This window comes from Clinocottus analis, unplaced genomic scaffold, assembly GCF_023055335.1.
Source record: "Clinocottus analis isolate CAN_PGR_092001 unplaced genomic scaffold, fCliAna1.0.p SCAF_5, whole genome shotgun sequence".
In the NCBI taxonomy this organism is placed as follows: domain Eukaryota; kingdom Metazoa; phylum Chordata; class Actinopteri; order Perciformes; family Cottidae; genus Clinocottus; species Clinocottus analis.
In genome coordinates, this window is record NW_027176207.1 from 6867761 (window position 1) to 6991972 (window position 124212).

Sequence of the window (124212 nt, forward strand, 5' to 3'; positions counted from 1 at the left end):
AACGAGAGGGTCGCCTCCCTGCGCCTTCGGGTTGCGGGGAGTAAGGCTCTGACTGTTGTTTGTGCTTATGCACCGAACAGCAGCTCGGAGTATCCGGCCTTCTTGGAGTCGGTTGGAGGGGTCCTGGAGAGGGCGCCTCCTGCCGACTCTATAGTTCTCCTGGGAGACTTCAACGGTCACGTGGGTAATGACAGTGAAACTTGGCGGGGGGTGATTGGGAGGAACGGCTTGCCCGATCTGAACCCGAACGGTGTTCTGTTGTTGGACTTCTGTGCTAGCCACGGTTTGGCCATCACAAACACCATGTTTGAGCATAAGGTGGTTCATAAGTGTACTTGGTACCAGAACACCTTAGGCCAAAGATCAATGATCGACCTTGTAATCGTATCATCTGACCTGCGGCCGTATGTCTTGGACACTCGGGTAAAGAGAGGAGCAGAGCTGTCAACTGATCACCACCTGGTGGTGAGTTGGATCAGATGGCGAGGGAGGCGGCTGGAAAGACCTGGCAAGCCCAAACGTGTTGTGAGGGTGAACTGGGAACGTCTAGCTGAGGATCCTGTCCGGAAGGTCTTCAACTCCCACCTCCGGAAGAACTTTTCACGCATCCTGAGGGAGGATGGGGACATGGAATCCGAGTAGACCTTGTTCAAAGCCTCTATTGTGGAAGCTGCTGTCAGGAGTTGTGGTCGGAAGGTCGTCGGTGCCTGTCGCGGCGGTAACCCGAGAACCCGGTGGTGGACACCGGGGGTGAGGGAAGCCGTCAAGTTGAAGAAGGAGGCCTTTCGGGCCTGGTTGGCCCAGGGGTCTCCTGAAGCAGCTGATGGGTACCGGCAGGCCAAGAGGGCTGCAGCTGCGGCGGTAGCGGATGCTAAAACTCGGTCATGGGAAGAGTTCGGGGAGGCCATGGAGAAGGACTTTCGGTTGGCCTCAAAGAGGTTCTGGCAAACCATCCGGCGGATCAGAAAGGGAAAGCAGGGCCTACCCCAGGCTGTTCTCAGCGGGGGAGGGGAACTGCTGACTCGGACTGGGGACATCGTCGGACGGTGGAAAGAGCACTTTGAGGAACTCCTAAACCCGGCCAACATGTCCCCTGGGGAGGGGGCAGTGCCTGAAGACCTTGGGGTGGGTGCACCCATATCCCTGGCAGAGGTCACTAAGGTAGTTAAAGAGCTTCTTGGTGGCAAGGCGCCGGGGGTGGATGAAATCCGCCCTGAGATGCTGAAAGCGCTGGACATTGCTGGGCTGTCTTGGCTGACACGCCTTTTCAGTGTCGCATGGGGGTCGGGAACAGTGCCCATGGACTGGCAGACCGGGGTGGTGGTTCCCATTTTCAAGAAGGGGGACCGGAGAGTGTGCTCGAACTATCGTGGTATCACACTACTCAGCCTCCCGGGAAAAGCTTATGCCAGGGTGCTGGAAAGGAGACTCCGACCGCTTGTCGAACCTCGGATTCAAGAGGAGCAGTGCGGATTCCGTCCCGGTCGTGGAACAGTGGACCAGCTCTTTACCCTTGCGGGACTACTGGAGGGGTCTTGGGAGTTTGCCCAACCAGTCTACATGTGCTTTGTGGACTTGGAGAAGGCTTTCGACCGGGTCCCTCGGGGAGTTCTGTGGGGGGTGCTGCAGGAGTACGGGGTGCCGGATACGTTGGCACGGGCTATCCGGTCTCTATACGCCTGCAGTAGGAGTTGTGTCCGTACCCTCGGTATTAAGTCAGACACGTTCCCGGTGGGTGTTGGCCTCCGCCAGGGCTGCCCTTTATCACCGGTCCTGTTTGTGACCTTCATGGACAGGATTTCTAGGCGCAGCCGGGGGGCGGAGGAAATCCGGTTCGGGGGCCTCGGGATCGCCTCTCTGCTGTTTGCAGATGATGTGGTCCTGTTTGCTTCCTCGGAACATGACCTCCAGCATTCGCTGGGGCGTTTTTCAGCCGAGTGTGAAGCGGCAGGGATGAGGGTTAGCGCCTCCAAATCCGAGGCCATGGTTCTCTGCCGGAAACCGGTGGATTGCTCCCTTCAGGTGGGGACAACATGCCTGCCCCAAGCGAAGGAGTTCAAGTACCTCGGGGTCTTGTTCACGAGTGAGGGTAAGGTGGAGCGAGAGATCGACAGGCGGATCGGTGCGGCTGCAGCAGTAAAACAGGCGCTGTACCGGTCCGTCTTGGTGAAGAGGGAGCTAAGTCGGAAGGCGAAGCTCTCTATTTACTGGTCGGTCTACGTTCCAACCCTCACCTATGGTCACGAACTCTGGGTCGTGACCGAAAGAACGAGGTCGCGGATACATTGGCCGAAATGAGCTTCCTCCGTAGGGTGGCCGGGCTCAGCCTTAGAGATAGGGTAAGGACCTCGGACATCAGGGGGGAGCTTGGAGTCGAGCCGCTGCTCCTTCGTATCGAAAGGAGTCAGCTGAGGTGGTTCGGGCATCTAATTCGGATGCCTCCTGGACGCCTCCCATTAGAGGTTTTCCAGGCACGTCCAACTGGGAAGAGGCCCCGGGGAAGACCCAGGACACGCTGGAGGGATTATATTTCCCGGCTGGCCTGGGAACGTCTCGGGGTCCCCCAGAACGAGCTGGAAAATGTTGCGGGTGAGAGGGAAGCCTGGGTCGGTCTGCTGGGTGTGCTGCCACCGCGACCCGACCCCGGATAAGCGGCGGAAAATGGATGGATGGATGGATGAATGCAAGGAGGTATATCTCAATGAAAGTTGTTGAAAACACCTAAACTAAACTTTTGTAAAAATGCAATTACAGTTGTTGTGATAATTTAAATGGCAATTATCTTACATTGTGATTTTCCTATTTTTTTTTTAGCTTCTCCTCCATTTAATAGCTTTAAATTAATACCGTACATGGGAAAATGGAAAACACAATTACTGAATAACATTGACAAGAAAATGTTAGCCTGTATCCAGAGTTTGATGTAAACACACTATCATTCACTCGAAATTGTGTCACCAGTTATTGCAGTAATCATAAGAAATATAACAAGGTTGAGAATGAATGTTCATGTTCAGGAACGTGTCCTCAAAGGTGCCATATATATATATATATATATATATATATATATATATATATATATATATATATATATATATATATATATATATATATATATATATATATATGTATGACAATGATTGACTTCCTTTGCGTATTTCACCTCGATTTCAAACCACAAGTGGCTCGGTTATTCTGACCAGCTGAGCAATATTTTCACGATAGGAGACCGCACATTTCCAATGTCACACTCACGAGTCTGCTCCTGCCAGCGTGATAGATGACTATGATATTGACTTGAGGTTAATTCCAAACTGCACTGCTGAGTTAGATAAAGGATCTGGATAAGAGTGCTACAGATAAGAGTTCAGTTGAAAGAAAATTGTTTTGGGTCACATGCCCTGATGCTCCTCTATTGCAGCACCGGACTTTATACGCTCCCCCATCATTATGTTTTTCTATAGAATAATTGTATCGAAGAAGATCCAAAAGCCAAAGAGCTAAATGTTTTCCTTTGTCGATTTATAAATGCTGTTAACCTCACTCGTGTGTGTGTCTGGATCTATATAGTAATATGCAGGTCTCAGGCTTACATTAGTGTCACTTAGGAAGAAACATTTGACTCTGGAGATGAATATGCTTGCACATTGCTCTTTCCGTAAGTATAGAAAAATAATTAGTTGACAGGCTTTTTAACACTTTTCACAACAACAATGAAATTCTAAATTGTTTTGATGGAACACCAAATTATAAGCAACCGTGCATTTCCCTGATTTGTGTAGCCCATCACACTCAGATTGAATTGAACAAATAGCTGCTGAGCAATGTTGGGGATCAATTCTCCTTTTGTTTACATTACACTCTCCTTTCCTTTTCATTACACAGAAGAAGATGCATTCATCAGTCACTGTGGCCATTGTTTCCTATACAATGAAATACAAATGAAAAATATTGTAAACAACTGTAAGTGAGCATAGGCAATCTGGTTATTAAGAAAATACCCAGAGGGGCGTATAGTGGGAGAGAAAAGGGCAGAGTTTCACAGATATGCAAGTCAGGACTGTAAAATCTTACATTTCTTTTGGTCTAAAACTTGTCTTTGCTATTTCCATGATGAATTGGGTGTTCTCCTGCCTTGTGGCTTATGCATGCCAAGGTTCCAGCACCCCCGGTTTTTATACCCGAATAGGAATGAGCAGATATCAAAAATATGACGGTGAAAACAATTTCAATTTCACTCTGTGAAAGAGACAGAGGCAGGCTTGTTTTGCTGCAGGTGAACATAGACCCAGCGGGATGCGTTTCTGCAGATTGTGAACTACGATGCAGGGATGTGTCCCTGTATTACAGCAACACACACTGTGAATCTCTTCTGCTGCAGGTAGCTTGAGCTGTGATCCTTTATTTGCAAAACAATCAACAATTTACAGTCTATGTGTATATTCACACATGGCTACAATTTGTAACAAACCATAACTTATGTAACAGTTAATTTTGCAATACATAGTTTTATAATAATAACAGACAGGCCGTATTTAAATACATTCTGAATTTACTGAACACACTGTTTCATCAATACAACTAATATACTCATCCCAGAATAACATAACAGTTAATTTTGCAATACATAGTTGTATGATGAACAATAGACAGGCCCTTTCTAAATACATTCTGAATTTACTGAACACACTGGTTCATTAATATACCTAATAAACTCATCTTCAACCTGCCACATGTATTATGTCATCCATGAGGTCCTCACTGATTTGCAAAGGACTGGAAATTGGAAAATTAAGATTTTTAATTTTTTTCTCTGGTTTTTCAATAGTCTGAGGAAATGAAATAAAAATGCAAATTGTATTGTTGAAATTCCCCATTGTATAATGCCCTTGAGTGTGCAAGGTACCAGGCTTAATCTGTAAGAGTAAGTTGTCTGAATGCAGCCTTAGGACCCTGAGGATATCGGACCTAGGTTGCTGCAGAGGTAGCTTTGTGATTTGTATGCACCCCATCTGATAGCTTCCCCTGGATCACAGATGGATTATTCAGGCTTTTCCTTCAGCATAGGCTCCCTCTTCTGATTATCTCTCCCTTTTTTCACAGGTCCGCATTGATTCTTCCTTTTTCCTTTCTGTCTCTCTTTCATTGTTGGGTACTTGCCTCAAAAAACACACTTGCAGAGATTTGGCTTCACCAGAGAAAATGGAACAATAATGCTGGAGGAATAACCTGGAGGGGTAAGTTGTAAAGTTATACTCGTTCATATTAGCGGGGCTTGGTTAGTATCTTTGATAATTTCACTGTCATGAGAGTGCATGTTTTTGGCGTAGGTGGGTTCAGAGGGAATTTAATCTGTTCCCTGCCCATTGATTCAGACAGTATCATATGCTGGCCATGTGGCGTGGTGCTGAAAGTTACTTACAATGATTGCTGAGTTTACCTTCTAATTCCTAAACATTCCTCCTTAAATGTATACTTTAACTGAAGAGAAGTCTATGTCATACAATTATCACAGAATCAGTTTTACTGTACTTTGTATTAAAGGTTATGCTCCTGATTAATCAGGTAGTGGTAAGGAATGTGGTGGCATGCATATACTGAATCACATAGAATAAATGTCATAACCGTACCATACGTGTAAAAAATACTTTACAATGCTTAACGGTTTGCTTTCATATTTTTTTTCTTTCTTTCTAGCCTTGCCTTGCCTCTCTATGATCCTCATGCTGAAAATCCTTCAGTGATTTTAAAAACACTGAAGGGATTAAGCTATGTACAAGTAACTGTTGCTACAATTACAGTTAAGCAAATGCAACAGCTATCCTTTAGGATAATTTAATCTGATGGATTTAGTTTCTCTGGCTGTACTATCAACTCAAAGAACATTGCCCTTTATTGATTTTCTCGGCCAAATGTGTGGAATTTTTTTCTCATCAAACAGTGGTATGACGACTCTTCTATAGTATTATACAATGAATAAGATAATTGACTGCAAAATCACTTTGACAACTTCAGTGGATTCATTCCCCAGTGAACCCCTTAATCTGTAAATGCCCTCAAGTGAGCCCGAGGTGTTTATCATGGAGGCGTGAAACAATGGTCACTTGTCGTGCGGTCATTTCATCCACATTTCATCCTTTCCTCTTAACACCTATATTCTTAATCCGATGTTTATACCACACCAAAACACAGTGTATTTTCTTCATTATTTGCAAACGCAGCTAATGGCCAGTTTAGTTGACTGAGGTATTGATGCTGACACATCAGGGTCATTCATCCTCTGGGGCCAAAGGTCCACTGCCCATTGTGGCTAGTTCACGGCATCATCCGTTACTTCCCCAGACCAGTCTTTTTTCTCCATATAATGTCGACTCAGCCAACTATGACTTGTTACTAGGAGCCCCTGACAGGGCCCCGGACATTGCTTCTCATACTTTTAATATCCTTTGTCTTGCTCTGATAGCTTCCATAATGCATTATAGTGGCAGTGATGGAAGCCCTGTATCTGTCTCCCCATCATTTTCCCCAAAAGACACAGCCTCATGTCAGCGATAACTGCCAGATAAGAACCTCTTCAGTCCTGCATGAGTAGACAGTGAGTCTTGTACAATGTGAAAGTGTGTGATGTATGGCTTTACTTGATCGTGGATAATATGTATATGCAGGTTGTGTTGTGTGTACTTCAAATATCTGAATCTGTCTCAAAAGCATACACCTCTTCTTCCTTACGCTTCCCTCTGTGGTCTTAATTTAGACTCCAGTTATTATGCGCGGAAAATAAAAGTCAGTGAAACATACTTCCCGGTTGTGCCCCCGGCTTTCACTCAGACCCCCAGAGGTGTTGTACTACAGAGCTGATTAACCATCACCCATCATCCAAACTTCAATATGTTCAATATTTTAGATATTAAAAAAACAATGCAATGGTACATTTATAAAAGGTGCATTACTATATAATTCACACAAATGCTGCAGTGAAATATGTCTGCTTTTTCCTGTAATTTGCATCCAAAGTAAATATGTCTGTTGTATTTAAGTGTCTCCCCTGAACCTTTTGACATGGCTTACATAGCATAACGTATTGCAATCCACATGTCTGTCTCTTTGAGCACACGGGATTATATTTAGGAAGGAGAAAAGATGGGGAGGGGGATGCTGAAGGCTGATTCCATTTACGCTCCGTTGCTCTCTACAGTATGTGATCTGTCTGCTGTGGTATAGGGGGAGCTCCTGTTCTGTCTTATTGACAATATGTTAGATGGTAAACTGTGATTATTTCTCAGTAGACAGAAGAAGGAAATCAGCACTCCCCTCTCCTCCGATCTGCTGACTTTCCACCTCAGAGCAGATGACTGCAACAGATATTTTATTGCCATTCTTTTAAGTGTGGGCGTCTTTTTAAGTGTCAGGGCATGTGTGTGTGCATGTTCTTAGTCATGAAGACAGCATCTACTTGATATGACACAGTCTGATTCATAGTGCATTTCATTGTTATAAATAATACTAATACTAATGATGCGAACACAAAGTGCTATATTGGCTGAATGCATACTGAATACAACAATGCAAAGAAGAGTGCTATATCATGTGTTGACTATACTGCTGATCTTTACATAGGGCACCCCTGACTTGAATTTAGTTTTTAAAAAATCCTCTGCATATTTAGCTGTTTTTCCTGTTTCACTCATATATCTTCACTGGCATATTTTTAAATTACATATTGGATGTATTATGTTTTTCCCCCTTTACACCCACTTTCTGCCATTCTTCTTTCAGTTTTCCTCATGTTAGATACAACCAAACAATGCAATGTTGTTATTACCACCCACATTTAATATTCAGCACTCTAGAAAATGCAATCTTCCTTGTTCATTATATTAGTGATATTTCCTAGATGTTTGTGTAGATGTGCAACAAATGCCAATATGTGGGCCAGGAATGTTATTCATTTAATAATATATTACAATGTTGTATTATTGGTTTTGGCTTTCATAGCTTTTCAAAACCTCAGCATCTTTGCTATATTGGCCTCACACTTTCAAATCTCAGAAGAGGTGATTTGACTAATCAAGTTTGTATTGCCGTGTCATGCATACAAATATGCAGAGCTTGCGCAGACTTACAAGATTCCACAAATTATTATAAACCACAGACCAGAGATAAAAGTAAAGAATACTAAAACTTCACACACCTTATATCATTAAATTAGGTCACAAATGTATGACAGTAGATTACAATGAAATGATATAATACACTTTATATATGTAGTTGCTAACAACACATCAATAAATCTCAATAACAAGCTTTTGACATATTTACAATTTTGGCTGCTTGTCTGCATTTCTCAGAACAATTAAAGTGGGCCATAGAGTTGGTGGTGCCAAGAAATCCCAGGAATCTGGCTGTCCATCAGACGGCAAGGATGAGTTGCAAGGCTGTTTGTACCACAGATGGCTGATCAGTACAAATGACTTCCTATTGCTCCCGCTTGGCGCCGTCACCGTATCCCATCACCATTCCCACTTGAGCACAAGAGTGTTTGTCTCCTTGCCGTGCTTGATTGTTTCGGGTTAAGGCCGGGAGGTGCAGCAGGTAAATGTGAGCATGTTTGTCTGGTGTTTGACTTGAATGATGCATGAGCCCAAGGAATCTTGATGGAGGACTTGGAACACAAAGCGGTCACATACACTGTTTTGCACGAAACACACAGCAAGCATCCTTGAGACATGAGGCAGAGACTCACTAGTGTGGTGGAATATGACAAGGAAAGCAGCAGTGAAGCCATTGTGGTATGTATGGACGGATCCCACTGAAAACACTGAAACGGACTCTGAGTTTGGTTGCATGGTGGGTGGGTTTCAGAGGAAAGTCCATCTGGCTTTCTCTCTTTTATAGTGGAATTTCACATGGGAACATTGTTTTGTATGACGCTCGCCAGCAAGGTAGATGGTAAACAAGGAGTGTGTGTAATTTCACTTTGCGAGAGGAATTGTTTAAAAACCATAATCTGATTTTAATTGGCTGATGATACAGTAAAAGTTATAGTTATTTGCTTTCCTTGTTGCTGTGCTTATTGTAGAATGAGATAGAGATAACTGTCAAGCTAATTAATAGAAACATAACTCTAAAATAAAAGCAAAGGATAATAATAATACTAATATTAATACTACTACTACTAATAATGCATTTTATTTGTATAGTGCTTTAGAAAGGTATTAAAGCCACGTTACATGTAAAGACAAACAATCCAGGCAACAATACAGATGAAAATAATGAAAAATATAGTATCACAAGTTAAAAGCAGATTGAAATAAATGGGGTTTTAAGCATTGCTTTTAAAAGTGGTATGTGATGAAGAATGTCTGAGGTGCTAAGGGGAGAGTTTCTAGAGGGAGGGGCCAGCAATGGATAAGGCCTCGTCCCCTCAGGTCCAATGCTTGGACAGAGCAAGGGGATTTTGAGGTTGGCGTCTGCGGATCTGAGGTTGCGGGTAGGAGCGTGTCGGTGAAGGAGGTCAGAGAGATATGGAGTGGCGAGATTGTGTAGAGCTTTGTCGGTGATGAAGAGAATCTTAAACAGGATTCTTTGCTGTATAGGAAAGCCAGTGGAGGTTTTGGAGGACTGATGCTATCAGACTTGTCTGATCATTTTGTTCCTCCAGAATGTCGGAGCAACTGTGGCGTGGTGGTAGTCCTTCAATCAGAGCATCGATGGTTTGATCCCCGGCCCCAGTAGCCCGCGTCGATGTGTCCTTGAGCAAGACACATAACCCTCAATTTCTCCCATAGCTATGACTACAGTGTATGAAATACAAGTTAGACAGTCCTGATGTGGCACCTTGCATGGTAGCTCCTCTCATCACTGTGTGAATGATTCCTATGTAAAGCGTCTTTGAGTATTCAGAGAAGCGCTATAAAAAATGATAGTATTGTTCTGCTCACATGTATGTTATGTCAATGAATGTGTCTCTGGGTTTCAGAATTATTGGGGCCTTCTTAAAAGGCAGGACAGGGATTTAAGGACCATGCAGACTGCACAATCACCGATCCCATTCCTTCTCATCAGCCTTCTCTGTGTCAGCCAACTGCAGCGAAGCCATGCCCTAGACATTTTATCAGGTGAGAATCTTTTCACGAATCAGACATACACATCGAGAGTACTTATCCTTTCTCTTGTTTTGACCTTCTTAATGTGTTCTTTTAAGATGACATTGTCTTCAGATGGCTTTGAAACATGTGGTACAATCATAGCTGATTAATTAAATATTGCCACAACTCAAACATACTTGAAAAGGCTGTCTGGGTTTAGGGATTTTATGCACAAAGACAGTTTTTCCGTTAAGTGGAGAATAATATTCATAAACAGAATATCTCTCCCTCTCTGGTATTATGACAGCCATTCCGAATACCTGAACAAAAGACATAATCTTAAGACTTGCTTTGCAAGACTCCATCTTTGGTATACTGCCCTCTTGTGGCTGAAAGCAGACACAGAACTCAGGAAGACGATTAATAATTTATTTGTGAAATGTCCATAAAACAGTGCATATCCAACCTGATTGTTCCCTTTACTTGAGCTCAATTAGCATTTCCCCCTCTGTATTTTAGTGTGACATAAATGTGCATGATGATGAGGTGTAATCTCCATGGATAATCGTTCGAGGGAACCTAAGCGCATGAGCCCCTTTTTTCTGATCTCACGGACATGAGAAGTGTGTTTTTTAAAAACTAAAACTCTGCAATGACATCATTTGCAGTTCCAATCTAATTCATTTAAAGTGCTATAGTACTGTGTAACCCTTGTGAAAATATATGTGTCCGTTTACATGAAAAAAAATCGTTATATTTTAATAATTCCGTAAACTCCAAAACATGACGAAGCGATTATAACGTTTGACTTAATCGCTCATAAATCCACCCAACAACCGCAGATTTCAATCAAAGTAACTACCCTGTAATCTACGAGGCTGTGTGAGTCTAACAGTAATAGTGAGAGCACTGTGTGATCAGTATCGATAGGCTCGTTCGTTAGAGCTGCGCCTCACCTGGAATCCAGACAAAAGCAGCGGCAGCTGCGGGAGACGTTGACAAAAAACAGCGATCAAGTTGGACAGTTTTCAGCTGCCTTCAAAGTATTAACAGGAAGTTACAGAATGCATTCCTGTTAGTTCCGATCTGTAGTCTACATGTAGTTTACAGATAACGTTTGGATTTATTCATATGTGATTATAAATACAGAGCTGGCAACTTTTCAAGTATCGCCTGTCATTACATCTTTCCCAGATACAAAAGATACGTTTTTCTGACTGGCTGTTCGTGGAGCCCATTTCTTTTTTTCGTTGGCTGATGAGCAGCTCCTCACGTCAGACCTGCGGGCATTTGGGGGAGACGTGCTTGATTCCTCTGTCATGAGGGCAGTGCGACTAGGTCATGTTTGCACCCTGGGCACATTAAATAGCCTCAAGTTTTTTTTCAGCGTGAGAAATACGATGTGTGGCGGGAGGGCGTGACTTAAAAACAAAATGAGTGACAGTCACGCTCAATGCGTGACACTTGAGAGCCCTGATAGTACCTTAGTCTCTCTGCTCCTCCTGAGTTTCTCCCTCGGCTGTGTCTGTTTGAAAATCTTCTTCTATTGCTAACTTCGGGACTCTTTGGGGTAAATAGGATGTCTAAGCAGCGAGGAATGAACAAACGCGCCACGGCCCAAAATCAGAATTTTTTTCCAATCAACGGCACCGTTAATACATATTCCATAAGGTTTTAGTTTGTCGTACGAATCGATATGCTATAATAAGTTGGGGCCTGGGTTTGTGTACAGGCGTCTTCTTAGACGGTTCCGTTGCCTCAGCTGTACCCATTGAGGATCTAGGATTTTTAACAGGTGCTGCACAATTCTTTACATCACTAACAAACCAGATTGGATGCATTTCAAATGCATGAATTTATATCCATGAAGCATCCCGGGTTGGTTCAACTGCTACTGCAGAAACAGAGCGTCATCCAGCACGTCAGACTGGGCTTTCCGCCTGAACAATCCTAACGCCTTGAGATGCCTGCGCAGTGTTGACATTCTAAATTTAATTCCATCCTGATTTTTCAGAAACATCAGTATTTCCCAGTGTCTCAAACCGGGAAGGTAATAATAGCAGATTAACTGCGATAGTGCCATCAAACCGTGAAGGTAATAATAGCAGATTAACTGCGATAGCGCCATCATTGCCATTGAAAGAGGGTTTACAAACATTTCCTTTTTCTTTATCTTTTCTCGTAATTACTAGATCAGGATATCGTAATTACAAGATTGTTTCTCGTAATTACGAGACAAGGGGTCTTTTTTTTGATGAGGATGTCATAATTACGAGATCTTTTCTCGTAATTACAAGAAAAGAGGTCTTTTTTTTTATACAGTGAATGCAATGCGCTTCCGTAGTGTGGCGTGAGTGCATGTGAAAACATGCAAAAGCGTGTGTCACACGCCGAAACCGTGAGAGTTGCTAGTTCTGTAAATATATATTCATGTAGAAATGTGTGTGTAGCTGCGTCCTTTGTTTTTTTGTCTGCCTGTGAAATATATTACTTCTGGTTTTGATATGTGTTATACAAATACGATTTTAGATTATTAACCACACAAAAAATGTTTTTAGATTAAACCCGAGACTAATACTCACCAATTGAGCGTTATTACAACTATACATAAAATTTCAGCTCTCTGGCGATCGATTCTGTGCAGAACTTGCTGATCTCGAACAAGCCTGATGTCTCGCACTGCGAAGCAGGAACCAGTCTTTTTTTTTCTTTTTCTAGCGCATTTTGGCTTTTATATATATATATATATATATATATATATATATATATATATATATATATATATATATATATATATATATATATATATATATATATATATTAGTGCTGTCATATTAGCGCGTTGTAACTCAACCGGATGTAGGTCACCCGGAAGCAAAACAATAGGCACGCCGTTTGCGCTTGGAAGCTAGGCTAACATTACGGGTTGAAATGAATGGTGAGCGCGATACGGCAAAATGAATGATAAGACGCTAATAAATGGAAAGTTTACTTTCAAAGAGTTGTCAGATGGTTCCCTTGACAAGACCGAAATACTATAAGCCGTTTCTGATTGTGAACTGAGCTATTATCGTAGCTATCCAGTCTGAAATACCACTCGATACCACACAGCTGATGCGCCCCCTCGTCATAGCCAGACACGAACGGATGACTTCAGACACATGGACACCATGAACAAACTTACTGCAGCCAAAGATAAATAAGTGCTACTGCGTGTAGCCTGACGAGGGTCTAGCTGATATAATACACATCGCATCCAACGACAGAATCCAAACAGACTTACGAAGCCTGACTGCTATGTTGCCCCCCCCCCCCCCCCTTCTCTCTCTCTCTCTCTCTCTCTCTCTCTCTCTCTCTCTCTCTCTCTCTCTCTCAGCTTCATTGGCATGAATGTTGCAACAACATTATTGCCAAAGTATCAAAACACATCAGAAAAGAAATATAGAAATATACAACTTATACAGATAACAACAATAATAAAACAATAAGTAATTAAAATAATCTCTCTCTCTACCTCTCTGTCTCTTGCTCTTGTTTACCTGAAATGTGCACTTTATAAAAAAAAATTATATTAGTAATTTGAGCCACCCTGTTTGGCAGTTGTTTTTCAATAAAATTAAACATTTGCATAAAGCAAGCCAATCCACTTTTCATGTTAAGAGCATTAAAATGAAAAGAAAAAAAAAGTGATTAATCGCGATAATAGATAATAACATGAGTATTAGAACTCATTTGGTGTTCATACAACTACTTGAACACAGGGAACAAGAGGTATAAACCCCAATTGAGGCACGACGGGGTCGGGGTGGAAAAAACTTTTAAAGCCTGAACCTTAACAAGACAAGACCAAACAAAGTTATAGTCTTTAAATCCAGTGCTGTCATGAAGTGGTGGCGTGGCGCCCTATAGTTCTAGACAATTTCCATAAAGCATGGCTACATCAATTCAAATGTTATTGTTGGTGCATGTAAGCATTAATCTTTTTTTTCAGATGGTGTTTGTCGCGGATATGACAATTTGACTACTGTAATCTGTACAAAAGGTTTATTGGCTGCTTGGCTAAATCCCTATTGCTTGTGTTGCATTACATTTGGTGCTTAGACAGAAGAGATCCTTTTCTTCTTGCGACTGAGACGGGAATGTGTTTCTCATATTTCACCACTGATTAAATTTGATCACACATCACAGTGTCGGCGCTCATTGGCTTCCAAAGAAACATGTATGGAGCAGCAATGAAAATGTCTTTTCAGACTTCTTTGTTGACACAAATCTTACAGAGTAAAAGAAGGCAAATTACAGAACTAGTTGCGTTATTGTGACTGCTGCCATTTTGCACCAATTTGCAGCATCAGTAGGAATACTGTATTCTATAAAATACATATTTTTCACCACTCTCTTGATACTGAACAAATTACCATGAAGTGAATAAAAGAAGGCACGTAATAAATAGAAAAAAACAATATATTGAATCTTATAGTAGTATCATAAGGTCACCATACAAGAAAACCTGTTGTAGACTAAAATGCCCATTTCCACACTGTTTATCTACCAGTGACATTTATTAACGTAGATGCCTGTTCATAATTGAACCCCATTAACTCCATAAACTGTATTACTTACTGGTGTTGTCCCAATCCAAACAGACACAGATAATCACAGAGGGAACCGTGAGGTCAACTCCCAAACACCTGCATCTGAACCAGCATCTGAACAAGACAACAGCCTTGGCTACAAAGGTATGGTCCAACTGCTACATTTGATTTATGCAATTGTCCAACCAATGTGAAGAGCTTTGATGTGTTGAAGTTTAGCTCTTACTGCCTGGCTGTCCACACAACACATCTCCGGCATTCTTTAGTCTGTGGTCCGTCTCCATGTTGTTGTTACTGTGTAGACTATTGTGGTAATCCAGCAGGAGGTGTTACCAATCAGAAGTGTATGTCGTTAGTTGGTTTTGTTTTGTCCTCTTCAAAATTTGTCCTCACTCAAACTTACAGATCTGTTTTATCCAATTATGTTTGCTCTACCTCAAAGCGGCCTCATCTTAAATTGGTCTAATCTTGTGAAACAGCTCGAATGAAGTCTCTGAAGTGAGCCTTGAATAAACCAGCTGTCTGTAAAGTGGTGCACCAGATTGTGCGGATTCTGTTTGTCCTTTGAAAGATAAAAAGTTGAACCCAATTCCCGGGAAGAGGGCTATGTTTTCCTTTTGCTGACAAAGACTCTAATACTACTTAATGCCAGTTCAGCAGCTGTAGACCTAAAGTGCTGTGTCCAAAGCCAATGCAGTTCAATCCCCTCTCCTTTTGCTTTGACATTTTACGATTTAGGCTCTGACTTTGGGATGTACTGATATAGAACAAAGCTCCACGTTCTATATCAGCAGATCTTCATATAGCCTCTACGGTTTGACAGGGTGACAAAAAAATACTTTCTGCTTAGTCTTTCTGACACCTGGAGAAAATGCTAAAAATAATGATGTGTTGGGCCTTTTATTTTTAATGGGCAGCATACAAAATATATATTTTTCTTTTGTGGAGCCTATATTGGAGCTCTTACTGTCTTCGATCCGACATAGTAAAGCTAATGGCTAAAAGAGGGGTTCTTTATCTTTCTGTTTCCTCCCTCATGATAAGAGGCCTATTTTTTTCATGCCTTAAATGTTTGTGGCTCAGCAAGAAAAAAAGATGACAGTGTGAATGTGAGAAGTTGAAGGGATGTCAGAGTCTTAAAGACTGATAAGTCTATCGGGTTAGCTACCAGTTGGCCAGTTTGCAGGAGGATTTGAAGAGCAGTGGCACATGGCTGTTGCACCATCCTTGTTGCCTGTGTGATGTTGAACGTAAAGGCTGTCTCTTATTTGTACCACTCTTTGTATGACCCTGAACAACTATAGTGAACTCTGTTGCGCATTTATCGTTGCTGATAAATATGCAACGATATAAACAAGAGAAAGGGAAATGAAAGAATCAGACAGCCGTCATAGATATAGACAAACAGAGATAGTGGAGATACAGCATGGAAACTCAAAGCTAGGAAAACACAATGTAGTGAAAATCACAACTAATGGAAGGAAAATGTGTTATAAACACAAATGTCCACACAGCTCCTCCAATTCAAATCTGCATCACAAAACAGTCAACAGTGATTAATAGAGGACAAGCTGAGGCCAGGTTTCTTGGTCTGTTGAGGTTCCAAATTATTTATTCCTTCATAAATATTTTTTAGATTTGGCTCTGTACTTTTTGGACAATATTTTCTCCACTGGCTCAGAGCCAACTGGAGAGCTTGGAGTGAAATAAATAAATAAAAATAGGTCTCAATCCTTGGCACTGTCTCCTTGAAACCCTTTGCCATTTTATGTGCTTTGTTGCCATGAAGATGCGCATGTCTCTGTGTTCATTTTGCACCATCTGTTCCTGGAAACTTTGGTGTTGGAGATGCTTTGGGTTGTGACCAATTGTGAAATGCACAACATAACTCAGAAACCCTGCTGCCTGCACTTCACCTGTTGTTATGTTGACGTTACACACGCCCCACTGTTGGAACCTCTGTTCTCTCAGCATTGACACTTTTGCTCGACTGTGATGATAGCTATTTAATACCGGTCAATGTCAAAAAATGAGACTAATTATGCAGGCACAACATGACCGAGAGCAGTGTCCTTACCAACACTTTGGTGCTATTATGGTGCGAGCAGTCATTCAGTCTACCCCCGCCAAGATGCCAGAGAGTCAATATGATGATATTTACTTGGAGGAAATAGAAAAAAATGTAAACAGACCCAATATAGGAATGTGCAACAATTGAGTATATATATATATATATATATATGTATATATATATATATATATATATATATATATATATATATATATATATATATATATATATATATATATATATATATATATATAAGTAAACCCACAGCCTGCAATGTAGCCCTGTAGCCAGCAGAGGGAGTACTGACATCCTTTGTCAACACAAGACATATTCGAGGTTCACTGGGTCACAGCTAAACTTTAAAGGATCAATCTTACCTCCATTCAAATGGTAATTAATTCAAGTAGAATTTTACTTAAGCTGTGCGATTCATGATTCAGCGTGTTTGATATCAGGACATATTATGTTAGGCATCACATTTCTAATGTACTTAAAATGCAATTTGATTTCCCAGTGGGTGTTGAGAGGTCAGAGGGTGGAACCGCCATTGATTTTTGTCATTGGGAGGAAGACTCACAATGCTGCTGCTGCTGGGTGTGAATGGAGACACTTTTTTTACTAGTTTATTAGGAACACACCATCTATTATTTTTTTTATGCTGCCTGAGCGGATCCCTTCAGCTTTTAATAAGCGCACGGAAAGAGTCACTGTCTTAGAGGGGGTGGGGTTTGGGATTTCTGGCATTCATAAAAGGCTCATCTTCACAGCTAATGACACTTAAAACAAAAATGTTTGATTGGTGCAACCAATTAAATTCATAGGCTACTGCAGACTGCTGCCACTCATTAAGCTTGAGCCAGCATGCCATTGGATTAATTGGATATTAAAACGTATAACACCCAAATTCCGTACAGTTTGAAGTCTTTCTGATGCATTCACCAGGCTGCTGTACCCTGGATCTGTTTTCTTCCTTCTTTTTCTTTCTTTCTTTTTCTCATATGGGACGTGCTCGATGCAAAGTGGAGCCTCGTGTTGCGAATACGTCCTGATGCGGTTAAATGGTGCATGACTCGCTGGAATCTCCTCTAACTGGTTCAGGGAAACCAATGCAGCGCTGAGCGCAGAGACGCGCACGCCATATCCAACCAGCGCCGGTCCCACGAAACCGGGGCAAAAGTACACGTTTGAACAATTGAAGTGGCTTCAAACTGGATGCGTCTGTATGTGGCTCCTTTTTGGATTCTCAAGGAGCTGGTCAGCCTGCAGTAAGACTGCATTTAGTACATCTGATCGCAGATGAATCCCGCGAAGTTATCAGCATTTAGAAGTGAGGAATTCCAAGTGGCGTTGAGTGGATTACTTCTCGAGTGACCCGCAACGATGCCGCCGACTGACGTGAACTTTGATTCAAATATACATTCACTCTGCGAGGAGCAGCCCTGAACGGTTTTATCTTCAGGAACTCTCCTCCAGCTGGATCCCCGGCATCGGCTCTGAAGTTGTGGTTTCGATGAAACAGACTGTAACGCATATTCTAACGGGATTAACACCGTTTCCAGCTGCTCTGGGATGATGCCTGCCTGCATGACGGGGATTTACTGTCTACTGGCACTTCTACATATTTGTACAGGTACGAGTTATTGCCAAGATATAGCTTCCCTAATGTTTGCAATATGGACATAGATTATTACGTGTCATTTAAAAAGCGTTGGGTGGGACAGCGAGAGAAGTAAGGAGGGACGATGCATTTTCGGATCCGTCATGGCACTCTGCGGGTATTTCGGTCACCTTTTTCTCGTACCCCCTTTTCAGTATGTATGTGGCTCCTGCCCCACGCTGCGTGCTTGCTGAAAATGCCCCATTTAAACTGAGCTCTCCTGCAGTCCAGAGAAACGCAGCCTTTTTCAAGCATCTCTTATCGCAGTGGGGGAAATTAATGCCACAGTAAGTGTCCAAAGAGAAAAACAAAAACAAGAAAAAGAGGAGGTTAATGTGAGAGGTTGTTTTATGTGTATGATACAGTCCATGTAAAGGCATGGCTAAATGCATGTGAGGAGTCAAAGTAGGACATCAAAGGTTATCATCTGTTCTCAGTGGGTGTCACAAGAGGAACAGAACAACTTCACTTGGACTTGGTCCCTTTCCAGGCAGAACATTCGGGATGTGTTTCTCTCAATCGATGGAAAACAGGCTCAGTGCTCTGACAATGTCGCACATGGTAGATTTACTTCTATTGATCATTCTGGAGGAATATAGATACTCTATTTGCCCCATGCATGTGTTTGATCTTACTTCATTATTTAGTGACTTCATTTCTGAGTGTGCCAACTCCAACTCAGCATGGCGTGTATCATCAAACCATCATAACTGACCCAGACAGAAAGAGCGAATGTGTGTGTGTGAGAGAAAGAGAGAGAGAGAGAGAGAGAGAGAGAGAGAGAGAGAGAGAGAGAGCGAGAGCGAGAGCGAGAGAAAGAGAGAGAGAAAAGCTTTGGGTTATACATGGTGTGCTGTGTTTTTGTTGGGGGGGGGGGGGGGGTGAAGGTTCGTTCTTGGGAAATGAAGCCAAGCATAACATTGCTATACCACCAATGTTACAGGTGGAGTTTGGCGAGCACATTAGCAAAGATTTTTTTTTGTTGGAGTTCTGACAACATACTTACTTTCCACGAGGTTTTATTGGCTCAAACACATTTTTCTTTAGCTATGATCACAGTTCATATTAGCCACAGTGCTCCACAGACCTTACAGGTTCATCCATTGAAGGAGAATCGCCTCCTCTACCCAAGGCACACTAAGCAATCATAAAAAAATTAAAAAAAACTGACGCATTTCTTCTTAAAACTACAGGCAAGGGCACATAAAAAAAATCACAAACAATTTTGGAAATGTCAAGTCTCTCTATTTCCCTATGGCGCCAGTCTTGTTCATTCTGTAAGACAAAGACAGCTGTCAGTGACATTAGTGGCCACAGACAAAAGAACAACATATTTTCAGCTTTAGAGCAGAGTGACGCTTGATTGAGTTTTGTACTTCTTTCTTTGACAGTGCAGGGCCGATTCTTCCAATGTTTCTGATCTTTTGAAAACATGAAAATCGTGTGCATATGTAAGTTATACCTCCTTGCGTGTGACTTCATTCTTTTTAAGTCAACATATTATAAGTGTAATTCATGGAACATTTTCCAAACCATAGATAATGCCCAAAATGTTCCTCCCAGCTTCTGTGACCAGAAGCCGAAGCCGCACAGTGTCAACATGTGGCAATAATATAGCCATTTACCAATAGTTTTAAATTGACTTGCAAAAGGAAACATTCAGAGGCCTGCCTCTCCACGCCAAGAGCTCGAAAATGTGTATGACACCAATTTTCCAGTCTGTTGTCTATAAATTTCCAAACTGCCACACTTGCTTACCATGCAATCCTGAGCATTTCAAGAGCACTCGAGGAGATCTGTGCTGTTCGGGAGTTTTTCAGGAAGTTTTCTGATCCTTCGACATGATGTGAATTATGGTAATATTCAATGCATAAGATGACACTAAATGTGCATGCAATGGCCAGGTTTGAACCTGTGAGTGAGTATGTGTGTGTGTGTGTGTGTGTGTGTATGTGTGTGTTTACCACATCCCTATCCCAGCATAGATTATAGGGAGTCTCATGCCTTATATCTGGGATGGCTGCCAGGTTTACATGTCTGTCCTTGAAAATGATCCATGCGTAACAAATTGCAATCAGAATGATTGTGTTGCGTTTCCACCCTGCTTTTGTTTAATGTTACTCATCCACTTGCATGGCATCTTGACTGTAGCATGAAAAACGTACAGCAGTCCATGACCACCTGTCATCAAAACATCAAGCTCCTGAAGCTGTGCTGTTAAGTGACTTCACCGCTGTCAGATTTAAGAGGAACCTGGAGGGGAACTTGGAGCTCCCTCTTCGTTGAGAGTTTAATCCTTGCATAATAAATCTGCCGACGGTAATTGGATGATACGTAATAATCTAAATGATGGCCATTAAAAGGATATGCTCGTGTCGAGAAGGCTTTCATCCCACAGATTGAAATTATGCATTTTAGGAGTGATGCTGTTACTCGCCTCGCCATTCTACCTGCATTGTTTGATGGTCTCTAGACACAGTCTTGAAAGGAACCATAGGTGAAATAAAAGAATAGCTCATCCTGTTATTCTTTGCTATGACGGTTGTCTCAATCGAGCCGCCAAACGGAAGACAGGACTTTAAAGCTCAGTTAACTCTCTCAGTTCTGCTGGCGGTAATGATTAATATATTCTTCAACAACTTTCTAGCAAAGCCAAAAACTAGGCTAATTACTTTAGCAATAAGAAACCGGGGTCCCTCTGAGGCTTCCTTTACCTTTTTACAGACCCCCCCCTAATGAGTTATCAATGAAGAAGGAAGTACAAGCGGGGCTCAGAGATCAGTGGAACAGCCTAATTCCATCACTGGTGTGTGCAGCAGTTCTATAGGGAACTGTTTGATTGAGACATCTGGCTAGCCTGCTGGAGTTAGTTCCACACAGGTCAGAGGTCACATGTACCTACTCGGGGTGCTTCGGCGTATGACACTCGTGGACTCATGCACTGGTTGCTTGTTTTGAAGTATTCTTCCATTTTTTACTGCTGGCCGTGACCCTGGCACACGATGCTTGTTCAGCTTTGAATGGCGTGAATGCTTTCAAGCCATTTGCATTCTTTCTCATCCATTCTTGGGCTCTGGTTTTTAGGTTTATGTCTTGCTTTGAAAGAAACAGAGAAAACGCTGTTTCTATTTTTGAAAGAGCTAAATGGACCGAACACTTAAATGATGTGTTATCTATCTAAGAAGTCATACCAAAGCGATGTTTGTCTGACACTGATGCTTATGAGTACTTCGTCCCCCAGAAACTGTTCTGGTAGAGAGTCTAAGACTGTTTCTCTCTTGTCTCTTAAACCCCAGCAGACGTTGCTGCGATTGTTTGCTTCTGACTGTTTATGCGTGAATGTATACGTAATGCTGTTAGTGCAAGCTCAATTTTAATGTGTGCTTTGGGGTTGTGTACTGGAAGCTGTGATCCACAATTTTTTTCCTTGTTTACTCACCGGCTTGCTGTGATGCTGAGCGTAGTTTCCAAACCCTAAGAGCTTTACCAAGCACCCGCGGGCCTGGAGTTCACAGGTCATCACACCATCTCACAAGTACTCACACACACGTACACACAACGGCACACACACACACAATTTCTCAGATCGATAACTATCTGCCTGCCCCACAAAGGGAGCGAGTTACTTGCCTGAAGGATCCTCCCACACTCAGACGACTTCCTTCAACCTTATCTACTCATCTCTGTAAAAATAGAATCACGGTTAATTTTTCATTCTGCTGTTACTATTGCTTCCATCGACAAGCTCTTATTATAGCACAATGTTTTCATCAGGCGCAAAAATTACTCAAGCTTGAGCTGAAACAATTAATATAGAAATGACATGATAAAAACAACTTTACATTTACCCCACGTGTATAAAATCTTGAAGCTGAGCATAAACTTTTAATATTAAACTTGAAGTTTCATGGTCACTGCCAACTCAAAATGTATTGAACCATGCAGACACAATTTGTAGTAACCCAATAATTCTGTTATTTAAGTATGTGTTATTTAGGCTGATAAAATGTGGTTGTGTGTGCTGTGTCACTGATCTATTGTGTGTTAGGTATTGGGCAAAAGGGAAAAATTAGATGATTTAGAGAAAATGGAAGATTTAGAAAATCATTTTAGCCCTCAGCATCCCAAAGCCCCGCAGCGTCCATTACCAGACAAGTAATTAAAAGTAAGTCAAGTGATGTTTCCAGGATCTCCGGAACCACAACGTTGATTAACTTAATTTAAATTGCTGAAATACAGTAAAGCCTTGTGGGAAGAGTTCCATATGAAAATATAAAAAATAAACTTACCGTTAAGTTTATGTAATTACTAGGGCTGGGCAGATTAACGTGGTAACGCAAGATTAATCTGGCAATCCTTTAACGGCGTTAACTATTTGATTATGCGTTAACTGCATGTTTTTTTTGTGTTGCTTTTTTAAATTTTTGAAAGACCTGGGCGTCTTACGACTCTCCCAGTCCTGCCCACGTGAGGTTAATCAAACATCAAAAATAAATAAATAAGATAAACGGCATGAATGCATTACGGTGACACTGCTTTTACTTTGAAGGGCATGTGCGCGTGCTTCCGTAGCCTCACCGACTGACGTGAAAGCACGTATTGTTCTGTAGCTTCTATTCTCAACAAGCAGCGGTGCTGCAAAGAGCAGCTTCGCAGCAGTAAAAGCAGCAGTCTAGCAGCTTTGCCCCACAAAGTGCTCACACCGGCAGGCTCTGCGTCTGGATTGAAAATTAATCGCGCATACGCTAAGCTCCTGACCCAATATGGCAGAGCATCACTTCTGGATCTTTACTCTTCTCTTAAAGAGGAGAACTTTCCACACATCGCAAGATGTTCAGTGCACTTGTTCAAGCCAACACATACTGGACTTTTCTTACTGAGGAAGAAAAACTGAACTGAAAAATATGAAAAGCAATTTTGCTTTTGTATAAAGTGAATCAATTACTGGTATTTAACATACATCTTTAAGGTAAGCAACAGACTGAACATGGACAAAAGAAGGAGTGGTTTGTCCCTCACAGGCACCCTTACTACTGAACAGTACCTGTTCACAAAAAAAAGAAAACAGATTTAGAAACTATATATGTATGTATGTTAACTTGCTGTTGCTCCTGAGTGCTGTGATATTGTTCTGATAATATTACTTTAAAATAAAAGCCTGCAATACACACATTTTAACTTCATTATTAAATTTCGCGCATAATGTGATTAATCGCAATTAATCACAGAAAAATCATGCAATTAATCAGTTAATTTATTTCAACTTTGCGCAGCCTTAGTAAATACATAAATCCTGTAAACTTGCCGTCACTTTTGTGCTTGGCCGTAACGTTTCACTAGATCGTTAATAAATACAATTTATAAAGTCAGATTTTGACAAAAGACACCTCTCTGTAACCATCAGAGCCTGTAAGAATCTAATAAAGCATGATATATCCTTATGGGTTGTATATTAGTAAAAATCCAGATGTGGATGAACTGTTTTTTCCCTACTCCTTTGACTTTTTAGACTGCGACGGCTTCCGTGGTCGGGGATGTTTCTTCAAACGCGTCACACATCTTAAGCAGACCCGGCATGCCCCAATCCGAGCATATTTAGGCATACAGGTTCTAACGTATCTATTTTTTAACCGAACGACACAGTTTTTGGGACTAAAATCCAAGGCTTTGTTTTATTGTGATTTTTTTTCTTCAGGTCATTATCTTTGCAAATCTTACAACTTTGTAGGTTTCAAACTATGGAGTTGGAAAAACTCAGGGGTGGCTCGAAAAGGCATTTTTGGAAAATCTTGCTTAAATCATACTGGATATTGAGGGTGTACTCGGGGATAGGATAATGCGACGAGAATAAAGTCAAAATGTCAATGTGTGCGCTTATGCTAAAAGTTTGATTTATTCATGACATTTCTTCTCAAAATGCTATTTAAACTTTCTTCTTACCATATACATTTTATTCCCACCATATACACTTTCTTCTCACCATATAAACTCTATTCTCATCATATAAACTTTACTCTCACGATATCAACTTTATTCTTGTAATGGTATTTCAACTTTATTCTCAACAATATATTTTCAAAAATGCAATGCTAGGCTAATACTGATAATATTACCTCCTCTCCTTCTCTTTTCTTATGCCTTGCCTCAATACTCTATCATACAGATCACATCTTACTGCTGAGAAAACACATTACATACTATTGATCTGATATGGATCTTCTTCATTATTTGTGAGCTTTAGTCTATTTTTTTTTTTACATGCATCACTTGTCACCTGCTTTCAGTTCTTCACGATAAACTCTCCTAAATAGTGAACCAATAGCACTTCAGGACAGACACACTTCTAAGCCAAGACATTTCCGTGGGTTTGTGGTTCTCTCTGGGCTGGTTGTACTCCTTTGGCCTCGGTTTTGTGTTCTGAGGTCAGTGTCCTGCTACGACTGCGTGCAGAGGCACTTGGGATAATTACTTCTGTGACTAAATCTGCTGTTTATAGTTTGGGGATTTTATAGACTGATTGTGACGACATGCCACCCCTTTCATGAATCCTTCTTGATTCCTACTTTGATAATTGAGTTGGACAGAGATTGGCATGTTTATTCATTCTTGCACAAACTAAAACAAATAATTTTCCATACGTGGCCTCATGCAACTTGCCTATCGTGCTTGCATTGAATAATGTGCTCCAGTTGCTTTAAGGGGAATGCTGTATTTCCTGAAGGAATTTGGGTTGGAGAGTAATTGGGAGAATTCCCATTTTGAAAGGAAAGCTTTAAAGGTCATATAATAAAAATAATAATAATAATAATAACAATAATCCAACCTCAGAGATGCTTCCCGAGATTCTTCTCTCCAGTCAGGCGGCAAATAATCAATGGAATCAATATGCTCCAAGTAACTTGGCCTATTGAATCGATTAGCCGAGCCACTCGTGCGTTGTGCGTTCAGTTTAATTGACCGTCCAAATAATTAATCAGGAACCATTTTTTCACACATTCAACTGGTCTGGTTTTATGTATTTGAAATTCTTATGTTATAATTTATTCTGACAGCCTTGATCGGAACACATCTAAACCAAACCGGTCCTTCACCTTGCTCATTAGATCCCAGTAAGAACCTCAGTGGAGAGAGCGGGTGGGGTCAGCAGGCCGGTAAAAGCATAATGCCCTCAGGACTGACCTTGTTTTTACAGGGTGAGGATCGACCTAATGTCACCGTGTTATTATAATAACTGCAATATTGCAATATCCTACGCTTTTCTAATTGTATTTCACCTACTCCACTATTATTACTTTTCTATGCTACTTTTGATCAATCTAGAAAAAATTGAATCTTTAATTTTCGCCCCACAATTATCCTACACATTTTCAGTTTGCTTATTTAACTCCAGAACTTGTGTGAACACAACCTTTTTGATTTTATTTTATTTCAGGCTGTACTTTTTCACAATCCATTTCTATATTTGTGTGCTGGCATACAATGTAGTTGGTGGCGTTCTTTGCAAGTCCATATCACTAGGGGCTGCAGAGTGGCACAATATCATGGTATTATTAGTTGGAATGCTTCAGCATTCCAACTATTGTTCTTCAAATCTTTAATACACTTTATATTCTTCTATTTCTTCTATCCGTATTTTGGCTCTAATCTACTGCTACAGTATAATGTTCAATTATTCAAATATTCAGCTACTTATGCTTTTTTTTAAAAAAATGGGACCCAATGGGGCAGTCTTCAAATCATCTTCAACTTCAAACATTTACAGGTTCTTCATATGCCATTTCAAGTTTAAAACGTCTAGCTATTACTATATCGCTCAACTTTTTTAAATTTCTTTTATAGTTTTTTAACTGTCAGCATTTTCGTGTTATGGTTTTTCCGCACCTTTTATGCCTTTACCATTGGCGTGTATTGGCTAGCTCGGAGCGGGTGATGTCATACTTAGAGTGGAGAGAGACGTCAGGATCTTGTAAAAAAAAATATTTTAAACTTGCCCTCTACTCCAAACCATATACTCTTTGGGTATAATTTATAGCTCAAAACGTGGCATCTGCGCGTGTGTGCAGGTCACTTTGGTTACAGACGTCAGGATTAACAGCTCCACTGAAGCTCACGTTCACATTCTGAGGTTTAACAGATGGTTTTGTGGACAGTCTGCAACACAATAATATCGTTGGTCTCATCAACTGCGCCCGTGGATTAATGGTTTGCAAGTCTGGCAGAGGATCAGTGGTTTGAAGACCAGCTTTGCTAACTTTGATCTAAAAAAAACAACTTTTCCTTTCTTTCTGTCGAACTGGACAAACTGGCGGACCGGGCCGTATGTTTGACACCCCTGATTTAGATGATGCAGTTTTCCTTTCAACTTTTCCAATTATACATTTAAATGACAAGGATTTTCAACAGTTCAGTTAATTGATTTTGAACTGTAACATTTTTCAGCAGGTATTTTGCCTTTTCTATATTTTCAGTAATTATTTGCGATTTATTTTTATATCTATTCCACAATTTTCATATATAGTCAGCTATTCTTTCATTTACAAATATATATTTCTATATTCAGCTAATTGTAGCTATATTGCACTACATTCAGCTATATTCAGCTATTTTTTCAAATATTTCAGCTATAAGCTTCAGCTTTTTGCATTCCAACGCAAATGCTCTTTCTAGTTTCTTTTTACAGGTCTCAGGTTAATGAGGGAGTAAGACGGAAAAAAAAGAACAGGGATAGTGTCAAGGTGTTCGGAATAGGGAAGACATCCACAGTCTTTGGTGACTATGTGATGAAATGCAGTAATTAACTCATGTTCAGAATATGTATGAACACGAGATAAAGTGAAATTCCAGACAGCCATTAATCTTACAGACATTTCGCTCCCATAGCCTGTGATTTTCCACTGCTATAAGAACTACTTCCAATCAAGCCAAACAACCTGCACTGTTTTGCTCACTTTAATAGTGGCTTTATTGTGACATGCACCATTGGCATCAAGAGTGGACTGCAGCCATATTTTTAAAGCTGCTCTATTCCAAACAGTGTTGTTTGCAGCTTGTTTTCACAAATCATTGCAGTTGCATTTAACAGTTGAGTGGACCCTCTATTCACCCAGCAGATCATTAGAAATTTTGCCAAGAATTTAGGATTGCCAGCTCAATTTTGCACTCTTGAAGCAAAAGAGTTTACCTCAGAAACACCTCACGTACTTAAACTCAAACCTCAAACTGAAACTGAAACCTCAAACTAAAATACCTCCAACTTAGAGGCAATCCATCGTGTTGGCCATTAGGCCAGTTGTGATCGCAGCAAAAAAAAAGTGTCACAGACTGACACACTCATACAGTCTGCTCCGCCACACGGCTCCACTACACGGCTCCACCACGAACATATTGGGCGAGGGGACTGACCCGTGGAGCCACTCCATGACGAGAAAAAAAAAGAGACATTGCACCCTGTCCCTCCCCAGCAGGGAGAGATGTCACAGCAAGCCCATAATCCACGGAGGAAATGCACCAGACAAGAGGCAGCACAGCAACGGGAGAGCACAACCCGTTAGGTCAACAAAAATGCATGTTGTCCAAATCTATCAACAAAACTGCCACACTGAACCTGAACATTGCAGACATGACATTGCAGCACGGCTACGCCGGCAGCAACCTCTGAGTCTAGCACTGTTCTTAAAAAAAACTAAACGCTAACTCGGTATAATCTCTCCTTCAACACCCGCTTGAGTGAAGAACTTTGGCTAAGAAGTTACAGGTTAAACACCTGATCCCAGCTACACCAGGATGGTGTGGCTAAGCTAGCTGCTAGATGCAGTCGTGCTAACGCCGTATTTTATTTTCCACGCTTGCTTTTTAAAAAAAAATCAACATGGATCGATTGAGCATGGACAGCTATGGGAGTAAAAGACATGAAGCACTTGTCGGAAAAATTGCGAAAACATGAGAACACCGGGAGGACGCACATGGATAACTTCGTCAAGCTACTAAGCGGGCTCAGTCAACATCAATACCCACGACTGCGTTGAAGAAACACCTTGAGGTGGATAAAAACAGGCACATTTTTATCCAAAATAATTGATTGTGCAAAGTTTTATGGGCTTTTGAGCTGCCCTTGTATGACAAGACTGAGGTGACAGAGGTCCTGGAGGAGCAAGACAGTACCCCATGTTCAAGTGGTCATATGAACCCTGAATGAGTTCTAATACTTGTGTTATTTCATATCATTTTTTTAAAAAAGAAAAGAAAATGAAATGTATATAATTTATCATTATTATTATAAAATATTATAATACATGTAGTGGATTTGTGAAAAAAACAATTCCATTCTAAAATAGATATAACTTTATATTGTAAAATAATTATAACTTTGTGATTCTGTTTAGGCCAGCAGAGAAGGCCTAGTTGGCCCAGACGGCCTGCCACTGTTCCTGCTGCTGGCCTACTCTGCTTTAACGCTCTTTATTAAATCAGATCTCACCTCTGTCTCTCTGTGTGTCTCTTTCCCTTATTTCTCTCTTCTCTCTCTCCGCCAATTCAACATTGACGGCCCGCGGCCTGGCCACTGTGTAATCCCTTATAGACCCTGCACAGTGCACACACACTCCGGTACTTTAGGTGGCGCTGTATGCACCTAGTCAAGTTGGTTGGGCTACTTTAACGTGTAGAAGAAGAACACTGTAACTCTCTCTCTTATTTCAGTCTTCTCTCTCCGCAGGTTAAACAGTGATGGCAAGCGGCCTGGCCGTCACTGTTTAATCTCTGTGTATATCCAGGCGCGGTGTGTTCCCTGCACAGTGCACACACACTCCTGTACTTTAGGTGGCGCTGTATGCACCTAGTCGGTTGCTTATTTGGTAAAAGAAGAACAATTTATTGAAGAGCAGAAGAAGAAGCTGGAGCTGTAGGGCTATTCCCTGAGGACTCTGTGGCCGTGTCTACTACCGAACACTTGGGCACTTCGAGCACTGACTTTCAGTGCTTAGGGTGCCACACTGACAAAACTAGTAGAATTCAGTGCACTGAAAGTACCCGGATGGCGCACTGCAAACGGTCAAAAAATGTAGTGTAAAACGATGGACACTACTGGCACTGAACGGGCGCCATCTTGGTTATGTAGCGGAAGATGAGAAGCCCTTTCCGCCAGCTTTTCATTAATTTATTTATATCCTCCTGCCGCGATTGTGGAGGTGTCGCAGTTTCCACATGGGTTAGAGAAAAGGGTACACAAGGGACAAAAATAGGGCAAGAAGTGCGTTCATTTTCCCGGGTATCGCGAGCAGATTTGCGGACGTCACTTCCGGCTTAATTTCGCGGGTGCTGTGAACAGATTCGCGTCCGTCACTTCCGCCAATTGGTTAACGGAAGTGTTCCATTTGATACAGCGCTTATCGGCAACAGAGTGCACTACAGATGTTAGTGCACTGTATCGGAGTGCACTGTATTGCAGTGTACTTCGTAAAGTGTTTGGTAGTAGACACGGCCTGTGTAACACAGTTAGACCTACTGGCAAGTGCATCTCGTGCGTGATAAAAACTGGAAAGCAGGTCTTCATAGCTCTCTGTTAGCTCGCAAGCTAACTAGCGCTTGGGAGCTAACTAGCACTTGTGAGCTAACAGTTACAGATTGTTATTATTCTGCATCTCACCCTGCTTGTGAGACATGCGCGATGGAAATTGGAAAGCAGGTCTGCTTAGCTCGCTGTTCGTCTCCCATGCTCATTGTGTTGCCGTGTGGCGGAGATATTAGACTTCAACCCTTTTAGTACGGCACCTGTCGACCATTATATTATAAAATAGCTTTAACTTTGTGATTCTGTATAGGCCTCACTGACCCTGACTGCCCGCCACTGCTCAAGCTCAATCCACACAACGTAGCAAACCGAGCTGGAAAGCCGGGCTTTGACTGTATCCCTCACGTCAACAACCAATCCCAGCCAAAATGCATGATCAACAGCACCAGCACGAATGGAGCCAAATAAAAAGCTGTTCATACAGATAAACTCTCAAATTACGACAAGATGAGCTGGTTTAATCACCGTTTAAAAAATCTGTTGGAAAAGCTTATCAGAGTTTCATACTGTTCACAGATTTGAGTCTGTGCACTTCATTCCATCATCGCAAAACAAAGTGAAAAAGCAATTTATCAAGACACAGTTGAAATGATTCTTTTTTGCCCAGTCAAAGAGATTGACACAAGCAGGTTTGCGGTGAAAATAGAGGTCAGTATAATATGGATTTTCTCAAGCTGCTTCTCTTTCACGTTGCTGAACTCTGACTTTTTGTCTGCTTCCCCTGCAGTGCTTTATTGCCACACCTTGCAGGTAGTGCTGATAGTCCAGTGTCTGGAAAATACATACAACATACTTTATACGTTGATAGACTGTGTTTGTACATGAAATTGATACTAATCTTTAATGATTGGTATCCGCGTTATCAATTTAAGATGGCATATACTAAGCTAAACAAATTATATCCAGGCTCGTACTTCACACTTAATATGGAGCGGTATCAATCTTCTTATTTAACTCCCTGCAAGAAAGAACTCTTGTTTTCCAAAGTGTCAAACTATTCCTTGAAAGTCAGTTGTGAACGTGATTCAACTAGAAAGATAGACGATTGGCCAGTCTCCGTGTTAGGGGCAGGTCTAAGTGTCACTTAACATTGCCAGCAAAGTTAGAGTGCACCTACACAGCACTAGCTTATAGTCTCTTGTAGCTGAAGGCCCATCTTATTATTAATATCCTCTTGGACCATTATGCTTATGTTATGATTCAGTCCAGAATTAGTGGCCACTGATTCTGCCTCTTTGTTAAAGAGACAGGAGTCAAAATGGCAGTTTATTGGCAGATCCGAGTTGTGTTTGAATGTCTGTGTGTCTGTTATGCGATATTGTGTGGTCCAGTACGTGTATGTGTCTGCTTGCATGCACACATTCATGAAGTGAGACTTTAGGGACCAGAAGAAGTCCTGGGAGAGGACCTTAGTTTGTAGATGGGTTTGGTGCTCAGGGCAAAGTCTCTCTCCCTTCACAGTACAACAGTCAGTTCACATCTGGGCTGCCGCAACCAGGGGCGCAATTAAGACAGAAAAAAAATGTAGGTCATGCAGACATGCATTTGTGACATGCAATGACGCAGCATGAAGTTAATGTAATATTAATGTAATAACTCAGTTAAAATGACAGTTTCATAACTTAATTTGCCTCGAAGGAGATGAAGGAAACATGATTAAGTACAGTTGGTCAAACCTGCATTATGCAATCTGGTTCACTGATTATATTAAATACTGCAGAAAATGTCACTTTAAACTGATACAATGATGAGGCAACCATGTTAAATCACCCATCGTGTTCATTTTTATTTCATAACAAGAAACTACACCTTTGCTCCTTTTGTGTTGTGTCTGTTCATGGGAAGTTTGACTTTCAAGCTCTGCCTGAGTGATAATTAATGGCCTATACAGCCTCTTTACTTTCCACCGAACATTTAATGGAGTGAGCATCGGCATCTTAGATGGGCTGCTGGCCTTTCCAGACAGTTGTGTTTCTCATCACAAATTTACATACAAAATATGTGGAGAACGCAATAAGAGATTACCAGTAAACGGTATTGGCATATCTGGGTATATGTTGTGCGCACTTTGGCGTGTTTGAACAAATCAAAACATTTCAACGAGGTGCAGCACCAACATATTATTGGATTCTTTCGAACTGTTTTTGGTTTGAAAAAAAAACTGAGACCACAGCTTGTGCGTCATTGACATCCTGATGGATTTATTCTCCAGTTAAAGTGTCCTGGTGACCTAGTTGGCTCAGATGTTTATCGTGTACCAGCAATGTTCCGGTTTGAATCTGCCTTGGGGAATTCAGTGCTTGTTACCTTACGTTTTCTTTGTTTAATGTAATTGGAATGTGAAGTAAGTTGTTTGAAGACATTAATTTTGGCCATGGAGAAATTATAATAGCCATGTTTCACTATTTTCTGCCGTTATTAGGACTAATAGATTCATCTTCTAAACAATATTTTACTGATTAATTGCTTTTGAAAACAATCATTCGTGTTTTTATTCTTTAAAAAATCTTTCTCTGCATCTTCTAATTTGAATTCCTAAGCCACCTGTGTATGATGGCTTGCGAGAATATTGCTGATGCATTCCCACTTGGTTGGTATCTTTCTCTGAACATCTGGGTGCTGCAGTTGAGAGGTGTTATCACGTCCATGACCTTGACTCTCCTCTCCGCAGACTGCACCCTTGTGCATTGTGTTGTTAGAAGAGTGCCAGAAGAAAGAGCCTCCTAGTATTGTAATTCAAATTTTCCATAACTTCCATGTGATTAAAATCACTTTTACAAAATGAAATTTAAAAGGAACAAATGTGTCGCCACAGTCTAAGAGTGTGGTTGCAGACATCTTTTCTTTGCCACACACAGACATAAAAACCTGCTCGCATTCCTTCCCTCACATACTCAAATGAATGACAGTGTTTAACTGTTCCACTTAATTGTAGTTTATACAGCCTGAGAAAGAATGTCTGGCATGTATTGGCTCCCCTGTGTTTTACTCTACAAATGAATGAATGTACGTAGTTGTGGAATATGTCTCTCTAAGGGATGAGCAACTCAAATGGTTTACTTTTTCAATGAGTCCATTTAAACTTTTCTCTTTGAAAGGAATAACCCAATGTGAGGGGAAAATACGCTTCGATAGATATCACTCTTTTTAAAAAAAAGATGGAATAAAAGCCAAGAGATAAAAGCCAGGATACTGGAAATGGGGAAACAGCTACCATTGTTCTGTCAAAAAGTCTCTCTACGTTAATCCGTACAAAAGCTAAAGTGTATGAAGAACATGCTGTGGTTTTTTGAGGGGTTATGTGCTGAACTTTTTCTTGGGCACCGCTAAGCTAAACCTCTCTAAACTGCATTTAAACTGTTTAAATGCTAATAACCAGCAAACAGTACACAATCTATGCCCAATCTTCATAGCAACAAAGGCCATCATGCAGTTTTTCTTTTTTGATCTGTGGAACGGCATAATTGTTTTACTAGTTATTTGATTGCAAGTTGGTTAGTATGTGTTAAAAAAATTCACTTGACCCCTCGGAATAAAATCATTAAAATAGGAACATTTATTTGTTGCAAAGAAGGAGCAGAGTCAGAAGTACAACGTGATAGACAAATTGCATATACAAAACTGCTCAAAGATCTCTCAAAGAACCACCTCTTAAATACACATCAGGACCCACTAACAGAAACCCTCATGACGTCTTTGGCCTAACCGTGAACCTTTCCCCTTGTCCCATAGAGAGGTTTGCAAGAAATGGTCATATGATAACAAAGGAACTGCACGTTCTTTCAGATAGAAACATACCGATTCGCCAGTCTCATTGCTATCAGGGGACATGCTGAGTTTGTGTGTAAGATTAAACAGAGACAGTAAGATGAGAAGTCTGAATATAACAGTGAAACAGTAACTGATTAAGCGTAAATCATTTTTTCTTCCAACAGTATGAATATTTACAGGTGATATTTATACTAATAATTCATATGAGTAGCAACGAGGATTGTGCTGAGACAAGCAATCCCCCCTTTTATAAACACATGCACAGACTTTAAATCTCACTGAAGTCAACGAAATAGCACATAATGAGGTGGTTGGCGAGGCGGAGGGAGCCTCTGCAGCAAACAGGCTCGAACATAATCATTGGAGAACAGTGACAAGTCTAAGGTTATGATGTCCATACACCTACATAAATATGATTTGGTCGTGACTAGCCACACAGCTTTGAATGAGCCAATCCTTGTTAAGCATATTGACAACAACTGATACCAATCAGCACATGCAGACCAGGCCTCAATGCTGTGCCTGAAGTAACAATATGCTTCATTTGTTAAAGTTAGCCAGGGCAGGTTGGAGCTTTATATGCTCATTATTTCTATTTAATTATGCTGTTGTGTGAAGAAAATGTTTTGTTAGCATGTGGATGGTTTTTAAAATAAGTATTACTGCGGTTTCGTCTTTTGTGCTTCTTTTTTTTTGGGAGTGTACCCTTACATTTTAAACTGTGCAATGTGTTATGAAACAGGTCTGTGGTCTCCCTTAGCCCCTTTGATGTAGCGCCGAATCCACATTAGTCAGAACTTGGCCTTACAAGGGAGGATTTGTTGGATGTTTTGCTGACATTTCTGTATAATCAGATGTGCTTAAAATACCAAAGGTGGTGCAGTGATGCACAGTGATGTGCAACACTTGCATAATATCACCCACTTGTCACACTAATGCTTTGCTGCTGCGAGTTAAGTGCCACAGAGTCAGAAGGCTGTCTAGTCTGAAATGTATTTTAGGATGGAAATGCTGACAGCATTCAGTTCTTTATAAGACACAGGATTCAGTCTACTTTATGAAGTGATACTCAACCCACTTTTTTCTTTGTCTTATTGTGTACTCTCATTGTATGTCAGGACAAAGGCAGAGAAGTGTAAATATCCGTCACAACACTTGCTGGCTGTTCTAATTCCAATTGGTATTATTTATTTTTGATGTCTAACTAAAAATAAAACAACTTTGTAGTTTACTTCGTTCAGTTGAGGATTTCTCTGATTTCACTCTTTGGCGCGATGGTGCCTTTCGTTTCTCTGTGTAACTTGTCAGGTCTGTCTCTCAAACGCTCTGTAAGCCTCTAAATCTCAGTTTGGGTCTTGTCTTGATATCTTCCTGGTTCTTGGATCTTCTGGCCTTGGATCATTGTCTCTTCAAACATGAGTACTGCTTTGAAGTCCGATGCTTCTAGAACTCTCTGTTTCGCCATTAAAAATGTTGGCTGATCCTCAATCAAGCCTGCGGGTCACAAAACAGCTGACTAAATTACTTTTACTGAATGAAACAAAAGGATTTTCTTAACAAGTCATAGCTGTTTCACTTACTGCACACTCTTAAGCCTCCCAACAAAATTGGCCTGTGCCTGACTGCTGCTCTTTTACAGCAGCACTCGAGCACAGGTAATCCCACAGCACCTCAGGTGGAGATTTACCACTTCCACCACTGTGGCTCTGGCAGGCTTGGTTTCAGATTCACTGAGCAGGCTGATTGTGTCACACAGATGTCAACACCACCAAAAAGATGGCAGCCCACAGCCTTCTGCATTGATACATGTCACTCTTTTGTACATGTTTTGGGGAAAAACAACAGACTTCTGCACATTCTTCAAAAAGTACATTTTTTTGTTTTTGAGTCCAAGTGTGAAAACTGGTCTTCAAGTGATGCTTCTGCAACGTGTTTATCTTTGTGTGTGCATATGTGTGTGTCCATGTGTCTGTCTGTGTTACACCTTTCAAAAGGATAATTTTTCATGCTGAGTTGACAGCTCGTGTGACCTCAGTGCACCGAACTAATTTGATTGTGATATTTGATATTTTCGCTGTATATTTATTTGCTTTGGTTCCAAACTGTCATAATTTCCTCCTTTCATGCACTCTAAACACATACACTGCTCTACTGTACTGTAAATAACACTGAGGTAAGTCGATCCAAGACCACCAACGTTGCTTTAAATTATACTCATTTGTCACATTCAGTTATTAGAATCTCAGATTGCATGATTTGTTGTTTCAAATTCCCTACCTTACTCCTTTATCACCTCTCAATTTCCTCTTCTACTTCCTCCCCTCATGCCTTTTTTTTACTCACATGTTCACCGAACCTATTGTTGTTCTTCATTCTGCTTCTCTCTCTCAATCTTCACAAGACAACAGAACTGCCTCTGGGATGTCTGACAGAAAAAAAAAACATATTTGTAGGGGCACAGGTGCTACAAATGACCTTTGGTGTGTACTTATGTACTCCATTGTGCATCTGCGGGCATGTTTTTGCATACTGATTGTGTGCTGGCGGCTGGCCCTTTGCAGATAAAGCAGTGTTCTGGGGGCCCACCAGTGGCAGGCTGATATTGCCTTTTTGCAATGCCAGGGAGCTTAGAGTGCTGCTTGGACCCTCGGCATCAGCCCAACACAATTAGGAAACGTAGGCTGAATGTGGCCACCATGTTTATATTGTTCTGTTATGGGTTTAAATATTAAGATTTGTGTACAATTGTTCTCAAATGTTTACGGCAATTTTTGCTACATGGGTGGTTTATTCTTTACATATTGCTTTAAAAGTGGTTTAAGATTTTTTTATGATTCAGAGCTTCATCTGCAGCAATTTTGAGTTATTTCTCCATTCAGATAATAGCTTGGCAGCACAGAAGAAATGCTGTTTGAGAAATCGGTTCACCAAATTGACTTTATTGCTTAGTACTGCGTTTCCACTGTGACATAGGAACATATAAATCTATATGGTGATATCTATACTTCAATACTCACAAACAACACGTTTGGTATTGGTAATGCTGATAATAAAGGGTATATACCTGCCTGTGCAGTTCAACTTTTTGGCAGTTCATTGCATTCATCAGCATGTAGCCTTTTAGGTCGGTCGACCACTTGACAGTATTAAAAGAAAAGCAAACCAAGAAGGCAAATGGTAAGAAAGAATACACAAGAACAAGAACGTAATAGTCTCTAAACATATAAAGCGACACTGTGGTATCTACACTTCAATACTCACAAACAACACATTTGGTATTGTTAATGCTGATAATGTAAGGACAGGAATATAAACGTGTGTGGCTATGTCACATCGTTTTCCCTACTTTTGCATGTTTGTGCCAAAACAGCCCCAACAATGTTTGGAGAATGACAGAAAGGAAATGTAATGGGTGTGGAGCTACTTTTCTCCTCTAAATAAAAATACAGCAAGATGCATTATTTGTGACGTTAAAGTGCCAGAAAAAGCCACACAAGAGACCTTGTCAGTCTTTTTAAAACCACATACCCTAAAATGTTATAAGGAGGCCTATTGCTATATATTTGTATTTCTGTAAAATCATTTTCTCCTTTTTTTCTTAGTAGCACAAACATTTTATTTTAATTGCACTTGTTTTTGTATTAATTGTGTTATTAATGGCCATTATGTGTAATGTGAATTCTCTGTGAGTGCAATGATTTCTTTTTCTTAAAAAAAGGAAAAACATCACAATTCCATTTAAGAAATAATCGGCATCCATATCATCAAAATTGTGAAAATTGGTATAGTATCAAAATTAAAACGTTTGGTATCGCCAACCCATGCTGTGACCCGGCAAAAAGAAATCCTTTTTTTTGTAAAGTGCTCTGAAGTGTTCATAAAGGGTAATTACCTGCCTGTGCAGTTCGACTATTTGGCAGTTCATTGCGTTTATCAGCATGTAGCCTTTTAGGCGGTCGACCACTTGACAGCATTAAAAGAAAAGCAAACCAAGAAAGCAAATGGTAGAAAAGAAAGGAGGAAAAAAAAGTAATGTAGTCGTTAGGAGCTTTTGAATGCTAAACATTGAAATGTCAGCGCCTCTCAGTTTGTAATGATAAGCTTACACACTTGTCAAACGCTGTTCCTGTTTTTGTTTTTTTTAATCTCAGTGAGGATGTTGCACTCTACCTCTCAAATACTATTACATTTTCCATAATACAATTTTTGGAACAGACAGTTTGTGAAAACTGTTAAATTTGTGAAAGCACACTAAACATCTATCACACCACATCGTGGATCACATTCTCACGCATTTCACAATGTGCGAGGTGTTATCTATCTGGGTAAACACTTGTCTGTGTGGGATTTATTGGTTGGAGCGGGAGTGTAGGAGCTTATCACTGTCTTGCACGCTGGTAATTATCTGCTTTACAGGGCCATTGGCACAATAAAGCATGACCTGCTGAAGGCTGTGTTAGCTAGTGTTTGCAGGGGCATGGAAGAAGTGTTCCCACAGCAATAAAACAAGTAAACAGTGGTAGCATGACTTGACATTAATGCCACATTTCTGTCATTTCCTCTGTCTCTCTCTCTCTCTCTCTCTCTCTCTCTCTCTCTCTCTCTCTCTCTCTCTCTCTCTCTCTCTCTCTCTCTCTCTCTCATATTTAAATCTAGATTTTGAGAAAATAATGACCCCTGCAGCTGTTTTAAGGAAAATCCATAGCAGATTTTTCAGCATTCACACAATACAGAAGGGAAAAAAATTAGGAAGAATGACTGAGGGTGTGGTTTGGGACCGGGTTGGTAATGGCTTTACTGTGTTGTCGGCTTGGAAAGAAATGGAAGGAATTTAAGATCTGCAGAGGCATTGGAGTTGTGTACCTGGATCTCATTAGGGAGGTTTGCTTTGTCCTCTGCTTCACAGGGACTCATTGTTACACAGCTTCTTTGACAAGACCAGTATGATTGACATCTCAACAGTGTATCGGGGATTAGAGGTGATTTTGTGATTGTTAGTGTGTTATGGTTAGTGGTATTGATTCCTATTGGTTTAATGACTAGATGCTGTGGTGAAATTGGTTCCAAATGGTGAACACAAAGCATAAAAAAATGTATACTCCAGTCAGGTGGAGGACAGAAAGTGATGGCTCCTGGTGAGGATGGGTATCCTTTGACTTTTGCTCAGAATATCGAAACTGGCATTTATGGAAAATACACAGCGAGACTTATGATTAGATGCTCCACCATATTTATTTCCCTTGTCAACAATTAAGGGCACTGTGAAAACAACTATAATATATTTGAAGACTTATGCATTTCCTGTATTGTTACCTGTAGCGGTGCAAGTTTCAGACATGTTTTATAACTACTGAATATTTAAATTGTTGAAATAAACTCAGACATTGTCTCTTGTATTGTGTCTCTGGAGCCATAGATAACAAGAAACCCATTATAATTCAGCCTTGAAGCTTGTCTCAAAAGCGGCGTATACATATTTCTTTGTAAATATGTTTTAAGAGGATACATGTTTTGAAAGATATTATTACCTTCTGAGGATTGTACATGTACGCAATATTTAATTATTTTGTTTAAATGTCTCATGGGGTTCCAACTGCTGAATGAAAAGCCACACATTTCAAGAGCGACATGCGATTGTGTGGTAATTATATTGTCAAACTGGATTCTGGTTAATATGAGGCACATGTACAGCAATAATATTGTGTCTTAAATAATTCCTTTAGAGCTGTTGTTGTTTTGATTATTGCTCCTCTTTATTGTATGGAAGGATTATTTGGTGATCTTTTACTATGGCTCTTTGTGGTTGTCTGGTTTTCAATTGACAAATACAGGAAGTTCAATGTACTGCGTTATACATACAGCAATACAGCTGTGAAGTGTATACCAGGAACTTATTTTCCTCTTTGCTTATGTCTCCTTTGCACCCTTCTTCCTCTCCAGGGTCTCGTCTTCGCCAGGAAGACTCCCCTCCCCGCATAGTGGAGCACCCCTCTGACCTCATTGTGTCCAAAGGAGAACCGGCCACTCTCAACTGTAAAGCCGAGGGCCGTCCGACCCCAACGGTGGAATGGTACAAAGACGGGGAGCGCGTCGAGACGGACCGTGACAACCCCCGCTCCCACCGTATGCTGCTGCCCAGCGGCTCCCTCTTCTTCCTGCGTATCATCCACGGACGACGAAGCAAGCCAGACGATGGCAGCTATGTGTGTGTGGCTCGAAACTATCTAGGCCAGGCGATCAGTCACAATGCATCCCTGGAAGTAGCCAGTAAGTCCTTTTGTCCCATGTGCACACACACACACACACACACACACACTCACACACACACACACACACACACACACACACACACACACACACACACACACACACACACACAATTCCAGCAGGGGGTGATCATCTGCAAATACACCTGGCCACAGTCGAACATTTGAATCAAAAGACTACCCGATTGCTCAGTCTTTGATCAAGAATAACCAAGAAGCAATCGCTAATACCCAAGAATAAGATGCAGATATACAGATAATAATTGGCTCATCTCTTTTGAGAATTTGAATTGATTCACAATCTGTCAATGTGGATCATGACATTGGGGATTTGAATACACATCTTCAAAGAAAGTAAGCAGCTATTTGGTAAAAAAAAAAAAAGGAGGATATTGCCCCAATCTACCTTTAAATGATCTCTTGCATTAAGTCCTGAAGAAAGAATAACACAAAAAAAAAATACTTATTTAAATTGTATCAGTCTTCTGTGTCATTTTTACGAGTGTTGCATCCATCAAATTCGACAAGACCGATGTCAATCCAAAAGCCTGTGTACTTGCGTTGCTTTCTTTCCAACATGGGTCAGTTTTATGGTTTAGGGACAGGTGGAAGATCACTTTGTGACCCACCTGTCAGACACACAGCAGCTGTGTGTCTGCTTTCGTCCTCAGGTTAAAACAAGTGCTGAGAGAGTAACAGCTGACAGTGTCAACTCGCTGACTCGCAGAGTTGGAAGTGCCGTAGTTGTGGTGTTGCCAGTTAAACAGCCTTTCACTGAAGTATGTTTGAGGCAGGAATCTGTCAGGTTACATGCAGTAGCCATACAGTATATATGTGTCCGTGTGTGTATATATATCAGTGGTCGGCTGTCAGGGCATGCTAAGCCTTCTCTGCTGGCCTAAACAGAATCACAAAGTTATAGCTATTTTATAATTGAAATTGAATTACATTTTTTATAATTAAAAGTTATAGCTGTTTTATAATGTAATTGTTTTTCACAAATACACTACATGTATTTGAATTATTTTTCCCTATTAGCTTATTCGCTCATTCAACAGCTGTCTTCATCTGTTCCTTGGCTTTTTCAAGCCTCTTGTATGGCTTCTTGGGACCTGTTTAACAGCATTTTTTATCCAATCACATATCATCTGTCTTCCTCTATGTAAGATTGGCCCGGTTAAAATACATGGAAGGGCCCTTGCGAAACCCTAGACGTGTGATTGGTCACAAGGCCACGTAACCATTAACATGCACTGTGATCGGTCAGTGAAGCTACCATCTCAAACCTAGAAGCTAGACTCTCAGGACTTACTGATGACCACTTTCCCACAGAGGTTTATGTGCATCTGGTGAGTGAAATACTGATTATGTTACTGTTTTTTCTTTTTTACATTTGCAGTCGTATTTAATCATAAACTAGCCACAGCGGTGTAGTTGCTGCTGCACCTGGGGGTGCTGGTGCTTCTCAACGCAGCCTCTACAACTTCTCCTCTTTCTTGTCGCTGGCGCAGCTGGGCTTGGCACTGTGCAGGGTCAGTGCCGTGGTTTAGTTGGATAGATTTGGACAACATGCGTAGTTGTTGCTTGGTTATGCTCTCCCATTGCTGTGCTGGCCCTCGCCGGGCGCATTTCCTCCACTGTAGTGCGCAGCGACTGGCTCTAGATCGGCTTAGAAAGGCTCAGGCCGAAGGTGGCACGCCAGCTCTGGTTGCGTGCTTTAGAGCGCCCGTGCCTGGACCTTGCCGCTTCCCGGGGCCGTGGATTATGTGCTTGGTGTGACTTCTCTCCACGCCGGGGAGAGTCGCACCCCCCGGCTCCCGACACGACTGTCCACCGGTGCACTGTGTCCTTAGTACCGTGTCAGGTCTCCATGGCAGGTATCGGCCCACGTAAAGGCGTCAGGGGCCTGCGGTGATGTCAGCAACCCACCCAACTCGTCTTGAAACATTGACCAAGGAGTCTAATGCACGCGCGAATCAGAGGGTCTCTGAAACCCCTTTGCGCAATAAAAGCTAGGGCTAGTGTACCTCGGTCCTTTTTTTTTTACTCGTCGCGGCTAAAAAAAATATTTTTTTTTTAAAAACCGCGCGGTGTGGCTGCACGTTTTTTTTTCTGAACAGGTACCAGTAGAAACATTTTTATTTTATTAGGGAACAACATAAGCAGTGTGTTCAGTAGTAAGGGAGCCTGTGAGGGACAAGCCACTCCTTCTTTTGTCCGTGTTCAGTAGTAAGGGGCCCTGTTAGAGACAAGCCACTACTTCTTTTTTCTATGTTCAGATTGTTGCTTACATCAGTTTTTCCTACTCAGTGAGAAAATTCCAGTCTGTGTTGGCTTGCACTGAACTTCTGATGTTTGGAAAGTTCTCTTCTTCGAGAGAAGAGTAAAGATTCAGAAGTGATACTGATTTAAAGTGCTATGCCATAGTGTGTCAGACCACGGGGTCAGGAACTTTTGCGCACGTGCGATTAATTTTCTATCTGGACGCACCACCTGACAATACGTGCTTTCACATCAGGCTCAAGTTGGCAAGTCGGCAAGTCAGCATCAGAACAGGGTAAATGCCAGTGGCGGGCTGTGGTTTTAAATCTATAGTCTATATAATCTATAGTGCCATATAGTCCACATCACGGGCGGACTGGGGGAAAAAAATTGTCCCTGGAGTTACTGTCACAGACCGACACACTCAATTCCCGACTCACAGAGTTGCTCCACCAGTATGATGCGAAAAAAAGAGGAGACTCTGCAGTTGAACAATGCGCGGTGCCCGACCCACGAATCCACTTCATCCACCAGCACAACTCCTCCACCCTTCCGTCCCTCTGGCCCTCCGCCCGCCCCCAGCTCGCGATATTGTGCATCCTGACTGACTGACTGTCCAAATCTGTCGGGTCATCAACAATGCATGTTGTATAACATAACAACCAAACAACAAATCACATTTAGTAATAACAAAACTATCCAACAAAATTAAAACCCAGAGCACGCACAGGTGCACACACACACACACACACACACACACACACACACACACACACACACACACACACAAACACACACACACACACACACACACACACACACACACACACACACACACACACACACACACACATCTCCAGCAGGTGCTGCACCGTGGAGGGGAGAGGTGCAGCCGTGGTCTGACCAGCAGCAGCAACAGCAGCAGTAGCAGCAGAAGCAACAGCGTTGTGTATGATTAAATACAAATAAGTTACATAGCCAACATTTGAATTACCACATTTCTGTAATCCTCTGTGTGAAAGGTATCACAAGCAAGTCATAATCCACCATCAGGTTAGCTTTTTGGTTCTAGGTCGACGCTTGAAGTTTCTAGCTTTCCTGAAACGTCCTCTATGAGAAAGGTGTTGCCAGTAAATCCACCACCAGGTCTAGTCCTTCAGTCACAGAGTATAAAAAATACACCAAGCAAAACTATACAAATTTAATTGCTTCTGGTGTTTCAAAAGCTTACTTCTTCCTTCTTACTAGGTAGTTAGTTGCCAGCTAGTTGTCTGGTAGACAGAAGTCACGGTTCCCAACACGCAGTTGTGACCAATCACACATGACCAATCTGTGACCAATCTGTGAACAATCACACATGCAGGCTTTCGCCAAGGCCTTTTCATGTATTTTAACCAGGCTACTCTTACATAGAGGAAGACAGGTGAAATGTGCTTGGATAAAAAATGCCCAAGAAGCAATACAAGAGGCCTTAAGGAGCAGAAGAACAGATGAAGGCAGCTGTGCATTGAGAGAATAAGCTAATAGGCCAACAATATTATAATACATCTTGTGTATTTGTGAAAAACAATTACATTATAAAACACTTTTAACTTATATATAAAAATTAGGGCTGGGCAAAGTTGAAAAAAATCAACTGATTAATCGCATTATTTTTCTGCGATTAATCGCAATATGCACCAAATTCAAGAATGAAGTAAAAACCAGTGTATTGCATGCTTTTATTTTAAAGTAATGTTATCAGAACAATATAACAGCACTCTGGAGCAACAGCAAATTGACATACATACATCTATAGTTTATGAATCTGTTTTATTTATTTTTTCAGAACAGATAGTGTTTAGTAGTAAGGGTCCCTGTGAGTGACAAACCACTTCTTCTTTGGTCCATGTTCAGTCTGTTGCTTACCTTAAAGATGTATGTTAAAGACCAGCAATTGATTAAATGCATACAAAAGCAATAAGTGCTTTTCATGTTTTCCAGTTCAGTTCAGTTTTTAACTTTTAATCTAGACGCGGAGGCTGCCGGTAGACTGACCGCCTGTGAGCGTTTTTTTTTAGGTGAAGCTGCTGGCAGGTCTTTACAGCACCGCTGCTCGTTGAAAACAGAAGCTACAGAACAATATGTGCTTTCACGTCAGGCGAGGCTACGGAACTGCGCGCGCGCCTTCAAAGTAAAAGCAGACGAAAGTGTCGCCGTAATGTGTCCATAGCCGTCTGGAGAGATTTAAAGCGATACGCCCCTCTCATTGCAAAAAAAAATTAAAAAATGCAGGTAACGCATGATCAAATAGTTGACGCTGTTAAAGGATTGCCCAGTCCCTAATAAAAATAAAATAAAAAAAAACTTCTTTTTTTTATTTAAATTTTTTTAAATGATAAAATAGTTGCCCTAATGGCCCGCCACTGGTAAATGCAGATGGTCTGTGAATCCCAGGAGTTACAGGTTCTGCAAGTCCAAAAACACTGGAGTCTTTTAAACACCAAGAATGAAGACTACACTGAAAGAAGAAAGTGTTGGTATCAAGGGTTATTGACCGCAGCCATGCACCCCTCACACACCTTTCACTGCCGAGGCCCCTGCTTTGAGCTCTACCAGGGCAAATATTTTGTAAGGTTTTAGAATAATAATCTAGTCTCCGTTTCACCTTTTGAATTATAATGAAAGCGACGGTCGAACGCATCACAGAAATGCTAGATCAGCACTCTAACCCCAAGAAGCTCACCCCTTTGGGGGTAGAGTTTATTACTTGGAGTTCACTAAATTTACTGTCAGCTTTTAAGGTCGGGAGAGAGGGAACACAGAGAGTACTTGTTGAAGCTGCCTTGATGAATTATGTCTCCCTGTTTCATCCTTCAGAGGTCACGCAGATTCATGGGTCACCCTGGGCTGGCCAGTAAAACAGAACCCCCTTCGGTAAATGCTGCTGACTTAGGGAGTTTATAAGGGGAATGAGAATCTGGGTTTTGTTAAAAGGAGGAGGAGAATAGGTCACACTCTGTCAATAGACCTTGTTAATGGCATAGTTGTTAATTTTGTGTAGAGCTTTGATTGCTGAAATGTTGCTTTGGCTTAACTTTATTTAAAATAATAGGTTTTGAGCTGACATGTGCTGGTTGCTCTTTTGGGTAAAAACAGCAACAACAGTTTTTTTTGTATGTGTGCACATAGACACAAAGTATTATCATGTCTCATCCTCATTTGTTTGTCACTCAAAAAAATTCTGTGTGATGACACTCACATAATGATGGGGCAGAATCATAGATTGTAATCATCTTCTTCTTTGACTTCTTCCACTAAACTGTGTTGCTGTGAACCAACCAGATGAACATTGCGTTGTTTGTCAAAAGGCACACACACTCACTCAGATGTACAATTCTCTGCATTTGTGCGTGCAATGTCTATGGCTCACGGTCCTGTGTTCAGCGTGCATTAGTCAATATGAGGAATAATGTATAGACTTCCCCTTTGCCCCAAAATAAACGTTAAATAGTAGTTAATATGCATGATTGGCTCTCCTGAATTTCTTGTCACTTTATATCTATATGATGAGTTTATGGACTCGGCTAACTTGGCAGAGGAGAGACTGCAGCACGTTGACAAAAGTTCCACAGAGCATTAGTCCTCTGATCTTTTATCAACAAAGTAAATGTGAAAGCTGCTGTTAAAAATTAATTACTTAAAAAAAACCCAACTCAATTCCAAATTAATTTACAGTGTTATAACTTTCTTCTCGTGCCATTTTGATTAAAGCGAAGGAAGGGGGGGTGATGAGAAGTGTGGAGACGGCTGACAAAAGACAGGCTGGCAGGAAATTGATGGGAGCGGGAAAGGAGTGACAGACAGATGGGAACAGACGCGAGAGAGAAAGAAGTGCCTGTCCTTCAAGGCACAGAAGGGAAACTAGTGCAAAGAAAATCGAGGTGACATGGTGGAGACAGTGACAGATGTAGTATGTTCTGGTGCCTGAAGCGTGACCACGGGGTTGAAATACTGTGTAAACACACATAAAATGCTCACACACACACACACACACACACACACACACACACACACACACACACACACACACACACACACACACACACACACACACACACACACATAAACAGAGCGCAGCCCTTTCTGAAAGTGAAGGGGATGAAATGAGAAAAAAAGAGAAAAGACATATAACTTAGTTCCTATCCAATAAATGTCAGAGAAGACACTCAGAATATTTTTTTCTGCTTGCGGGGACCCTACAGGACCCTGGGAAATGAACATATGTCCTATTGACCTCAGCTACTTGATTCAATCATGGAGTGCTTTATTGAGGTAAGGCAAAGTCACAGCCTGTGTACTCAAAAGGTTATTGGATGGTATACCTGCTTTTAGGTTCAGTAAGGGAGGCGAATACATTATAGTCTTAAACTAATTGGACACTGCCATTTGCCAGAGGAAAGGCTTTTTGCAGGACTTTTAAGGTTAGACCACGACACCGCAGTGATGAAGTAGTGAGCCACAGAGAAAGATAACATTACAGCCTGTCACTTCATGCTCATCCATGATGGTGCCTGAAGAGAAAGGCAGGAAAGTCTCTGCTGAGTCCTCCGTTTGTACTGTCAGATAGCTTTTCATTTACCAGCCCTGGTTCACAGCATGGGCTGCAAGACACAGTTGTCCAACATGAACCATATCAGGATATATATATGTATATATATATATATATATATATATATATATATATATATATATATATATATATATATACATATATATATATATATATATATATATATATATATATATATATATATATATATATATATATATATATATTAGGGCTGGGCAAAGCTGAAAAAAAAAATAATCGCGATTAATCGCATGATTTTTCTGCGATTAATCGCATTAAGCGTCAAATTCAACAATGAAGTAAAAAAATTGTGTATTGCATACTTTTATTTTAAAGTAATGTTACCAGAACAATATAACAGCACTCTGGAGCAACAACAAGTTAACATACATACATAGTTTAGAAATATTTTTTCTGAATAGGTACTGTTCAGTAGTAAGGGTCCCTGTGAGGGACAAACCACTCCTTCTTAAAGATGTATGTTAAAGAACAACAATTAATTAACTTTATACAAAAGCAATAAGTGCTTTTCATGTCTTCTGTTCAGTTTTTCTTCCTCAGTGAGAAAAGTCCAGTCTGTGTTGGCTTGAACAAGTGCACTAACCTCTGGTTGAATGAGGTGGAGATGTGGAGGACAGCTGACAGGTATCAGCGGCGGATGCACGATTGCGCATGCACGATTAATGTTCAATCTGGAGATGCTGAGCTTGCAGCGCGAGCTGCCGGTAGTCTGACCGCTTTAAGAGGCGACTCGCTCACATGGTGCTCGTTGAGGACAGTAACTACAGAACAATACGTGCTTTCATGTCGGGCTTAGGTCGGCAAATAGTCCGGTAATGCTACGGAAGTGCAAGGGCCGACCAAAATGTATCGCCTTCAAAGTAAAAGCCCCCAATTTAAAAAAAAATGCAGTTAACGCATTATCAAATATTTAACTCCGTTAATCGATTGAAAAGTTAACGCGATATTAATGCTTTAACTTGCCCAGCCCTAATATATATATATATATATATATATATATTGCTTTTACATTGAAGGCGATTTATGTACGTGCGCTCGTAGCCTTACCGACACGCAGACTGACGTGAAAAGCATATATTGTTATGTAGTATGTATAATACTAAAAGTTTATTTAAAGCATACATTAATATTTCATCATCCTAACTGTATGCAGTTTTGTTGTCTATACACATCGTGAAAAGTCAGTGGAAGACATGTGATGGCGTGTGATAATTACATGAATGCATTAACGTGACGGACATGTTCAGTGTAACACCGGGTTCTGGGATAATGGGATGTGTGCAGCTCAGTCAGACTGGGAGATTGACAGCTTAAGGTGGAACCCCTGGTCTGCCTCCCCGTCTGCTCCTCTTTGATGGTAACCGTATGTTGGATAACGAGCGGCTGCAGGAGATGTATACGACAGCGTGGAGAGAGGCGGATTCTCAGAGGTTACGTTCCCCCTCTGCCTGCCCCTATCTATTAACTAATGGCTCCCCACTTCCAATGGCTGTCACTGTCACTGTCTGGATATAAGCAATACAACATCTTAAGTGGCAGTGGAGCAGTACGGTACGTCTTAGGAAAGTTGTCATTTTCTCTCCATAAAGACTCAAAGTGATATTTGTTTGATAGACAAACACTGACACACAAGTCAGATATCAGTGTTTACTTCCAATTGCCTGTGACAGTCTGTGAAAACTGCGCAGGCCTCATCCGGTTTTCCGCTGCCTTCTTCTCTCCCAGTTGTCCTACGGTTAAATCACTCAGTGAATAAGTATTGCACTCCAGGGACAGCTGGTTTGTGTTTACAGTCTGGAGACTAGGGCGAGTGCACTGCAAGTATTGTCTAAACCATTTAAGTCGCTTTATTCCCCTCGGCTGAGCGTCGTCAGGACGTAGCGAAAGAGTTTGTTTGGCTTGCACGGGGAAGGGAGAAAGGAGAAGGGAGGGGAAGTACTCGAGCATTCCTGACAAAGACCATATGGCTCCTGGGTGTGTGGCAATATTATCAGAAGTTACCGCGTTCCTGCTGCGTGCCTATCTGTGCACATTGTGTCAGGATCATGCCGTATGCACACGTGTCTCAAACTGAAACAACAGGCGATACTTTTACAGAAATGGCCATCACATCTTTGCATTCTTTGGCAGATTACTAAATTATACCATTAATTATAGCTCTCTTTGTTGTTGTTTTTTCTGCTGACAAAAGTACTTTTCAATTAGCAGTAGGGAAATAAAATGAAATAAAATAAATGTCTAGCTTCATGCGTGATGATAAACTGACAGGCTTTGTGAAATATCTACACTGCTGAAGGTCCCTCTACTGCATGGCTGGCATGTGAAGTCATCTTTATTCCCACTTAATTTTTTTCCCGTGATTATCAATGGAGAATCAGTTACTGGCGAGAGAGCCATATTTGATCCCTTTCCGATAAAACTCTGTGCTTGCTGTGTCATGTTACTCTGATGTCATATATATATTTCATTCACCCATTTGCCAATTTGTAACATGGCAAGAGAAACCTCTCGGAGGGCCAAACAAGCAGCACTCAAGTGCTCAGCTGCGGAAGTGTTTCCAGCAACGGAAATTAATTAACAGTGAAAACCCATCATCAAGTCACAACTTGCAACAAACCCTGTAATAACATAAACTATGATATGTCTAGTGCGCCGTATATTTTACTTGTGAATTTGTCAGTGTGTGAGTATTAAGGGCTTACAGCGTGGTTGAGTAATCCTGCTGTCACTGAGAGAAGAGCGATGGTTGTGCCTTTACTGAGACGTTAGCTTCATCCATCCTCTTTCTGTCACTCCATAACGCCACAGTCAAGAGCACCCACCAAGCATATCCTAGCTCGGGGTTAATGCTATCTTCTTCAGGGGTGAAAAGTTGTGTCACTTTTTCATTTCAACCTTATGTCACTTTTAATTTTCCAAAGCTTTCCGCCTGCTCTCTCAGAATATCTGCCTTGTGCGGTGTCCCATCACCCAGTAAAAGTTGACTGCAATTCAGTAAAAAAAAAAAAAAAGAAGCTCAAAGCTCAGTACAACTTTGACAGTCCCTTCAGGGCGTGAAAAAGAAAAATGAGCACTCTACCAGATGTGCGCTGTGTAATTGTGGTTTGATGATTGTTAGTGTTTATCATTAAAATGCCAAATTTTTAGACTATCATTACGCTAATCAAAAGTCTTGTGTGATCTGGAAGAGACGGACTCTTTGCTTTGTTTTTGCCAACCATGATTAAACATTCTGAATGAATACCAGACATCCAAATTGCACAGGAATTCAACTGAATTCTGTTGTTTTTTATAAGGTTTGAAGCGATATATTAAAACATGTCCTTTTTTTAAACAAACATGCACTCTTTTCTTAACAAAGTGAAATAAGACCATTGGATTTCAATGATTTGTTTGCTTTGGGCTTTTTGCTTTGTTTGGAGAGGCTCTTTTCTTCTATATACACAATTTAAACTCAAACTATTATTGCTAGTATCAAAATCAAGTCAAGTCACCATCAGCTGATTACACAATGGAACACAGAAAGATCAGTGCACATAAAGTGTTGCAAGGATGAAAATATATTTTACATTTAATTCACAACAAAAAAAGGAATTGCATGCTTTCTACAACAGCTTCCATATCTGCTTGGGAAAACACATGTATTGCTTTCTCCTTTCAGTAAAAAAAAATCCATAACCAAAAGTAGGGGTGGGAATCGCCAGAGGTCCCCAGTTACGATCAAGATACTTGGGTCCCGATACGATACTATCATGATATTGCGATATTATCGCGATACTGGGACCTCTGGCGATCGGGTATTGCGATACCTTGTGATTTATTACCTTTTTCCATCTGCAAATTGTCCCCAAAGGAAAACATATTTCACCTAATTAGATAACGTTTTCAGTCTGTTCATCTCATTTCAATCATTTTTATTAAAGAAAATGGGACAAACGGACCAACATTTTCATAAATCTTGCACCTGACAAACTGAATTGTTTGTATTATAGTCTACATAGTTGCGCCATTGGAGCTGGACACACTGGAGTTTGGTTTATCTCCATGCAAAGAGTTTTTATTTCTGCCATCCACCATAAAATAACCACTATTTCTGCTTCATACTTGTTGTGGAAATCCCAAAGACGTCAGAGCATCAAACGTTGTCGTGTCATGGTTCGTAATATTATCCGAAGGAATTTCACCAACTTCTACACGAATCTTTCTCTCTCAACTTCCACAGCTGTTGAGCCACGCAACAGCTGTGCGAGCAGCGGCGTTAAAAGTGACAGGAAGTCCACATGTTTGATTAACACGTGGACGGCGCATTTCTCATTTCTTTCTCCGATGACTCCATAATTGATTACATAAAAGATCAATACTTGACTTCCGTGTATCGATACAATATTGCCACGCAACTATTACGAAACTATGCTGTATCAATGTTTTCCCCCACCCCTAACTAAAAAGTAATGGATTCTATCTATATTTTGGTTTTAAAAATGGCACCCAAATTTGCATTAGTTCATGTAAATATAATCCCCCCAATAGGTACAACTCTTTTCCATGCAGCCAATCAAAATTAATTAATCTAAAATCATATTTGCATTAAGCTGGAATGTTTGTTTCTGTAATGCAAATGCGCAGATATGTTCCATTACAACCAGACAGCAGCCTATTACAACACACTTTGAACAGCAACCCACGCACGCGTCCCTGCTGAATTCACGTCCTTATCTAATTAACAAACATGAACACAGGTCTTGTCCTGCACCATAGCTCATTGTCGAGCAGCCACACAAGAATTCACAGAGAAAAAGTGCAGTGCTAACGTCAGCTTGCAGGGTCAATGCATAATTAAAACACAGCTGCAGCTGTTAAAACACAGCTGCAGCATATTAAAACACAGCGTAAAGTTACCTGCAAACACCAATTATTGGGGTGGTCCTCACTCCTCACTGTTGACAACCCATTCTTTATTAAACAGACTTTATTTTTGATTGCGACGACTAAATATGAATTTAGTTGGACTTTTAATATACCTAACCTAGTGCAGGCTGCCGCAGACAAGATAACAGTCTTCAGATGATGTGTTCAATATTGTTAAGCTCAATAAATCAATATTATCGAAGCTGGTATGTGACCAACGCGACAAATAGTTTGGTTTACCTGAGAGATGAAGCTAAAGGTCATCTGCATAGACATAATGACGAACTGTGATGCTTTTATGATATGACAACCTAGTATTGATTAAACATCACATTCTGAACTTGAGCCTACGAGCATGCCATACATAAATAATGAGGCGGATGACAACAATGAAATCACACCATTTTTAGAAACATTGCAGGGCAATCTGAGTTATACTAGACTTCGCTGAATACTGTTTCTCAATACAGTAGGCTTACTTCAAGGAAATGTCACCACAGAGAAGCAGTCACAGACACATGAAATCAGAGACGGGAGCAGTTACCAGTGCAGCAGCAGCAGCAGCAGCAGCGTATTAGGCTGTTTATGCAGTATTGTTCGCTTACCCGCCACAATAATATTACGGTATCTTCTATAATAGGCTGCAGATGTGGCGATAAACAACATACAGCAAAATAGGGGATATTGAGAGAGAGGGAGAGACAGAGAGAGAGCAAGAGTTCCTCAATGGACAGCTGAATAAATGAGGAGAATAAGGAGAACAATTCCAAGGCACTACAACCATTTCTGTGTCTGCTTGGATGTCAATTCTGCATCCCCTTTTTTCTGCCGTTTTCCTCCTTCTTCCCCTCCTCCTCCTCCTCCTGGAGCATTGCTTCATCTCTCTCCTGTGGGAATACTTGAGAATTTTCAGACAGGTTTGTGACGGAGCTGCTGTTGCTGAAGCTGCTTACAGAAAGCTTTGATGTCCAGTGATGTGTTCCACATTATTGTCAGTATATACAAATTGTATGTATTTTTTTGTGTTTAAGGTGCACAGTCGTAAACAGACAGTCTCACAAGGGTGTGTCTGTTTGTTTCCATTGTAATGCTACCCTGTACTTAAAAACTAGTGCTATATAAATTATTATTCTTAATGTTGTTCCTTGTGTCAAAAAAGCAATAGTTTATACATTTTTTGACACCTGGAAAAACACAAATTGGGCTAAACTTGTGTCTCAACTTGTCTCGTATCACCACACTGCCAACTTTAAGGGTTGTGCTTTGTCTAGCTTTTTATCTTTTGTACATCAACAGCCTTTTGGGATGTTGACGTTGCAGGATTATTATAGGGAATTTCAATATTTTTTTCAATTAATTGTGTTGCTATGCGGATGCAGTCGTAATTAATATTCACAATCTCTGTTTGGTTAGCTGGCAGCTTCCTTCCACACCCAGAAACAAAATTCCTTTTTTTTCTTCTTCTTTTGTGTTATTAAAGATATTATTATGAAAGATAACCTTCTTTAATCTACTTCTACCATGAGTATTGACAAGCACCATTACAGTAGATTGTTATAAGGATGTTTTCTCTCAAAGATAATACAGTATATTATCTTCAAATGCATTAGAATATGAACAGAAGGAATATTCAAAACTCCCTCTGCCAATAAAACCACCCGCTCTGTTTACACAACTTCCCTAAATCCCTGCTTTTCTCTATGGAAAAGCCCCTTTTACTGTTCCTCCCAGACTTTCCAAGGCAAGGCAATTGAAGAGATGAAACAAAGAAGCACACACACACACACACACACACACACACACACACACATATTATATATATATATATATATATATATATATATATATATATATATATATATATATATATATATATATATATATATATATATATATATATATTAGGGATGGGCACGATAACGTGTTAACGCGAGATTAATCTGTCAATCCTTTAATGGCGTTAACTATTTGATTATGCGTTAACTGGATGTTGTTGTTTTTTTGCATGTTTTTTTTTTTTTTGCATTGGGAGGAGCTTATCGCTTTAAATCACTCCGGAGTTTAGACCTGGCGTCTTACGGCTCTCCCAATGTGGCCCGCGTGAGGTCAATCAAACATGAAAAATAAATGAATAAGATAAACGCATGAACGCATTAAAGCAACCCTGCTTTCACTTTAAAGGCGATTCATGTTGATGCGCGCGCGCGCTTCCGCAGCCTCACCGACGGGCAGCGTGACAAAGTGAGTCTGACATAAAACATGTATTGTTCTGTAGCTTCTGTTCTCAACGAGCAGCGGTGCTGCCACGAGCCGCTTCACACGCGCTCACAGGCGGGCAAATACACTACAAGGACCGGCAGGTTCCGCGTCCAGATTGAAAGTTAGTCGCGCATGCGCAAAGCTCCTGACCACTTTAAAGCAGCATCACTTCTGGATCTTTACTCTAGGGCTGGCTAAATTAACGCGTTAAAACAAGATTAATCTGGCAATCCTTTAACGACTTTAACTATTTCATCATGCCTTAACTGCCTTTTTTTTTGCAGTGGGAGGGGCTTATCGTTTTAAATCTCTCCAGACGGCGTAGTTCAGACCTGGCGTCTTACGGCTCTCCCAGTCCTGCCCGCATGAGGTCAATCAAACATTGAAAATAAATAAATAAGATGCACGCTATGACCGTATTACGGCGACACTGCTTTTACTTTGAAGGTGCACGCGCTTCAGTAGCTTTGCCTGACGTGGCAGCACGTATTGTTCTGTAGCTTCTGTTCTTAACGAGCAGCGCTGCTGTAAAGAGCTGCAAGCCGCTTCACCTAAAAAAAAAAGTGCACACAGGCGGTCAGTCTACCTGCAGCCTCCACGTCGAGATTGAAAGATAATCGCGCATGCGCAAAGCTCCTGACTCCGCGGTCTGATCCACTATCGCTGAGCACTTTACTTCTGGATCTTTACTTTTCTCTCAAAGAGGAGAACTTTCTACACATCAGACGATGTTTAGTGCACTTGTTCAAGCCAAAACAGACTGGACTTTTCTCACGGAGGAAGAAAAACTGAACTAAAAAATATGAAAAGCACTTATTGCTTTTGTAAAAGGTAAATCAATTGCTGGTCTTTAACATACATCTTTAAGGTAAGCAACAGACTGAACATGGACAAAAGAAGGAGTGGTTTGTCCCTCACAGGCACCCTTACTACTGAACAGTACCTGTTCAGAAAAAAAAGAAAACAGATTTATAAACTATATATGTATGTATGTTAACTTGCTGTTCCTCCAGAGTGCTGTTATATTGTTCTGATAACATTACTTTAAAATAAAAGCGTGCAATACACTAGTTTTTACTTCATTCTTGAATTTGACGCATAATGCAATTAATCGCAGAAAAATCATGCGATTAATCAGTTAATTTTTTTCAACTTTGCCCAGCCCTAATATATATATATATATATATATATATATAGACAGAATGAAATGAGACCCTGAGAGCAGAAGGAGTGGATAAGGCTAAGAGGTAAAGGGAAACAAATTAAGGACTAGATAATTAAAACAATCTTCAGAGTAATACAGCTCTGGAATGTCTTATTCATTTACACAAATATATAAAAGCCTCTCCACTCACATACATTAAAACCAGATAATGATGTGTTATTTCATGCTGCATTCAGGACATAAATCTGTCACCTTCCCACCCATATCTTTAATACCAGTTATGCAAAGCACATCATGATTAAGATAATTTTCATAATAGCAATCTAATGGCAATTTATCACAATCAAGCATGAAAAATATGCTACCGACGATAGCTCATACTTCAGACTAATATGATTATATTATGTATTCATAGTTAATAATAGCAAGAGGGTTTACATGATATTGTGTACACAGGGAAAGCTAATTGATTAGCCTATCTGTAGTAATGTTACTCTTTTGGGACAGTGCATCTCATGCGTGACAAAGTGCTGCCAACCTGTGTCATCAAATGGCTCTTAGTGCTCTGTGGTTGTTTGTAAGGCCTGTAATCATAGCAGTTCTGTCCGGGTCTCTGAGGTCAGCAGGAACAACAGCTGATTTGACTGTTTGAAAACCTGCCAGCAGCTGGTCCGTCACCAGAATGATGTGTTTGCCACTGAAAGAATGAGACTGTCTGCTGCAGGTTTGGGGGATTGGAAAAGTTCTGCAAAGATGACAATTTCTCTGAATCGAAATAGGATGTTATTATTTTAATGTTTAAGATGGTGGTGTCAAACCGAAGTTGTACTGTCTGTGGCAAAAGGAAATTAAAGTTATCGTGTCACCAAGAAATGCTTCCCTCTTGTTTGTCAGTTAGATAGATATGTACTTTATTCATCCCCAAGGGGAAATTTTTTTGTCAGAGTAGCGTCCCACACTTGCAGACATCAACATCAATCAATGGAATAAACTAAACACACAAGATAAGTAATAAAAGAGCTGGGATGGCAGATATATACAGAATAAAAAATAGAAATAGAAAATATGTATATATATAAACAAATAAAATATACATATACCTATAGTATATATATATACACACATATATACATACATAAATACACATATATACACATATACATATATACACATACACACATACATACATACACACATACATATATATATATATACATACACATACACACATATACATATACACATACATACAAACATACACAAACAAATGAAATATGCATATATACAGAGTGTATTCAGATATGAAATAAGATGTAACGGAAATTAAATTAAAATTCAGTGCATTCAGGAGATTAAATTAAATGTGAACGTAAATTAAGTAAAATTTAAACAGAGTGCAAAGTGCAAATATGTCAAATATGGTAACAAATATATTGTGTAAAAAATAAAAAGTATATATTGTACAGTGAAAATTAATGCACAGATCTGGCCAGAGGTAAATTATTGTATAGTCTGATTGCCGTGGGCAGGAATGTTCTCCTGTAGCGGTCCTTGTGGCAGCGGAGCGTGATGAGTCTTTTGTAAAAAGTGCTCCGCTGACCCTGCAGGAGCTGGTGGAGAGGGTGGTCCGGGTTGTCCAATATGGACAATAGTTTCTTCAGTGTCCTCCTCTCCACCACCTGTTCCAGGTACTCCTGCTTGCAGCCTGTGATGGAGCCGGCCTTACTAACAAGTTTGTTAAGTCTGTTGGTGTCGCCGGCTCCAATGTTGCTCCCCCAGCAGACAATGGTGAAGTACAAGACACTAGCCACAACCGACTGATAGAACAACTCCAGCATCTTGCTGCACACATTGAAGGATCGAGGCTTCCTCAGGAAAAAAGAGTCGACTCATCCCCTTCTTTTAGACAGTGTTGATGTTCGCCTTCCAGTTCAGTCGGCTGTCGATGGAGACACCCAGGTACTTGTACTCCTCCACCATGTCCACATCGACTCCCAGGACGCTCAGAGGTCTCGGAGCTGTCATCTTCCTCCTGAAGTCGACCATCATCTCTCTGGTCTTGCTCACGTTCAGAAGCAGGTGATTCTTGCTGGCCCACTCCACAAAGTCACTCACCACTGCTCTGTACTTCTCCTCCTGTTCATCCTTAATACACCCAACCATTGCAGAGTCATCAGAGTACTTCTGCAGATGGCATGACCCTGTGTTGTACTGGGTACTGGAAGTCATTTGTGTACAGGGTGAATAGGAAGGGAGACAGAACAGTTCCTTGTGGGGCTCCAACATCACTGACCACCGTTTCAGACAGCACACGGCCCATTCTGACCAACTGTGGTCTGCCTGTGAGGTAGTCAGTGATCCAGGAGATGGTGGACGAGTCTACTCCCACCCCCCGCAGCTTCTCACTCAGTAGCAATGGTTGGATGGTGTTAAATACACTGGAGAAGTCAAAGAAAGTGACTCTCACAGAGACACCGGTTCCATCCAGGTGCGACTGAGCTTGTTGCATAAGGTAGATGATGTCGTCATCCACTCCCACATGAGGCTGGTAAGCAAATTGCAGAGGGTCCAGCAATGATTTCACCTGCGGCCTGAGGTGGGCCAAGACTAGCCTCTCCAGCACCTTCATCACATGGGAAGTGAGAGCAACTGGTCGGTAGTCTTTGAGGCCAGATGGCATCGACTTCTTTGGAACAGGGACCAGGCACGGCGTCTTCCACAGCACTGGGACTTCCTCCTGCCTCAAGCTCAGGTTGAAGAGGTGCTGCAGGACACCAGACAGCTAGGTGGCGCAGGTCTTTAGGACCCTGGGGTCGATGCCATCAGGACCTTCTGCCTTGCGCTGTTGAAGTTTCCTCAGCTGTCTTCTCACCTGGTCAGTCGTCACAGAGAAAGGGGGGAGGGGAGGGGGAAGGGTGGAAGAGCCCATTGATGTTGAGAGCTTAGTGATTGTGCAGCTCAGCAGGGGTGGCAGAGAGGGAGGTGTTTGGGAGGTGTGTTGAATGGGGGAGACGGAAGATGGCTGTGAACTAAACCTATTGAAGAAACAGTTCAGCTCGTTGGCCCTCTCCAGGGAGCCCCCAGGCTGTCTCCCTCCAACCTTGAAGCCGGTGATTTGCTTCATTCCAGTCCATACCTCCCTCGTGTTGTTCATCTGGAGTTTAGCCTCCAGCTTCCTCATGTAGGAGTCCTTGCCCTCCCTGAGCTTCACCTTCAGGTTGTGCTGGACTCTCCTTAACTCATCCCTGTCTCCAGACTTGAAAGCAGCTTTCTTCTTGTTAAGAAGAGCCTTTAGGTCCTTGGTGATCCAGGGCTTGTTGTTGGGGAAGCAGCGCACAGTTCGGGATGGGATGGTGGTGTGTTCACAGAATTTGATGTATTCTGTGATACAGTCCGTCATGCTGTTGATGTCCTCCCCATGTGGTCCACACAGCACACCCCAGTCCGTTGACTCAAAGCAGTCCTGGGGGCCGTCATCAGCCTCCGTAGACCACCTCCACACAGTCTTGGTGGTCAGAGGCAGCCTCTTCACCAGAGGAACATACTTGGGAGTCAGCAGGACCAGGTCATGATCAGACCTGCCAAGCGGGGGAAGGGCAGTGGCGCTGTATGCATCCTTAGTATTTGCATACAGCAAGTCCAGAGTTTTATTATTTCTTGTGGGGCAGTCAACATACTGGTGAAAAGTTGGCAGAACTTTTCCCAGGCTGGTGTGATTAAAGTCACCAGTAATAGACAAAAAGGCCCTAGGCTGTTCATTCAGTAGTCCAGACACAGTGGAGTGGATGGTGTCCACTGCTTCCTCAGTCAGTGCGTTTACATGATGGTATTAATTCGAATCTTGCTTTAGTCGGACTATGCTCTCTTTCGGGGCAACTGCTGTTATCCGAATATACATGGCAGTGAATAAATCGAATCATTGGCCGAATGCATGTCATATCCGATACGACAGGTGGCGCTGTTTTCATTACATGTAGTGGTGATACAGCCATCTCCGCTTGACCTCTTCACTCTTCATAATGGAGAGAACCCCGCTAGCTTCGGTGGTTGTCGGGGAGCTAGCGCAGAGCAAACAGGGAACTAGCAGCAGCGCTAGCTGGCTACATCAGGGAGCTAGCAGAGACACCCACCGAAGGTAGTATCGGCTCGTAACCCGACTTTTACGTTTGTTTGTTTCTGCCGGCCGTGACAACTTATCGTCTCTTTCGACTTCCGGGTCACGACCTGGGAGGGAGGGAGGGAGGAGGCGGCGGGATCTTGAGCATGCGCACAAACGCATTGTCCAGTTCCGATCCGATTCAGCGTTTACATGCAGCGTTATTCGAATTATCAATCGAATCGAATCGAGTTATCCAGGGGTGTTAATCGGATCGTAGTCGGACCGCAGTTATTCGAATAAAGGTGTTTACATGAACTGGATAATTCGATTTTAGTCGGACTAAGCCAGTTATTCGAATCCATGTAACCGCACTGAGTGAATAAATCGAATCATTGGCCGAATGCATGTCATATCCGATACGATAGGTGGCGCTGTTTTCATTACATGTAGTGGTGATACAGCCATCTCCGCTTGACCTCTTCACTCTTCATAAAGGAGAGAACCCCGCTAGCTTCGGTGGGTGTCGGGGAGCTAGCGGAGAGCAAACAGGGAACTAGCAGCAGCGCTAGCTGCTTAATTAATCGCGATTAATTGCATTATGCGCCAAATTCAAGAATGAAGTAAAAACTAGTGTATTGCACGCTTTTATTTTAAAGTAATGTTATCAGAACAATATAACAGCACTCTGGAGGAACAGCAAGTTAACATACATACATATATAGTTTATAAATCTGTTTTCTTTTTTTTCTGAACAGGTACTGTTCAGTAGTAAGGCTGCCTGTAAGGGACAAACCACTCCTTCTTTTGTCCATGTTCAGTCTGTTGCTTACCTTAAAGATGTATGTTAAAGACCAGCAATTGATTTACCTTTTACAAAAGCAATAAGTGCTTTTCATATTTTTTAGTTCAGTTTTTCTTCCTCCGTGAGAAAAGTCCAGTCTGTTTTGGCTTGAACAAGTGCACTAAACATCGTCTGATGTGTAGAAAGTTCTCCTCTTTGAGAGAAAAGTAAAGATCCAGAAGTAATACTCAGTGCGTTTACATGATGGCATTAATTCGAATCTTGCTTTAGTCGGACTATGCTCTCTTTCGGGGCAACTGCTGTTATCCGAATATACATGGCAGTGAATAAATCGAATCATTGGCCGAATGCATGTCATATCCGATACGATAGGTGGCGCTGTTTTCATTACATGTAGTGGTGATACAGCCATCTCCGCTTGACCTCTTCACTCTTCATAAAGGAGAGAACCCTGCTAGCTTCGGTGGTTATGGGGGAGCTAGCGGGGAGCAAACAGGGAACTAGCAGCAGCGCTAGCTGGCTACAGCAGGGAGCTAGCAGAGACACCCACCGAAGGTCCTATCGGCTCGTAACCCGACTTTTACGTTTGTTTGTTTCTGCCGTCCGTGACAACTTATCGTCTCTTTCGACTTCCGGGTCACGACCTGGGAGGGAGGGAGGGAGGAAGCGGCGGGATCTTGAGCATGCGCACAAACGCATTGTCCAGTTCCGATCCGATTCAGCGTTTACATGCAGCGTTATTCAAATTATCAATCGAGTCGAATCGAGTTATCCAGGGGTGTTAATCGGATCGTAGTCGGACCACAGTTATTCGAATAAAGGTGTTTACATGAACGGGATAATTCGATTTTAGTCGGACTAAGCCAGTAATTCGAATCCATGTAACCGCACTGAGTGTCAGCTGATGGCGGCACATAAACGGCAACAATGATGGCGGACGTGAATTCCCTCGGCAGATAGTATGGCCGCATCTCCAAGGCCAACAGTTCAATGTTCGGGCTGCAGAAACGCTTCTTCACACACACATGGTCGGAATTGCACCACCTCTCATTCACGTACACTGCAATCCCGCCCCTCTCTTCTTACCGCTCCGTGCAGCATCTCTCTCTGCTCGAACCATCCTGAAGCCGGGCACGGAAAATCCGCGTACAGCCATGTCTCCGTAAAACACAAGAGGCTGCACTCACGGAAGATCCTCTCAGTCATTACCAGCGCGCCGAGCTCATCGGTCTTATTGGCCAAGGACCTCACGTTCCTCGTTATTATTGCCGGTACCGGGGGTTTGTATTTCCTGGTTTTTGTCCTCCTCTTAACACCTAACTTGCAGCCCCGAGCCCTTCTTCGTAGCTCCACCGGGATCACAGGTCTGTCTCTAGGCAATTGTCGCGGTTTGCGCAGTGCAATCAGCTGATCGCGTGAAAAAAACAAACAATAGTCCCAGTCATTGTCCGTACTAGTTTCACGTGTAGTTGCTGTTCATCATGAAACAGAGTTAAAAACCAAAACGTGAAGAAAAGAAAAGAGAGAGGAAAAAGTGGAAAAGAGACAATAAAAAAGTAAACAAGTGGGGAGCTACTGCGACAGGCAGCCGTTGGCACGGCGCCATCTTGCATTTAGTTAGGTTACAATACTGTTACTGTTACAATCACTTAGTGGGCTGGTTACACAATTAAATGTCTGCGTGATCAAATGTAGAGACTGAAACACAATACAACTAAAATGAGGAAAAGCTTTTTTTCTGTAATAACATGAAATAATGACATAAAACGTCACTTTTCTGTGCAAATTTAATAAGAGCAATGGCGGCTTTTTTTGCTCTATGCTTGAGAGCTCCTTCAGCACATTTAAAAAGGGCTTGTCACCTTACTGATGGTAGTAGTAACTGAGTGTCATTGCATCCAGTCTTTCCTTCAACCTTATAGTTAACGGTTAGATTAGTGTTTTCCTTCTCAGTTAAAGATGTGAGGGAACACAGATAGTAGCATCAAAATGAAGTAATTTTCAAGTTTAACAGTTTTAGTATTTTGTTCTTGAGATGTACATTCTGTCAGAGCTCAACATGCATTTGTACGTTTTGGATATGAATGTGTCTCGAACATTTTCATCAGATTAGTTTATTCACTGTAACCTGGCAGTTTTTTTTCCTTCTAATGAAAGTTTCAGAGACATACATAAGAAGGATATTCCTTTCCAGGCTCCTATTATATGTTATCCCCGTGGCCTTCAAGCAGACCTGGCTAAATATTATCACTGAATTCATTTCAGATTCATAACAGGACTGATCGTTGGATGAATTGGGTACTAGGTTCCCAGCAAACCTCTTTCTTCTAATGTGGTGCGATGGAAATTTAAAATAATGTCTCAGTAAAATTCATCAAGTGTTATCTGTTGTATCGTCAGGATTTCTGCACACAGCAGTCCCCTCTGTCGTCTGTTTTATTGCCTGCTGACGTTTTTTGGTAGAAACCCTGTCATGGTCTATCAAAAATATGTATATGTCAAATATGACATGAATAATGAGTTGTTAAAGGTCTTAAGCTTGCACCAAAATGTCGACAGGCGATAAAACACCCACTCGTCTCAGACAAGCACATATTTTTTGTTCACTCTCTATGTGCGAAGCCTCTAAAGATGTACGGTTTGTTTAATTGACAGCTGCTTCACTAACTGGTTTCCCTCACTGACAGATGAGAAAGTTTTTACACTAATAGCCATTGGACACCTGCGTGTCTTGTCAGTTTTTCCTTGAGATTTGTTGACAGCATGTGTAGCAGAGACAGCGAGTTTGATGTAGGAACGCTGTCAATCTGTTGTCTTGTATTCTTCGGCATTCACTATTTATAAGTGGCACTTTGTGTGAGAGTTCTCTCTCATGGCAGCAAGAATATAAGAAAGCCATGTGTTGTTGTTGGCATGCATTTCTTTCAGCAAAAGCAAATAATATATTATGGGCAGAGACTGAGACATCATAAGCCTTTAACATTCTTTTCATTCTTATGTATGTTCATATGCATTCATTTTATATTGTTTTGCCTTTACTTCCCGGTTTCTCAAATGCACATTGCGCCTTTTCTTTTTAATAAGCTGAGCATTCATATGATACACTGTACCCAGGCAAGAGAATTGTAAATATTTTGGGTCAGGGCACTCATTCATATTCATCATCTTAATGTATTTTCTTTTTGTGTTTTGCTTGTTTCAGTAGAACTTGGCTTTGGGTCTACCTCTCTCCACTCTTTCTCTCTCTATCTGCTATCTATTTCTGTTGCCATTGATTATCTCAGGCCAGAGTGTGTGTGTGTGTGTGTGTGTGTGTGTGTGTGTGTGTGTGTGTGTGTGTGTGTGTGTGTGTGTGTGTGTGTGTGTGTGCATGCGTGTGCGTGTGTGCATGTGCATATATGTGTGTATATGTTTCACAGTCTCTAGCTCCGCTGCATGCTGAGAAGGCAGATATCTCTAGAGGTTCTGTAATAGAGTGAATATTGTTGCCATGGGGGATGGAGGTAGTGTTGGATAATGGGGAGGGATAGAGAGGAAGAAATAGGGGAGAGGGCAAAGGATGGGAGTATCCATCATTAGTTTACAGATAGGAATGAAAACCTTTCTGCGTAATTAGTCCTTTAACTCCACTGGCCAGAAATCCTCCTTGTTTTAGCTACCACTGCAATTGAATTGTGTGATTTCAGGTCAAAAGGAGTGTTTTTTAATATCCTTTTTAACCAGCTAAATCCAAGGGTCATTTGACCCAGACCAAGAGCTTGGAGATATTTGCTTCCCGTGATATCTAGCCATTCAGATAGTTTGGTTTTATACATTCATGTTTTTAAATATCTGTGGGATTTCTGTCTCCACTCCGATTCAATATACGTGAATGACATTTTGCTTGTGGAGTGGACCGTAATGACACAATTTTGGAGGGCAACAGCACAAAGCCATGTTCAAGGTGTCTATATCTAGGGTTCTGTTACTCTGGATAATACAAAATAAAATAATAATACATTTTATTTACAAAAATAAAAAGCCAAAAACTTCCATTGAAAACTGTTGATGGTGATGGTGGTTGATTATCCATCGTAGTAGCTCTAGTAGGGCATGTTGCTTTGTTTCATTGTCCAAAGCTAAGAGCATTAAACAACTCCATTCTCCTCCATTGAGTCAGTTATCTCAGAACCTGGTAAAAAAAACAAAAAACAAGACTATCAGCATATCCAACTGACAACATTTTTTATTTATTTAAATGATTTGGCATATTAATGAATAAAACAAGACAGCAAAAACAGACGAGGGTGGTCGTTAAAGTTCTTTTTAAAAAAATAAAACCCTGCTATTTAATCCACTTGTATCTCATGTGTATTGGGAATATACACATAACAGTAACAGATAGTAATAATTCCTGTTTGTGGAGTGAGGAGCAACAGCACAGCTAGAAGACTCCTGTTCCAAATTGCTTCTGGGTGGTAGAAATGCATGAAACGTCACACTCCCATGAACACACAGCAGGGAATGTGCTGTACGTTGTTTACTGTCTACCCAGGCTGCCATGTTTAATAGCCCTCCGCGTCAATCCCATTTGGTTCCTGAAAAGAACGACAAGCTCACAAACACAGGGACTTTAACAGCCCGTGCATGTTATTCAGTGCGCTTCAATGGATGCTATTAAACATGGGCTACCTTGAGCAAAGACACCTACTGGGCCTAATCAAGGGTTTCAGTCCCAGTAAATCTCACGGTTTTCGCCTCATAAATTACAGAGCCTCCCGAAAAATGTATGTTGACCTCCCACTTTTCATTCAAACCCCTAAGCAGCTGCATATTTGTATCAAACAGAGCGTTAAAAAGCTCTGCGTCCGGCAACAAACCAATTAATTTGGACACATGCTGCCGTATGAGACAGTGAATTGAAATTAAGAAAGTGGAAGTCAACCATGAATAGAAAGAAAACCTTGGTATAATTTGGTTGTTGTGTGGGACTTGGAGATGCTGACACTACTGACCGAAAAACCTTGAGTCAACCCCGAATCTCTCCTTTACACGCATGATTTTTGTTTCTCCGTGCTCTGGTAAACACAAAAGAAAGTCTCTCTCTCCACAGACTGTGAAGGACAACATTTCATTTGAGCCCACAATGCCAGCAATCACTTCCCAGACAGAAAGCTTATCCCTAACTGCCCTTTTTCTCATTTTTTCTTCCTATTTGGATCTAGACAGTGCTGAGTCTACGAAGAGGAAGACAGCTGGAGGGATTACAGTGAGCTAATTATAAGATATCTATCCATAATTGCAGTGGAATACATCATTATTCATACAAAGCTTAACTGCACAAAATGCCTTAACCACCATCACATTATGTCACATATAGCACTATGTATTATTCACTGTTTGCGCAGCTGAAACTAAATACCACATTTCACTTTCTGGAGCTTTTGTTAGGGTAAAAAACAACCAAACTCTATTTACCTATTATAGTTCTTTTCATGGTCTGTGGCAGGTCATTGAGTCCACGAGATGTGTATATTGAGGGTATCGTTGGGCCAAAATGTGTAAATGGTTTCGTTGATTCACCTAGTCGATCAATAAGTGAAACTAATTCCTGGAGGGGTGCATGATTTGACCTCTGGGCTGGCTTTAAGATGACAAATAGACACTTTATTGGAGGAAATCATTGGAAAATCATTGAGTAAAAACCAGAGTCTTATTGATTTGGTGAAATGTTCCTGTTTACTCCATCTACCGTCTCCTTTTATACTGTATGTTAAGAGTAGTAAATTATGTTATAAGGGAACTTTAAAACACCATCTTGGCAAATAGCTATCTCTTCCTTACTCAATGTTTCAGTAGATCAATGGTGAACTACAATTTGCATATACGTCCTCTGGACTTAAGGATGATCTGGGAAGACATTTTGATGACATTTTGGTTCGACTGGTTCACGGAGGCATACAGCCGTGAGATGATAAATCTAGATTATACTAATAGTTATAGTTAGTATACTCAGTGTCCATGTTTGGCTGTGAGATTGCTTGTTCAGTAAAACAAGCTAAAACCATCTGTCATGTAAGAACTTGTGTCCTCTATTCAAGGGTGTCCCACTAATAAACCCTATTTTTTTTACAATGTGGTGTCAGAGAATAGTATGATATCAAGTGTGGTTCAGTGGCAAAGTGACTTTCCACAGAACATGAGGCAAGTATTTGCGTGTCCTTCCTCGCATCTGCATCTCTCTGATGTCAGTACTGTCTTATGACAGTATGTTGTTTATTAACCTCGCTGATTTTTTTTTAAATAATCCATTTAGCAGTATGTACAATCCCCTCCCTCCTACCTCCTGCCCATCAGAGCAGCTGTCTCATGGTGCAAGCCAACCTCAACGTTTTCATTGCACTGCTGCTAAATCCAATTAAATTTTACTGCAAAGGAATCACCTGATTACAAATCTACAGAGCCCCCCCCTCCACCCTTTCCCTCTGATGTGTGTATTCATGTGTGCATCTGTGTGTGCTTGCCACCAAGGGCAATGCTAAGAGCTGATCAGGTGGGAATCTGACATACTTTCTGCTTGTGCATGTGCCTGTCTCTTTGCTAATCCATATGGGTGCAGCACTAATTAAATCCAGCAGCTTAACCGTTCACACGACTGGCTGCTTGGCACGGAGCAAAAAAAATCTGTTGGTGTTCTTCTCGGTAATATGACAAAACCGGCGGGGGTAGTTCATGGGGGGTCCTTGTTAATGTTAGTAATAGGGAAGGGGGTGTGATTAGAGCTGCACAGTAGTAAGAGCGAGTAGCTGTCCTGCAGAGACAGAAATATTAAATCTAGTTTAGTGTTTGTCGATGGGACAGTCAGATTGGCTGCCAATGATGAAGATGTCCGTGTAAGAGGGGAAGCGTGCCAGGCATCCTCGCAGGGCCAACCCTGCTGGAGTCACTAAGAAAGACTTGCATGCTGCTCGTCTTTCAAGAAGTGGGTGCCTCTCTTCGCAATTTCCAGGCCTTATCAAATATGTGTGCCTTCCCTCAACCCTGACCCCATCTCTCCCCGTGGCTTTCCACCGGCCCCTTCCATCTTCAAGGGGATTTTATTATAATTGTCCATTTGATGTTTGTTTCACAGCAAATGTGCTGATTTTCTTTCCGGATTGTGTGCTGGTATGCTTAATTAGTCTCCTGCATGGGAGGACTTAAGTGTCGGTTTATTGGTGTTGTGTTAACAGGATAAAGATTTATGTGGGGGAGGGGCCAGACAAGCATGTGTTCAGTGGTCCACACAACAGATAGATAAATAAATAGAAATTGGATCCATTTGTCACTGGCTGGCTTTGCTGGGTATGCCATGTACTTGTGGAGTGCAGAGCCCAACAGGGATGTGGGAGCTTGTCCATGTCGGTACCTTATCAGGTCCTCCATCACACGTGTCCCTGTGATCCGGCTGCAGCCCCCCGCATACACCACCACTACACCAACGGAGAGAACATAGCAAAGAAATGTACCTTTGAAAAAAAACATATCACTGGTTGAGTTTGTGGCTTTATTGAAGAGCTGCATGAAGCTTTGAAAGCACATCATGAAAGAGAAGAACAGGGACATTGTTTTGAGCAGAGAATCAGGGCAATTATTTTGCATTGGTGAGTTTTCTTATTTTTCTTTTTAATGAAGTTCAGTTTAAGACTACAGCAAATTAATATAAATTGATTGGCAAACATTAATGGTTCATTCCCAGCATGCGTTTCAGCCTCTTAGCATGACATGTGTCATACACAGTAATTGAAAACATGCATTAAAATTAAGATATTGAAGAATGTATAAAGGCATGAAGGGAAAACAAACTCTTCATTTAAGGGCATTCTTTATTTTTTTAAAACACTGTAGCCCTTTGTATCTCAGAATGCCTCTATCGTCTCAGGGACACACACCCAAAGAGTGACACTGACATTGTTGTGTAACTGAAATCTATTTCCTGCATATGGTTACACTTTGGTTAATGTTAGGAAATGATTATTGCATCAGTTTTCTGTCATTGTTGGCTTTTTCAATATTTTACCCAGACCACAATTTGTCCTTGACCTTAACCAAGCACTTTGAGTTGCCCGAACTTAACCATCAAGTTTAACAGCGCTTTAGTCACCACAAGCACATTTTGTACAGCAAGAGCGGATATTTTATGTTGTTAGCGAACATTTTGCAAATAAATTCAGATCAATTTGAACTTCAGCACATCACGTTAATTAACTCTTTTTCTCATTATGTTGATGAAAAAATACAATCCAGACGTTATTATGTTTCTAACAAAATATACTTTTTGTTGCAATTTAGAAGTATATGACCCTCATTTATACACGACAGGATTGTTTACTAAGCAAATTTCCCCTATAATTTTAGGGATACAACTTGTTGTGACGTTCACACTGTGAGAACGATGCCACCAGCCAGCATATACATATATAACATGAGCGAGTTAACGGAGAGCTGATAACGTGTATATGTGTGGAAGTGAGCGGAGAATAAAGGCCCGGTAACGTACATCAGGTTGTCGGTCATCTAGTGTGAAATCACGTAACATTACAGTTGTCACACAAAAAGAAAAAAAAATTCTATTGCAGAGTTTGCAGTGAGTTTACCAGAAGCAACAGCAGCAGTAACCTAGAAAAAGTGAGTAATTATCATGTTGTACAATAGGTTCCATGACTACATGGGCAAAGGAAATGGAAACTTCAGCAAAATAAAACCCACTAAAATATAAAAGCCAAGCAGCACTGAGCCCTTATCATCAAATATGAGTTAAAATCTTCTTTCAATAGCAAGACAAACACAAGTACTCTCAGGTAATCAGTGCCCAATGTGTGTGTTTCCCAATTTACATCCAAATAGTGGTATTTATTTGTGACACAGCTTTAATAAGTGACTAAAATACCATTGGAGACATTTTACTGTAATGTTCAGCCGGCAGATACAGACATGAAGCCACAGTGCAGTTGTGTGGTTTACTGGTATTCTGCTGACATGGGATCCATTAGGAGGGTTTGAGAGGTTGGGGGTGGAGAATGCACAACAGGACTGAGAGGAAGAGAGAAAAAAAGAGGAAAGCGTGTGGGCCCAAAAATCAGTGAGGAAAATCTAGCATAGCTGAAAGACTTAAAAGCAAGTTTGAAGCAGGAGAGAAGAAAAAGGAGATAGGGAGGAGCAAAGCCCTGAAAGATGGTGAGATGGCTTAGAGGAAATGATTGAAGTTGGAAGACAGAAAAACACAAGGGAGAATGAAAAGTGATGAGCGGTGTACAGTACTATACATGCAGGGAGAGAAAGACAAGAGGTAGTGGGGGACTGATTTAGCTTACTTTGCACTGGTGGAGTATCAAAGCTGCCTGTTGAAGCCTACAAGAATGGCAAATTTCACATAATAATATTCAAAATGCACTTTCCTGAACCAAAATGAAGAATGATGCACAGCGGTGACCTCATCTTGTCCTCATAATTAACTCCCATTCAGTCAGGTGAGTCATGTAATGTTGCCAAGTCATAGGTGCATTCATTTCCACGGACCTTATTCATGGCATACCTCATACTAATGATAAGGCAGGGTGTCTGTACACACACTCAGTGATCTCTCCTGTGGTGCCCAAATGATACCCTCCGTCCCTGTCATCACTGGAGCCTTGCACGCCAACTAATGGGAGTGTCAATGTCAAGGAGATTGGAAACACCTGGAGGCTGGCATCATCACAACACATCAGTCGGCCGTATTTACGCAAAATCAAACATTGACTGATGAATGTTTGTAGCCACAGGGCCGCGCCAGTGTTTATCATAAGGATTTGCAGAATAACACAGAGGGGATGGAGAAAGAGGATAACAGAGTATTAGCTTTTATTTTACAAACGTACTACATGGATGTTCCTTTAGGGATGTACCTCCCTCACTTTGCTTACTTTTCTGGGAAAATTTTCAAATGCAAACATGAAGTCTCCCCAATTGTGCCTCTGACCACAACATCAAACGGAATGAGCTATCAGAGACGAGACCGGGCAAAGCATCCAATGTCATTTTGTTTTTCTTCGTATAATCTAGTTTTTCTCTCTTCCTTTGCATATCATTTCGAGCCCTCTCCTTTTTCCTCCCCCATACCTATCTACAGACTATCCTCGTCGGAAAGACGAATTACCCAGTGGGCTGCTCTTTTAGCTGTGCTTTCTTTACAATAATCAATTTGAGGACTAGCAAAAGGGAAGGCTAGAGAAACGTGAAATTATTCATCAGGGTCTCTCACTACCCGGGCTGTAGAGGTGTGGGGGATGGTATGGGCTACCTCGTCCTCCGTGAGATAATTAGGGAGAAGACCAAAAAGCAGAATATACTGCAAGAAGGCAGTGAGAAGGGAGAAAAAAAACCAGAGAGATGGGGATGGCGCAGTGGTGTAGGTGCAGACATGAGGGATCCTAGAGAGCAGTTTGTTGTTATATTTGGAAATCTTGAGAATGTGTTTAGTTTGTCGTCCCAGCAACAGACAGATACACAGGAGAGGATAGAGGACAGACAGCTGGGGCTGGTGACAAGTGAAGGGGAAGTGCAGAAAAGAAGAGGAGGAGGAAGAGGTTTGAGGGGAACAAACAACTGAGAGTTAGCTTCAGTTAAACTACTCAGGAGAAAAGAAGGAGAGGGAAAAATGATCCAGGCTCTCTCTTGTGGCGGGTGCTTATTCGGAGACCTCTTGTTTCCGACCAATTTAAGGGGCTGTGGACTGCTTCAGCACAATCCTCCCTGTCTCACTCCCTCCTCTGTTCAATCTGTCTTCACTCTGCTTCCCTTATTCTGCAGTGTTTGTTCCATTGACAATTAAATAATAATAATAATTTAAACATCTCACAATGTGTTTCTTTAATCTTTTAATTTCTCCCGTCTGACATTTTCATTTATTTGACACGTATATCTGACATCTACATTTGTAAAAGAACAAGTTCGCAGCATGTAGTTATCTGTAATACACCGTAATATGTTTACCTTGTTTTAATTACTTGGATTGTCTACAACAGCTTGCATTTGTTCTGTTCTTATCTACACCTTTAGCCGTGCTGCTGAAATGAACCAATTTCCCCAGAGTGATCATTAAAGTCTCATATTTTACTCCTCATTCATTTCTCTCTCTGTTCATTCCTCCCTGGTGCAGCTCGGTCCAAACCAAACAAGCTTGTCGTCATACTTAATTTATTTACTGGTCCCACTCTAAATCACCCTTCTTACTATAAGTGCCAAAGACTACTGTTTTATGGCAGCTTTGTAACGTTAAATAGCGCATAATAATTTGTATCTATGTGTCTTTGCATATCTGAAATCCCCCTAAAGTTGTACATGTTGCATACATGAATATGTTTGCATCAAGCTCAGAATGTATTTTTGGAAGTCGTCTTGGGGATGAGAAATTATTAAGAGTTGAGAATACACCCAAATCCTTGAAAGCCATGGTTGCTTCACACCATCTGCTCTGGAGTTAATGTGGTGCTGTGCTTTCACATCCAACCCTGCCTGCACACACTATCAGTACTAAACACAAGACATAAAGCACCATTTAGCTCTCAATCAGCCAATCATTCAATAGTTGTTGTTTTTCAATACCTCTACCCTGTATTTTTTCACATATCCATTTGTTGTGAGAACATATTAAGTATTGTGTCAAATACAGCCTCTATACATGTCTTGGAACAATGTGATTCTGAAATCTGCACCTGCACTGTCAGTATCTTTCTCTGTCACAATAGTGTAATTTTCCCTGGTTGGACAAAGGTATTGTTGGGTAATGTTGTGTATCTCACTGCAGACTGTATGCCTGTCATTTAGAACAATATAGCTTAGAGTACACTGCCAAAAACCCAGATATTTTTGTGAAAACGTCCCATATCTTTGCTATCTCCGTCTTGATTTTTTCTACCCTTTTTTCAGTGACACTGACTTACACATCTATCATTTCTCTCCTGGGCCCAGAATTGTCTCTCAGATTGATGAAAGGGAAGGACCAGGGCACCTCCGTGTACATTAGGATGCGGAACATAGCTGTAACTGTGTGTGTGTGTGTGTGTGTGTGTGTGTGTGTGTGTGTGTGTGTGTGTGCTGTGGAATTTGTGCGAATTTGTGTGTGTTTATAGGGGCATATCTTTGCCTATTTTGTCACCTCTGCTCTCCGTACAGCAAAAACTCTCAGTGTCTCGCTTGGTGTTGAGTTCACCGGAGCTCTTTGTTTCTTTGTGTCTGTATTTTCTAGCCTTGTATGTCTTTGTCTTGCTCACTTTTCTCTTTGTTACAATGCATCGCCCTCCCCACCACCGGCTCCTCCTCCTCGTCCTCCTCCTCCTCCACTCCCATCGCCTCTCTTTGTGACCCGGGTGCACTCCTCCCGTGGAGCATCTCTCCTGGGTTTTGCGTTTTTAATATTTCTACCTCTACCTACTTCACAAACAAAGGCCAGGTAGGAAATTGGGTGGATTCTCATTTAAACAAAGAGGAACCTACTAAGCTTCAGATTTATGCCCTGTCTGCAGTGTGTAATTGCACATACCCCAGAGTTGGTTCCTCTTTGCTTTTTTGTGTACAGTTCATAGAAGGTGCTTATTTAGAACTCAGCCTGAGGAGATTTTCCACCACAGTTAAGGTCATCCTGCTCAAACAAAGGTTTCCCTGGGCCAGTATACTGGAATACATTTGTCTCAAGGTCTGACTGTCTGCTTTACAGTTCTTTTGTTTTGTCTAACAAAACCCGCAAACTCTTTTTCTCAACAATCTCACTCCTTCAGAGGGGGATTCACAGTGTTTTTTCTTTTGTCTGTGCAAAAAAATAATTGACACACACACATGCACTTGTAACTTCCTATACTTTATCTACTCGTTAATGTTCCCAATTACTCTGTCAAACACTGCCAATGTTTTGCAGCGTGGCACGCTTATTGAAATGGTAATGCAACCATCTCAAAGTGAAAGTCTTTCTAAATGGATTTATTCATGACAATTTACTTTTCTCAGGCAGGATTACACTAATGAGAGGGTTAAAGGGTGGCGTGTGCGTATGTGTGTGTGTGTGTGTGTGTGTGTGTGTGTGTGTGTGTGTGTGTGTGTGTGTGGCTTTTCAAAGAACTTTTGCCCTGGTGAGAAAGGGCTCAGGTTTCTAGTGCCTCTACCTTGCTCCATTATTCAAATGAAGGGGACATGATTTGGTTTTGTACAATTCCCATATTCATTGCATTTCCTGCCTTTAAAGGAAGTCAGGTGTTTATTGTCGCTATTTTTGTGAGGTTTCATTGGGTTTCAAAAGGCCTTTAATGTAATAAAGCAATGCTTGTGTGCCACAGGACAGTAAGCCACCTCACTGCAGGAGGTCAGGTCCCCACGGGGAGGTATTGTTAGTACAGATCTCAGCATGTAGGTTATTTTGCTTTGAGTTCAATAATCTTTGCCTCAACTCTAACGTCATATCAGCTTGCTAACTGTCAGCAACCTGTCACACACCTCTATGGGTCCCCCTGCCTGTCGCTCATTAGTGTCCTCCACCCAGCATTCTCAGTTGTTTGCTCTTTCGCCTTTCTATTATCACTCAAACCAGAAGAACAGATTTGTTTCAAATAACTGAAGAACAGTTTCTTTGTCACTGGAGCATGCGGTCATTTCACGAACACACTTTTTTTTTGTAAAGCTTGCGACAGGTGCTTAAAGTAAAGGTGCTTGATGACTTTAATTATACAACGTGCAGTTAGCACTGTTGAGCTGAGGTGGTGATATAAGTTTATGAAGCAATGCATGGTGTACAGGCTACTTAATAAATAACATATGTCACCCACCACCATGTAAACATTTCATTTAGACCTCAAGGAATGTTCAGTCCTTGCAAGTCCACATATAATATACAAAGGTTGGCACATTGATAGCTTTTTTTTTGTTATCATGTTTCAAAGAACCACATCCTTCCACATGCATTACGTGGTGGCCTGAGGCAGGAGAAACTTGCCTTAATCCATTGGCACTGATAGGATGGACCAAGCTGCTGTCTTTCTTTTGTCTATTTATTTGTTTGTCTTAATATAAACTTTGTTTAATGACATAGGGAAGCCCAGGAAAAAATAATTTACCCAAGTGATCGCTTTTCCTGATTTTCTGTACTAAGTTGATAAAGAAGAAATAATATAACATGTATATATATTTAGAACATAAACTTTGTTGCAAAGTAATCCTATTTAAGGAGAGGGCACCAAATGTAACCAGTGCCCTGTGGGTTTACTCCGTACACTCCAGTGACATGCAGAATTAGTATTAGATATTAGATAGTTGAGATGCTACCTAATTTATTACATGAGTCCTAATTTATTACAAAGCTTCAATGCCAGAGCAGGCTTGAATTATGGTGTTTTCCCTTGATTAAATGAACGAGTTGTGTAGGAATGTTTTCAATAAAAACACTATACATCCTATAAACAAAAGAGCATGTGTGTCTGTTTCTCTGAACATGTGTAACAACTTGTCAGCCTACATTTTCTTCCCAACCTCTCACAAAGCTTTTTAGTTTATGAGACTCAACAGCTCATAAAAATGTCTGCAGCACTGTTTCTAAAACCAGACACAACGTAATGTCTGTACACCTGTATTTATCTTTATATTTTAATTCACAAAGGATTCAGTGTTTGATATTCATACTGTACCAGCATGTACTCAAAGGCACCACCTGCGTTGAATCTAGTCATAATAGAAAGTCGGTCATCATCCTGAGAACTGATAGTGTTCGGCTTTATTGTCATAAGACCATTTAGGCAACAACAGAAACTCTGAGTCAGCCATTTTCACGTTTGTTTGACTGACAATTTTTCATAGCAGAGCTGTTTCACCCATCTCTTCTACCACCTAACTAATTATGCTAATCTGCTTCATGTCTGTCTGTCTCTCTGTCTCTGACCTATCCTGATTCTTCTTTTTTCTTCTTTCTGCTGTCTTCATTTTTACCGAGGGACAGGATGAGTGGAGGAGATTAAAATGGAGGTTATACAATCCTTTTAGCTGGTTTTAATGTCTGCTTCTCACGAGTGATATGTTCCGCATGTACATCAATAGGATTAGAGTGTCAGAACATCCAAGAACTAGTGAACTGGTGCATCCATCCTTACATGCACACTCACACGGCATCATTGTATCCATAAACCCTGTCAGAATGTAGTGTTGCCTAATAAGTTGCATGTCTATTGCACATGCCATAATTTCTTCTGACGTTCCTCTGTTTCAATTTCATAAATACTTAATAAACTTAGTAAGGAGGCCAATAAGGTAAATTAATGAATGAATTAAGACACAAAAAACAAGAGAAAACTAAAAACTCTCTACTAACTACTTGCAGGCCAAACGTGGATCAGCATTTCTAACACATCTCACATAAAGATGTTTATGAAACTAATGCCATAGTTGTTACTGGTTCATGCGAGTAGGCTCTTTGAGTCAAAGAGAGCAAGACTTAAAGTATAAAATTTGCCCAACTAATATTATAACCGGGAGCTTTATCCCGGTAAGTGAGCCCCTATGTTGAGTTAATTGGCTCGCCAAACATAAGACAGATTTATGGCCCTGAATGCAAAAAAAAGCCCTGGGGCTTTTGTGAGTAATGATTTCTGTGCAGAAAATAAAATTCAAATCGGGGTGCTTGGGGACGACAGGCAAGGATTTTGTGTTTGCTTTACAAGCAATGTGCGGTGTCTTTTGGATTGCAAGTGTGTATTCCACAATTCTCGTGTGGCGTAGTTATAAGACTGAGCTAATGCGTGTATTTTAATTTGTATGTGCAGGATCCTCTTTTTTTTATTGGATTTGCTTGGTTGCAGTTCATATTAAGATATTGGCACTAGTGTGTGCTCGCAGACGGGTACAGGGCCCACTGGACCTCCCTTGTAAGCCTGTATGTGTGTGTTTCTTTATTCAGTCCATCTGACCAACTACATTACAAGAGCCACACATATTGGTTTTTGTGTGGAGCAGCTGTCTCTCCTGCAGCTTTCTGTCTCTCTAGACTACAGCCCTGCAAGAGCAGCGAGGAGAAGAAAAGCAGGAGGTGATGGAGGTGGAGAAGCAGGGAGTCAGATAGAAGTAGAGAGGTAGGGTGTAGGGAAAGGTCAGGAGATAGATGGTGAGAAAAAGTCAAGGATTTCATATCTGGGTTGCATGATAACTGTATTTTTAAGGCTAGCTTTGGGTATTTATTGTATTTTCAAGCCAGTGCTCTGGGGTATTTTAGTTAAAGAAGGCTGGTTCGTATTTAAACCTGAAATTATGTTTTTTTAAGCACTGAGAAACAGTGAGACTTCAGGACAGTAATAGATGCGAGTACTTATTTTTACTTATTATACTAACTTGAAATAATGTGTTTTCTTGCAGTCTTATTGTGAGTGCACAGAACAGAAGAGGAGCCTTAATTCTAGCCTGACACTTTCTGTGTAATTTTGTTATGTAGTTTTTGTTAAAGGAATAGCTCAATATTTTGGGAATCATGTGAGTCTTGTCATCACTGAGAGGTTGCCAAATACTGCAGACTCCAGAAAGTCACTGCTCTCAGCCAAGAGTAAGACAAGCTTATACCCCCCATAAAACCAGAACATGTCATTTTACCACATTTGTTTTTCTACAGATTAAACAAACAGCACATCATATGTTAATTACTGAGCTTTAAAGGTGCTGGAAGGTGAAATTTTCTTTCTATATTGGGCAGAACCAATTAAGCTATTTCCTCCTTTATCCAGACTTTATGCTACTGGAAGCTAATGCTAAGTGGCTGTTTGCACTAGCTTCATATTTAACGCACATAGATTGTTTTTTCTCATCTAACTCACTGTAAGAAAGTGTTTTCTAAATTGGTAAACCGTTCTTTTCACAGACAAAACCATACATAATATTTGCTGACAATAGAGGATATAGTTTGGCATTTAAGGACTGCTCAACTGAATTAGATTTTTTTTCAGATGAGAAAGTGATGGGTCCCTTCATTTGATTCTCTCACAATGAACACTGTATTCATTGTACAGTTGGCAGCTAATTATGCTGATCAAGCTCAAACCCTGCTGATTGTGAAAATGTGGTCCCATTCTTAGTATTTTATTCCTTGAGTCAGCAATGATTTCCTCTTCTTTCAATTGGGCTTGACTTTTATCTTTTACATGAAGATTTTGATAAATGATAACACATGACAATTTAAAACACATCAAACTAATGGTGTGTAAAAATGTTAAAGTACTTTTATCTTCGCTCTTCTGTCAGTAGCCTTAAACAGGCATTTCAATGAGTTGATTGTTAATTGTATTCCACCACAATAATATGAGTTGGATGCAGAAGCATGCACAGCTGTTGTCCTACTTTTGGCAAAGCTAAAACTGATATTAAAGTGCCAGTGCCTTGCAATAATGTTGATGCTGACTTTGAGACATGATGATGATTGCTGTACCAAAATAGTGGTCCAGCTGGATGTGCAGTTTATAAAAGTACTTTGAGTATTAAAAATGAAGTACCACGGGAGTTTGGCCGTGATGACAAAAGGAGCCTCTCGGTGTCTCATACAGGGATGCAATGTGATAAGGTTACAGTGCGTGCCCCATGCCGCCGCTGTCTGTGGGGTGGGATCGTGTTCCTTTTTGGTCCAGTTGGACTCTGCAGAGAGGATTACTGGTGCTTGGCTGCAGTAGGCCTTTCAAATGATGGTTCAGGCTCCAGAGGACTAACAACAAGCCAGACACTGTCAGATCCAGGGTAGCGGCCAAGGGCAGATGCTTTGAAGTGGGCTATGAGATTCTCATCTGCAGGGATCAGATGAAGGGTGAAAAGAAAACAGCGAGAGGTGCAAAGCTCCAGATAAACAGGGAAACTGGGGCTGGCTTCAGAAGCTGTCGAGGTGGTATTCACTGTTAGAAGCCAGAGCTTACAGTATACATGCTACGAATCGTTTCAAAACCCTGTGAATTTCACATGGGTGCAAACTGTGGAACAACCAACTACGGTTTGAGAAGAACAAGAGTGACATGCTAAGGCTTTAAAATATTGATGCAAGGGTGAAAGAGAAGAGGGGAAAGATGTAAACAATTGTAATATACATATTAATCTAAAAGCGTGTTACCGTAAAATAAAAGTGTTTTTGTTGCAGAGGTAAGACAGAGGATTCAATTGGTGATTGTCCTCGGCTTAATTTTTTTCAAAATCCCTAAAATCAGGCCAGTTGTTGCAGAATGTTTAGATTATATTAATCAGCCTGCAACATTTAATATATTTATCCAGCATGTTTCCCCTTATTATCCTCATCTATGGAGTCTTGTTTTGCCAACGCCACAGACTCAAGCAATATCGGATTGGGCAGAGGTGTCAGCAGCATCACTCCCAGAGAATAGCTTGTTAATATAAGTTTACTAATGAGCAGAAATTATTAAAATTTCGTGAAGCTATAAGAAGACAAGAAAAGGAATTTAGGAATGTTTAGAAACTGGAGCATTGCTTAAAAGTGCTCAAATTGTATATGCTTTCATGGTTTTTACTCGGCATGCATAATTTCTTATTATGACTTAATGCCCAGATACATTTACCATTCTGAGAATATAAACAGTGAGTTTTACAAGCACATGTTCTAGATTATTTCTGCGCTTACCTGGCACCACTGTATAACATGCACAAATGGGCCAACTTTACCTTGTTCACAGACACAGTAAAACATGCACACTTAAAAGAACATTTTTTACTAACCTTCATAAGCTCCTTTTGCTTTTAACCCCTATCTCTCCTTGCCTTATGCTTTACACTAACTCCGGCACTATTACTAAAAATATATCTTTAACAGAGGGGTTTGTGGAAATGTTCCAGGCTTTCCAATCCCATGGAGACATTTGGACCTCACACGATAGTAAAAACAGATGTGTAACTTGATTGCTATTGGACTAATAAGATAGTATCATTCAAAAAATCAACACACACGCACACACACACTCACACATACTGTACACACACTTGTGATGGTCTCACTTTCTTCCTGTCTGAAGTAACCCCGACCATGTTTTTGTGTCCCATGAGGAATGCCTTTTATCATGTGACACGGTCGTATTGGCAGGGAGGGAGGGTGGGGGTCGTCAGACAGCTGTTTCCCATCAGAACTCAGTCAACTGCAGTCATCCAGTTGCAGCCATGCTCAGGGATCAGAGGGGCAGAGCAGCAGAGTGAAGCTCAAAGAAGTGCTGAGGCCTGAATGCCTCCAATTAGAAGGTCATCCCAATTTGTTTTCCCATATCCACAGTGCCCATCAGGCGTCTTAGGCCTGCTTGTCCAGTGTCATGTACAAATCCAGAGCCAGAGGTGAACGAGTTGCCTCCATCTGGGAGTCATTATGCATTTTCCTCATTGTTTCCTGTCTTTTCACCCCAGCCCAGCTCGACTGAGAATTGCTCTCTCTTTGTTGGCTCTGCTTCCTTGGCTTGTTCAGGTTCTGAGGCCCCCCCACCCTCCTCATGTAATTTAAGACTGGGAATGCTTAACAGCAGACACTCATGCAGAGGCGTCTACATTAGCACATGTTGTTCACCTCATCAGAGGCAGAATATTTCTCAGTTGTAGAGAACAAAAGATTGTTTTCATTGATGACATACTCCTTTTTTTCTTTTAGCCCCTAACACCCCATTCCATTCTCCCATACTACAGTTTAATGCTCTGACAATATTCCAGGAGAATATGTATTTTTTGACACACTTAACAGAATCCCTCGCTGCTTTCCCTCATGCTGTTCAGAGCTTGAGGTTGTGCACTGGCACTCTTTATTCACAGTCCATGGTGGAGACAGGAATGAGCCGCCTGTGGCCAGCAAAAATCATACTCTTCTGTTGGGCTTCTTGGAGTGGATGAGGGTTTGCTTTGTCTCCAGTTCAGCATCTGGTTCACGGGTTCTATTTCTATGCGCACGCTACTCGTTGTGGAAAGATGATGAATTGCGGTGGTAGTTTCTTCCGCCGGCTACTTGTGGAACTGTCTGGATCTCACCTTTCTGCATTGATGTGGAGCTGTGTATCTTCTTGTCTTACTCTCTGTCATCAAGACAAGCAGCTTTTTCAGCAGCTTGTCTTAAAAAACCTTATGCTCTGTTTAAGAAAAAGAAAGTAATCAAATGATAAATCTGATGCCATTTTAATAGCATAGGCCTGATAAAATAAATCCTTTTTTTTTTAATTCCCTGGGCTGACAAAAAAAACACAGCATACAATATGTCACAACTTCTGAATTCAGAGCTTTACATTTCACACTGATGAAAGCTGGATACCATCAGTCAGTCTTCTTATTCACACAATAAATACAGCCCCAAGTTGATGCACCAACAACATCAGCGAATGTTGTAATTTAATTTTCGAATCATAGTCAAATATCCTTAAATTACAATTAAATTATTTACTGTTTTGCTTTTCTGTGCGCTTTCCAGTTTTGCGCGATGACTTCAGACAGAACCCAGTCGACGTCATGGTTGCAGTGGGGGAGCCGGCCGTACTGGAGTGTCAACCACCCCGTGGCCACCCTGAACCCACCATCTCCTGGAGGAAAGACGGCACCAACTTAGATGACAGAGATGAACGCATCACAGTAAGAGATGGCACTTTGACTTTTAATGATTATACATCATTCTCACCATTTTATGAAATAGTTCACACAAACGTGTACATTTAGTCATTACTTACCATCCTTTTATAGCAGGGGTTTCAAACATAAGGCCCATGGTAAATCAAAAATCCAAAATGTATTTAAACTAGCATAGAGAGACCTGAGATTCTAGCTTATAGGTTTTAACAGGCTTAGAAGGCTCTGACTTTTTAAATTATATTCTAAAATGCTCTAACTTTGTGATTCTGTTTAGGCCAGCACAGAAGGCCTCGCCCAACTTAATAATTTTCTACAATAATGATATGTATGGTGCACTAATAACAATGTCATATAATTATGTGAGTGCTTTCAACACATTCATAAGTTTCTTAAATATGGAGGACAGAAAATCACTTAAGTATAAACAAATAAATAAATGCATGAATAAATACAGGAATAAATAATTGAAAGCTTAAATAAATGTATATATAAATAAATACCGGAATAAGTAAATAAATGCTTAAATAAATGTAGAAATAAATAAATAAATACAGAAATATATAAATATAAGTTACCTAAACAGGACATCATTAAATAAATCTACATTCTACATTTCATTTATTCCTGTATTTATTTATTTATGTATTTATTCATGCATTTATTTATTTATACTTAAGCCATGTTCTGTCCTCCCTACTTAAGTGCTAAATGTTACGAACAGCACGACATGCGACGGCTTTCATGATGTTTTCCGCATCGCCGATACAAACATGTACCACTTGCAAAAAAGCGAGCTGTGGCCTTGCGCTTTTTTTTTAATACAATCCTTCTGTGATCCACTCTGCATATAGTATGTGTACAATATGTGAGACGGCCAGCGCTCGGCTGCGCTGTGTGGTGTTCAATGTATGGCTCCAGAAAGTCTCACAAATAAATTAGTCCTTGTCAGCAGAATGCGTAGCACTCATATGAAGTCATCATGATGTAAGAATGGATTTTGACTTTGGATCTGGAAGAACTCGCTCCCTATAAAACTAATATGATTAAGGTCGCTCCTTCATCAGTGAGGAAGGGAGCTGCTTTTTGTCCGATGGGAGTGGCCAACTTATCCTCGTTTAAGGGTCTTCGATATATTGCTATGGGGATTTTTCTAAACTTGCTTTAAAAAAAACGAAAAGCCTGACATGCGTCATCTTATCCTTAAAATTATCCTGCTAACTCAGTAAACCAGGTACGAAAAACAGGGCTCTGGCCCAATTGAGATTAAAGTGGGCAGCATGTGGCCCCTTACCTAAATTGAGTTTCACACCCCTGTTTTATAGTCTAACTGTGAGATACTTTTCATGACTTCACACCACTTGTATTGTGCTGCACGTTCCCTTTTCACCTCTCACCTCTGTCAAATTTGAAGTATGGCAAAGTAAGATTGTAAGGTGGAAATCACAAAATGATTTCCTTGTCGTCATGAGAACACTATATCACATCATCTGTGCCCATGTCCTGTCCCCAGCAGAGAATCGAGAATGCCAGGAGAAAACCCAAAAGATTTATTTGGCACATAAAAATGCTAAAGCGGTGCATATGATGTTTGGTGGCAAAAAAAAATACACATTGACAAGCTGGAACTTGAAAGCGGCATCATATGAGCTACAGACAGCTATTAATCTGCTATATTAAGTTGTCATGCGGTGTACAGTACAGCGCAGGGATTGTCTTTTCATGTTTGTGTATACGCACAACTGATTTCAGACCCAAAAGCCTATGATTGGTCAGGCCAGTAGAAACAGGCTTTTTCGTCCTTCATCAAGAATATAACTATGTTTCAGCAACTTGGATAAAGCCCTCTGTGTGTGTGTGCGTGTGTGTGTGTGCGTGTGTGTGTGTGTGTGTGTGTGTGTGTGTGTGTGTGTGTGTGTGTGTGTGTGTGTGTGTGTGTGTGTGTGTTGATTTGTTTATTTGAATGTCTGTGCATGCTCCCGGGTACATACAAGAGCAAATTCAAAGCTTATGTTAGTGAAGAGTGACAGGTAGAGTCTCTCTGGGGGACCGTGATGGACGGAGCAGCAATCTCTGTTTTAAGTAGAGGATTGGATCAGAGCCAATGTGGCAGGCTCCTCTGAGGGAAGTACAAAGGCTGCTTTCTACTTTGCGTGTCTGTCTTTGTCCTCCCTAATCATCTTCTCTATATAGAAATATCTCTTTGCCGTGAGAGTGACAAAGACCAAAGAATTCCACCACAAGTGATTTCTGGCTACTTTCTATCGTTTTGAGTAGTGTCCCTTGTGGCCTCAACAAACATTTATTAATTCTAAAATGTAGGTAAAGTTGTTAGTTAATTCTTAAAAACGTTTTTTAGAAAGACTCACAGACAGCAAGAGTTTGATTTATTGATTTTTACTTTTTTTTTCTTTTTCAAAGTAAAGTTCATTTATACAAAAAAAATTATCTCACCATAAGCAGCCTTTAGAACAGGGGTGGGCAATTATTTTTTCCAGGGGGCCACATGAGGAACAGAAAATATTGTGGAGGGCCAGGCCAATAGCCTGAACTCATTTATGTACTCTCCGCAACGGAGTTTGACGGGACTTCCCAGCATGCAGTTCTGTGGTATAATTTTATAAATGTGAAACCTTGACTGAAGTTCCTATCTCTGACAGCTAACTAGCTCCGCTCAGTGGTCAATGACAATGCGTCACTGGTTTGACGGTATGTCCGCCAGGCCCGCCCATAGTGCCAGGCCTTATATTATTAAGTGTGGCTTCAGCTGCATGGGGTCAGAAGCCCCATGCGACAAGCACACTTCATCTTCTGCTGCGGGCTTATTATTATTACGCAAAACTTTGGATTGTACCTCATCCCGCAGAGATTCCAGCACATGTATCAAAACACATCAAAACGTTTGGCTTGCATCGGGAAACGTGAGCTATGACTTTTCTAAGAGATTCGACCGGCCGTTTTCCCGGAAAATGCGAAAAACAGCGAGAAATTGTCCCATTGACTTGAATGGCGTTTCACCGTTCACTGTTCTTTTTGCTCTCTTCAGAGAGCAAAAAGAACAGTCATCTTTGTGCCCATTATTACGCGCCATAATTGAACATAGAAAAATGAATTAAAGTTTAGTTTTCATGTAATTATTGTTCCAAGTTTAGGAAAATTTCAAAGTTTACAATGGGTGTGTATGGCACGGAATGTTTGTCGCTAGAGTGGAGCACCAACTGACAGAGTGAGAGGGAGCGACAGAAACTGGTAAAAAAAAAAAAAACGTATTCTGTCTTTACTCCCACAATTTCCACTCTTCATACACCATTCTTGGATAGAAACGGAGGAAACATTGTGCTTGTGGTGTAACGGACTTGTTCAGGACATAGAAGAAGTCGGCTCCGTTGAATTTTTCCAGCACTTGTTTATTTTTCTGCAGAAGACAACACACATACATTTCCTTCCAGTCTGTCTCCGCACATGAACCTCCTTCAACGGTAACTCACTTTTGTGCAAGTCAGACGGAACTACCGTAAAATAACAAAAGAAAACACATACCTGCAGAAGACAACACACATACATTTCCTTCCAGTCTGTCTCCGCACATGAACCTCCTAAACACACAGAACAACGTATACAGGGAAAATACATGACAAGGCGGCCGGATATGAACAGTACAATTGGCGCCAAATAAAAACACCCACAAAACACACATTTCTGCCGTCCAAACTATCAACCCGACAGCTGGACACCGCGAGCGCATCAGCGACCATCACCGTGTCCAACAAACGGTTACATTTGAGAAGAATAAAACAAAACAGTGCGACATATTCTCCCTACGTCTTACCTTCAACGGTAACTCACTTTTGTGAAAGTAAGACGGAACTACGGGAGCCTAGGAGGTGCGGAAAAGGCAAAACGCAACCTCCGCAGGAAACAGACTCAACTTTTCAAAATAAAATTCATACACACTCAACAAGATTGTTGAATAACAAACAAAAATAAAACACATTGAAAATAGGAAATGACAGTGTGTTTTTAACTCCGTTACATTCACCCCCACTGAATTTTATCAAACATGAGCACGTACTACAGAGTGCACGCCGAGGAAAACATCACAAATTCACAACTTACAAAGGGCCAACATCAAGAAGACCAACATAAAATGTATCCCACAGGGATGAAGTGGTACGAGAGCATTACTAACCTCCCAACCCAACAACTGGCTACAGGGTGCCGTCTACACCCCACAAGACCCAAACACAAAGTGCAGTGCAGTACAGGTTCATGACATGAAAAGAAAAGAAGAAGAAAAAAAACAAAAAAACAGTGGGACATCAAACTAATACAACGGTTTCCAGACCCATAAAAACATAAGCTACTGGCTTATGATTCATAAAAAGTAAAAATCTGGAACATGGAGTTGCAAAACAGCCTCAACCTTAAGCTACTCCTGGACAACATCCTGCCTGGACATGGTCTGTATAAGCCTATCTACAGGATTGATTAAACGACCAAATCTTGACCTGCCCCGTGTAGCAAAACGACCACAGTGTGTAGGAGAGACCTGGACCACAGTATGCAAAGTGTCAGATGTGTTTTCCGTCTGTGTCATAGTGTCAAGTGCAAAATCAGACTGACTCACATCTGATGAGACATCTGCAGCAGCCAAAGAACAAGAATCACAAGTCACAGACCGATCAGTCGTGCAGTCTTCAAGTGAGGTAGCTGTGTTCTGGAGGTCAGACGTAACACTCACGTCAGTAATGCCCACCTCGCCCAGGCTTGGCGCAGACAACTGAGTAATCCATTCAATGGTTCTCCTCTCCGAATCTACAGGCACCTCAACAGTCAAGGGACCCTGACCATCTCCCATAGCTGCAGGAGGTTCTCTGTCACTTTCGGTAACATGGCTTCCACTGGCCACACTATAAGACTCATCCTCTCTCTCAGACGAGGCCTCTACTGCCCCACCACCATCACCTCCCGAAGCTGAGGATCCTGACACTAGCAAGGATGAGGCCAGGTCAGACATCTCACGCGTATCCCCCACAGGGAGGAAATTAACCAGCATCAGCAAGTTCCTGTGGATCACTTTCTCCCGCCCAGTGATTGCGTCACGGATTCTGTACGTGTGTGTCTCCGCATTCACATCCACCACAGTATAGACAGTCGAATCCCACCTGTCAGCCAGTTTCTTTTTACCCCTTTCCTTTCTGTTGGCCAAGAGCACCCTGTCACCGATCTCAACATTGGATCCCTTTACCCTTCTGTTGTACAACTGGACATGTCGATTCTGTTCCTTTGTAGCATGGACCTGGGCAATAACCATTGCTTCCTTTAGATCATTGGTGAGGCCAGCTACATACTTCTCATAACTCACCACTGCAGTGTCATGAAGAACAGCACGAAAGAGGACATCAACAGGAAGGCGGGGGATCCGGCCAAACATGAGGTAGAAGGGGGAATAACCTGTCGTCTCATGTTCTGTGCAGTTGTACATGAACGTCAGAGTCTGTAAGCGCCGTGGCCAGTCAGCTTTCTCTTCAGGGGGCAGTGCTCGAATCATGCCACCCAGGGTCCGATTGAAACGTTCCACACTCCCATTCCCCATTGGATGGTAAGGGGTTGTGTGCGATTTCTTAACACCCGAAACCCTGAGAAGCTCACTTATCAGCAGACTCTCAAAGTTAGCGCCTTGATCACTATGGATCCTTTCAGGGAATCCGAAAACACAGAAGTACCGGTCCCATAGAACCCTAGCCACCTGCTTAGCTGTCTGGTCTTTACATGAAAATGCCTGAGCCATCCTTGTGAAATGGTCAGTTATCACCAAAACATCGACAGATCTGTTTTTAGAGTTCTCAGCTGACCAAAAGTCAATGCAGACCAACTCCAGAGGCCGGGTTGTTGTTATGCTCTCAAGGGGGGCCCGTCCTTCAGGCTCGACTGTCTTACTTACGATGCATCGCTGACAATGACGAACATAATCTCTCACATCCCTGTCAAGGTTTGGCCAGAAAAACCTTTGTCTCGCCAAGCTGAGACTCCTGGACTGAGCTTGATGTCCAGCTTTATCATGAATCCCCTGCAGAACCTCAGTCTTCAGTGAATCAGGGACAACATATTGAAACCGCTTTGCCTTGGTCTTCTGGTCCCTTGAAACCCTATACAATACACCACCCATCAAGGTTAGGCGGTCCCAGTGCTTCAAGTACCTTGTGACCAAAACAGACTCATTAAATCTTTCCCTTCTAGAAGGCCTCCGATGTCTCTCGACATAAGACAGAACACGAGAGAGTGTCCTATCCCCCAACTGCTTATCACAGAGGTCCTTCACAGTGTAAGCAGGTAAAGCGTCTTGACCAGGTGGAACCAACTGAGGTAAGTGTTGCAACACCTCAACAGCACGGCCCCTTGGACCATCATCCCACTCAATGTGTGAATGTAGCACAGCAGACACATCATCCCTCGCAATAAACTGAGTGCGCATGCTCAACGGACTGCATGCCAACTGGACGTTGTCACTCAAACAGGAGGGCTCCTTATCACGACCGGATGACCGGAAGGCATTTTGGACAGAGAAACTCGACATGTCTTTGACTTCTGTGAGGAGACCTGCATAGGGTTCAGCGAGCAGTCTGTGACCAACACTCGTCTTAACAAACGGCACACGACTCAGCGCATCAGCTACAACGTTCTGTGGGCCCGGAACATATTTGATATCGAAATCATAACTCGCCAACTTAGCAACCCAGCGTTGCTCACAACAATCTAGCTTTGGCTTTGTCAGGATGTGAGTCAACGGGTTGTTGTCTGTCCAGACAGTAAATTTGTGGCCTTTCAGCCAATGACTGAACTTTTCGCAGACTGACCATTTCAAGGCTAGAAACTCCAACCGATGAGCCGGGTAGTTCTTTTGGGACCGAGACAACGACTTGCCGGCAAAAGCAATAGGCCTAGCCCGTTCTTCACCTTCCTGAATCTGAGACAAGACCGCACCTATGCCATCTAAGGACGCATCAGTCGACAGCATGAAGGGACGGTTGAAATCGGGGTGAGCCAAAACGACACTGTGGACCAGTGAAGCTTTCAGACTCTCAAAAGCCTGTCCCTGCTCCGGTGTCCAGTCAGCTGCACACAACTTCCTGCTCGACAGTTTGTTTCTGTGTTGTTTACCTCTTCTCTTTGCACCTTTTAACAGGTCAAAAAGCGGCTTGGCCAATGCAGAGTAACCGGGCATGAAGTGTTGATAGTAATTCACCATCCCTAAGAAGGACCGTATGCGCTTCGGGGACGGAGTTACGCCATCCGGCTCCATGAGATCAGTGACCGCCATGTTGGTGATGTTCTCAACCTTGCTGGGGTCTGTTGAAACACCATTCTCATCAACAATGTGGCCAAGAAACTTTACAGACCTCCTGAGGAAGAAGCACTTTTTGGGAGATAACTTCAAGTTGTGTCTACGCAGCCTCTTAAACACCGTCTCCAGGCGCAGCAAAGCAGTCTCCTCATCAGGTGCAAACACTAGCAAGTCATCCAAGTAGCACAAGAGACTCAAATAATTCTGGTCACCAAAAATGCTCGTCATCATGCGCATAAAGCTCCCGGGACTGTTGCAGAGGCCCTGCGGCAGACGATTGTACTCATAGAGGCCCATGGGAGTGGTGAAGGCAGAGTACTTCCTGTCATCCTCGTGGAGTGGCATATTGTAAAACCCGGAGGTCAGATCCATAGTGCTAAAAAGGCAGTTCCCCCCTAGCGCTGCCAAACAGTCTGCCTGGTGAGGAAGAGGATGAGCATCCTTCAGTGTCCTTTTATTTAGCCAACGAAAATCAGTACAGATGCGGAGATCTCCATTTTTCTTCCACACAAGCACCAATGGTGAAGCATATTCACTAGTTGATTTTCTGATGATCTCCTTTTCCTCCATCTCGCTCAGTACCTGACGTAGTTTTTGGTACTGAGCAGGAGGCACTCTCCTATACGGGAGTCTGAATGGCCTGTTATCTGACAGGTGTATGCGATGTACAAAGTCCTTTGCCTCTCCACAATCAAGATGGTGGCGCGAAAAGATGTCCTCATACTGCACCACAAGGTCAGCCACCCTATTCTTACAGTTCACAGACACTTCACACGACTCAATGTCAACCGTACTAAGCCCAATTGAGCCAAGCATTTCTTTGGAAGAGCCTGCGACAGCATTAGGAGACACAGCCGTTTGGGTGCAGCCGGCCAGAGGAATCTCCGTCTGTTCAACAACATCCATGTCCTCAAGCGCTGCACATGTATAAACATCAGCCAACTTTGCGTTTTGCCTCAAAAGCACAGGTTTGTCAGATGTATTGATGAGCTTCAGCGGAACCTGTCCGTCTCCAAAAAGCGTAGTCACGACCCTCGCGACCAGAACACCTCTTGGAGCCGAGCGAGATGAAGTGGGTTCTGTTATAACGGTGCTACCTGGAGAAATAGCAGTGTTCTTGGGGAGCTTTCCCCAAATGAGATACTCACGGCCAGGCTCGAGGCAGGTGGCAGAGTTACACCTGACTGTACCGACTTTGTCAGGAACATCACTACCTCTCCATGGACTGAGACCTGAGAGCATAGACAGAAAACATTCAGTGTCTGGGTCTCTGTCTGAGTAAGGGCCAGACACCGTCTTCCAATAAGACGTGCAAAATTTAGACTGATGTAGGATGTGTTTTATAACATTCGTCCCTATAATCAACTCATCATGCTGTCCCGGGACAACGAGTGTTGGAACGAACATCTTACAGCCATACACTTCCATCTCCACATCAAAAGCACACTTGGGCCTCACACGAAGTCCACCACATCCCACAAGGACTACATTGACATCAATTTGCTTTTGATCGGTTATCACTCCAGCACCTCTCAGTTTGATCTCAGCTGCTTCGCTAATGCTACATGCCATGGAGCCACTGTCCAACATACCACCTATCGTCACTGCCCCACCCATTACCACAGGCGTGTAGAAAAGACTGTCACTACTGCCAATTCTGAGAAAATTCTGAAAAACAACAACCTCAGATCCATCACATGAGTCTCTCACAGACGTATATACAGTCTCAGCATCAGACATGTCATCTTGTTGGGAGTTTGTTGTGTGACCTGCACTGCCCCCCTCTGAATACAGGTCAACTAGTTTCCCCCCGACTGGTGTTGGGTCGAGTCTTTGACAGGGCAGTTCAGTTTGGTGTGGCCAGAGGCATGACAGGCAAAACAAAGCCTTTCGGACACACAGTGTGAAATGGTGGTATGACTTGAGTCATTACAGACCTTACAAACTGCCTCTCTGGAACGCTTTTCCCGAGAAGCACGCTGGAACCGCCCACCCCGAGTCGGCTGCAAAATGTTGTGAGACTGCATTTTCCCCATCATCTCCTGAAACATGTCGACCATACGGGTGAGAAGTTTCTCCTCTGACTGCTGGAGATTTTGCGCCACAACTGGTACAAAGGGACGACCCGAAACCTGACAGGATTCGCCTTGAACTGGGACAGATGGTGAAGAAGGGCAAAGAGGATGACACACATGATGCTGGGCCTCGAGAGAGGAAGTTGAGGGACTCGAGGTGAGGCACTGCACAGTCTTCGCCTGGGCAATCGATGGCTGACCGGACTGCTCAAAGGCGACTGTGGCGATGTAGTTTTTCAGTGGCACCATGCCAGAAGCACCCTCACTAGCCCTCAACTCACGTTGATAATCATCAATCCTCAGCTGAACATCACGTGAAGTCCATTCGTGAAGTGGTTTAAACTTCAGAGTGCAGGCCAGTTCTGGGTCAGGACAGTGTTTGACAAACATAAGAGCCACTTCATCACTCATGTTCTCCGTCCGCTTCCCTTGTCTGTGCAAACCCTCCAGGGCTAAGTCAGCAGCTTTGTTCAGTCGTATCCAGTAGTCAACTGGGTTTTCTCTATGTCTGGGCAAAGTAGCATAAAAGTCTGCGAGAGGAAGACATGAAGGAGCGACACTGAAGTAGTGGAGAAGAACATTGTATATCCGTTCAGTTTCCTGTCTGACATCAAGCACCGGATCACTACGTAAGGCAATCTTCACTACATCTCTAGCCTTGCCCATTAAATGGCACATAACTTCCTCTGCTTGGTCACAAACAGGGATCTGTCGTTTCCTGAGATGCGTTTTAGTCATGTCAATCCAGTCCTGGACTAGGTATTTGTCAGTACTGTCACCTCTGAACGTCTGAAGTCCTTTATCAGAGTTCACATGGACTGTCACCTGGGGAGGACGGTCATGTCGGTCCACATTAGCGTGTGCGGTCTGAGTGACAGTAGACTGGTGATTGTTTGCCACGTTTACAACACCAGCTGACATTAACCTCTCGACAATAGATTCCCCAATCTGAGCACCTAACTGCCCTACCATGTCTGTGAGATGGGTGATGGCATCAACATCATTAGTGTATGCTGGTGTATGACATGGAGGCGACTGGGGTAACACATCACCATCACTGTCAGGAGTAGATGTAAAAGGACCCCTCATTAACCCACCAACCGGAGTACAATCTGGGCTCTGACCCAGACCTGTATCACGATTATCCGGTGTTAGTTTAGAATAACCCACATTCCTACTGCCAGCAATATGACTGAGCCAAACACCCCTCCCCTTCGGCAGACTCGGGCTAGCAAACTCATCCATAGTTATTTTAACAGCCGTTTATAACCAATAAGTGTACTTGCGTTGTGTATTTAGAACCAAAACCAACAAAAACAAGAGATAATAATATATATATAAGTATATCAGTAATCAAAAGTGATCAACATACTGAGGATAAACACTTTAAAGAACTATGTCCTAAACCAAAATCCTTTTTTTTTTTTTTTTTTTTTAAGGAAAAAAAAAAAAAAAAATATATATATATATATATATATGTATTTATATGACCACAATAGTCTTCAGAAGACGGATCAGGACGTCAGCACAGCATCCACGGCGACGAGCATCAAGCTGATCTGAAGATCCGAAGGTCACGGCACCAGTGTAACGGACTTGTTCAGGACATAGAAGAAGTCGGCTCCGTTGAATTTTTCCAGCACTTGTTTATTTTTCTGCAGAAGACAACACACATACATTTCCTTCCAGTCTGTCTCCGCACATGAACCTCCTTCAACGGTAACTCACTTTTGTGCAAGTCAGACGGAACTACCGTAAAATAACAAAAGAAAACACATACCTGCAGAAGACAACACACATACATTTCCTTCCAGTCTGTCTCCGCACATGAACCTCCTAAACACACAGAACAACGTATACAGGGAAAATACATGACAAGGCGGCCGGATATGAACAGTACAATTGGCGCCAAATAAAAACACCCACAAAACACACATTTCTGCCGTCCAAACTATCAACCCGACAGCTGGACACCGCGAGCGCATCAGCGACCATCACCGTGTCCAACAAACGGTTACATTTGAGAAGAATAAAACAAAACAGTGCGACATATTCTCCCTACGTCTTACCTTCAACGGTAACTCACTTTTGTGAAAGTAAGACGGAACTACGGGAGCCTAGGAGGTGCGGAAAAGGCAAAACGCAACCTCCGCAGGAAACAGACTCAACTTTTCAAAATAAAATTCATACACACTCAACAAGATTGTTGAATAACAAACAAAAATAAAACACATTGAAAATAGGAAATGACAGTGTGTTTTTAACTCCGTTACATTGGTACACATGTGTCGTGGAATGCAACAAACGCATACGTTTTTGTCGGCAAGCCTGAAAGCAGCATGAAGTTCGACCAGCTGCTACATTGGACTCCATGTTAAATCTGACCAGATTTTTCTCCCATATCATAAAAGTGGGCAGTTTCTAAACTGAAGTTACGCTCTCATTTCTAAATCAAACTAACATTTAAGTTACCGAAACTTTCACAGAAGGCATGTGCTTCTTAAGATTATGTTATTTTCGCCACCGTGGGAACCACGGTTGTCTGTCAAATACAATAGTTTGAAATGCTGTTTTCAGGCTGTTTTCAATAAATCCACAGTCTCTGTGAAACAGTGACACAGGTGCACCAATCAGGTCTGTCACCGCGACAATAGTTGACACGCACGCACACAGGCAGGAGGAGCGAAGACAAAATGGCTCACTGTGTCTATGTGCGCATACACACACACAAACAGACCCACACACACACATACACACAAACAGACACATACAGTCCACACAGACACACACACAAACACAGACACACAGGAAGTTAACTACCTGAAATAGCTGACTGTGTGTGTGTGTGTGTGCGTGTGTGTGTGTGTGTGTTAAAGTGCGCGCATATGTAATTACGGTCGCGTGAACAAAGTGGCGAGACAGTGTTTTTGAGGAGAGACAGCGTAATAAACTAAAGTTATATATTGCGATGTCTTACGGCAGTAGTAGCCACACTTTCAAAATTTCTTGCGAAATTTTCTAGTGAATAATTTACATTTTTTAAATTTCTTTAAAAAAAATATATATTTTTTTAAAAATTAGAATAATTATAATACTCTGCGGGCCAGATTAAAATGCCCAACGGGCCATAGTTTGCCCACCCCTGCTCGAGAACGTGTGGGCCTTTAGGGCATCTAAGGCTATGTGAAGAAGAAGGAGAACACTGAAAGAAAGTAGAAGCAAAAGCTGAGGTTTCAGTGTCCGAGATGGAGGATAGACAAACCACATTTGGATTTCTTTGAAATGGAACGGCTGCTAAAACCGAGGAGCGGTCAGTCCAGGAAGTAAAAAAGCTCTCGGCCTGCTCTTTAATCAGCTGCTAAAGTTACTAGTGCAGCAGTACTTACAGCAAACAGCAGACAGTTGCAAAACAAGTATAGCATAGTCTGTGGCATTGGTTTGCACTAGATCATCTCTTCAATCAATTATATATATATATATATATATATATATATATATATATATATATATATATATATATATATATACATATATATATATATATATATATATATATATATATATATATATATATATATATATATATATATATATATATATATATATATATATAAACAAAACCAACATGTTTTTACATTTTAATATGTATTTGTTTTGGTCAAATAAAATACTGTCAGTCATGAAACATTTAGTATTGACTCTAATATGAGTTCAAACATCCAAACCAAATCCACTGGACACTGACAGCAACGGCTGGATCTGCAAAACCAGTTCCCAAATTCCCCGCTCTTTGTGATTGTGAGTGGTTGGCTTCTGTATGAAAAGTACACAGGACCACAAGTCACACCACAGCCCGTTAAATCATCTTCTTCAAACCACATCATTTGCAACACATTTAGAATGTCAACCACAGTTAGGCCACGCTTAGTTTTTATTAGCTTGATGTACGGTATGAGCTGTTTGCGGCGTAAGGTTAGTCTGAAGGATGCTTACTTATAAATAAAAGGCTGTTGGTTTCAACCCTGCAGCAGCAATTTAATGATGCATTGTATCTGTATGCTGGTGAGTAGAGCGTGCACAACAAGCCAGGTGCTGTCTAGCATGAAGCTGAGTCCCCGGCCTGCTTCATGGACGCAGCATCGTAGGCAGCCTTGACCTCTGACCTCAGTTAAGAAATAACAGAGCCGCCCTATTCCAGGCTGTGTGTGTCTTCAGCAGACTTGTGTGAATAGATTGATTCTGTTTCTTAGTGTGACTAGGGGAGAAAAGCAATTTTAAATCACAATAACGAGGATGAGAGTTTAATTGAATACCTTGGAGAAAGTGTCAGATGTCTGGGTGCAGGGAATGGCCTTGTGTTTGGTGCGGGATCTTCTGATAGTCATTTGAACCCGGTAGAGTATCATGCTTGCTGAGTGCTGCTATGGTATCACCTCTAGCACTGAGTAGTTGTACACTATAAGTGAAGTAGCTAACATTGTAAGCTGTAAAGACAACTAGCATAGTCTGTGGGGGTGTCTGGTGTATTGGGATATGAATAGAACGAAAAAAGTATGGAGTGCATATATCTTCTACCTCTTTGATGTGTGTGTGTTTGTGTGTGCGCGCACATGTGTGTGTGCGTGTGTGCATGTGTGTGTGCGTGTGTATGTGTGTGTGTGTGTGCTTGTGCAGATTTCAGTATAGTGGGGATTAAAAGTTTGGGAAAGGCAAAGATGGCTGAGATCTGAGGAAGGTCTCTACAAAGAGATGGTGTCTTTGTTCCCAGGGTTCTGTGCTAATGTAGCACTAGATATGAATTATGTAATTTCATAATAGGTGACCTTCTGTGCAACTTGAAAAGCAATGCACATTCTGTCCTCAGATAAAGAGATGCATTCAGATACACACAAGCCCCACTTGCAGGACTTCAGCGGTGACACATTTAATCATTCATTTTTAAATCTTTGACCACATATCAATTATGAAAGGGCCACTCTCACTCACACAGTGCACATACACACTCATAAGAAAACAGCTGTGCAAATATCTTCTGTGCTTTCTTTTAGATTCGCAGTGGCAAACTGATGATCACCAATACCAGGAAGACTGATGCAGGGAAATACATCTGCGTTGGAACCAACATGGTGGGAGAGAGGGAGAGCGAGATCGCTGAACTCACTGTGCTAGGTAACATTTGAGGCAGGCTTGGTGATTGCATTTCCCACTGTTGGAGTGCTTCACTTAATCTAAGTACCCTCTCAGTTCACAGTTGTTTAGTTTGCCAGTCTGCTATGCATATTTGTTGTTACTGGGGTATAAGAACCCATTAATTACGTTGATTATGCAGCACTACCATCCAGATAGCCAGCTTTGGAGAGCTTTTCCCTCCAAACAAGTGCTGAACACCTAGCACTGCTATATCCAACACTACAACCCCTCAAACCTTTCAGTACAAGAGCTCCATACCGCCACTCTTTCCCCAAAGCCTGTTTCCAGCCTCAGTTCTCCACCCTCCTACTTATTTTTACATTTCAACATTTCCCATCCGAATAGAGCTCTTATCAGTATTACAAGGTTAGATGACCTTGGTTGAGGTTGGAGGTATATAGTACAGTGCCCCATTGAGCCATTCAAGGCTGTGAGAATATTTTTGCTGAATGCAGAACTAGGTCAAAATATGTTATTCTACAGGTTGTGCATAATAAATGACTTTGGAGACTGATGGATGAGTATCAGTTGAATATTAAATGTTTCCAAACTCTATGATAATTGCAATATGTAGATTACTTTACATATTTTGCTAGGTTTTCTTTTTGTATTACTAGAAGTGTGGTGTGTATTTGGGTTTGTTTTTTGGGGAAAAATTTAAATTTATGTTCGTCGCTGCCCTGCAGAGCGGCCAACCTTCATGAAGCGGCCCAGCAGTGTGGTGGTGTTGGCAGAGGAGAGCGTGGAGTTCCACTGTGTTGTTCAAGGAGACCCAGTTCCCACTGTCCGCTGGAGGAAAGACGACTTCGACCTTCCTAAGGGCCGGTAATGCACAAAAAGCCCTCTATGCATTAATTTACCATGCTACCGTGCCGTTGAACTTTTTCTTTCATCTCATGATTTATGTCTCCGTTCTCTCCACAGATTTGAAATCCTAGAGGACCATACATTGATTGTTAGCCAAGTGACCTCTTCAGATGAGGGCTCCTATACATGTGTGGTGGAGAACATGGTTGGCAAGTCTGAATCATCCGCCACGCTCACTGTACATGGTCAGTACAACCCGACCCTCTCATGCAATGTCCTCTAAACGTTCTTCTCTTCTAAATAAACTGGTCTAAATGTCCCTTTTTTTTGGACATTTATTGATATTTGCAACACAGCTGCTTCTAGCCTAAGAGGAGAACTAATCCTGTGTTGTAGTGTCACAAATTGGCAGGCAGTGACTTTATGCTTACAGTACAGACAGGCAGAGTTACAGTATTTCTGGAATTTGTCTTTTTTTCCCTTTCCACTTTCTTGCTCGAGGTCATATGATGTCTGCAGCAATTATAACAAACACGCAGCAAAGGACATCACAGCAGTTTGTTTACAGTGCATTTCATGTTAATGTCTTGTATAAACCGAGAAGAGCGTGCAGAGTAAATGTTTACTTGCTTGCATATGATAGATTCATTTGGTCTGTGGGTTCTGGCCTATTGACACCCTTTATTTCTTAAATCCGTGGGCGAAAATGAGCACTGACACGTAGCTTCACACACAGATCTATACATAACCACGCAAGTGACCAAGCAGTGACACAGTGTGTGACATAGACCGTGAGGGCAGTAGGACTTTATTAAAGATACGACATGGGTGGAATTACATGGTTCCAATTATACCGTCTTCCTCTCCCACCAAAAAAATTGAGTGTCTTGGGGGGTCCATAACTAATTTGGTCAATCATTGGAGAAGGGCAGGAAGGTAGGTGAGTAAGTTGTATTGTGAGAGGAAACAGCAAGCTACCTATGTTAATGTATGTTTCATAATTAAATTAAAACAATTCTGGCAGGTGCAATCATAGTGTTAGTCTTCACCATGGAATATTTTTTACGGACCGAGAACATTTGGTTGATATCAAACAGTTGTCAATTGAAACAGATGCAGCATGCACAATTTAATCAAATGTCCTCTTCACAATACACGTTTCTTCAGACAAATGCATCATATTGAACAATAATCAGTGCAATCCTCTCACAGTAGTTACAAAACCTGCTGGTTTAGCCATTATTTTTTAACTATAAATCCAGCATACAGATGTTAATATGTGCAATAGTCCCAGTAGTCGTAAATCTCTGCATACCACCAGCAGCTTTTCTACCTTCTATCCAGACAAAATACTAATTTCTCACCCCTCACAGTTTTACGTGCTCGTTAGAGGATTGCATCTTTGTCCAAATACGCCTCAAGGACGTCTGGCCCTAAAACTCAAAGCGGCAATTACAAATACGTTTTTTTCGCACCTTCCAGTCAACTAGTCTGTTGGGTCCAAAAGGGGCTAAACAGCAGGCCTTGTCCATTAACACCTGGGCCCTGTTCCACCTACATGGTTTACTTTAGCTGCATAATTTCCAGGATAAGATGACGTTGATCAGGCTTTTCGGTTCTACGAAGCCAGTTTAGATTAATCACCATAGCAACACATCAAAATCCCCTAACCTGGTCCAAAGCAGGTTTAGTGAAAGTTTACTGGATAAGCTGGCCACTCCCACCAGACAAAAAGCAGCTCCCTTCCTCATTGATGAAGGTGCCATATTAGTTGTATTATATTAGTTTTATAGGTAGAGAGTTCTTCCAGATCGCCAAGATCCATTCTCACATCATGATGACTTCATATGAGCGCTATCGATTCTGCCGACAAGGACTCATTTATTTACAAGACTTTCTGGAGCTGTACATTGAACAGAGGCACAGCCGAGCGCTGTCCGTCTCACATAATGTACACAATAGATATATGTATATGCAGACTGGATCACAGAAGTATTGTGTAAACGTGCAAGGCCACAGCTTGCTTTTTTGCGAGTGGTACATGTTTGTGTCTGCGATGCGGAAAACATCGTGAAAGCCGCTGCATGCCGTGCTGTTCATAACGTTTCTGTAGGGCTTAAGAAACTTATGGATGTGTTGAAAGCACGTATAATTATAAGACAGTACACGATACAAATCATTATTATAGAACATGATGAAGGTGGACTCATAATAAAAATACTTATCCCTGCTTCAATTGATTGAATTTCTGATGATACATATGTGCGTATATATTATTTGTGTACTACTGCCAACAGGCACATTTAAATGAATATAATCTGATTGATTTGGGTGATGAGGCACTTAAAATTAGTTAATTAATTATTATTAATTAATTATTTTATTTTTTTGACACATTTACTTGTCTTATATTTTGCATTAATTATATCCCGACCAGCCGAGGCGGTGTTACGTTGCATTCACAACAGGAAGTGTTGCGAATATTGGCTACGCTTGAATGTGAAAGCACCATTAGATTTTGCCATGATTATGGACTTAAATTCATCATATGTAGTCACGATCATCTTCCATTTGTCAGCAGAGAAAAGAGACAGTCTTTCTAGAAAAAGAACATCAGGAATTTGGCTTTTGTTTTTTTTTCCCTTCTGAAGAGGAGCGGGCATGCGCATCCTGATGACTGACGTCTGGTTAGAATGAACAAGACCGTTTGAGGGGGAATCCACATTCATGGAATCGACATATCCTGTAGTCAATCATCTCGTTCGGTTAGGCTGGATAATAGGACATTTGATCAACTTTGTTGAACCACGTATGTGGAACAGGGCCTTGTTTTACTTTTGTGTGTGTGTGTGTGTGTGTGTGTGTGTGTGTGTGTGTGTGTGTGTGTGTGTGGTTGGGGGAGGAATGTTTTGAAGAAATGTTTTACTTTAATTCATAAAGATTCTGCACATAGATACGTTTGAACTTGCATACCCATACTGTCTTTCATGCGTGTGTCAGTACTGTTGAGTGCATCATTGCAGTTCCATAAACCATGTGTGTGCCTTCATTACTCATTACAACTGCTTTTTTCTTTGTGTCTTTTCCCTTGTAGTCAATACTGGTAAGTTGTCATCCGTCCCGCATCCACCATCTGACAGCAACAAGAAATCTTAAGCCCCTGTCATTGTCCTCTTCACTGTTTATCCATCCGCCAATACAGTATGTAATTCCCGTTCTGGTTAATCAATAGATACAGTATGTGCTGTTTTTTTTTTTTTAATATTAGAAAATAAGGTAAATAATGTCTGTCCCCTGCTTCATACACACTTAGCCTTTACTCCTTAAGCTTTTCATGCATACTGAGATGTTCTAAAACTGGAAATGATGACAATGTATCAGGCTGCCAGTTAATTAGGGCCTCATTTCCTCTGCAGTGCCCCCGGCATTTGCCATACGCCCCAGGAACCAGGTGGCGGCAGTGGGCAGGACGGTCACCTTCCAGTGCGAGGCCACTGGCAACCCACAGCCCGCTATCTTCTGGCAGAGGGAGGGCAGTGAGGTGAGATTGACACTCGGTCTGTCGTCACACTTAATCACGTCTCTTTGCAAATAGCAAATAAATGGGATTCTAACTTTCTTATCTTTGTCTTCTCCCCAGAGCCTCCTGTTCTCTTACCAACCACCGCAGCCTTTTAGCCGTCTGTCTGTCTCCCAGATGGGCAGTTTGACTATTAGCGATGTTCAGCGCTCTGATGGCGGCTTCTACAGCTGCCAGGCTCTCAACATTGCTGGCAGTGTTATTACCAAAGCACTGCTTGAGGTCACAGACTGTGAGTACAGGGAAGGTGTGATGGAGGGCAGATGGAGGGGAGCAGCTTTTCAGCTTCAATGTTTTGTCTTCAATGTAAACAGACTACATTGTTGAGCTGGGCCCTGTTCCCAGTACGTGGTTTACTGATATAGCTGGATAATTTCCAGGATAAGATGACATAGATCAGACTTTTCGGTTCTACGAAGCCAGTTTAGATCAATTACCATAGCAACACATAGAAATCCCCTAGCGTGGTCCAGAGCAGGTTTAGTGAAAGTTCATTGGATAAGTTGGCAACTCCCACCAAAAAAACAGCAGCTCCCTTCCTCATTGATGAAGTAGCGATATTGGTTACATTAGTTTCATAGAGAGAGAGTTCTTCCAGATCGCCAAGATTCGTTCTCATGTCATCATGACTTCCTGCATGAGCGCTCTAGATTCTGCCGACGAGGACAAATTTATTCACGAGTCTTTCTGGAGCTGTACATTGAACACTGGCGCAGCCGAGCGCTGTCCGTCTCACATAATGTACACAATACATATATGCATATGCAGACTGGATCACAGAAGGATTGTGTAACAAAGCGCGAGGCCACAGCTTGCTTTTTTGCAAGTCGTACATGTTTGTACGGTGTCGGCGATGCGGAGAACGTCGAGAAAGGCGCTGCACGCCGTGCTGCTCGTAATGCTTATTTAACGCTTAAGAAACTTATGGATGTGTTAAAAGCACTCAAAGTTATATGTATGACAGTGTTACAGTACACCATACATATCATTATTGTAGAAAATGATGACAGTGGCTCATGATAAGAATACTTATCATTGCTTCAATTGATCGAATTTCTGATTATGAATAATACATACATAATGATCCGCCCAAACTCCTCGTTATATGGTAATCTACACACACATAGATGAATATACACGTATACACTACTTGATACGTGCATACAGTACATATATCCTCATAAGTATATATTAATTCGTATAATACTGCCAGCGGGCACATTTAAATAAATATAATCTGATTGATGTGGATGATAAGGCACTTAAAATTAGCCGATACATTTTTTAAACTAGGTTAACCAGACGTCCTCTTTTTCCCGGACATGTCCTCTTTTCGAGACCTAAAAAATGCATCTGGCAGGGATTCCAAAAACGTCCGGGATTTTGCCTCGTTGGATATTTGTGTTTCTCTGGGTCTTTAACAAACTAGTTATTAGGCTCTTACAAGTTTTGGAAACAGTATCTCCCTTAAGGGTCATTTATACTTGGGTTTTACGCAGAGACGCAAGCACGCGAGACACGCAAGACACGCAACGGCCCCCTTGCGTAGTCCCATCAGCCATCTTGCGTGTGTCGCACAAAATTTCTGACTATCCGACAAGGCTATGCAAGCCGTTTGCAGCCTGCAAGCCTGTGAATGGTCTGTTAACCACATCCTTTCGCATTTCCGGTTTTATAGCATAATACAGCTATTTTTAAAAGCTATAGCAGAAACACGAACAATGGATCCCGTTAAAGAACGTTTGGCTGAGGAGGTCCGCATTTTTATAAAGAGGTGAGCATTTATATTACCCGTCTTTGACAGAGTATAAGGACACACAGATGGCGGTAAATTCCTGGAGGGAGATATCGGTGCAGGTCGACTCTACAGTCGTTGCGCCACCTACTGTTCTGCAGTATTAAAAAGGCAGGGGAACTATAAACCAAAACGAGTCCATCGATCCAACTGCATGGCCAGCCGCAGTTGTAGTTGCAAGGGTGTATATTGCCCTTTAAGTTCCACTTTCTTGCGCGAGCTCTGACTGTAGAGAGAACTTAGCACGACTTGTTCTTCTTTATGAGGATAAGATCGCGTAGATGCACAACTGTTGAGCGGGATGAAACGATAACGGGGTTCACCTCACGGCCTATAGTTGTATTGTTTACAACAGCATCCCCCGCGACGAAGTGTCCTCATTTTTCACAAATTCAAATCTGGTCACCCTATTTAAATACTTACACATTTACTTGTCCGATATTTTGCGATGCTGATGTGACTCTCTAGCCCGGGGGTCGGCAACCTGTGGCTCTCGAGCCGCATGCAGCTCTTCAGCGCCATCTTAGTGGCTCACAGGAGCTTTTTTAAAAATGTATGAAAATGGAAAAAGATGGGGGGAAAAAAAATAACAATAATTGTTTTAATATGCTTTCTGTAGGAGGACAAACATTATGAATGTTTTCCAATGCTGTAAAAATGTGTAGAAAAAATATAAAATTTCAACACTTCTGTCAACGAAGATTTGCGTCATACGCCTGCGACACACGTTTTTTTCAGCTTGGCAGGTGGCTGTTGCAAACAAACCTGCGGATGTGTAATGGGCCTTGGATCCCAAAGGGAAAAAGAGAAAGTTAGCTGAGGAGAACAGAGGATTCAACAGTTCTTGGACCAAATCATTTGCTTTCATTGCCAATGTGGAAGGATTGCCTGCATGTTTGCTTTGTATTGAGAAGATGATCCGAGTGTCTGTTGAGTTAACTGCAGTGGTTCACTGCAGTAGATGGAGTTTATCGCTCCCTTTGGGCTGCATTCACAAACAACCCGACTTAGAGAAGACTGGACCCGGTGCGACGCTGACCCCGGTGCGACGCTGACCCCGGTGCGACACGGGCCATTACCGGCCCGGACCCAGGTGCGATGCGTGCCGTTACCGGCACCTTCGGCCTTGTTATCGGCCTCACATCGGCGGCCAAGTCGTCTTCAGACCGGCCCCGTTACTGGCCTCACACCGCCCCTTTTCTTTTCCTCTGCAGAGTTTAGAAATTCAAATATGCTTAAATTCAGCGGGAAAGCAAGAAAACAATGACACAAACACATGATTATAAATGTAATTGTAATAAACAATGAAACAGTCAAAAAATTTCTCCTTGGAGATTAATAAAGTACTTTTCATTCATTCATTCAAACTAAAATATGTGTAAAAGCAACGTAGCCTATTTGTAGTATGTATTACAAATACGTTGCTTATACACAAATTTTAGTACATCAATCACAGACGTATAATCAACGTATTTGTAATACCTCAAAGACAGACGTAATCAGGGAGAAAATACGTTTCTCGTCAACGTAATTGAAGATGCGTGTTCTGGGGGAACGTAATTTGTAGGAGACAGGGATGCTCCAGCATGCGCTGCGGGAAAGATAAACATTTAATCACGAATGCTCATTATTTATTTATTTATTTATTTATTAATTTACTAGTTCGTTATTTGTAGGCTACTGAGTCATTTTGATAGTAGGCTGATATAGACACTTACAGCATGCGTTGCCTTCATTATAAGGCTTATGTAAGGCTTTGCATTTTTTGCGGCTCCAGACAGATTTGTTTTTTGTTTTTTTGGTCCAATATGGCTCGACCAATTATCCTGAGGACAGACGTCAGGTTATAAGGAACGAAACCGTTTGAGGGATGATCCACCTTCGTGCAACCGATATATCCTATAGTCAATCATCCCATTAGGTTAAGCTTATAGGACATTTGATCGACTTTGTTAAACCACGCAGGAGGAACAGGGCCCATGTGTCTAAGGCTACTAACTGGCTTTGGATGAAAACAACTAACTGTCAGTGACGGGAATTCAAGATTTCTGTTGCTCAAAACCATCTGTTTCCTTGGTGATTGTGTTTAAAGAGGGTTTGGACTTTTCTATTTTATCACTGAAAATTAAATTTATTAACTAACTAACTAATTTTACTGTAAATATCTGTGAATTAAGAGGGCAGAATTGACACAATTTTATTGAAAGGTAACTTGATATGGAACTGAGGGACACAATTAACTGTGTAAATTGTCAACAAAAGAAAAAAAGAAAAAGCAATTCAAATGTGCTTGGAGGGCCACGCCAGTAATTACACACCACTGGCAAAGTACACAAGCTCCCAACTAAATGACCTGTGTGATCATGAATACATGTGTGTGGATGACTGCATACTATGTACATATACAATAAATAAATAACGATAATTGCTTCAACCTTAAACAGTCAGTTGCTACATCTCGGTTCAGTACGGCTCAATTAGTTATAAAGGATAATTTGCTGTCTATGTTGGTAATGTGTAAAGCCTCCATTATAGGAACATGAGAGGCATCCACTTGTGAAAAATCTGTTAAAAGTAATGGAAAAACTACTCTCCACCGCCCCCATATTATCTTCATCCCCCACGCTCCTCTCATCCCCTTTTGGAGTGGTGCATTTGTATGGAAATAACTGGCACCTCCAGCAGTTTTCAAGGCGTGTTTCCATCACCTTTTTTGGGTATTTTTATTTATTTATCTAGAACACCGGTCTCCATCCAGCAGGTTTTCAAATGTGTGTGTGTGTGTGTGTGTGTGTGTGTGTGTGTGTGTGTGTGTGTGTGTGTGTGTGTGTGTGTGTGTGTGAGAGAGAGAGAGAGAGAGAGAGAGAGAGAGAGAGAGAGAGAGAGAGACAGAGAGAGAGAGATTATACATTGGCAGAATACCTCTCTTCTATCAGAGGTAAGAAGCAGAGTCAGACCCTGACCAGGTACAGGCTCAGTGACCACCAATTAGCGATCGAAAAAGACCGACAGAAGAAATCTTGGCAACCAAAAGAAGTTCTGTTATCTTAGTAGGGTGGTTATTTGTTGGGCTTTGCCGTTGTGATTGGAGCCGGCTCTAGCAGTACAGACTGCTGAATGAACAATTAGTTGTTCTCCACCGGAGGGCAAAAGTTGATTTTTTTTTTTCCTCCACTGCCTGCTCAGCCACCTCAACCTATTCTTCTCTCTTTACCAGTTTTCCTTTCAATATCTTTCACATCTTATCTCTCTTACATTTTTTTGGCGGGGTTTCGTGTTTCATTTTTTACTCTCTTTTATTTCTGTCTCTCTTGATGACTTTGATCTTTTGTCAACCTCAATCTACAATTCCATTATATATTGTTGACACAATATATGTGTTGTGTCAACTGCTGTTTTTTTTGGCATTTCACCCATTATTTGAAAGTGATAGTAGAGATATAGAGATGGGAATGCAAGAAGACAGAGGGCCACAACAAGATGCAACAACCAGAATCAAACCAGTGACCTTGCAGTTAAAATGGTACGTGGCTTTGCCACACAAATCAACAGAATGAAGATCAATAAAAGAAAATAGCATACCTTTTGTACCAACAGGAAATTATAGCATCCTGTGAGCAACTTCAGAGACCGTGTTTCCTCTGTATAGAGTGTATTAAGTACACAAAAGTGAGATCTATCCATAACCTTACTTTACCAATACTGTCCTTACATTGTCTACAGTGTTTTTCAAACCTCAAACAAATGTTTTTAGGTGAACAAACATGACCACAAAAAACCCACAAGTTTTAGCTGGAGTGGCTTTTGCAAGCTTAACATTAAATGCATGTGTAATGTAAATAAATTGCGTTTGCAGTCAACATTGCAAGTTAAATATGACAACTTGCTATGTTATTAAAAATAATAATGATTCGGCGTTCCCTCAGAAACATGTTTGCTCATTCCTTAAAAAAAACTCTTAAAAAAGCAAACAAAATAGTTGTTTTGTATTGTTGAGTGCTCTATGTGCTCTCTGCATTAATTTTTTTTTACATTATTCATCTTTCACTACTTTTTCTTTTTTTCTCTATTAGCTGGGTCAGATCACCCACCTCCTGTGATTAGGCAGGGCCCACTCAATCAGACCATTCCTGTGGACAGCACAGTGGTGCTGGGTTGCCAAACAGCTAACTTTCCACCACTTACAGTCCACTGGAAGAAGGATGGTGTCGTGGTGTCTCCAGTGGACTCCCGCATGTCTGTAGCAAACACAGGATCACTGGAGATCCGCTACGCCAAGGTAGGAGTAACACAGCAGTTAGTGTTTAGCAGTTACAGCAACAGCACTGAGCCAAGCCAGCCCACTGAAAATGTAAAAAAAAAGTGTAAGTAAGCACCATGTTGTGCTTTCCCTGCTGTTACTTAGCTTCATACAGCTATATATACATATATCTGTATATATATATATATATATATATATATATATATATATATATATATATATATATATATATATATATATATATATATATATATACACACATATATACTACTGGACTTCCTCTCCTCAGCTTGGAGATACAGGCTTCTACACTTGTGTAGCTTCCAGTCAAAATGGAGAGGCTTCCTGGACAGCTTACTTACAGGTGGAGGGTAGGTTACACAAATTAATTAAATGTTGTCAGTACACGGCAAAGAGTCCTGTGTTGTGTACTTAAATTCATTTCTTGTTATCTCTGGCAGAGTTTGGAGTTGTTGTTCAGTCCAGTCAGCCAATAGACCCGAAGCTGATCCCCAATGCTCCATCTAAACCTGAGGTGACCGGCATCCTCCATACCTCTGTCACTCTGTCGTGGAAACTCGATGCCGGCGCAACACCTACATCTTACCTGATCGAGGCATTCAGGTCAGAGACATGTAATATTTTGTATGCCAATTATAAAGCTTGGTGAAACTTCTCTTGCATCTGTGTGTGACTCTTTCGTCACCTCTCCCTGCAGTTATACTTTAGGCAGCAGATGGGTGACCCTTGCTGAGCATATAAAGATGCAGACTTTTGTACTAAGGGACCTGAAGCCCGCAGCTGTCTACCTCTTCATGGTCAGAGCGGTGAATGCTTATGGCCTCAGTGACCCCAGTCCAATCTCCGACTCCGTCCGAACACCAGGTCGGTGTGGGATTTTCATTCCTTTTATGTTACAATTTAATTCAAGGGAATGATTGCCTTTTTACTTCCTTCCTTCCTTTTGCACCAACAGACGGCACTTCCAGCATGCAGGGGGTGGATCACCGTCACGTCCAGAGGGAGCTCGGCAATGTGGTTATCCACCTGCATACACCAACAGTTGTGTCGGCTTCTGCTGTGAGGGTGCAGTGGATGGTAAGGGGGCCATGTCATGATGTGAACAGTTTTACTACTTTTCAGAGTTAGGGTAAATGGGCAAAAGTAAAATGTTCAATTTTGCCAGTAAATGTAAACACATACTGCATCTCAACAAATGATATCAAAGCCAAGGGGTTGTGGGTTAAAAAATAAAACAAGCAACTCAAAGATGAGTGGGCAAATTCAATTTCAACAGAGATGTAGAGAAACGTAGAGAACAGAACAGGAAGGAGCTTCGAGCCTAAAATGTCTTGTGCGACTCTCACTTAAGACTCCCAGATGTGTGTTGTTTTATTACACACACAGATATAATAAATGTAGTTACAATTGCATCACATTCACACATCTCTTTGAGTCTAGCCCAAATGCACATTGTGACATTTATATGGCATGTTTTTATATCCGCACCTTCACTAGGTCGAGCAGCAGTCCCCATACATTCAGGGTTACAAGGTGCTCTACAGGGCGTCCGCTGAGCACGGCAAGCCAGAGGGGCAGTGGAGTGTCCTGGAGGTACACGCCCCACGGGAGGACGGCGTGGTGATCGGCAAGCTGAGAAGAGGATCCATCTACGAGTTTAAAGTGCGCCCCTTCTTTGATGAGTTCCAGGGAGCTGACAGTGAGGTGAAGGTGCTCAGGACATTGGAAGAAGGTGAGTGGTATTAAATGTAGTAATAAATAGCTGAGAGGAAGTAAATGACAACGGTGCAAGTCTTTAATTTCTTTCAGTACTTCAGTAAAAAGGCTAGGTATTGCTTTTTTAGTATGCAAACCTGTTCAAGAGGCAGACTACAACCGGGATGTGCACAGCATCAAATGTGATTTAATTTAGGTCTGCATGGTTGATGGTGTACTTCATTTTTCTTAGCCCCTACCAGAGCACCGCAGGGCGTTATGGTGACAAAAAGCGATGCCAATGGTACCGCCATTCTCGTTGCTTGGAAACCACCTCTGCAACGGGAAGAAGCCGCAGTCATTCAGGAGTACAAAGTAAGAAAAAAAGGCCCCCCTGCGCTCTCGTACACACGCTCTGACTCATGAGTGTAACAGTTAGAATGTAAATGACAATGTTGTGAGGCTGATGATGCCTCTTGTGTTGTCGGATGTGTCCCTCCGGCAATCACTGTCATCTCATCTCCTCTCGTCACCTTCTCTTGACAGATCTGGTGCCTGGGTAATGAGAGTCGCTATCATGTAAACCAGTCGGTTGATGGCTCCACTTTTTCCGTGCTCATCTCCAGTCTGGCACCAGGAATTCGTTACAGCGTAGAGGTTGCGGCCAGCAACGGTGCTGGACCTGGGGTCAAGAGTGATGTCACGTTTTTTCAATTAGGTGAGCGTTCTTCCAAGATAAGAGTGTTTATTTAGTTAGATGTCAGAAAGCTAAGCCTAAACAATGACACAGCATCTCATAGTGAAAATGTCTATAGTGTCTCTCAGCCTCTTTTTTTATTATACAGTGTTCATACAAAAAAAGTGTAAGTAAGCACCATGTTGTGCTTTCCCTGCTGTTACTTAGCTTCATACATATATATATATATATATATATATATATATATATATATATATATATATATATATATATATATATATATATATATATATATATATATATATATATATATAGCACGACTCGTTCTTTTTTATGAGTGCATGATTGCGTAGATGCTCGACTGTGAAGCGGGATGAAAAGATAACGGGGTTCACCTTACCTAAACTGACTCGGTCACATTCCTGTAAAACAGTTTTCATTTCCGCTATCTATCCGCTATCATTAATAACTATTTCTGCGTTATACTTGTTGTGGGAATACCACAAATGTCGGAACATCAAGCGCCCCGTGTCTGGGTTCATAACATCATCCCGAGTCGCACACAGCTCCTCCAGGACGAGTGTCTGGATGAAGCCGCTTCCAGTGCTCATTCAGGCGGACCAGCAGCCAGTTGAATTCCGCTACAACAGGACAACGGAGACGTCGGGCGGAGCTTCTCCACGCAGTGGCGTCCGGCGAATATTTCGCCAAAGTTTAAACGTTTCATCTCTGGCGAAAAAGCGAAAGAGCGAAAAGGCGAATATTGGCAACGCTTCTTCGCGTCATTCGCGCCGCCCGCGAAAAATTCGCTTTTTCGCAACCATTTGTGTCTGTGCATTGACTTTGCTTGCGCGAATATTTCGCGATGTGAACACACCATCACACTACGCAACAGGAAAAGCATTAGTTTTATCGACGAAAACATGTCACCAATGAAACTTTTAACGATCAATTAATCGATTTGTCGATCGATTAATTAACGATAACGGGGTTCACCTTATGGCCTATAGTTGCATTGTTTACAACAGCACCCCAATGTTTAAATGACAATGTACATATCCGTCTTTTATCATAAATCTTTGTTTTTACAAAAATATACAGAGCATATCAGTAATATGTGATTCATCATGATTAATCCACAGAAACCTGTGATTAATTTGATTAAAATGTTTAATCATTTCACAGTCCTATGTATGTATGTATATATATATATATATATATATATATATATATATATATATATATAAATATATATATATTTAACGATGCAAATAGAAATATGAAACATAACTCTTTTTAAAAAAGTTAGGCTCTTGTATCTTTGTTGCTGCATCAACAATTTTGAACATTCATTTTCCTGCACATACTGTATAATGTCTCCTCTGTCTTTTTTGACTGGTAAGACTCTACAGGACAGATGATGGATATCAGTGAGCAAAAAGACACATTGTCTCAGATCTCAGATGTGGTGAGGCAACCGGCCTTTATTGCTGGCATTGGCGCCACCTGCTGGTTGGTCCTCATGATCTTCAGCGTGTGGCTCTACCGTCATCGCAAGAAGAGAAGCGGCCTCAGCAGCACGTACACCGGCATCCGCAAGGGTGTGTGTTTCTCTGTGTTGTATGTATGTTTTAGACAGGTGCATGAATGTATGTCCAAGATAGCTTATGCTGTGTGCACCCGCATCAAAGTTTATCATGTTGTTTTTGTGGGAACATTTGAAGGTCATTACGATTGAGATGAAGCAACGGCAAGCTGCCACCGCGTTAAACAGCAGTCTTCCTCTCAGTGATATTAAGGAATAATTTAAGAGGCTGATGAGCAGATCACATCAAAGGCAGAAAAATGCTCTGGTATAATTTTCCTTTGACACGCAGACTTCAGAAACAAATTAGCATTTGCGACTGTGCAGCCAGTCAAAGGCTGACCTTTAGTCGTTTATTTGGAGAGTGTCGTTTTCTCAACACAGCACAGGTCTTAGAGGCAACCTGCCATTACCATGTCTGCTACAATATCACTGCTATTTTCCCAATCTCTCTTGGGTTGCCTGTCACACCCTCATTAACCTTCACCTGGACACTTTTCAAAGACAGAGGCAGTGTTTACTGTTTACATAAGAGAGGTCCATCACACAGCAGAGAGTGCATAAATAGACACATACAAATATCATAGTGTGAGTAACATTGCTACTATAATAGTAAAGTTTATTGAAATGATTTCAGTTTGGTCATCTACTGTCTGTCCTCACAGTTCCATCATTCACCTTCACACCTACAGGTATGTACAGCATGGTTTTCTGCTAATGTTTGTGATATTTGATGTATTTGGCAAGATATTGTATTTTATTCAGTTCAAATATCCTAAGATGAAACTGCATCCTGTCTCTTGTAATTCACTTTTTCATTGTCATTTGCATATATGAAGGTATGGAAGCTGAAAGATTACAAGTGGGATTGTATGCAGCTCAACCTGTAGTACTGCTAAAACATAAATTTATCGCGAATAAAGTAAAACATCATCAAGAATATGAGCTTCAATAGTTTTTTCTTGAAAGTGTATATGTAGCAACTTTTGCTTCCTACACAGTAGGTAAGTACTAACATGTGAATACATTTTTATCGGGTACCTTTTTTTTTTAACAATAATGCAACAATGTGCTTTTGCATAAACCTCTATATGCTGATGTGCCAAGCCTGCCTGTTCGCTGGGTTAGGTTAATTTGATTAAATAGGTAAAGTACTGGATATATTCTGACAGAGAACTTTTATTTGTTTGACGTTTTACTGGTGGCAGAAGGGAAACTGTCTCAAACAAAGTTTCTAAATCAGTTGCGGCAGTAGGCAAAGGCAGAGGCCATTAATTATATCGTGTTCATGCACATTAAACCAGATAACCAGTCAGACTTTGAATCCCAATAAATGAAAGCCTGTATTAAAGTGAGTGCAAACTTTTGACTTAAGACTTTTTGCTTATAATCTCTGCCTGCCTTTCATTGCTTCACTTTATCTGCCTTTGGCCCTTTCCTCTTTTTGACAGCTCATCAAGCTATTTTTCTTTATCTCTGTGCAGTGGCGTATCAAAGAGGAGAATCTGTATGCAGTGCTGGCAGGTGAGTGATATTTTTGTCCCTTTGTGTCATACAAAGACTGACAGGAGAAATGCAGTTACATTGTGAAAACACTGGGGGGAGATGTCTTCCTTCTCCAAATGATAAACCTCATGCATCCACCCCGTGCTCATTTATCAGAGATGATGGCAGGTTTTGATTGACAGCCATCTGGTCCTCCTTGTTTCAGACCCGGCCTTCTCAGCATGGGCGAACCTCTAAACCAGATGTGGCTGCCCGACAATTGGCCGAATGCATGTGCCAATCACAAGGACTGTAGCATCAACTGTTGCAATAATGGCAATGGCACCAGTGACAGTAACATGACAACATACAGCCGGCCAGGTTAGTGCAAGACTGAGCTCACACAATTCAGGAACTGTGGGAGCCTCTGAAGTACCTCTAAGGTACATACTATGTGTCTTATTTGCTGAAGCTTTGTGACTTGTGTTCTTCCATGCTTTATTTCATGCTCATGTTTTATCCCCAGCTGACTGCATAGCAAACTATGGAAAACATCCAGAAAACAAACTGGGGGGACAGCTTGGTTCTGAGACGCCCATTTACAGCGACGTGAACCTCTCCAACAAGCTGAATGAGATTAAAACATTCAACAACTCCAACTTGTGCTACGCAAGTCCAGGAGGAGATTCAGCAGCCACATATGAACCCATCCCATATGCCACCACACAGATAATTCAGGCCAGCATTAAGAATAAGGCAGGCCCCGGTGGCCCTATAGTAGAGCAAATGGACATGCCCTGCTGGAAACAGCCACCCAACCTGCCTCCAATACCTAAGGAGATGGCAGCCCAGATGCAGTACAACATAGCTGAGCAAAACATGCTAAATAAAGGTGCAGTAGAGTCACATTGGATTGGCTTCACACAAATTTATGTAAAGAAAGAAAAAAAAAGTGTTGAAAATGTTCTTGCGTCTTTGTCTTCAGATCACTTCCAAGGAAGTGAAGGAATGATCCATCCTCAAACTATCCCCTACAACCAGACTCGTGATCACAGCACAGGAGGCTCACACCACAGCTCCGACAGAGGCAGTAACAGCACCTCCGGTAAGGCCAACGGCTACTCGTACACTGGTGAATTTTAATGAGGCGAGCCATACGTCTGTGTTTACCTTGATGTTTTATTCTCCCTTCTCAGGGAGTCAAAATCTAAAGAAAGGAACGCGAGCCCCAAAGATCCCAAAACATAATGCAGTAAGCTGGGGAGAAACTATGTCTCCTCCTCATGCTAATGCCTGGGACTGTGATGAGTATAGCCTACCGATGGAGAGGAGGTATGGGGTGGACACACACACACACACACACACACGCACACACACACACACACACACACACACACACACACACACACACACACAGACACACACACACAGACACACACACACACACACACACACAGATGCATGCACTTTTATACAGCACACCTAATACACAGAATACACAGACATTCAAAGATCCTTCAGCCAGTTGAGTGGAGTCTGAAAAAGAGATAGCTGCAGGAGTGCACTTGAAAATGCCCTAAAATTTGCCGCAAATAGATTACTCACTATATATATTTATATATATATTTTTATATATATATATATATATATATATTCATATACATATATATATATATATATATATATATATATATATATATATATATATATATATATATATATATATATATATATATATATATTGGAAGTTATCTGACTCACACAAGCATAATTGGAGGTCTGCTGTGAACACCTGCAAACCCTTTGTTCAAACATGTACTTTTAGTTACAGTCAACACTTTTAACCAACCAAATTACACAGTTTGGATTATTGTCATTGTCAGACGGTTTATTATGACAGCAGGTTGCAAATAATTACTTCATAAAATGCACACGGACATAATAGAAACAAGCAAGAGATGTGCAGCATTTCAGCAGCAAAAAACAGATGGTGGAGAAAGCCTATTGTTTTCTTGGTTTCTTCTTCTTTGTATGTTTTTCTATGATGGAAATGTGTTTTTTGCTGGCAGACCAAGGGATTTGAACACAGGTCTAATGGGCTGTGACTAATGTGTCAGGGCTGCCAGCACTCCTCATTCCTTTAGCCATTACCTCATGTCAGTTGTCCTTTTCTTTTCAGTTTTGATCGAGAGGAGAGAAAAGAAGACTGCCCCACCCCACCAGTAAGAGCTGCAGCCTCATCTCCTGTTGAAGTATCCTACAGTCACCCACACAACATAGCATCACAGGGAGACCTGAGCAATGGCGTGCACAATGGAACTGAGCACCTCAGGTAACCAGATTGAGATGCTGAATACCACCATTTTTAACTGACGCTATGCATTTCATTCTTTTGTTTTGACTGCACAAATATGTTTAATGCACTTTCCAGTCAACACATCGCCAGCCACCTTCGCCCTCTTTCCCCCACCCATACCTACAGCTCCATACCATTCTGCATGGACACCGATGTACAGGAAGAGGAAGAAGAGGAAGAGGAGGCAGAGGAGACAGACGCAGAGCTTGCTGACATCCACTGCAGTCAACATCACAACCGGCCGAAGCACAAACACCAGCTGCACCACCCCTCTACACACAAGCTGCCCCTCCACGGGCTAGAGCAGACCCCAGCCTCCAGCATGGGGGATCTGGACAGATCGATCACAGGGTCCATGGTTAACAGCTGGGGCTCAGCATCTGAGGACAACATCTCATCTGGCAGGTCCAGTGTTGTCAGCACCTCGGAAGGATCCTTCTTCACAGACGGCGATTTCACTCAGGCAGTAGCATCTTCACGGGATATTGTAGGTCTGCGCATGTCCAGATATCCAGAGGAGTCAGGTGAGAGGACTTCTGGGGAGGAAAGTTTAAACGCGTGATTCTAGGGATGGCAACTGTACCCATGTTAACACGTTGATGTTAGCATTTATCCCAAAGCATCTACAAAGTAGCTTGCCTGGCAGGAACATAGCGTAGTAACTTAATATACTTTATTGACTAGAGAGGATGAGGAATCTAAAGTACTTCATTTTAGTTTTCCATGAAAATTTTGTTTTTTCCATGGGCTCCACGGGCAGTCACAATATTAAAGTTATTGGAAACTTGTTAATAATCTTAAAAAGTTCTCCATAAATGTAAACTTCCCTTAGCAACAATCAGTTAATGTTGGTTCGTTATTAGTTGGTCACTGTGAGACTCAGCTAATCTGCATAATTAGCCCTGTTTGGGTGTAGCTTTATCAGATTTCATTGGGTTACTGCAAAAACAAAACATTAGGCAACTGTCATCGCCTTTGGTTTCCCCTGTTGTTAAATCCTGATTGGTGCTCAAATGGTAGTGACTTTACCCTGTTCATATTCAAGCCCAGCCCATTTCAAACCAGAAATAAAAGCACAGTAACAGCACTGCTCCGACATTGATGTATTGATTAAATCAGGAGAATCTTACATTTTTACCTTATCTGAACCTAAAAATGTTCTTGATTAATTTTTGGTTGAAAACTTCAATCTCTCTATTATTTTTTTTAATTTTTTAAATTTTTTTTTACAGTGTATCAACTTTAAGTGAACCGTTACATGTGACTTGTCATGTGATCTGAGCAAATTCCTAATGTGTGCTAAATCTGTGTGATGAAATCAGGCCGGCGCCCCCATCGGCCCAGCAGCCCCATGTCCACTGACAGTAACATGAGTCCTGCAATAACACACAAAAGGCCCAGAAGGCATAAACAGAACCAGTCTAGTCAACAAGGCTACCAGCCCAAAGATGTCTTTAATGATGGTAAAAGCTGAACCAAGAATAAGATCAGAGATTTGCTCCTCTTTATCTCTTAATAACTCTAACATTTTGGATCTCTCCACTGTGTCCCCAGACTCCTGCATGCCTCTGAATTTCTCCAGCCAGATTTCCCAGAGCGACTCTAAGGTGAGGGGGGCCACGCTACCTCGGATGGGCTCTGGGGATGCCCGGGGTCGACGTGGGAGCACTGGGACTCATAGGGCGAGGAAGGCTACATTGGAAGAGGGGGAGAGCCAGGAAAAGCACAGGACTCCTCCCGGAGGAAAAGAAAGCAGCAAAAGCCGACAGCACTCAGGCACTGGATATTGCACACTTTTTAATAAGTCATTTAATGACGAGCCAACTAACATTTCCTTTCTTGTTTCTCCAACAGAATTTGGGGATGTCCTTCTGTACAGTCGTCCCTCTTTCCCATCAGGTCCACCTCAGAGGGAGCCTGATGACACTAATTCATCCAGCTTCATGTCATGTGGAGACTCAAGAATCAAACAGGAAGGACAGGGGGAAGAGGTAAATCACATTCAAGATTCTCTGTTTTCTGTTAGCTATTGGTTTTCTTTTTATTTACTGTGACACAAATTAAGTATCAATTTAATTTAATTTCAGAAACCTGAAACTGTTTTGTTTTCACAGTTCCTGAAAAACTAAGAAGCAACGTGAGCACAAAAGGAATACCCTACAGTTGCTTCAGAGGAAGGAATTTGACTTTTCAATATGAAAAAAAAAGACTTTGAAAATACTGCACAATACATGCTATTGTTTTCTACTTCAAATTTCTCATTAGGTGTTGGAAAAAAGAAAAAAACAGTGCCCTCATTTTTAAGTCTGTAGACTTTAATTTGGATGCACAGTTTATTGTTTGCTTTTTGGGTGACCAGCCTTCAGGAGCCTGATGAAAGTTGCTCATTAAAGTGAGATGAATGCACATTTGATGGCGGTTGTGAGTGTATACATGATTATTGTCCATGGCGACTGCTTGATGCAGTTTGTACATGATCTTTGCTTGTCAATTGTCTTGTTATTTTACTAATATTGATATTCAGTCATTACCAGCCATCTTGTAAATTCTTGAAATTGTTTACTGCCACAGAAGTGCTTCAAATTTTATATAACAGTGTTAATGCTTTTTAAGTGATGTACATCTTGTCTTTGTATTATTTGTCCTACTTTGGTTATAAAAGCACAATCACTTAATTGTATTGTATGTTTTTGTTACATGAATTTTAGTCTGGAAGAAATCAGTCTTTGGAGTCTTGTTAATCATTTTTCATCAGTTCACTTCAGGCTGAGAAATTGATTGTTGATTGTGATTGTGCATTAAGTTGCGTACATTTGAGCTGCTTTTATTCAGATTTGTACTATCTATTGTGTGTACTGAGAGAATTGCATGCAGATTCACAGAGCTTTTACTTAACAGCTTGACTGCTTGGTCCTCCCTTTGGGATGATACAAAAATCTGATCATGGACTGGTTCCATTTATTGTTTTCTCCAGTGAGTCCATTTCCTTTAGTCCTGTGTTCCATTGACCTTTACTTCTTGAGCAGGGGTGGACACTTCACTCCATTTATCGGATTGCTGATAAACTACTCGTAAATTTCTTACCAAGCTATATTCACTCTTATAGCGATTTTCAATGAATTAGAAAATCAAATTTCAATTGGACACATATCGAAAAGCCAGTAAAAGAAAATACAGATTATCAGGAACTAGGAAACTACATTGATATTGTGTATTTATAATTACAAAGTTACATTTGCATTGGACTCTGGTTTTTGGTCATATTGTCCAGCCCTTATCTGTTAATTATATATGGAACAAATGTCACTTTAACTACTCTGTTTGAATAAATATTGCTGTTGCTTGAGAACCAACATCACATTATTTTTAACTGATTATTTTATTGTACTTCTGTATCACCTACCCTCTTTTCAGTTTCAACTGAAACCCGGATTTTCTGACATGAATAACCAATAATGGCAACAACAACAAAAAAAACATCTCATGGTACCATGACCTGCATCTTCACGGAAATATTAGAACGTATGTTTAACTTGTGTTTCAAATGATTGTTGATCCTTTTCATCATCCCTAAAGAACCTTAGCCAAAAAGAAAAACATGTACGATGAGTAGGATGTGTCCTGGTCCTTTTTTCACATTTTGCCTGAAAACACATAAAAAGCCCTGAATATGTCATGGATTTGTATTTATTTGTTTCAGACTTTGAGAAGTGCACATACAGTATGACATTACCTCACAAAGTCCATCCTTGTTATTACTAGAATACACTTAATTGAATAGATTTGGTTGATCAAATCTTTGTGTAGAAGTGGCATCAAGGGAAAGATGTCCAAGTGTCTAACCATCTGTCATTTACACCATATTATTTGCTATGTTTAAAAGCAAAAATACATTGACATTGTAGTATTCCAAAAGGCCAGCTATTCTTAAGGATTTGGTGTTTGTTTCGTTATTTATAATTAAAACATCTTCAAAGATAGTTGTCCATTTCTGTTTGTTCAGTTCACGATTTCCAAGTGTCAGGTTTCTGCTGAATGCCGTTCAGTTAGTACCGCAAGTAAGCCCGTCCTGTTATGTGGTTGTAAGATGATGTGGAGGAGCAAAATGGGAGAAAACTGTGAGGATGTGATGAGACATGGTGTTTAATTAACCTCACCAGTGAACCTCCATTAATGAAGCAGCTGTGTGCTGCTAAAAGAAAACAAGTTCCACAGATGTCTTAAACATAGTATATAGTTGCTAAACACATATGTAGTGAATATTGTGATTACATTTACAAGATGGACACAGAAACAGCTCCAGATGAATGCTCGTGTTGATCTGTATTTTCTGAATGTGGAAATATAAGAAAGTGTTCGCTCACAAGATCCTTGTATCATAGTTGTGTTTTCAGTTAATTGCGCTGCCTTCAAGTGGCGAAAAATCTGTTTTGCAGATTAAACTTGTATGAAAATATATCATGCAATACAATCTTCGAATTTATGACACATTTCAGAAGGTTAACTGGCCTACAGGACCAGGAGATAGACATACTGATAAATAATGAAAACCTGTTTTTCAGTAATTAGAGAGTTCTAAACCCTCAAAAGAACGCATCGATATGGAATGTGTATGATGCTTTCTGTGAAGAGAGAAGATGTAATTGCTATCACTAATACTATGTGGGGAGGGGAGGAGGAACTGTGCTCATGCCATTGGTTGAAAATGAGGACGACATCTGCTAATCGAGCCACTGCACAGGAGTCTCAAAAAAGCAACTCATAAATGTGGAGTCACAAATACGATTCACAAATAAATACATACAAATGCAGAATGTTTTTACATTTATATAAATTATTGGAATGTATTTGTGAATCCTGTGTGCATTTGTAAATCAAATATATTTGTGAATTGTTCTGTGTGCATTTGTAAATCTTCATGCGCATTTGTGAATTTCGTGCGCATTTGTGAATCTTTCTCTGCACATTTACCATTATTGAGACTGTACTGGCTCCATAGTGTGTGTCCTCGGGACCTTTACAGTTGCACCTCTGTCAGACAGTGTGATTTACCTTTTTTGTCCAATTATCACATCAAACTTAAGTGATGACTAAATGGTGAGAGGATATTTTTTTACTCACGCTGTGAAGATAATGTCCACCTTAATCAACATAGTGAAGCAAAATATGTATCCTTATCATTATAGCCTTTGAGGTGATAATTAAAAAACATGTTGTAAAACTGGAGTGTGCGTGGCCATTACTTTTGTGGAAACTTGAATTATGCAATATTCGTTTTTTATTGTTTGTTTTTTATTGAGTCATTCATAAAATCAGTCTCTTCATGAATTACTTCAATAACAATTCGAAGTCAATTCAGTTGTGTGTGTATCACTGTTTTCTTCTCCTGAAAACTACTTTTCGTCACCATTAATGGCTGCCTTCATGTCCATCTGTTTCTTTGTCTTTCTTTTCTTCCTTCAAGGACAACAATCTACAGTAGGTTTCTTGCCTTGGTTCCTAAGATACTGTGTGTGAATACATGTGAGTGGTTGTGCATGTGTGTGTGCGTGCATGCATGTCTGTGTTTGTGTGTGTGTGTGTGTGTGTTTGTGCTGCCAAGTTTCATTTCAAATTTTGCCATGTTTATCCAGCAGATTTCCTGCAATCTGTTGACAAAGAGCTGTCCATGAGCTAGGGCAAATGTGGCAGAATTGCGAAAAATAGCTGACAGAAAAAGTGAAACTGATGGCTGTCAACCCTGAACAACTCTTTATGAGAGGACCGATCTGTAGAGACAGTGGCTGAGCGCTCTGCTGTGAATGTAAATGTCTCCTTCAACCTATCAGCTGAGCCGCACCATATGTCACAGAGGTGTTCAACTACCTCAGATTATCCCACAACAAATGTCCAATCTTAAAATACAAGTAAATACTCTTCTAATGAATGTACTTGTTGTCAAAGTCATTTGAGGTTTTGGAGAACAGGCGCCCCTTTGGCCTCTCGAGCAGGTGTGCATGTGATCATTCAGGCAACATGATTTTCCATGTAATTAGGTTTATTGAGGCTGTGCAGAAGGCACTGTTGCAAGGAGAAAGTCTGGATGTGATGAAGACATTGATTAGCTTCACGGCAGTGAAACAAACAGGTGGTGTCAGAGATAGGCAGCATTTCTCAGCTTTGAGAGGAAATGTTTCCATGTGTCACTGACACACTTCAAGGCCGAGGGTGAGGCGACACTTTGTCGAGTGAGAAGTTATGAGTGAAAAGGGTGCAGCGGTAATAGAGTGCGAATTTATGATTTCAAATTTATCGCAGTTGTGTTTGAGGAAGATTGCTTTCTCTTAAAGCAGACAGTTGGTGAGGAAATTAACAAGGTGTCAGAGATAATGGATGTGGGGGTGATGTAGAGGGAAGCTCCATCCAGCAGTGGTAAATTAAAATGTGTTTTGTGGAAATATATTACCGTCTGTCACGAGAAAAGTTGACTGTGAACCGGGGGGAGGATCAGTCCAACGACTCAGAGAGTGGACTTACTGTGGCAGATGAGGAGGGAATGCTGAATTGTCAAAAGCTGCATTTAAGGCAGAGAAGATGATGCCACGGCCCTATCTGGCAGGAGAGAGGGGGCAATCTTTACAGTGATGACAGACATGCCTGGAACAAAATGCATAGCCACATAAACAAAATCACTCGCAATTTACTGAACGATAAAAAAAAAAAAATGAACATGTGTTAGGGTATGCAAAACGTATGTTGTACTCATGTATTTTTAGGTGATGGAATATGGGGACATTTTGGAATTCTGTGCCAATTAAATACATTCAATTCACCATGCCTCCACTGTGTGCTCCAGGAGTTTGTATTGTGTTTATTACCCCTCCAAACATATGTTCTAGTCATTCTGATTTAGGTTGTTCTCTTTCACAGAGAAAAGTTCAGTTAAAACCTCCCTGATTTCAAAATCCTGAATACGTGAATGAGTATTTTTCAGTAGTGGTCAAAAGATGTTTCTTTCTTCTGTGAAAAGTCCACACACATTTCTAATGAGTAAATGCACTAGCTGTTATTTTCCACGGGATTGTTTTCTGATCTGCTTTAAGGATCTTACCCTCGCTCCTTGACAGTACCATGACAGCATCAGCAGACAAATTGTAAGTCCAGGCTGTTGAAGAAAACTATTTGGGCGATAGTGCAGAGACAGACAGACAGACAGACAATCTGTCCCAAATTAAAAAGGCTAAACTACAAAGTCAACACTCCACTCTCCAGGAAAGCTTCCAGCAACTTCCAGAGCTGGGTGTTTGTTTGAACAGTAGAGTAAGTCTTGGTCAGTGAGAGCAGGGAGAGGAAAAGACACACAGTCATATAAGCATGCAAATGCCCCTTCTGTATTTTTATAAATGGCCTCTATCAGAGACCTCCAGAAGAAGCCTTCCTGCTTCATATCAGAGGCACAATGTGAACGGGCAACACAAGAACACAAGAAGATGAACCATCAGTGTGAACAAGATGAAAATAAATTGGTCGCTGAGGGGAGCGTAAGGCCGAGGAGACCACTGGCCTTTGACTTTCCCTCAGAGAAGCTAAGCCAGGGAACAGGACAGCAGTCTCAGATGGGGGGGACGCAAACCACCAGACCGTTTGAATGCTGCAATTAGCTGACAGTCAGAAAGCAGCATCTCAAGGAAATGTTACACGTAATCAAGGATGTCAAGCTCAGGTTAGACAGATTTCATGAAATGATGCAGGTCATGCAGTATTGAGATCTCACAAAACATAGAAAGGAGAGTGCGTCCCTTATAGCAGCAATAATACATCCTGCAAAAATGTAAAGCATCCTAAATTAAATAAGAAATACTCCTTTTGATGAATTGAACACTGCAATTTCACAATTCAAGGAGTTCAATGACATCTAAATAAAAAAATACTCAGACAATATGCATCAACATACCACAACCTGAGGGACATGACCAATACATGAATGTTGACATGTTATGTAATGCTTTTTATATTATGATATATGTTTTTAAATGTGTGTTAATGTTCTGTTGGTATTCATATTATGTATTTTTATTTCGATGCTTTGGCATTTTATTTTAACTTCCATTTTTAGCCACATGTATTTAAATATTTGCTCGGTAAGACGTTACAGTCGGTCATCGAGCCTTAAAAAGTCTGACTTATTTTTATATGAAAAGACAAGTGTAAAGTATAAAGAATGCAGTTAGGTCTCTTGCTTGAACCCATCATCACAGTTTCCTTTGATAATGCATGATTGACATGTCATGTGTCTAAAAATGGCTCTTCATTGGGATTGTGGCACCACGGATATGAATACCATGTATATGCTAATTTTGTGCATGTTGTTACATCTTGAATAAACATGTCTGTCTGAATTGTGTGAAGCTGATTTTGTTCATGTAAACTACAGCCTCTTTTTTAATCTATTTATGTTCACCTAGATAAGGGGGTGATTTACCCAGAGGATCAATTTAATGTGCTGCATCCATAATGAGACAGCCACTCCTGCAGGAACAATGACTGATTTGGTTAAAATCTTTAATTTTAATATCTTCATCTGGCTACTTTGCACAAACTGAGTGTGACATGTGCAGTTACAATTTCTTTGACGTATGATATGATTTTCTTCAAGTCATGTGTAAAATATGAATATGAATGCTCGTAATGTGTTGTGTGAATTGTGTTGTTTTATATAGTAATTCAAAAATCGGTAATAGTATTACTATCTACTCTTCATTGTCATTTTCATAAACTAGTGCTTTTTATAAAACATCCCCTACTACAAATATTTCTTCGTAGCAATCTCGACAGAATTTAAAGCTGTTTGAGGACATTGTTTTTCCCTGATTGTTGAAAAAATACAATAAATAAAAATTGCCCTAAACTGCTTTTCCATCCAACCAAAACACCCCTAAAGTGACCACAGCATCCTAAAACAAATGTATTAAACTACTGTTTGTAATTGGGCCCCGTAGGCCCAATTGTATTTCTGGTCTTCCTATGAATTCACATGTACTTCAAGCTGGTGAATTAGGAGATGTCTATGGAGGATTTGGTGTTGAGATTGTGTGGTGGGACAGGAGGTGATCCCTGTAATAGGGCAGCCAAATGATGTCAAAGAGAGTACAGAATTTACGACTAGATACCAAATCTTCTGTCCCTACAGCGCCTCTGGAAACCCAACCGGCTGGATTTAAAGTTTAAATGGTGGACTGCACACGATGCGCTTTCCGCACACTATCTGCAGACAATCCTAATCCCTGCCATCTGTCTTCAGATACAAATATTAACAGGCTCTCCCACACTGCGCGTAGCACCAATTGCCCCATTGCGTGAAGCTATCCTCCCCACTGCTGTCCAGATATTTGCTCGGGGAGCTGCAATGCAGAGATAACGGAATCTCTAAATGTGTCTCTCCTGGCTCCCCTGTGTTCAACCCACTTGTTTAAATTATGGCCAGGACAACACGTTTTTCTGTTTGTGAGACAGCATCATAGGAGTGAACGTTTTGTCAGACAGTCATGGAGGTGATTTATCCTCTGTAAATGGACAATGGTCAACGGTGAATCACTATTTTCATTTAAAATATTTTATATTAACAAAAAAGATGTAATTTTTTTGACAAGTATGAGAAATTATATATTTTTGTACCATACTACATTTTGCATGCCTATTGCTTGGCATATAGTCATACAAAAATGACTATGTGTCAATATTCATGACATTGTGTCAGGATTTTATTACAGCATACTATACTATGTGTGTTTTTACTTACTTTTCTGAAACCTCAAAAAGTCAAGTGTAGCGTTAGATATAAAATTGCTGTAGTATAATAAGAAAAAAGTTATAAAAAGGTTATTGTATAGAAAAAGAACTAACCAAAAAGCCATGGCGCAGTGTAACAGGATGGGAGGAAGGACCCAAGAGTTAGGGCAGCGCAGCAAACACAGTATAACCTAGTCTCCTACAAATTGCACATTTCTGAAGGTTTTAAAAGGTTTTAAGAAAACAAACACAAAATAACTCAAAAAAGTTACTCTGTTCACTGATTCCCTATCACAACCAGGCCGCTACCCAGCTTACCAGTTTAACCTCCGTCAGGGAGAAGCAAAACCTCTTCTCTGGTCACATCTCTTCTCTGCTCCCCTCCCTGCCTTTTGTCTACCTTGCTGATGAGATCAGGATCAGATGAGTCTTGTCCCACACACGATCCTGATGCTCCACTGACACGTGGGTGGAGCCTTCTGGCTAGGATGTAGACACCTGAGACAATGCTTCCCCTCAGGCCGTTACACCAGGTACATATTATTTAAGAAATGATTTAATCATTCATCAATATTTTCAATGACTATAAAACATGGATCACTTAAATCATTCTGTACATCCTCTGAAAGGAGAAACATTATTTTGGTTCGTGATAGTTATTTAAAGTCGGAAAAAAGTGACTTATTGATCGAACTGTGTCTTTGTTAAATCAAATTTGTCTGAGTGCTATCACTGCTGTTTCTGGATCTTTTATCAGACAATTGGCACGAGCTGTTTTTGACAATCACATAAGGGCAATAAAGTCAGAAGCCAATAAA

The 124212-nt window shown here is 41.3% G+C and overlaps 1 protein-coding gene across 1 annotated transcript; it reads left to right on the plus strand.

Annotated features, from left to right (window-relative positions):
• Positions 1-17702: 17702 nt before the first annotated feature.
• On the plus strand, positions 17703-118781 carry LOC137802136 (roundabout homolog 1-like). The gene is made up of 29 exons (XM_068599733.1): positions 17703-18381; positions 39689-40015; positions 80583-80740; positions 95203-95323; positions 96031-96169; positions 96269-96396; positions 99568-99692; positions 99792-99963; positions 105600-105805; positions 106077-106158; positions 106249-106411; positions 106506-106672; positions 106764-106885; positions 107306-107540; positions 107757-107878; positions 108050-108221; positions 109604-109801; positions 110451-110477; positions 111270-111309; positions 111497-111651; positions 111797-112162; positions 112256-112375; positions 112467-112602; positions 113450-113602; positions 113702-114150; positions 114949-115089; positions 115181-115402; positions 115481-115617; positions 115741-118781. The coding sequence occupies exons 1-29, from the start codon at positions 18321-18323 to the stop codon at positions 115753-115755; spliced, it is 4659 nt and encodes a 1552-aa protein (XP_068455834.1). The 5' UTR covers positions 17703-18320; the 3' UTR covers positions 115756-118781.
• Positions 118782-124212: the final 5431 nt, after the last annotated feature.

Bases quoted from the DNA above. Each gene is read 5' to 3' on its own strand.
- LOC137802136 (XM_068599733.1), top strand. From the start codon at position 18,321: ATGATGCCTGCCTGCATGACGGGGATTTACTGTCTACTGGCACTTCTA. The intron at 107,541-107,756 runs GTGAGTGGTATT...CATTTTTCTTAG, and splicing joins GCTCAGGACATTGGAAGAAG to CCCCTACCAGAGCACCGCAG. The intron at 111,652-111,796 runs GTTAGTGCAAGA...TTTTATCCCCAG, and splicing joins GACAACATACAGCCGGCCAG to CTGACTGCATAGCAAACTAT.